The following is a 131239-nucleotide window of genomic DNA, read 5'->3' on the forward strand; positions in this document are numbered from 1 at the left end:
TAACCTATTATAATTATGACTTATGTCTCAGAATTACTATGTCATAATTATGACTTTTACCTTAGAATTGTTACTTTATCTCATAATTTTAAAATTTTCATCTAATTGTTACTAATTATGACTTTATCATAATTATGACTTGTATGTCAACTTCTCATACAGTAATTATGATTTTGTATTTCTTCACTTTTTAGCTCATAATTTTGACATTTTGATTTTATCTCATAATTACCAGACTTTTTAGATCATAATTTTGACACTTTAATCTCATAATTGTGACATTTTATGTCATAAGTATGACTAACCATAGCATGTTTTTTTTTCTTATTTGGTGGAAATGGGCTTAACTTGTGACGGTACCTAGCAACCACTCAGAACACCCTAGCAACAGCATAGCAACACCTTCAACCCCCTGGCATCATGGCAGCAAGTTTTGCACAGCCAAGTAGTTTCCTCTGTAAAATGTGTGCCAGGCTGATTGATGATGTGAATAGATCAACATGGCATCCCGTCTTCAAAATGCGTCTTGTGACTTTCCATTTTAGCAGAGCAGACCAGAATTCAATTTGTCCAGTGCACAAAAAAACATTGTACTACAACCCAAAAAATATCTCTCTCAGATTCAAGCCAAGAGCCTGAGGTTATAGTCTCATGTCATCTTCTGAAAAACTTCCCATCAACATATGAGAAAGAACCTGATGAGCATTTGATTGCCTCCGGCAGAATCTATAGTTTCACCCTTGTCTAGAAAAATGGCTTTTATATGAACACAAATTAATAAGAGATTGCTTAAAATGAAAATATGAAACTGGTGAAGCATCTGTCTTGGTATTGATTTGTGTCAGCCGATTCTGGCTAATGCGACCCATGAGAAGAGGACTGCCTCTGAAACGTATTACCTGCCTTAACGTTCAGCCTCGCTAACTGCACAATCCACCATTATTTATGCCCGGCAGGGAAAACAAGATTGAAAACATGGTTAAAAACATGATTTTTCTGACAACTTTAAGATATTACCTTATTAATATCACGTCACATGCAACAATTTAGACTCGCTTGTAACTCACTAATGTATGACATTTTGATCGCAGTTCAGTGAAGTAAAGCATGTTGCCATTTAAGATTTTAAGTGGGCAGTAACGACATGGAGTGAGTCAAAGCAATGGTTTTTAAAGCTGTTTTGGACTGTTTTGTTTTCTTGATCTGTGCAGATTTCTCTCCTGATTCAGAGCAGATGATTTTTCACGGCAGAAAGATAGCCGGAAACAATGCTTTGAAATTAAAAATTTCTTAATGATAAATTTGTACTTTTGTCTTATTACAAATTTTATCAGCTGTTTCGACTCATATTGTGACGACAACCATTCACAGCAAAGGATCCATTGGTGAGTAAATGATCTAAAGCTAAATTTCTCCAAACCTGATGTAGAAACAATATCATGAGGGTACATTTTCAGCCAATTTTCATTTTTGGATGAACTATTCCTTTAAACAGCTAATTGTATATGCATGTTCTTGTGTTACGATTGGCTGGATTTGAGCTAATCATTTAAAAATCCATTGTGTAACATTATTACCGCAAAGGTTCTTTATAAGCTCTTCATAAACAGTTTGGTCAAATATGTGGTAATATTTTGACACTCATCCCAAGTCAAACTGGCAACCTTTGCATCTCAAATCCCTATAATGTATGACACTTTAATTGTTAACAAAGTCTTCAAGCCTTGACGTAATTGGATTGTTTCAGAGGCTTTAATGTAGTGTCGTTTGCAGAGCTTCATTTGAGTAATTGCAGATGACCTCACTGTCCTCTTTCCTGTAATCCGGTATTGAGCCGTGGGATCAGAGTCAGTGGGTAATGTAGACATCCTTGGCTCCAGATTCACCCCTCCATGATGCTGTGGCTTAGACTGTGAGCAGCTCGAATAGAACGGGTTTAACCACTCATTACCATTGATAATGTAGCGCCATAAAACATTATATTTTATGCTATACAATAAAGACCAGTAATTGAATGGACTAAAAATTAATGGAGCTTTATGTGCAGTCAGTATTATATATATAAGACGTTTTTATAAGACGATTTTTATAAGATGAATTGAATAATAACGATGAATAATAACGGTTATTTTAAGATGAATATTTCACTAAAAAAATCTAAATTAAACAGTATTGTACTGTAAAATTGCATGAAATATTCTGTTAGATGTATTAGTTTTTCACCGTACAACAAGCCTTTTTACAATCTTTTATGTACCATTAAATTTGTTTTCACAGTGAACTTGTTTAACCATATTTTCTGTAGCATCACATTACCTTAGCACTTAAAAATAGTGTTACCTTTCCAGTAACAAGGTTATTTACTGTGTGACAAAATGTTTTTCCTCGTGTTTCTTTTTGCTAGCACCTTGTCGTGCGACTAACACCTGTTTTAAATGAGTAAATTAACTGGAGTTTAACTACTTTTTGAGTAAGCTGTAGTTAAGAGCAGCTTCGCCAGCACTGCTACCCATGTTTTTACACTAAAACCCGGCTTTCTATTAGCTGCCGGGATGAGAAGCGGAATTAAATTGAGGCCTTTTCATGCCATTGAATATAAAAGTCAGTGTATCTTTGCAGCAGCTCACTGTCTGGCAAACTTGAATGAATATCATTTCATTACAAATCCAATAGTGCAATATTTCAGCGAATGTACTTTTAATTCCTATCTCGTTTGCATGGATAAAATAGATGTTGACTAAGGGAGTTGAATTGTAAAATAAGTCTGCGCTAATCTTTTTTTTCCAGAGAGGTGATGGAGGAAGAGGATTAGATATCCCAGCAGAGTCATTCATCAAATGTAAAAGTGCATATTGCTTTCCTTTCTAATGCATACGTAGCATGAGCGCCCTACAGTACCTTCAATTTTTCTCCTCTTTCTCATCTCTGCTTTCTTTCACCAATTGCTGGGATGCTGGGAAGGACGCGATGAAAGATGCTCCGTGTAACTCCTAACCTCTGTCATTTGTCTTGGCCGTCCGAACCCTGATCTCCCGTCTTGTGTTTTTCCTGTTTCGCCTTGACAGTGCCATTAGATACAGGGCCGAGCGCTGGGGAAGTCCTGTGATGAGACATACATTTTCATTAGCCTGCAGTACGTCACGGGCCTCCTGTTTCTGTCACCGTTTTCATCAAATTGCAGATGGTTTTGTCCGTTTGCATGTTTGTGCTGTTTCCTGATCTGTCTAATAAGTCTGATTCCCGTCTCTCCAGCATATGTTCACACGGACATGTTTGATTGTTCGAAAACCAACAGTTCCTGTACGTTCGTTGACTGAGCTGCTGTTTCGTTTATTCTACAGCTTGTCAGATTAATTATCTGACGTGGTGTTTTGTACCCTCACAGATGGGCTTTTGAACTAAAGAAACGAGGAGCTCTTTGAAAAAATCTGATTCAGTGCTGAAGAAAAAGATAATGCACAATATTCAACAGCATGTGGACGTCTACATCTCTGAGCAAGAGAAAGAAGGTGTATGTGCCGTCTGGAAGGATTTTTTTTTTTTTTTTCACCGTTGTGAATTATTCATAACTATATACAGTATATGGTAGAGTAGTGAGTTAAATGGTGAGTCACGACCCAAAAATGTTGAGGACAACTGTGATATGAAATTGTGCATCGTATAGGGCAGAGAAAGAAATAATTATGTTGAGACTTTTCAATTAGTTTTATTAGATGTCATGAACTAACAATTAACAATACTGTGTTTATTAATCTTAATGTTGATTTCAACATTTAACATTTTAAAACCAAAAGTTGTATCTGTTAATATTAGTTAATGCATTATAAAGCAATTCTATTTTTAATTACTGACATTAACAAAGATGTAAAACCGCTCTACACTATAATACATTTCCATCTACTTCAGAGTTTTTTAAACAATTTAAAGGCGCATACTTACAGTTTTAAGTATGATCGCAAGAGTTGAATCTTGTACAACATAAAAAAATGAAGTTGGTTAAATGATTTCGATTAGTTAAATTCTTGGAAAAACATGGCGTGTCCTCAAAAAAAGAAAAGATGTCCTTAAAAAAGATAAACCAAAACTGTTAATGCTCAAATAAAAGAAACATAATATTTAATTGCAGTGAGTGTGAACACATTGCTAGAATCATTGAAATTCAAGAGCTATTTAGAAATTATAACTGTCACTGGTTATGTTCAGCACAAGACTTGCTAATATATTTGCATATTTTTGCAAATGTATAATTTATTCATTTCAGTGTTTGATTTTACTCATGCCATTGGTTGAAACAATGTTGCTGTTAAATATATCTGGTTATGAATATCTTGCTTAAATTTGATTCTTCAATTTAAGCTGAAAATAAAAAGCATTTTAACACTAGACAAAAGTATGCAATTTATGTGCTTTAGGGTCCAGGGTACATCGTGTGTGTGATGTGCTAAATATGGGTTCTGAAGCCAGTTGAGAACCACTGACAATAATCAGGGTTTCTGTGGGTCTTATAAAGGCCTTATAAGTCTTGAATCAGAGCAGAAAGTCCTAAATTCATAAATTAATTGCTTTAAGTGTTGCATGCATTGCAATAGAAAAAGGAATAGCTTTGTCAGTCTGTTGTTGTTTTTATTGTTGTTGTTTTCCAATACAAATGTCTAAACAAATCAAGATACTGTACATTTACTAGAGATACGAAATTAAGATGTGAAATTATTTTTGAGAAATTGGACAAAATTAAGTGAGTTTATCCTTAAAACTTACAAATATCTTTCAGTGGTGCTGGTGCATGAAACTTGTTTTAAAAAAAAATCTTTACTTGGTCTTGAAAAGGTAATTAAAAAGTCTTAAATTTAGCTTCATAAAACTTGCAGAAACCCTGATAATGAACTTCCCACAAGCATTTCTACGATCTACTTAAAATCTTACAATGCTTTTGAGAAACTCAGCTCTCATTAATAAGTTGTTAAAATGTTTTGCCACATGAGAAAATTGTCACAGATCAGGGATTTTAGGTCAAAAACGTCAGTCTTCAAACACTTAGAGTGACATGCTTCCCAAATGAAGCTATGAGCACTGTCAATCATGACTAAACTTCACTTATTTTTATATTCTGACATAAAAGTCAGAACTTAAACCAAACTCAAAATGCTGTACAATAAGAAGCAAAATCTCTCGATACAAGCCTTCGGCTCTTTAATAATGTTTCAGTGCAGCGGACTGATTATTTTACAACTTTTAAGTGCTTTCCAGTGGCAAACTGAAAAATTAACCTTTTTAAAGTCCTTGCTTGTTATACCATTTTATGAAGTTGTAAACTTTATGAAATTGTTGAAAGAAGGTCTGCAGCCGTAATTCTCTTGTAATTTTACGGTATCGGACCATACGTTCTGATAACAGTTTATTAAACAAATTATTCGGACAGTCATCTCATTAAAACTTTTCCTCAGTTAATTTTTCGCCCATTTTCTCCATTATCATATCCCTCTTTGTGCGTACACGTCTCTGCCTTAATTCACTTGTGTAGAGGGAAATTAAATGTGCTTCTGGTTGATTACATTTGGGTGGTGAAATTCCCTCAAGCTCCGTGCAAACGTGGCACCTCGAGGAATCCAGTCCGGAACGACACCGCCAACATATTCCTTTAAATAAAGGACGGGTACTGAATTGTTGTTTTTTTATGGCGGCGTGCATCTATTCAGGCTAATTTAATTGAGATTTGCCTCGGCTGAATAGGACGACAGCCTGTGCTCTGTTGGAGAACTTTCCCAGGTCTATATTAATACCTTCACGCTGAGCGTGTGTGACAGTGATTGAAGTGCTGTGAAATGCAGGTAAAGAACGATTCATTATCTTGTCTCTTTAAATACATTCAGGTTTATCAGAACTATTTGTAGTTTGGTTTGGAGTGGAGGGACTTTCTTGCATTCGCTTCAGTGGTCTCTGCTGACGGACAACGGGCAATTAAGAGCTCATTTGATGGTTTGTGTATGGCATGAACGCACACAACTGCAGTGATTCAAGAGCTGTTGTGGTAATCATATGTTTTGCCAATCCTCAAAGCAAAAGATGATTCTAAAGACATTTCTCTTTGTAAAAATGTTATGTCCTTCAGGTCCGGCACGCTTGATTTATTTTGTTCTATAGAAGTCTTCCTAAGAGTAATAGAGTGGCATTTCATAGTGGTTGAAGTTCGGGGGTAAAAGGTTGCTGGTTCAAACCTTGCAATGAATGCATATAGTGTTTTTTCATGCATTTGTCAGTTTTGATATTTTTGGCTCTTTGGCTTTTTATAAAGTGTTGTTTCAAACTAGTGGAAAGAAAAAATATGAAATACACTTCTAAGTGTTGCTTTTATTGCACTTTATCTATTTGCATCTGTAGATTTCAACTACAATAAGTATCTTTAAAAGTTGTTTTCTGAAGATTAGTTGTTTTGTTTGTTTGTTTGTTTGCTTTCTTCCACTGTTCAGCAGCACTTATACATACCAAACTTTGTTTGGGATTTTCCTGTCCATATTCTGAAGGTTTTTACTGAGTATGTTCATATATAATTTGTCTGATTCTATAAAACATTTTATTCCTTAAAATTAGTGATTTATTTATTTCAGTATTTTCTGATTTATAGAGTGATAAAAAGAGATATACAAAATCCGCTGTGCAAAAATTTTTTTTGAACCTGACATAGCTTTCAAAGATTTGTTCTCAAAATGTATGTAAATCAGTGCATATTTAAAACACACTGACTCGCACAGTCTGCTATATGAGGAAAAATGAGAGGAAATTGTGTGTTCTGACAATATTGTGCACTTTACATGATGTGGCCAAATGATGAAAAAGGTCCCAGGTTACGTATGTAACCATGGTTCGGGTGTGTGACGTAATCGACCAGGAAGCATAAAAGCTTCTAGGAGGGAAGCAACCGCTCGTAGGGATGCCGGAAGTGTGGCCCCCCGAGACGCAGCGTCTCGTTCCCTTCGGGGAACCATGGTTGCATACGTAACCTGGGACGTTCCCCTTCAGGAACTCGAGCTGCGTCGAAACGCTATGGGAACGAAGTGCCCACGCCGCCCGACTGACAAATCCCTGCCTAGTGTGGATGGAGCACAACTAAGGCGAGAGAACAGAAGAGCCAGGTGTGGCTCGCATATCTAGGTCATAGAACCTGACGAAAGTTAGGGGCGTGGACCATCCCGCAGCGTTGCAGATGTCCTGCATAGGAACACCTGCTAAGAAGGCCTTGGAGGCCGCCACACTTCGAATAGAGTGAGCCTTGACCCCCAGAGGTGAGGGGAGATCAGAAGACTCGTAGGCAATGCAAATGGCATCCACGATCCACTGACTGAGGGTCTGCTTAGAGGCGGGTCTGCTTAGAGGGCCCATAGCAAACCAGCAATTGGTCCGTCTTTCTCCACAGGGCAGCTCTGTGGACGTAAGCGTATCACTGGACACATACAATTAAGCTTCTTCTGGTCTGGCTCCCTCAAAGGAGGAGGAATAAAGGCCTGGAGTACGACAGGCTGTGGTGTAAAAGAGGGGACCTTACGGACATAACCCGCTCGAGGGTAGAGAAACTTCAGATCAAACACGGATCTGGTTTGGACTAAGTTTTGCATGTTTGGCGCTTTTTTTGTGTGTGTGTGATTTTAACAACTAAATGCGAGTCTGAGCCTCAAAATAAATGAGGTTTTATAGTGAAATTTTGTTTTAGTGCATTTCATGAATTGCCAAATGCTTTTATCCAAAGCCATTTACAACACAATGAAGTATGTGATCAGTTCATGTTTCCTGGGAACTGAACCAATGCTTGGCTTTGTTGGCAATAGTTGAGTTCAGGGAGACTTTAAGAGAAGCTTTAGTGTCAGATTTGCTGTTCAGATATATTAAACATGTTTAACATCATGTAAAAAAGAAAAAAAAGAAAAGAAGAAGTGACAACTCATGTGGGCTGTGCTGTAGTTAATTATAAAAAGTGAGATGTAATGTTCATATATGCTTCATATGATGAGAAAACTGATGCTTTCATGAGTTATTAATAAGGAGTCGTTAGTACAGTAAGTGTACTTTAACACTTTGTGGAGTGTGTTAGTGCATGTGTGTGTGTGTGTGTGTGTGTATATATATATATATATATATATACACAGTGGTGTGAAAAAGTGTTAGCCCCCTTCCTGATTTTTTTTGCCCTATTGCCCTATTTTTAGCCCTATTCGCACGGGATTAGTATCATCTGGGGACCATGTGTGATTTTGAAATTACTCCCCCACATCTTAATTTCGTGTGGTGCATTTGCACGGGATTAAGATCACAGACAACCTCTGCAATTATTACAAATGACTGGAGGTCACCAGGTAATACTAATCCCGTGCGAATAGGGCTTTTGTCACACTTTAATGTTTCAGATCATCAAACAAATTTAAATATTAATCAAAGATAACACAAGTAAACACAACATGCAGTTTTTAAATGAAGGGTTTTATTGAAGGGCCCTGTGTGAAAAAGTGTTGAAGTGTTGAAGGGCCCTGTGTGAAAAAGTGTTTATATATATATATATATAAACCACCACTAAAGTTTGTGTTCATTGAAGAATCAATATCAGTCGTATACTGATTATATATATCAGTATACGACTGATATTGATTTTTCAAAGAACACAAACTTTAGTGGTTGAAAGCAATGGAACTGTGTGAAAACAGCCATAAACACCTCATTAACTGAACCTTATTTAACTTTGTGAATCATGCAAAAATTAATTGAATTAATATGAACAGATGGCTTCAACAAAAGCATATAGCCTACCATCGATTAACAACCTCTGAGCTCAAAACAGATCTTTAAAGGGGTCATGGGATGCCCAATTTCCACAAGTTGATATGATTCTTTAGGGTCTTAATGAAACGTTTATAACATACTTTGGTTCAAATTTATCAATGGTAGTGTAAAAAACACCCTTTTTACCTTGTCAAAATCAGCTCTGTTCATAGTTTCCTTGCATGTTCCTTTAAAGGTTGTTTATGTTCTGATCGAATCTTAACTTTGTCTGATTCGGTCTCTGATATCCCACACAGACTCAAATTAGAAATTTGATCGCATACCTGCTGCCACTGCCAGACAAAAACCGACGACAGCTGTGGTTAAACGCAATAAAACGAGCGAACTGGACAGAAACCATCATCATAAACGCTCGCATTTGCAGCGCACACTTCTTATCAGAAAAGGTTCAATAAAGTATTGTCTTTTGTTGTTATGGGCGAGTCTTAAGATTTCTTGCATCTCACTATGTTGTGTATGAAATAATGTCTGTGTGCATGCGTGTAAAACAACAAACTGACGATTTATATATAATCATTTGTAATTGTATACATTGCTGTGATTAATTGTGGCTGGAATAATATTGTAGCAGTAAAAATAGTTGCCTGCTGAAATTGAAATGTATTTACATCTTCATCTTGACTAAATAGACAGTGAGTTTGTCTTTACTATACATGTTAGCTGTGATCCACCTCATAGTAACAGGCCTGTCTGATCGTCCATCCTTTGAGTGAAGAGAGTAACGTTACAGGTCGGCCGATCTGGTTTCGGCCATTAAAGTGAACCTTTTCGACATGTTTCTGTGTTGTTGTTGCTCAGCAATGGCATGGACGCGATGCTGTCTGTGGTTTTGGCAAAAGGACGGAAGGCGGTGCACGGGATGGTGACTGAAGGCGGTGACTGAGTTGTTCGGACGTCACATTTTTACGGAAGTCACAGCGGCTCGTGAAAAAACAGCTACTTTATGCAGGCTGTGTGCACTTTACGGTGGACTGACTCTTTTGAAACTTATGTGGTAGTTACATAGCCCCTAGATCTCTGTTATAATGAAAAAAGCCAGGAAATTTCAGTTTTGACAATATGGGACCTTTAAATGCTAATGAGCTCGGCTGACTTTGGGGTGTCACCCCACCTCTCTTCCATGGGGTGATGAGCAGACTGTAAACTTTAGCTGCATTTAGCCGTGAAACTTGCTAACTAGCACATTATTAGTAAAGTCGATTTGCAAAGATTCATAAAAAAAAAGTTACACTCACTTTTTCTGTAGATGAAGCTGGATCACGAATGAATCGCGCGAATATAGATGCATTTAGGCAGATCAAGGATCGGCGCATTTCCTTCAAAATGAAAGTAATGTTAATCCTCTGTGTCTTCTGCGGCTCAGATGTCAGGAGTAAATGACGACTGCTATATTCATTATTACATCCAACTATAAAACACCTCGACCGCTTAATCGGAGACATCTTGTATTTCCCTGCACTGGAGGCGGACAGCTCCCAGCTCACTCAGGGCAGGTCTAAGGTAAGACGGCTTTGTCAATCAACTATTGTGGGAGCGGCCTGTAAGTCATTCTTACAGGACTCTCAGAACAGCCTGATTTGAGAAAGGGGATTTTAAACCGGGATTAAAAAAAAAAAAAAAAAAAAACACTGGGCGGATTATAGGGTGGATGTGTACACACACTTCCAACACACATTTATGTTCAAACAAAATGTAAAGTGAATTTTGCATCCAATGACCCCTTTGAAGGGTTATATCATTAAAAATAAATTTCCCAATGGAGAAAACAAATGCAATTTTGACTGTTGCAGTCTATTACACGTGAAACTCTTTTGAAAACTTCTGAGATTAACTAATCAATTTGTGGATGATATATTTAGACAGCCTTTGCTTAAAAGTTTGCAGCCTTTCACAGTGACACTGCTATCATATCTGCTGAATTGTAAATCATATCTATGCATTAGCACCTGTAGAATTCCTCCCATGCATCCAACGCTAGCAAAGCCATTCATTATTTCCAGCTAAGACCCCCCCCCCCCCCCCCCCCCCTCTCTCCCTCCTTCACAGACCGATAGCAATTTCCTCGTGCATGCACAGAGCCGTATACCGTATGTAACGGCACCCAGGAAGCTCATTGCATTTGATAATCTCCTCTCAAGTTGTCTGCTAGTTCAATCATTTATCCACTCAATGCCGGTCTGAGCCGTTTATTCCCCCATCTTACACCGTCGGTCCCGGTAGAAGGCAGGGGAGGATAGTATAGTGGCACTGAGAGAATCAGAGATCTCACCGGGATCAGTTGCGCTAACTGAGTCTTAACCCACTCGTGCTGCCGCAGGTGAGGCGCCTCATCTAATCCAGTCAAGTTCGCTTCCCCCGAGGCAGAAAATGTTGGTATTACGATGGCTTTATATACGATTGCGTTTTAACAGTAGTGATGCGGTTCTTTTATTGCTTGCTTCGGGATGAAAACAGTTCAGTCAATCTGAATCACGCCAGACTCTGCTGACCGAGTTTCCTCATGCTGAGAGATAAGCAGATGTATGTGTGTGAGAAAATATCATACTGTATATAGTGTTAAAACAATAAAATGACACAGCGGATGATAATGACCTCCTATTCTCTGTTTTTATTTAAGATGAGGCATGTTCAAAACATTCTCTTGCCGTTTACTGCTGCTGTCAAGAACTATTTTTTTAGCGGAAGGACAGCATTCACCAACCTAAGGGTTTCTGCAGGTTTAAGTGGGTTCCCAGAGGAACCCGTCTGGTGGTTTAATTGGTTGGCAGGTTGGTCTCCCACTAACATGACTATACTAGCATTCCTGGAAGTTATTGAAGTATCACACTCAAGGATCACAATCACAGACATCTGAGAAAGATGGAGAACGTCTGTTTTCCATCGTTTAGTTTTAAAACAGACCGATTCGCGGCACAATGCGAGTTTGCAAGCGTCATTAGTAAACTTCTTTCAGTGTAAACTGATGGACATATGGACATAAAGAATCATATCTGAAACAGAAAACCAGTAAATACAGTAATATTCCCTCCTCACTTGAGAAACTGTAGACGTCCACACAGGTGCGTGCACACAACAACAAGTGTTTATTAGAGGGGGGAAGGGCGGGATCTCAAAATTAAAGATGAAAGATGCAACATAACACCAGCAGGGGTCACTCATACTTCATTAAATAAATAACAAACAGTTAATTCTGCCGAAATACATAACACATGAAACAGTTTTGATACTATACTTCGCCGCATACCTGTTTACGAAATGTTTGAAATCTTAGCAAATTTATAAAAATAATTTTTTTTTTTAAATCACATAGCCTACATAAGTATTCACAGCCTGTGCTCAATACTTTGTTGAAGCACCTTTGGCAACAATTACAGCCTAAAATGTTTTTGTGTATGATGCGACAAGCTTTGCACATTTGGAAATTATCTGACATTCATCTCCTCGCCTCTTCACCTCTCAAGCTCTGTCAGGTTGGATGGGGCAGACGCACATTTTCAGGTTTCTTTAGAAATATTTGATTGGGTTCAATCCCAGGCTGGGCCACTCAAGGACATTCATAGAGTTGTCTATAAGCCACTCTTGCTGTGTGCTTAGGGTCACTGTTCTGTTGGAAGATGAACCTTCTGCCCAGTCTGAGGTTCTGAATGCTCTGGAATGGGTTTTCATTTATATCTCTATATTTTGGTGCACTGAGCTTTTCTTCTATTCTGATGAGTCTCTCAGTCCCTGCCGCTGAAAAACAGTCCCACAGCATGAGGCTGCTACCAGCACACTTTACTTTTGGGATGGTACTCTGCAGGTGATGAGCAGAGCTGGTTTCCTCAAAGCACGTTTTTTTTTTTTTGCAAATTCCAAGTGTGTTTTCATGTGTCTTTACTGAGGATAGGATTGAGTTTGGCCACACTGCCATAAAGCCCAGATCGGTGGAGTGTTGCAGTGATGTTTGTCCTTCTGTAGGTTTCTCCCATCTCCACATATGATCATGGAGCTCAACTAGAGTGACCATCAGATTATTGGTCACCAGTCTAACCAAAGCCCTTCTTCATCAATTGCTCAGTTTGGCCAGGAGGCCAACTCTAGGAAGACTCCTGGTTGTTTCAAACTTCTTCCATTAAGGATAACAGAGACCACATGCTTCTGTGACCCTTCAATGCTGCAGAATATTTTCTGTACCCTTCACCAGATCTGTGCCTCAATACAATTCTGTCTTGGAGGTCTACAGACAATTCCTTGGACAATTCCTAGTCTTCATGACTTGGTTTGTGCTCTGACATGCACTGGGACCTTATAGACAGGTGTGTGCCTTTCCAAATCATGTTCAATCAACTGAATTTACCACAGGTGGACTCCAATCATGTTGTAGAAACATCTCAAGGATGATCAGTGGCAACATGGTGCACCTGAGCTCAATTTTGAGAGTCATGGCAAAGGCTATGAATATTTATGTACATGTAATTTTTTTCCTTCGCTTTTTATTTTTAATAAATTTGCAAAGATTTCAAACAAACTTCTTTCACATTGTCATTATGGGGTATTGTTTGTCGAATTTTGAGGAAAATAATGAATTTAATCCAGGGGCGTAGAATTAGGGGGGGACGCTAGGGACGTGTCCCTTCCAATATCCAGCCACTACCAAACTGTCCCTAGCAATATTTTGATTAAATAATTAAATATATGTATATGTTTTTGTCATTTCAGACGCATCTGAAATGTCAAATCATTGATATTACCTAACAAGTTAAGGAAAATACGTTAGAAATCTGCGCGCTCTCAAGGACGTGCATTTAATACATGCAGACTGTAGTCACACACCATACGAGAAGCGCAGCCGTGTTTAGAACTCGCAGGTATTGCACCCAATTCAAGACAGCAGTCTAAAACAATTCATACAAAAGCCCACTTCAGGAATTAACTAAGTTCCATCGATGAGTTTGAAGTGGTGTTTCTTTGACAAAACAGAGCAAACGGAAAGAGAAAGCGCTATCTATAGCTATCATTAGCTCCCTATATAAAGCATACGGACAGAAAGATAAACGTTGTGCGGAAAGATACACAACATCTTTCAGCCTAGGATAAAGTCATGAACATCAATAAGAATTTGGGATAAATATAATGTGATTTTTTTTTTAAACTATGTAAGTGACACTCTTACCCCTTTTCCACCAAAGCAGTTCCAGGTGCTAGTTCAGAGCCAGTGCTATAGCCGGTTCTTAGTTGGTTCGACTGGCGAGCGCTTTAAGAACCGATTGCTTTTCCACAGGCTAGAGAGCCAATACAGAGCCAGGTCTTACGTCACTGAATACGTTTCATGTTTCGGTTCACTAGCGCGGCACAACAGGCTTGTTCGAGATGCATCAGCGCCACGCAGATCGATCGATCGGCACACAACACACTAAAGCAGCACCCCAATATGCTTCGCACCGAACGGTCCGCACAGCGCCGATCTATCCCAGACAAGCCTAAACAAACTATCAGCAATGGCGGACGTTGCGTTGCTATTGATGTTCATGGCTTTGCGAACCTACATCAGCATCCAAACACGGCGAATCAAACGTGTTAGCGTTTAGCTGCTATTTCAACAGGCCCCCAGCTCCTGACGCAAGCGGTTCTTCCTTCTAGCCCAGCAATGTTTTGGTGCTCCTTACGAACCGCTTTTCCTGGTTCGGAGCTGGTGCTTTGAGTGTCTAAAAACAAAGAACCGGTTTGAAACTAGGCTCTGGCTCTGAACCAGCACTGGAACTGCCTTGGTGGAAAAGGGGTATCTGTGGTGCAGCAGGATTTGGAACATGCGTCCTGAGTCGCCGCGGACAATCTTACTTTAAATTAATGTTGTTCAACTGAATGTACAAAACAAACTGTTGGCTGAAATATCCACAAAATAAAAAACAACACTGAAATAAGAGCGTGCAGTTTATCTGTCGATCAGATGGGCGCGCGTTTCTTTACTACAGCAACAGCAGAGTCGCCTATTCTTTCAGAATCATCCTGGGTCCAATTCAATAATATGAAAATAAAGTGATGTGTGATTAAAGGGATAGTTCACCCCCAAATTAAAATTCTGTCATCATTTACTCACCCTCAAGTAGTTCCAAACCTGTATGAATTTCTTTGTTCTGCCGAACACAAAGGAATATATTTTGAAGAAAGTTGGGTCTATGTCCCCACCGATGTCCAAAGCAAACCTACGCCCTTGATTTAATCCATTTTGGAATAAGGCTGTAACATAACAAAATTAGGAAAACACTGTGAAGCACTGTGAATACTTTCCGGATGCACTGTAAAACATGGTATTCTTAAAATAATGTATATTGTTATGCAAATACCATGGTACATGAATATGGTAATCATTTAATACTACTGTATATACCAGATTACCATGGTATAACTATCTGCTAGCATCACTGTACCTCCATCGGCGTACTTTATTGTCTGTTGATTTAATATGAATGTAAATATTGCTTTGAATATACAGTATCTCACCTTTAGATATTACAGAGCTGTACCTCTGTAATTACTGGATCATTGCCCCCTGAAGGGGTAGAAGACAGATGTAATTGAGTGTTTTCTCAAGCTGAGGTTCCTGACAGGTGGATATGAATCATCTGGACTAACTGAAGCTAATTACATCTAATTAGCCACAAGCACTATTTTCTATTTCAGTCTTCAACTATCAGCTCGTAAGAGATTCTTAAGAAGTTCTGCATGCTGCATGAGAGCGATAAATTTCTCGACTTTGTCTTTTCCCCGTTTTTTACTTATTGATTGACTTAAGCTTCAGAAACGCAGCATCGCTGTTAGAGGCTTTCAATCATTTAGCGTGATTTAAGTCTCTACCGCACTTTCCTCGCACCAGACGCGGTGTGAATTTCTCACAGTGCTATGAATAAAGCAGATGATTTTTGCCGTATGGATTAGGCCACGCTTTCAACTTCTGCTCGTCTCCTGTAATACAGAGCGAACGGTAAAATCATTCTGCCCGTGACCAGAGAGTGCAATAACATTTGCTCTGATAAGTGACTTTGGTTTAGTCTGTGTTATCTGAAAGCTGTTTGCAATTACTCAAACTAATGAATGATGAAGAATTCCCTGACATGCTGTTTTGTGCTTCAAATGGTGTGGCACTAATTCTTTCTTGTACTAATTATCATGAACATTTTTCCAGTGCTTTTCACTCACAGGCCTGCAGGTGAATATCTTTATGTCAGCACCAAATGTATTCAGTTTTTTATCATTTGCATTTTAAATGTCATATTAACACATACTCTGAAGTGCAACCTTTATGACTAGAGATACACACTTGAATTGAACACATTTTTGAAAGATACAGAATTATTTATGGAGGACCAAACCTGCATAAATTAAATATGAATAAATAAATATATTAATGAATAAATAGATAAATAAATGTGATAATAGGAAAATAAATAAATGAATAAACGACTTGATAAAATAAATGATTAATTTGTAATAAAATTCATTTCCCCCCCTTAATTTATTTTCTGCTTTTATACATTTTTAACTTAAATTTTTTCACCAATTCTTTTTTAATGTATTTTTATATTATTTATACATTTATTTTTAGATTTATATATTTATGCATTCATTTTTTTTAGAATGATTTATTCCCACATGCATTTATTTTTAGATTTATTTATTTATTCGTTTATTTGTACTTTTCTGTGTGTAACATGGAAATGAGGAAGGTGGTCCTTGTGTAGCTTCAGTGCATCATTGGTTGAGAGCTCACGCGTCGAATCGTCAGGCCAACTAAGCGATAGAGATGAGAGTTTTCAACGAAAATGACAGCAAGTAGTAATTCGTTGTCCAGTTTGCTACGGGATGTGGTAGATCAGCTGGAGGGTTGTAAGTTATTTTCACCTAACGTTATTCGCATTAGTGCAGAAATATTTCAAATATTTTCCAGAAATAAAAACAGGAAGCTGAAGCTACTTATGTGATCTCCCACAGCATCGTCGTCATCGAGTCTGGAACCGTCGACGTCAGACCCTAGGGTGATGACACCCAGTGGATGGTTGGTTTCTAGTCTAATAACTATTCTTGTGTGTGTAGGTTCTCACACACAAGATATGAAGAAGTTATCAGACAATCAAAAGTTGGCCTTGGAATTTTTCCATGGTTTAACCATTTCCCATGGTTTCATCATTTTTAATATGTCAACCTGTGGTCGTGTTATAACTGTACGATTCCTGACCTTGCCAAGATGATAACGCAATCCTGAGGGCAGGAGGCTGTCTGAAAACATCCATCATCTGTCATATGAAATCGCAAAGAAGTTCCATCGTCATAGTTTGACCTGTTGTCAGGTGTCTTTAAACCAGATGAACCTTTAAAAACAGAGTTCCGTGTAAATAAACACACACCGTACAGCTGAAAACCTTTTGGACTACGTCTGTTTATAACACATATATACTAAAATGTGCATTATTTATAATTTGCAATACTATTTAGGGTAGATAGGATGGATAGTATGCACATTGGGACGCAGAGTTTGATTTGTTCTAAAAGATTTGTTCACAAAACGGACTGGGCTGCGTTTCCCAAAAGCATTGTAAGCTTAAGTAATTAAGGACCCATTGAAACCAATGGAGCTACGATCAATTTAGGCTTATGATGCTTTTGGGAAACGCAGCCCTGATCCGGTTCTCGAGTTCAACTCACTGACTCAACGATTTGGTCTAAAAGATTTATTCACAAAATAGACTGATCAGATTCTTGCATTCAATTCACTAACTCAGTGATTCGGTCTAAATTATTTGTTTACAAATCAGATTGATCCGGTTCCCGAGTTCAACTCACTGACTCAAGGATTCGCTCTAATAGATTTGTTCACAAATCAGACTTTAACTGCATGGTTCTCGAGTTAAACTCAGTGATTCGGTTTAAATTATTTGTTTACAAAACAGACTGATCTGGTTTATAAGTTTAACTTTTTTTACATGAAAGTGGATTAATAAATATCAGAACTTTTTATTGAACCATATTTATTAAAATCACAGTTCATTTGATGTTAAAATAAAAAAAATTATAAAAAAAAGCTTGCTACTTGCACTTTCACATCAGAGGTTGATTTGGCATGCTAATGCTAATGTTTTCTCTCAATAGTAAGATTTTCTCATGCTTTCATCTCTCAAAGACTGATGTGATTTTAATGTGTGAGAGCTGAATATTTTGGCTGGTGAATGTGACTGTCCTGCTCAAGTGCCTCTAGACCAACATTTGTGCAGCAGCGACTAAGGATGAATACCAATTGATTATCATCTATGGCTTCATTGTCGGGATGAAGCGTTAACACAATGGAGCATAAATGATACAGTCTCTCATCTAGCTCTCACTGTAGACATCAGTGAATTTAAGAGCTACAGGCGAGGATGAACAGTGAAAGTGTTAAATGAATGATGAGGTGTGGTCAGGACAGAGAAGAGAAGAGTCAAAGCATATTAAATCAAGCTCTTCAGAATCTGTTAATAATGAGCAGTAAGCAGTACTGACAATTTCCACAAACGGGATGAATTGGTGTGCTTTTGAAAAAGAAGTTGCAAAAAGATACCGTTGATTTTCCGTCTGTTTAGGAAATGGAAGATTTGATAAATGTAAATTGTGACATGTGACAACATTTGAATTTCTTTTTATTCGTCATGGTGGAAATTAACTGTAAAATAGTACAAAAAAGTGAATGAATTGTATTCCATTTTTATCTAAATTTTACATTTGTATGTATACATATGTATATATTGATAAAATATATTTATAATTAAATTGCAACTAGCCGTTACTATTTATTTATTTAGATAGACTAAATGAAATTGCAACTACCCCCATATCTAGCCATGAGTACATTATAGATTTTATTTAATGTGGGTTTTTTATATTTTAAAATTAATATAATTAAATAAAATAAAAAAATCACAACTAGCCCCAATTATCTAGCCTTGACTACATTATAGATTATAGTTTGTTTGTTTGTTTGCTTGTTTTTTGTTTAGATTAAATAACAGTAGCCCCAACTATCTAGTCTAGTTTTTTTTTTTATTAAAATTAAATTTGTTTGTTTGTCTGTTATTTTTAAAATAAAATTTCAAAACCAATTGCAACTCGCCCCAACCATCTACTCTAGTTATTTATTTATTGTTTGTTTGTTTTTAATAGTTAGTTTATTTTTATTTATTTATTGTTTTAAATAATTATTACCATTTATTAATTTAATAGAATTCAATTACATTTTAAATTAGCCCTAACTCTCTGTCCTTAACTATATATTTTTTTACATTTAATCAAATTAAATTACATTTTAAATTGCATTTATATTATTTTAAATGAAATTACTTAATCTTAATTATTTAATTGCAAGAAGAAAAAAAATACAATGACCCAAATCGGGGCTTTAAACCGTTTTCAGACATGTCTTACATTTTGATCACAGGCTGCAAATCTTTCATAATAACTTCTTAGCAAAATTCTTCCTTGAGGACTGAGGAAAGCGTTGGCCTCCCGAGACCTTTCTTGAGGAACTTGGAGAAGCAATTGCACACACTCTCTCTGGCAGTTATCAGTACAGTGGCGTATCTGAACAAATGGTGTTTGATGATAACCTTTCTCAGAAACTCCTCTGAGCTCTTCTCTCTGCTAATGCATGCTATCTAGGTTGTCATCCAGCACAAATACTGCAGGAGGCAAAACTGTCTAAATGGAAGGATGACTTCCACATAGCCAAAGTCTTCTTTAGGTATCTTAGCACAAATAGCGGTAATGTATCAGCGAGCAGTGCTGCTTTGTGATGGGACCATCAGTAATGCTGTAGATGTGTCAGCAAACACACAGAGACTACTGTACTTCAGCAAAAATACACGCTTACGGAGCTTCATCAGATCTCACAGGACAATAGCCTCACTTTAGGCATATAATCATCATAAACATGTATATTATGTAGTTTAGAAAATAATATTTTATATATTTTTTACTTTGCTTAACTTCCTATATGCATAATTATATGAATTATATTGTGTTATAACGGTATAATGAGCACACTCGGGCCCTAAAGAGAGCAGCCTGGAAAATGAAGCACAGCTGGAGAAAAACTAAATTAGACGTATTTCGTATTGCTTGGAGGGAAAATACTCTCTCCTACAAGAAAGCCTTAAAAACTGCTAGATCTGCTTACTTTACGTCTCTTTTAGAAGAAAACAAACATAACCCAAGTATTTATTCAGAATCAGAATTAGCTTTATTGCCAGGTATGTTTGCACATACGAGGAATTTGTTTTGGTGACAGAAGCTCCACAGTGCGACAGAAAGACAGCGACAGGACAAGACAGAGATAATAAAAAATTGTATATGTACAAATATAAAAGATACAGTATTATTCAATGCAGTAGCTGAATTATTATTATTATTTCACTGTATTATTCAATACAGTGTCTAAGTTAAGAATGGTTTAGTTTAGTTTAGTTTAGTTTAGTTTAGAGCTTTATTAATCCCCTTGGGGCAATTAATTTAGACTTTCATGGTGCTTCATATATATAAGAAAGTCTGAATTAATTGTCCCAAAAGCAATAAACATAATGTAATTAATGAAATATTGCTAAAAACAGAATATGATTTTTTTTTTGTGAGCTTATAGACTAAATAATTTGTAGTTTTATTTTGAAAACATATTGTCCAGTTATTTTCCTGTTTTGAAACCTGACCTTCTTAAACCCAGCGTTTTAGCAACAAATGTCGAACTAAAGATCAGCACCAGTTGATTATCATGAAGTCAGTCAGTGCAGACGTCACTGAGTCGAGCAGCTACAGGCTGAAGAGGATCTGCAGAGTTCACTGGAGAAGAGACTAAAACTTCCCTGAAGCTGCAGAACGACGGCCACAGATTCAGGTAAGAAAGAGCTCAGCTCAGCCAGTCGAAACCTCTTTTTCTCTCATTCTCACTTTCATTTGGAATGACCTTTTCGACTAGCGTCCCTTCCCACAATGCACTTCAAGGGCACAAAAATGCCAAGTTTATGATGCAAGAGAGTAACTGTGTGTAATGCTTGATCAGATGCATTCACCTCTTCTTCCAGACATCATGTTTCATATCAATACAGTCATAATTAAACAGTACTTTAGTCCAAATAGTTAAATATATAATATAATATAGTGTCTGTGGATGATTGTAAGACAAAATTTTCATATTATATTTGCAATGATTTTGATGGCAAGATAAAATCAATCAACATTGTCATGATTTTAATGCTTTGTTGTACATGCTTTTGTCATTCTTGTTTTTATTTATTATTTTTGTTATTTTAATTTAAATTTATTTCTTAATTTAACTTAATTTATTTCCATGTAGTTAACTTATTTCATTGTAAATAAATATTTTGTTATATTTTTGTCATACATTTTTGTATTATATAAAATTTTTGTATATGTTTACATAATTTAATTAAACAAAAAAAGTTTATCCAAAAAAAATGTATTCAGTCATTGTGGACTGTCGCCTATATATTAGTGTAAAGTGAAATTAAACAAAATAATACAAAATATGAATTTAAACTAATTTAATTTTTTTTTCTTTTTACTTTTTTTGTTACATTATGCTCTATATTTTTATAAAACATTTTTGTAATCAAATGTACTATCACTCACTTGTCATCCCTTTCTTCTTTCAAATTTTAACTTAAGTATCAAAAACAGAGCTAAAATTGTTAAGTGAAACATGTACTTATTTTTAATTTTAAAATGCATGTTTGCTGTGTTTGTAAACTGTATTACTTTCTGATCATTCATCATTACCGTCGTTTTAAAATATGAAATTTTAATTGGCTTATAATCTTCTTATCACTATGTAAACGGAAACAAAAATAAGCATTAAATGAAATACCTTTGTATCCTGATTGACCTGCATTCACCCTGACATCTGAGACTTGTTTTCTCTTGTTTTAATGTCAGCACTGTTGGGCCAAAGCTATATGATTCGTTTAGAGAAAGTAACTAGTTAGTCTGCGAGCTATATGGTAAAAAAAAAATAGCTTGCTACATTTAAGCAACTTTTTTTAATATGAAATTAAAATAGCAGCTTCAAGACAAGTTAAATGATACCTAAACAGGTAAAAGCAACAGAAGAGACGAAGCACACACAGTACCTGCTGTCTCTTTCCCACAGGGCCTGTTTAATTAAGTTAGGGAAGCAGTCAGTCTTTACTTAAGGATAAGAACAATTACACAATCGTCTGTTTATATTGGCATTAAATCATATTCTATCACAGATGAGAGAGGTTTGTTTCACAGTATATTTTATGAAGGAAATGTGTGTGCTTGTGGATGGTTGCTACATTGCTGGTTTCTAGTGCATCGGTACGTGTTGCTAAGATTACTTGCTTTAAACTCATCAACCACCCAACTCCGACCACCAAGAAAATCAAGAAAATCCGCTCACTTCAGACACCTTTGTATTTAGCCTATTTGTATTGTATTTTAAAATATGTGAAGTGCAGGTGTGACACTTGACTCCTGTAATGTGTTATTAATGAAACTTTTACGTATGTGTTATGAGATTTTTTAAGATACTGTAACTGTCTCAAATTATCACGTTCCCAAAGGTGACGATGTTCAGCAGCAAATTAAAGCCCGGACGAGTCTTATAAAGGAATAGTTCACTCAGAAATGAAAAATCTGGCTGAATTTATTCACCATCATGTTGTTCTGTTGTGTTTTTGGATGCATTTCAAACAGACTGAAATTTAAGACGGTATTCACTGAAAATCTTCAGTTTTGTCTGTTCATCATAGCCTATACAGTGGCGTCAGAAGACTCAGAATATATTAAATTATGAAGCTTTTTGGTCAAAATTCAAGATTTTATTCATTACATGGTTAGGCTATGTCCATGCATAAATAATTGTAATACCACTTCAAATTTTTGGATAAGCTGTTTAATTAATGATTTAATTTGTGTACAAAAAACTTTTTAGTAAACAAAAAGGTTTTATACAAATGTAACTTTTTAATTTGTCTTTTTTTTTTTTATTCATTCATGCATTCATAACTTTGAACAGGTCACTTTGAATTGGTGATAATACATAATGGTTGTATTTTTGAGGGGGGGATAAACTTAAATTTAGTTTAATGTAAAGTAAAATAACACTAGACAGAACAAGACATTTTAACCAACAGGTAAAGTGGCCAGTCACAGTTTTGTTGCGGCGGCCTTTCAGATCCGATTTAGACAAGCTCTTCTTGTTCATGAATACGTAATACATTTTTGAATTAAAACAGCTGCTGTAAAGATAATAGGGGTGGTCGTAACGTTTTAAGCACTACACCCATTAATGGAAATATCACAGGAGGAGTGCTGGCGTTTATGTACAACACGAGTTATAAAATTCTGAAAGTCTGTATTGAGCTTTGATTCAGTAGGAATAACGTGCTCTAATTGATTTGGATATTCTAATTACATTTCTCCAGTCTCATGTCTCATTAGCAAACGTAAAAATAGAGGGCGAGTAAAAGCTGACATTAATTCAAGCAGTCTGCCCACGGGATTGACGAATAAAACACACACACACACAAGTAATAGAGGAGCTCATTACATGCACACGATCACGCAGGCTTACAGGCTGACTCAGCTTTACTCTGTTTACATCAATTAGAGAGCCCTGGCGTGTCCGTACACGTCTCTGTCCTCCGGTCAGCCCAGGGGATTGTGGGACTGCGCAGCAGTGGTCCGTCTATCAGCTGATTTTAAAGCGAATCGTTCAACCAGACTTGATGTGGAGAGTTTTAGGATATCCTGAATGAGAACTAGGACTGTCCAGCTCTAAAATGACTAATGAAAACATGGCATAACTCGTATGTTATTCCAAGCCTCCTGAAGTAATATGATGGCTTTATATGAGGACCGAACAGACCAACGTTTAGGTCATTATTCACTGATTTCACTGCAGTTTTCAAATCATATTGTCAGTACTGTCAATGGTGTCTAGTTGTGTTTGACTTAAAGGGGTCATGAACAACCTTTGTTTTTTTATTTTATACTGTTCTCTGAGGCCCACTTATAATGTTATCAAGATATTTATCTGTTATCTGACCTGTTTTTAACCCTCTCATCAGAATGCTCTGTTTGAATAGACATGGTGGATTGTAGACTCGGAAGTATACGCCCGCTGCTGTGATTGGCTAACAGTTGTGTATGTTTTACAGCCTACATTACTCACAGATGAACGCTGCTGGGATTTGAAACGCATAAATAATCAATCCGCGGGGTCTGGATCTTTATTAAAAATAAATTTAATCCATTCTTTCCTAATGTTGGGATCAGAGGGAAGGCAATGCAAATACTGTTGGTTTTTTCTCCACAGTGTCTTGTTGTCTTCAGAGCATCTTTATCGTTTGGTTTCTGCGTAGACTTGCACCTTCACCTCTCTTGTAAACATGGTGCATAAATCGGGGGGCGGGGCTAAACAGGCAGTGATGTAGAAGGAGGTGTTGATCATCTTCTGCAGAGGCGGTGCTTATCCATGCTATGACATCAAAGAGTAGAACATTCCAAAAGCTGTCGTTTTAGCAGACTGCCTTCAATACAAGCTGTTTTTAAACTAACCACAAACAGTGTTTCCCACAACCTTACACTCTATTACTGTCACAGTACGGACATCTCGGTTTGGTGCATGAGGCCTTACAACGAATACAGGCAATTCACCCCCAATCCAGAAGGGGGCGCCTGCAGTAATGCAACACTGTTTGAAGAACAGCGAATGCCATGTAGCGCCATCCGTATCCCTTCTAGCCTTAGAGTTGCGTACTTGAAAACAAAGCCAGTGACTAGACTGAAACTTACAAGAATTTTGGTGACCCCTTTAAAATATGTGTAGAAAAAAATAGACATTTTATAATGCATTTTACATAACTAAAATTATCATTTTTAATTTCTCATTAAAATTAATAGATGATTACAATATTATACTTTTTAATTTGTCATATTTATTATTTCATCTATTTATTTATTACAAAAATGTATAATGTGACAAATTATTATTTTAATTTGTCATTATTTATTGAAAAATATATGTGATAAATTGTAATTAATTTAAATGTAACAAAAATTATCATTTTTAATTTCTCATTAAAATTATTTATTTATTGCCGTATATAATGTTATTTGTTTGTTTGTCTATATATAATGTGATACATTATTATTTTTTATTTTATTACAAAAACATATGTCATTAAAATTATCATTTTTAATTTGTCAAAAATTTTTTTTTTTTGGATTAACAGTTCTTATAAATCTACATTTTTAAAGAGTATCAGTGAACTGATCTGTGAACTTGATTTTTGAATGTAAAAGATTAGTAAAGGATTGTTACATTTTTTCAAATGGTGTTTGTCAGTGCAAAAGTTGTCAACATGGAAATAGGTTATTATGGGAGATTGGCAGGGCGTTGCTATGTGGTTGTTTGCTGATTGCCAGTTTGGGATTTCCTCACCTGTTTTCTGGCCCAGCAGCTGAAAACATTGCATCTGATGACTTAGTAAAGCACCAGCACTCTTTCCTCAAGACACATGAAGAGCTGCAGGCTTTAATATAGAGCTGAATGGACATGCGGGTTTGTTTGCGTCAGCTATTTTGCAACAGCGATGAGTGTGGCTCATCCAATCCGACTGTACTACCTTTAACTATCTGTTTATAATAGACTTTAATCTATCATGTGGTCATTTAGTGCTTGTTTTAGCAGCTCCGCCAAAATGAAAAGTGGCCTCAGATAAAAAGCACACAGTGATCAAGGGCCGACCCTTCATATTAAGCACCCTTTGCTCAATTTCTATTGATTTCTGCAGATTTTAATGCATTAATAATGACCTCTCCTGCAGTCCGGCCCTATTCACACCATCGAATCATTTCACGCCGCTGAAATGCTCTGGCCCTCATGCCCAATCTAAATTCAATTTGTGCATTTGTACAAATATCTTGGTTGTTGATAATGATATTATCAGCATAGTTCCAGAAGCTCCAAATCCTTGTTACGACTGCCGAGGCTAGTTGTTAGTTTTATTTGTTTGTCGAGTCCCGAGGGAAGGCTTAGGCTTTAATTAATCATTTGGTCAGATTTCTAGAGCAAAACCTTCTCTTGCTTTCCTTCATTTCCTGATGGCGACTTCTTAACATGGATTTCTAGCGTCATCTAGTGCTTGAACCGGTAACGGCAGCCTGGTGTTAATATATGCAATGTTTGTGCTGGTGCTGTTTAGATATTCATAGAAATTCACAACAAGGCGGAGCAACAACTGGAAGCATAAGAAAACAAATTGCATTTACACTGCCTGTGATGTGAGCTCTCCGCTGCAGCTCGTAATGCAGAATCATGTCGTTTCAAACGGCTTTGGAGTGCAATTAATTTCTGGTTGCATTTTAATGTAGATAGTTTATTGTACAGTTTCTGTGCTTATGCATATTTTCTATAAGAATACTAGGATGATCTAATGCATTTGTCAGAATGTGCAGTATGCAACAGTACAGTAGGTGGAATACTGTATCCTACAATGCAATGTTAAAAAATTATATTAATAATAAATAAAAATGTAAAAAAATGCAACATTAGATAAATTACTAAAACTTAAATGTAAATGTATAAATGTAAAGATTTTGTATAAAGTAGATTCTACTAAAAATTTATAAATTTTATACTGGTTCGAAAATACGTTGAAAAATCAAAGTATTAAAAAATATATATATATTTGAATATTAATAATACTAAAATAACCTGCCAGTTAGGTAGAATCTTGTTTTTATGATATTTGCCTGCTTAAATAAAGGTTAAATTAAGAATGAAGACATTTGCTGCACATCCAGATGAATGCAGCACATGATCTGCATGCATGAGTAACACACACACACACACACACACTCAGCAGTGCTCATATGACATCATATTGACATGAGCGCAGACCTCATCTAATCTCTGCTCTGTAAAGCTCAAGAGCAGATGATAATTATCAATCTGTTTGTCTTGTGGAGTATGACGCACTTCATTAATAAAATCAATTAACTTGCCCTCATAACTGCGTATTGATTTACATCATGCCATTCATCACTCTAGTCTTCATTCAGTCTCTATGCAAACATCACGTCCCAATTTAACATCCTGTCAGCTGATGTAACGACAACAAATGTTTGATTGTTTTGGTGGTTTTTACATTTGAACATAATCCCAGAAATAGGCCTCATCATTCTGGGTCCTCCCGTTTCTCAGTATATTTTTTGCAGTCCATTAGTGATGCATTAGTATAGAAGCCCATTTCTGCCACTAAATCAAAAATCAAAAAGGTAATTGCAATTTTTGAGCTCACAGTTCTGACTTTTTTTCTTGCAATTTCAAGCGTATATCTCGCAATTCTGACGTTTTCTTCTCAGAATTGCCAGATAATATCAGAACTCGCAATTGTGAGTAATTAAGTTTTGCAATTTAGAATTGCAACAGAATCTTGCAAAAAACACCAGAATTTCCTCAATAGCAAGAAAATTGCATAATTGCGAGAAAAACAGCAGAATTGCGAGAATAGTCAGAATTGCAAGATATAAACTAAAAAAAAAGTCAGAAATGAAAAATATAAACTCACAATTGCGAGAAAAATGTCAGAATTGCAAGAAAAAAGTCTAAATGGCATAATATATAAACCCACAGAAAAAAGTCAGTATTGCAAGTTATAAACTCACAATTGCGAGAAATATTGGACTTTATAACTCACAATTGCAAGCTTATATCTATACGTCCGAGGGGGAAAAAGTCAGAATTGCGAGAGATATAAACTCATAAATGCGAGAAAAGTCAGAATTGCAAGATATAAACTCGCAATTGCGAGACAAGTCGGAATGAGAAAAAAATCATAATTGCAAGATATAATCTCAGAATTGTGAGAAAAGTCAAAATTTGCTAAATATAAATTTACAATTGTGAGAAGTCAGAAAAATGGGGGGAAATGCAGAATTGTGAGGTAAACATTTGCAATAACCTCTAAAATAAATAAATTTATAAATGTATTTATTTTCTCTTTTTTTTATTGGTAGAAACAGGCTTCACACGTTTGCCTCCAAATCAGAAGTTTGTGAGTTCAAATCCCATATATATGTTTTTCCCATATGCATGAACAATAAAAGAGGCAAACGAAGCTCTTCCTCATTCATACGTTCCCTTGTGATCTGAATCCTAGGAGAGAAAGACTAATTGCTTTTATAGACAAACAGCCCTGTAAATGAGTCCTAATTTCCCATCGTTTTAAGCCAGGCAGGAAACTAGACTCGGCTCTCTCTGAATCTATTATTCCGTCTCTCCTCAGAGGATTGACTGAAATTGTGCGCAATCCAACATGCATTAAACATCTTTAGGGCTTGATTGAAGCTTTTTGTGTGTTTGGAGGAAGAGTAGATGAACAGAACGAGCGATATTCAAATAATGCTTATTTGCCTTCATTAGAATGCAACATCAAAATACATTATCATAAATTTGAACTTTATGAGTTCATTTGTGAAATTAGGCCGCATAAACATGCAATGCAGTGATAAAAGCCCTGATCATTCAATCCAACTTTTAAGTTTCCCAAAGAAAAGTTGAGCAGATGCTTACAACACCCTAGCCACCATGTAGCATAACCATAGCAACCAAGGTGTTGTGGGTGGTTACTAGGGTAATTGCTAGGGCTTTTCTATATGGATTGTTAAAATATTCTGAATTCACACTTTTAAAAGTGTTGTTTTTCAGTTGCCACGGTGTTGTGGGTGGTTGCTAGGGCTTTTCTATATGGTTGCTAATGTGTTATGAATGGTTTTAAATGTGTAGCTGTCTGGTTGCTTGGGTGTAGTGGACGGTTGCTAGGGTTTCTAAATGGTTGCTAAGATGTTCCAAATAATTTTAAATGTGTAGCTGTGACGTTGCTGTGGTGTTGTGAGTGGTTGCTAGGATGTTGTGGTTAGCTGTATGGTTGTCAGGGTGTTGTGGGTGGTTGTTGGGTTTTTCTAAAGGGTCACTAAGGTTTTCCAAATAATTTTAAGCATGTAGCTGTGTGGTTACTAGGGTGTTGGGGTGGTTGCTAGGATTTTGTGGTTAGCTGTGTGGTTGCCAGGGTAATGTTGGTGGTTGCTATGGCTTTTCTATATGGTTGCTATAAGGTTTCCTGTTTGTTGTGGGTGGTTGCTAGAGCTTTTCTGGTCACTAAGGTGTTCTAAATTATTTTATGTGTGTAGCTGTGTGGATGATGTGGTGTAGTGGGTGGTTGCTAAAATGTTGTGGTTAGATGTGTGGTTGTCAGAGTCTTGTTGGTGGTTGCTAGGGTTTTTCTATATGGTCGCTAAGTTCTTCTCAATAATTTTAAATGTGTAGCTGTGTGGTTGCTTGGGTGTAGTGGACGGTTGCTAGGGTTTTCTAAATGGTTGCTAAGATGTTCAGAATAATTTTTAAATGTGTAGCTGTGTCGTTGCTGTGGTGTTGTGAGTGGTTGCTAGGATGTTGTGGTTAGCTGTATGGTTGTCAGGGTGTTGTGGGTGGTTGTTGGGTTTTTCTAAAGGGTCACTAAGGTTTTCCAAATAATTTTAAGCATGTAGCTGTGTGGTTACTAGGGTGTTGGGGTGGTTGCTAGGATGTTGTGGTTAGCTGTATGGTTGTCAGGGTGTTGTGGGTGGTTGCTAGGGCTTTTCTATATGGTTGCTAAAGTTTCCAGTGTGTTGTGGGTAGTTGCTAGGTGGTCACAAGTTTTGCAACAACTTAGCAACACACCCTATAACACCTTTGCATTGTAGCAGTGAGTTTTGCACAGTCAAACACAGTATTTTTTCCGCTGTATGTCTGTAGCTGCAGGATGGAGGTGTGTATGAGTGTGTCCTTGCTGCTTTGACTCTCAAACATCTGGCTGTGTGTTTGTAATAATGAGTTCAACATCACGGCACAGCGACCGTCTCACCTCTGAAAGCCCTGAATGACACTTCAGCAGATGCTTCAATGCAATCTGTTTTTCTTTCCTCTGTTTTGTGTATTTCCTCTCAGTGTGAAGGTGTTTGATCTTCATTCTGTGACACCTGAGTTCATGTTGAAGATCATGAGCACCTCTAATCATCAAGCACATATAATATAATCACAACACAAGTCATTTGTTCTTACTTTCATCATGCTTTAGATGAGACATGCAGCTTATGTTTCCTTCTTTTCTGGGTCTCGTTAAAGAGATTGCATTATGCAGTTTCAATATTGATTTGTAATGTTGCAACAATTCTACTTATAGAAAATTAACCGCTATAATATTATCTTAGTATTTATTAATATTTTAATTAGATTTTATTTTTATATTTATTTTAATTTTAGTTTATTTTTTTGTGATCTTTTTTTATATTATTTTTTAATAAAATGTGTCTATTTAATTGTTATTTCAGTTTTTGTTTAGTTATTTTATTAGTTATTTTTAGTTTAGTTATTTTCCTTGTTTTAACATTTTAGTAAAATATCTATTATTATTATTATTAAATATAATAATACTATTTATTGTTTATTATTATTATACCATTACTGTTCACCCAGCACTATTAAAGTGCTATTTTATAGTGTTTTTGTTTTAAATATGTCTATTCCATTTTTATTATTTTTTATATCTGTTCACATTTAGTAATTTTTGTGAAATAACATTTATATTTATGTAAATATATATATATATATATATATATATGTATATATGATGCTTCAATATTCTAATATTTATTACTATTTATTATTATTATTATTATTACCAGCTCAGTATTATTATAGTGTTATATAGTGTTTTTGTTTTAAATATGTCTACTATGTCTGTTTACTTTTTATAATATTTTATTTTTGTTTAGGTTATTTTAATTTCAGTAATTTTAGTAAAATAACATTGAAATATTTTTGTTATTGCTGTCATTATTATTGTTATTTTTTATACCTCTATATTTTAATAATATATAATAATATTTATTGTTTATTATTGTAGCCTTACTACTGGCTCAACAGTATTATAGCCTTATAATGTATATTTTGTTTTTAATATGTCTATTTAGTTTTATTATGTATTTTATTTTAGTTAGTATTTTTAGTAAGTCTTAGTACTTAAATTAAACTAAATGAAAATTAGAAAAAAAGTAAGATTCTTATTTTTTATATATATTTATATATTAGGTTTATTTAATTTCAAATGTTTTTGTAATAACCTCCTAAATTCTGTGCTTTCTGAAGGTTATGCACTTCTGTTCACTGAGTTGATTTCTGGTCATAGTTCCCTGTACAGAAAGTGATGTCGTCGCTGATGATAATGCGTTGCTAAATGGGTCGTGTGGCTGCTGTTGAACACAGAAGCAATGTCAGTGTCTCTGGAATATTGGGACATGTTCGTCGCTCTGGGACAATAACTGATGACGCAGTGAAGCTGCACATCTGCTCTTATTGCTCCCGCAGCTCGTCCTGATATCACAGTCCCACACTGCATTAAACCACAGACTGAACACACTGAAGGGGACAGTCTGTTACGACCTCCATTTATTTTATATCTGAAGTCAATTTTCAAAGTTTTGTATTTTTTCATAATTTAGTTTTTCATTACTATTTTAGAGTGTGACTTATATTCATGTGTTCATCTGACTGACATCAGAAAGTTCAGAAGTTAAAATATTCTGTTACTACGCAGCTTCTAAAATATAATATTGAATTAATATAATTTATGATAATTGGAAAAATAATTGTTATTGCTGTAATATACATTAATAATAATAATACTTATTATTATTAGTAGTAGTATTATTAATCAATATTTTAATCAAAATAAGACAATGCAAAATATATTTATATTTAATTATCTGAAAACATGTTTAATTATTTATATATTATTATTATTTTTGTTGTTTGTCATTTAAAACTATGCATTACATATAATTTTTTTTTAAATCATATCATTAGATTATTTATTTATTTACTTATTTATTTAAATATACATTTCTTAAAACATTATTTACTGTATGGGTTAAAACGGGGGGAAAGCCCAGATTCTGAGACTTTTGGCCTCATGCATGAGTGTTTCTCACTAAAGTGTGTTTATTAGGCGACTCAGATTGTGTTTGTCAGTCAGATGCTGACACGTGTGTTAAACGCATTAAATCACAGAAGTGTCGTGTATAAATCACTGGATGGATGATGTGCAGAAATACAGTAAACGGCTCATTGAACTCCTGTGATGTTTTGCACCGTCAGCCGTTTCGTCATGTAATGTGCTCGATCCATCTTTTTCAAGCTCTAAGACTTTTAAGCAAATCTAAATCTCATCTCCTGCTGCGTTCGACTCAAACGACGTCCAGAAGCTCAGATGCCCTGCGGGCGGCCACAGCATTAACAAGGCCATTTCTCAAAGAATCGCCCAGAAATACTCAGCTGGGTTCCTCCAGAGCTTTAAGGTTTAAGACAAATCTTTTCCTTTACATTTTATGCATCTTAAAGCACACACACACACACACAAAAACATTCATGCACAAGTCTCAGAAACTAAATATTATTGCTCTGACAATTATCAGCTGCTGGCTACATAAAAGCCAGCACTTTCTGTGGGGTCTGAGTTTCCAGTTGATGAATAAAAGCAATTGATGTGTATTGATCAAAATGTTATTATAACTTTATTAATTAAATGAATGTATAGAATCTATATTTATACATATTAGTGCTGTCAAACGAATAATTATGATTAATCGCATTCAAATAAAAGTTTTTGTTTACATAATATATGAGCGTGTACTGTTTATATTTATTATGTATATATAAATACAAACACATGCGTATATATTTAAGAAAAATTTGTTTATATATTAAATATATTTATATATAATATAAAATATAATAATGTAATGTATATGCATGTAAATATTTTCAATATATATACTGTATGTGTGTGTATTTATATTATATATACATAATAAATAAACACAGTACACATACTTTTATTTTGAATGCGATTAATTGTTTGACAGCACTATATACTAAAATTTTTTTTTTTTTTGTAAGTCTTGGTATTTTTCTTTAACGACAAAAAAAAAGATTACAACTTAAGTTATTTAAAGATTTTAAAAACATGTTTTACTTATTTATTAAAAGAATTTGTATAACTAAAATAAAATATATATTTTGAGTATTTTTTCATCCCATTTCATCAATCATTTTATTATTCTATTATTTTATTATTCTTTAAGGTATTAGGAAATGTGTATATGTCACCTTATCTTAGAAATAAAAATATATATTTATCTATTTAAAGGGGTGGTTGATTGCGATTTCACTTTTTTAACGTTAGTTTGTGTGTAATGTTGCTGTTAAAGCATAAACAATATCTGCAAAGTTACAATGCTGAAAGTTCAGTGGAAACGGAGATATCGTCTGGCAGTTTAATGACTACAAAAACGACTGGTAAGGGACTACAACGAGTTACTTCCCGGGTCCGATACGTCACGGACCCAGATAAACCCCGCCCCCGAGAACACGTAACGAAGGGGGCGAGGCCATGCTGTGCTGCTTTAGAGAAGAGGAAGAGAAATCTAGGGGTGGGCGTAATAATCTATTCATATATGAATCGCGATTTTGTCTTCTAACGATTTTAATGGATTTACAAGTTTCAAAATCATATGTTTAAAGCAGTGCTTCATAATACTGTCACTCCTGTTGCATCTCTCTCTCATTCAGATCGTCAGATCAGCTCCAACAAACTGTTCCAATTATACACTTTTTCTCATTTTCACACATCAATGAGAAGCGTTATACATGGAAGCGTGTGCAGTTGCCATGCTGTATTAAGGCTTTAATTAGGATAAAGCGTATATTAAAATCTAACAGAAGCAGTAGCACTTTCAAATAACAGCATATCTAAAAGTATGAACCAACAACAAACAAAAAAAAACTTTACCATTAAAAGCCATGCTTGCACAGGTTCTGCGCGATCCTCTTCACTAATATCCTCTCCATCTCATTCGGGCTCAAATTGATAAGCAATATAGATGATGCCATTGTTTACAATACACGCCGGAGCACATGCTGCTGAGGTAAGGGGCGGGATGTTCAGTTAGTCAATCACAACACACTGGACCAGCTGACCAATCAGAGCCCATTACGCATTTCTGAGGGAGGGGCTTCATAAAACCATGAAATAATCGGGGTGTTTATCAGAGAGGTGTGGAATAAAGTTGAATTATGTGAAAAATAATGCGTTTAAAAAAAAATAATAATAAGAATGAATACATGTTTGACTGCACCCCATATACACAATGAAGCCTAGAAAAAAGCTTTTTATGTCAGCTGTACTCGCAATAACCACAAAACTTTATTTGAATGTATTTTTAATGATTTTCAGTGCAGTAGCAATATTTAACTGTACTCTCAGAGGCTTTTTGACCTTTTCTCAGTTTAGTGGCAGTATTTAATCAGGACACAGTGCAGATACTCAGACTGTAAATCAAATCAAGTGGTTTGTCATTTCAGAATTTACTAAAAAATTCCATCACAAGTTTTCAAGATATTATTCAAAATTTTTAAAGGTCACAAATTTAATTAAAAGAATAGAAAAAATAAATATTATGTATTTCCATTGATGCTCCACACTCCATCTCAGTAGGTGGTGGAAATGCAGTATAAGCTAGTTTGCCAACCTCCACAAAAGAAGAAGAAGAAGGAGGAGGAGGAGGAAGTTGAAGTCCTGTTTTCTCCCAAACTCACACTTTTATCTTTGATTAATGAAAAGATCCACTGTGTTGCCGGTAAGAGAAACCGTTTTCTAGATCTTTATTGGATGGTGAAGCATGTGTGGTGTGTTTGCATAATAATTATGATTTAATACGATCATAATTTATGTGTCATATCATAAGAGTTCATCTGCTCGTTGTTGTTGTTTTCATGTAGCTACAGAAAACGGCAATATCATATGTAGTTTTAAATGAACATATGACAGCTTGGTTGATTAAAAATAAAGAATATAAGTCCCCCTTGAAATTACTACCATCTGAAATATGAACGTAAAAAGTAGTTTGGTCGTCATCTTATTAAATGTGCATGTATATGGCACTATTTCACCACTATAACGGTTAACAGAGTCCGATTTAAAGGTCATTTCAGCTCTATATACAGATTGGTCTAGCCCCCCTTTAGCCCCGGTAGAGAGAACATTCTGGCGCAGTGCCTGATCAACACTAAATTGGGTCGTTCTTGAACGATTTGTTCATTTTGAACGAATCTTTAAAGTGACTCGGGAAGAACGAGTCGTCTCAGGGAGTGATTCGTTCAGTCGCGCATGCGCAACATCCTATAGGTTCTGTCCTGGAATTAGTTCACCTGTTTCAAGTCTGGGTTTTTCGAATCGAGTCATTCGTTCAAAACGTGACAGCCCCATAAGCTTAACCTAAGCAGTCTGAGCCGGAAAAAGACTTAATAATAATAAGAACCACCTTTGTTACCACATTCATTGTTATGGAAAAGAACCATCATGACAGAAATTCACACATTAAACTAAGAAATAAAAAGCACGAACAGCTTGTAACACTCCAAAGAGAAAGGAAAACTTATGTAATGAAATGTCAATTATCTTCTCCACAGAAAATCTAACTTGGGTCATTCAATTTATGTAGATTGATTTATTATGAGAATACAGGGTTGTTTTCTAGTTTAATTGATTTTGAATGTTAATGAGTGTCTCTTTCTCCACAGCTCATTGTCAGTGTGGCCTGTCCCGTGGTTCACATGGCTCGTGTCTTTGTCTACGGCACGCTGAAGAAAGACCAACCCAACTACTTCAGGATGCTGGACCCTGGCAACGGTCAGGCCAAGTTCCTCGCTCGCGCTCGAACTGTAGAGCCATACCCGCTCGTGATCGCCACCAAATACAACATCCCCTTCCTGCTCAACAAGCCCAGGACGGGTCAGCGCGTCTATGGTGAGATCTACCGCGTGGACCAGAAGATGCTGGACTTTCTGGATGAGTTTGAAGGCTGTCCAAAAAGGTACCAACGCACCAAGATCCAGCTGGAGGTGCAGGACGGGGACGGTGAAGGAGAAAACACACTGAAGCCTGGAAGCATCGAGGAGGCGTTTGTGTACAGCACGACTACATATGAACCCGAGTGGCTCCAGGACCAAACATATGACAGTTATGATGCATACAGTGATCACAGACTGAAATATGTGTTTCCTGAGGACAGAAGCCCTGAGTAATGACTGTACAGGTACCACTTACCAGGGTCCAAAACTAACATTTTTTACCCTGGTAAGCAGTACCTGTACAGTCAATTCTAAAAGGAACCATAACATGGCATACCATCTGATACTACATTAAAAATCAGGATTCAAAATGAACACTTGCTAAGTACCAATAAATTAATCACAGGAAAAAAAAAGTTGGAGTCATTTCATTGCATATAAGTGACAAAGTATTTGATGTATTTTATATTCCTTGAAAATTGTTTTTATGATAGACAGGAGACAAAAATTAGGCAATATACTAGTTTTTATTTCAACAAGTGTTTTGATTTATTGTACTTTATTTTTCTTTGTGCTGAGTTTGCTATAGTAAAAATGAGCCTTGTCTCTCTTTTTTTTTTTTTGTAGAAGACAGGAGACAATTAGTAAACATACTAGTTTTGATTGGTTTTGGTCTTCATGTCTCTCAGGGAAACTTGTCACAACACAGTTACACATGGTGGCATTGTGATTTTATTCCCAGTATTTACACAAAAAAAACAAAAAACTTGGGGCGTCCTAGATCAACTTCGGATCTAGGATTTACATTTACACTCCGGTACCTGATCATTTAGTTTTAAACGTTTTTTTTCTGTGATTAATTTAGTGGCACTTAGCAAGTGTTAATTTTGGATCCTGATTTGTATATAGTATCAGATGGTGTGCCATGTTGTGGTACCATAAAAAGTACCATGATCACAGGGCAGATTTGTAAGAAATATACATTCAAAGAACTGCAAAAGGTTCAACTGTAAAAGGAGCTGGGAGCAATCTAATATAATATATAAAACATTAAAGATTATCTTGAATAAATGTAGAGCGCTAGCAGAACACTATCAGGTGTATTTGTACATATGCTGTACTACTGTTTTTGTTTTATTTGTATATGCTATAGAAGTGTTTGAGTTTTCTAAATTGCAATTTACAATAAAAGAATTAATTCAGAATGTTCAGGTTTGGATTTTTTTTGCAAATCAATGTAAATGATGACAAATGCAGCACATCTGTACCGTATTACTGTACAGATGTGTATTATTTTATTCTGAATATTTACGCACTGTCAAACATACATTTCTGCCAACATTTAATGTGTGTGTGTGTGTGTTGGCTGCCATTGTCAAACTGCTGGTCAAAATTATTTTTTTAAAGCATTTTAATTCTTTCTTAATGCATATGCATATAATTATTATTAGTAGTATATACATATGCATTAAGAAATAATTAAAATGTTTACAGGTGCATCTCAATAAATTAGAATGTTGTGAAAAAGTTAATTTCTTTCTTGTGAGTTATTTCAAAAAGTGAAACTTTCATATATTTTAGATTCATTGCATGTAAAGTAAAACATTTCAAAAGTTTTTTGTTTTAATTTTGATGATTAGAGCTAACAGCTCATGAAGGTCAAAAATCAATATCTCAAAATATTATAATATTTACATTTGCGTTTCAATTAATGACCATCTCTACAGTATACATTCAGGGTATCTCTTGTTCTTTGAAACCACAATAATGGAGAAGACTGCTGACTTGGCAATGATCCAGAAGACGAACATTGACGCCTTCCACAAAGAGGGTAAGTCACAGAGGGTCATTACTGAAAGCTGTGGCTGTTTACAGAGTGCTGTATCAAAGCATATTAAATGCAGAGTTGACTGGAAGGAAGAATTTGGGTAGGAAAAGGTGCACAAGCTTGAGAATACTGTCAAGCAAAGATCATTCAAACACTTGGGAGAGTTTCACAAGGAGTGGACTGAAGCTGGAGTCAGTGCATCAAGAGTCTCCACGCTCAGACTGCCATGTCATCTGCTGGTGTTGGTCCACTGTGTTTTCTGAAGTCCACAGTCAACGCAGCCATCTACCAGGACATTTTAGAGCACTTCATGCTTCCTTCTGCTGACAAGCTTTATGGAGATGCTGATTTAATTTTCCAGCAGGACTTGGCACCTGCCCACACTGCCAAAGGTACCAAAAGCTGGTTCAGTGACCATGGTGTTACTGGAGGAAGATGAGAGACACCAGACCCAACAATACTGATGACCTGAAGGCTGCTATCAAAGCAACCTGGGCTTCCATAACACCTGAGCAGTGCCACAAACTGATCACCTCCATGCCACGCCGCATTGAAGCAGTAATTAAAGCAAAAGGAGCCCCTACCAAGTATTGAGTAAATATATACAGTAAATGAACATACTTTCCAGAAGGCCAACAATTCACTAAAAATGTTTTTTTTTTATTGGTCTTATGAAGTATTCTAATTTGTTGAGAGTGAATTGGTGGGTTTTTGTATCATCACAATTAAAAGAACCAAAGACTTAAACTACTTCAGTCTGTGTGCATTGAATTTATTTAATACACAAGTTTCACAATTTGAGTTGAATTACTGAAATAAATGAACTTTTCCACAACATTCTAATTTATTGAGATGCACCTGTATATCAAAGCTCGCTCATCCCTCAATCATGTCATGATTGCGTAATTTCCTAAGTTGAAAGGCGGAAGTGCTTTGCGACTCTCAGCAGTTTTTGTTCAGTTGACAAACGTGTTTCTTCCTGTCTTTTCCCAAACTCACAGTTTGATCTTTGGATAATGAAAGGATCCATTATATCATACATCCTCGTTTTCCTTATATATGCCCGTGTGTATTTTACTTTCACCTTTAGAACTTTAATACAAATTAAAAAATAAAAACCAATAAAAATACACCATTCTATATGCCTATTATAAAATAACAAATAACAGTTTAAATATATTTAAAAAAACCTGAAAACCAGTTAACACCGTGGAACCAAATAGGCCTAAAAAATATAAAACGTTAATTAGCAAAACGAATAAGAAAGTTGGTGGCACGGCATACACATTGAAATAAAATAAATTACACAAAGTTTTAAAAAAGTAGAAATCGGGAAACATTGTGTAGAACCGAATAAGGAACGAATATATATATATATATATATATCTCAAAATCAACTTAGACAAATGGCAAAAGTCAAGTCTTTTAAAAATCCATTTCCATTTAAAAATGTATTTAGTTTCGAAACTAAATCTTCCCATCGTCTTGTCTGTCTCTCCTCACTCTGTTTGTCGGTCAGGGATGCAGTTCAATGGAACTAAGGACCAACGACATGAACATTTGTCGTGATGTAATTTTGCCTTTAAACAAAGATTATTGAGAGTGTTTACACCACTCATGACCTCAACATTTGACCTTGTGACCTGTGAACCCCCCCAAAAAAATATTCAATTACACTTTCATCATCAGACATGTTTCGGACAGGAGATATTTAGTTTGGTATGTGAGAAAAATGGTTTCTTAAATAAGTCATACGTATTTAGTGGGTGATGTAAGATAATAAATAATGTTTAAATGCTTATTTCTGTTGACAATGAGATTATGTTTTATTTCCTTGCATATGAGTGACAAATGTATGAAAGTCTAAGGCCTAGAAGCTGAAGTTTCCTACAACTTTTTTTTTTCTACTGTATGAAAATGGCTGTGCTCAACGTGCCCGGGACGGGTCAGCGCGTCTACAGTGAGATCTACCGCGTGGACCAGAAGATGCTGGACTTTCTGGACGAGTTTGAAGAACGTCCAAAGAAACGCACCAAGATCAAGCTGGAGGTGCAGAACGGTGAAGGAGAAAACACACTGAAGCCTGGAAGCATCTACATATGTTGGTTTCTGGAGCCACTCGGGTTCATATGACCGTTATGATACGAACGGTGATCACGGACTCAAATATTGTGCGTAATGGATATCCATGAGAAGTGGTGGCTGGTGGTAATTTGTTATTATTTTTTTTAAATATTAGCCATTAATATTAATGTGTTTCAGAGATGCAGGCCATGTACTAAAGTTATCCACACGAGGGAGCCACAGGATAGCAAATCCTTTAAGATCTCAGTTTAAAGATTTAAAAGGTTCAATAAATTGACATAGTAAAGAATTGCATATAAAGTCATTGTTGACCAGCCGCCACTGTTCACGAGCCGTAAGTAATGACTGAACAGGTACTCCTTACCAGAGTCAAAAATCAACATCTGACCACACCGCTCACATCAATTTACCAAATAAATAACCAATTACATATAATCTGAAATATGCAATCAGGTTCCAAAAATTAAGTACTTGTAATTAGATTACTTTATTTTATAATACTCGTAATCAGACTACAATTACTAATTTTTTTTAATTGCATTGATTTTTTAAAAACATTTTGTTAATGACAAGAGGCAAAAATTAGGTAATGTATTTAGGTAGTTTGTTAGATTAATGTGAGAAGTATTTCATATCGCAAAAAAAAAAAAATTACACTTACACTCCAGTATCTGATCATTTGGTTTTATTTGGTACTGAAACCCCTTTTTTAATTTATTGACACTCAAGTTCATTTTGGACTTTTTAATGCTGTCAGATGGTATATTAATGTTGTGGTATATAAATACTGTATATAGTTACCATAAACTATGTTCACGGTAAATTAATAAGTAAATATTTTAAGGCTTGAAGAAGATTCAGCTGTAAAAGGAAAGAGAACAGTCTTATATATACTGTAGATAGGACTCTTGAATAAATGTGTAGTGCACTATAGCAAAACACTCCAGTGCTGTATATCTAGATATCAGGTGTATTTATACAAGTGCTGTAGAAGTGTTTATTATTATGAGTTTTCTAAACTGCACTCTACAATGAAATCATTCACTCAGAATGTTCTCATTTGTGTTGCTTTCTTTTGTTTTATGTAAATGACGACAAATGCAGCACATCTGTATATATATGGATTTATTCTGAACATATTCACGCACTGTCAAACATACATTTCTTTCAACATATAATCCATATTGTGATTTTTAATATATATTTATGAATTAAGAAAGAATTAAAATGGTCCAAATGCTTAAAAAATGATTAAAGAGAATAATTTTGGCACTCAAGCAGTTCGACAAAAGGCAGCCGGCTTCCTTTTTTTTTTTTTTTTTTTTTTTCTTGCAGCATGACAGAATAATGGCTAACTATGAGGGACTGTGTACTGATCCCTCACAGAACTAGTGTGTGGAGCGCTTCACAGTTAGTATCAAAACTTGTATAAAAATGACATCCTACAAAAGAAAGGTTTGAGAGTGGTACAAACGCTTGAAGGCAGCGTGTGCCGCACATCTCAGGCCTAAAACATTACAAATCCAGCTTGTGCATAGACGCGGTCTACGGGACGACCAGGTCATTTCACCCCAAAAACTATTTGCATAAAAAATTAAAACGGTAAGTGTGAAAAATGAAACCTTATTTTGCCCCAAAACAACCTTTTTTTTTTTTTTTTTTTTTTTAAGAAATATTTTTTTTCCTTATGACATTATCATGACAATTTTGTTTCTCTATTTTTTTATTTTATTTTAATACAGTAATGAAAATCATAGACAGTATTGTTGTAATTAAAATCGGAAAGAAAATGATAATACCATTATGTAAACTAACAATTGTACTATATATTTTTGAATGACAATAAGGAAATCTCAGGACAAATTGTAATAAAAAAAAAAAAAAAAAACTAAAATTTTATGGTTCTAAAAATACCCTATTTTTCATGAAAAAAAAAAATATTCTTCAAAAAACACACGTGTTGTTTTGGTGCAAAATAACATTTCGCCCAAAAATTTGTAAAGTAAAACATTATTTTGCAGCAAAACAATAAGCTTATTTTCAGGAGAAATACGTTTTTTTATTACCATTATTTTGATATTGTCATGCTATTTTTTTCTAATACAGTAATGATAATCATACAGTTTCCTTTTATTATTACTAAAATCAGAATAAATGTAATCCTGCACAACAAATAATACCATTATGTAAACTAAAATTTTTACTATTCATTGTTTTGCATTAAAATAATGAAAATTTCATGGCAAACTGTCATGAAAATGCCAAAAAAAGTCCAAAAATAACCTATTTTTTAATGAATGAAAAATAATAAAATAAAAAAAAAATTCCCTATAACTTTTGGGGTGAAAAATAACCTGCACTTCTTTTCCCAGGTTTTTTTTGTATCACTGAGATGTAGACAGAAAGCGAAACATCAGACCAGAAGTCAGTAATAAAAACAGTCCAGAGATGAACATCTGACTGACAGCGTTTACAGGCATCGGGCCTCATTCATGAAACACCAGCAGAACAAATTCATACGTAAACCGTTCATAAAACCTTTCTCAGGATAAACCCTCGCATTCAATTCCAGAAAACCAGTCTCACGTGCACCGTAGCATCCAATAAAGCATTCATAAAGCACTCTCACATACAAATCAATAAAACATCCATAACAACAAACCATCGCATTCAACTTAACCATTGCATTTAATTCAATAAACCATTCCTGAAAGCATTCTTGTCAATTTGATGCATGTTTTACACAAATTAGCTCGTGTTTCATGAAGGAGGACTGTAGTTTACTAACGAGGATATCGTGTCTTTGCACATCGAAAGGAGCTGTAGATCTGGAAGTGTTTGGCTTTGACCTGATGTTGTGATGATAGTGTGTGTGTGTTTCTGGCACTGACCTCCAGCTCAACCCTTCAAAGCCTTCTCAATTTTTCAATAAAGTGAAACGACGATATAGCACATAAAAAACTTCCATAAGAACCGTGTTAAAGTGTGTAGAGAGGACCTGATTGAGAACCTGACGTGTGTGTGTGTGTTCAGGCTGTCTTTGGTCAGTAGATGTGTGGCTCTTTGCGGCTCAGACAGCGGATGTGACTGGATGAGCAGGTGGCGCTGCGGATCACCTCCATCCACCTACAACACAACAAACACATCCATAATAAAGTCATTTAATTACAGAAACATGATGCAAAAACTTGTACGAGTGGAACATTTCTTGCAACATTTTGCAGTTTTACTTGTATTTTTAAATAGTACTTTTCAGTAAATAGTGTGTGTATATATATATAGATATATATAGATATCAAGTATCTTTAATAAAGTATTTTTTGACAGGTAACAGCACAAAAAATAACTAAAATGAAGTATAACATTGTGTTACAGAAACATTATAAAATAAATAAAAATATACAATGTTTAAATAAAAGAAATTAAAATATTAGATTATATATATACATTTTATTTTGTATTATGTTTCTGTACAAAATATGCTATACTTTAGAACTACTTTTCTGTAAATAATATTTTTTGTAGCAAGTTATACATAAACATACTCAAATATCTAAAAGTATAATATTGTGTTACCGAAACAACACAAAGGAAATATTTATATACATTTAACAAATTATTCAAATACTTTTATCTATTTAACTAATACAATTAATTAACTACTTAAATATTAGTTATTAAATAAAATATTAGTTAAATATACAGTGCTGCTTGAAAGTTTGTGAACCCCTTGCAGAATCTGAGAAAATGTGAGTGATGTTAACAAAATAAGAGAGATCATACAAAATGCATGTTCTTTTATTTAGTACTGTCCTGATTAAGATATTTGACATAAAATATGTTTACATTTAGTCCACAAGACGAAAAAAAAAAAAAAAAAAAAGTCCCTTGTTTGTTTTGAACAGTTAAACTGCCTGCTGTTCTTCAGAAAAATCCTCCATGTCTTGCAGATTCTTCAGTTTTCCAGCATCTTCTGCATATTTGAACCCTTTCAGCAGTGACTGTATGATTTTGAGATCCATCTTTTCACACTGAGGACAATTGAGGGATTCAAACACTACTATTAAAAAAGGTTCAAACATTCACTGATGCTCCAGAAGGAAACATGATGCATTAAGAGCTGGGGGGTGAAAACTTTTGAACAGGATGAAGATTTTTCTTATTTTGTAGAAATATATGTATTTTTTTCCATTTAGTTCTGCCCTTCGGAAGCAACGGAAGATACCTGCATGTTTCCCGGAAGACAAATTAAGTAAAACTTTTTTAATAGTTGTGTTTGAATCCCTCAATTGTCCTCAGTGTGAAAAGATGGATCTCAAAATCATACAGTCACTGCTGAAAGGGTTCAAATGTGCAGAAGATACTGGAAATTGAAGAATCTGCAAGATATGGAGGATTTTTCTGAAGAACAGCAGGCAGTTTAACTGTTCAGAACAAACAAGGGACTGAACAAGAGATCATCGTAGATCATCCAGGTAACCACACACAATATTAAGAACCAAGGGTTCACAAACTTTTGAATGGGGTTATTTTTTAATAATTTCAGCTTTTTTTGTTTTGTTTTGTGGACTAATTATAAACATCTTATGTAAAATATCTTACTCAGGACAGTACTAAATGAAAAAGAACATGCATTTTGTATGATCTCTCTTATTTTGTTAAAATCACATTTTCACAGATTCTGCAAGGGGTTCACAAACTTTCAAGCAGCACTGTATATATTTATATATTGGTATTGTAGAGCTTTCTATTCTGAACACCGAGCTTGCATGAGTATTTAGGTTTGAGTTGGTTGCAGTACTATACCTCTCAAAGGTGTACTCGCTCTCGGATCTGAAATAGTAGACGTGTGATTTGAAATGGAGCTTGAAGACGTAGTCTTTGTGGATGTTCTCAGACTCTGAGGGAATGGTGACGGAGTATCCCAGCAGAGGAAGGCTGGCCAGAGGATACTCGTCCTGCAAAGAGACTTTGACATTAAACACGGCCAAACACAGCGCTGTCACACCACTGTCCTTCTGTGATCACTTCTGACCTGGTGTGATTTGTAGAAGAACAGACTGAAGTTGGTGAAGACCACCCATAACTTCTGCCAGCCGTTGCTGTTCTTGAACTTTCTCAGCAGATTCCCAGACAGCTGATTCTGAAGAATAAAGACAAAAACCATCAGAAAACAGACTTCAGATACAACCAGGGTCCAAAATTAACACCACCGATATTATTAATATATTTATTTACTCTGAAGTACAGATTAAGTCCCTAACTAAATAAACTAAAAATAACAAATAAAAATAATTATAGAATTACACTACAAAAAAAATACAAAAACAAAATGACTAAAACTTTACAATAAGATTACAATCTCATTAGTTAATGCATTAACTAGTATCAACTAACAGTGCATTTGTTAATCTTGGATTTATTCATTTTTGTTAACATTAAAGATAAAAATACAAATATTCAGTGTTAGTTCATGTTAGCGTAGGTCCATTAAATATTATTAGCAAATAATATTAAAATTGAAATAATATTTGATTTTAATAATGCTTTAGTAAATGTTGGAATTAACTACATTAAAATTAACACATGTTTTGGAAGTATTTTTCATTGTTAATTGATGTTAACAAATAGCTTATTGCATTAAATGAAAGTAATATAAAAATAAAATCTTGTCACAAAAACTATAATGGTATAACAATAATACTATTATTTTATTACTAATTCCTAATACTTAGCATTTAGTAATGCAATATATTTCATTTACTAACATCACTGATGTCTTATACTGTGATTTAAATCATGCATCACATTAAAATAAGTTTAAATCACAACAGATCACAAAATATTCACAAACAAAACAATATTAAATAGCAGGCAATTTTTCCTCAGTGTTATACATTTTGGACCTTGGGTGTGATGAGACTGACAGCACAAAGTGTCATGCTAGTCAAAGATACTTGAACTTATATTCAGATCTGAATAGAAAAAGGGTCTATTTATTACAGGACGTTCTTGCATTACATTTTTTAATGTCGGGTCTATGCACGTGTGCATCAGAGAATATAGCATGCTGCATTTTTAAGATGTAATGTCACGTTAAATCCAGTTTAACTCCATTCTAACTGGTTTTAAATGAACGCCCCTCGACTCCTCTTTAACCAGTGGGTTAAAACAGATATGCATGGTCACATTTGTGCTGTTAGTGAACAACTGGAGCAAACAAACACACTCAACAACATTCAAAGAGAGAAAGACACTGAACTGAAACAGCATCGCAGCCCAAAGTACAGCCAGCGTTCAGAGGACACCACAAACAGCTGCTCATGTATTATGTTTGTACAGTATATGTGCAGAACAGAAGAAAGCTGAATTATCCACAGGTTATTCAGCTAGTGGTGATAATATAAACACAAAACAAATATCCACCTGAACACATTATTGATGGCTTGACGTTTCAGCCAATAAGCAGTAGGAATGTCAAATTCATTTGAAGCAGTGTTATTTCAGTATTTATGTACTGCTTTTATTTATATATTTTCAGTTTTCATTTTATGTTTGTAATTTGGTTATATGCAAAGTATTGTTATTATATAATACATCATATTATTAAATAAATATAATTATTATTATTATTTTTTAATCTTGCAGCTACTTTTTGTGCTTTTGTCTTTTTAACATTTATTGTATTGATCGTCAAGAAATATTTCTATTTAAATTAAATTTCTTATTTCAGTTTTAGTAATTTAAGTACCTTAATTTAAACGGATTTCATTTCAAATATTTCAAGGCATTTAAGTCATTTATAATTTTCATTTAAGTGCATTAAGTTTTTATTTTTATAGAATATTTGTATTTTGGTTTTATTTTTGCTTTCTTTCTACCACTGATAATTATTTTGAATAGTTTTAGTTAACAATAATAACTTATAAGATCCTTTGATAAGACTGAGCTCTTCTCCTACATGGGATTTTTATTGTGTTTAATAGCCAGTTTATAAAACAAAAGCAAACACCAAATCACTAAATCCAATCCAATGGAGCTCCAGGCTCTTCTGGAACAGCTTCCATTGAACTTTAACATCTGCTCAACGAACGCTAGCAAATCATGGTGAGTGAAATGGTCCGTGTTTTACCTCTCTACTCCTGCAGGTTTCACTAAAGCAGAGGCTTTGGACACGATACCAACACACCAGAGAGAGAGACACGGGCCCCTGGGCCCTGAGCGGGGCCGCAGTGGGAGCCTCTGACAGACTGACTGGACTAGGGTCCTCTAAGACAGAGCCGGACAGAGACACAAACACAGAGAGAGACATAAGACAGACAGGAGGAGAAAGAAACGATACGGACACAGCCTGATGAACAGGAACCTGGATGTTCAAGACTCATTCAGTCAAGACGACAAAAACACTTCTTATTGAGTTTAATGAATCAGTCTTTACAGTAAAAACATCTGAAAATCCTTAAAACAAGACTCGAGAAACAAGTTAGATATTCAAAAGTTTGAGGCCAGTATTATTTTCTTTTAAAGAAAGTAATACTTTAATTCAGCAAATATTAATTAAGTTGCTCAGAAGTGGCAGTAAAGACATTTATAATGTTACAAAAGATTCCTATTTCAAATAAATCCTGTTCTTTTGAACTTTTTATTCATTAAAAATGGCTGATGAATAAATTGGATCATGCTTTCCACAAAAATATTGAACTGTTTTCAACACTGCTAATAATCAGAAATGTTTGTTGAGCAGTAAATCAGTATATTAGAGTGATTTCTGAAGATCATGTGACACTGAAGACTGCAGTAATGATGCTGGAAATACAGCTGCGCATCACAGAAATAAATTACAGTTTAACAGATATTCACATAGAAAAGGGCTATTTTAAATTGTAATAATATTTCACAATTTTTACAGCATTTTTAATCAAATAAACGCTGCTTTGGTGAGCGGAAGAGACTTCTTTTAAAAACCGACCCAAAAACCTTTGAATGGTAATGTTTATATGGGTCAAAGACAAGTCGTCTCATTTTGGTGTCTGCATGAAATTAAATTTACAAAAGTGATTATATAGATGATATATAAATGATTTTATCGTGATTTTATAAATGTCAATTTTTGCAAAATAATTTATGCAAAAAATGAAAATTACTTATTCTGATCGGTACTTATTAAAATATATAAAAGAATAAGTGATACTACATTTTATAATATTTTAAATAATTAAAAATCTGCTGAGGAATGGGTGAAACCTAGTCATTTGAAGGATAATGGCAAAGACTTGAGTTCATTAGTATTTACTGTGATTCTTAAATAGAGTCTATTATTATCATCGAATGATTCTTGCTCTTCTCAAAGAAAAATGTATCTTGTATAAAGGATTTCTAGATATTTTAACTGGATAATTAAGAACAGGATTTTCTGCAGTGAATGAAATTTCTGTCATTATTAATTCACAATCACTTCTACGTGATTATTTTCACGTTCAAGTTTAATACTTTCAGCTGCCAATAAAATCCTCTGCTTCATTTACTTCCAGATTTAAAACTATGAAAAAGTCGAATGGTGCACAAATTCCTTGTGGGACCAATTACGAGTGACGCCTTGAAAACAGTGGAAGTTCCCCGAGGAGGAGGAGAGAGAGAAAGAGAGGAAGGTTAAACACAGACAGACACAGAGACGGAGCTGTGGAGCTCTGGAGCGGGACGCTGCGCTGCGGTACCTCTAAAGCTACGCTAAAATCCACCATGGACACGCTGGTGTTGCGATGCCAGCACACGTGAACCGTGGTATTACCACGGTGAGGCGTCTGCCGCTCCAGAGACGTCCGCGAGGCGTTCAGGTCGTCTTCTGACTCCTGGTCGGCGCTAGATTCCTCAGGGGATTCTGGGAAATGTGGGAATAGCAGCCATTTAAACAAGTAAACAAAGGAAGGTGGTGATATCTAGAGGTTATGTGTTTTTGTACCAGATGTACCATGGTAAAATCAGCCTTCCAGGTGCTGCAGAGTTTCAAGTTAATACACAGGGGTACATAAATATGGTAAACATAGCATATAATATTACTGTGTGATCACTTCACTGTATTCAAAGTACCTTCAAGAATACCACGGTAGTACCATGTCTGAAAAACTATATATTTTTCATAAATTTGTTTATACCATGTTTTTGTACCATGGTACAAACTACCATGATACTTATGTTTTTTTAATATATATATATATAAATTACATAAAATAATTTATGATATTAGCATTAATAATAATTGTATTAATATTACAACACAATCCTTATAATAATTATAAAAAAATAATAATTAAATGTAAAAAAAATAATATTAATAAAATGAAAAATTTACAAAATAATATATAAAATTACACATATATATATATATATATATATATACAATAATACAAAATAAAGAAAAAAATTAATTGTATATGATCTGACACTATTACATAAATATTAACAAATATAATAGTTAGACAAGTAAAAGAAATATTATATTCTAAGTATTTTGTATTTTAAATATATATATATATATATATATATAGTTATTTAATTACTTTACATATTAATAAATGTAAAATAAACAAGTACATAAATAAGTTAACTAATTAATAAATGAACAAACATTTCATAGACAATTACAACAATCAATATAAAGCAGGTAGACATTGTCCTTTTAAGTAAGAAAAGTTTTCATGAGACACAAAGACAGCGAACAAAAACCCTGTCAATACTTTGAAATGGGATACGAGTTCATGCATCAGGTCAGGAGAGAGAAGAGACAGCAAACAGTCAAATCACAATGACAACAAACTCCCCGTCTAGACGAAGAGATTCAGTAGATGTGAATAAAGCAGAAGAAAAAGAGCCTGTGTGTGAATCAGACTGACGTGAAGAGCATCAGCTGGAGGACTGCAGGACTGGAAACCTGTGAAACATGATGCTGAGATCCAGTGCAAACACACAGTGACCAGAAACTCCAGTCTTACGCAGAACATATGCATGCCGATGCATTAGACAGCAAAACATCAAAGCGCCATTCATCTAAACATATATTTCTGTCAGATCAGTAAATCAGCTGTAGCAGTAGTTAACATGAGAAAACTCACTGCTGTCAGTGAAGCTGCTGGACAGGATCTCAGCCGAGGAGCCGTTGCATTTGTCCGCCAGCTCAATGGCCATCTTGATGTCCTCCACCCACTTCTCCATCTCAGACGCCGAGCTGCGGAGGGAACGAGAGGACACTAGTAATGCAGCTACTGTCAGTCAGAGCACTACAGACAGTGATACGAGGATTTCACCACTTTACTTTCATTTTAACAACATTTTAGTTATTAGGCACAGTGCAATATAGATTCAGAAATATTTACTAAAGTAAAGTGTAAAATAAACACTTACATTACATAACACTACTAATAATATGAGTATCAATAATAATCACTATTATTAATATATTATATTAAATAATAATTATTATTACTTAAAACCAAACTTTTTTCTTCTTCATTATGCATTATTGTAAACAAAATATTTGTTAAAATTAGTTTATTATTATTATTATTACTGCTATTACTGGTAGTAGTATTTTTTTTATTTAAAATGAATAATAATATTGTTGTTATATGTATGTAGCAGTTATTACATAATAAAAATGAGAAGATAAGAGGGAAAATGTTTAGTTTTTAATAATAATTATTATTAGTAGTAGTAGTAGTAGAAGTATATTTAATAATGTGATGCATGTTAATAGTGCTAATAATAATTAATTATGATTATGTTTTCTAGAATTATTAATGATGATTTCTGTTGTTATTATATTTAAATAATAACAATAATAATAATAATGATGATGATAATAATAATAATAATAATAATACTCACAATTATTTTGTTTATAAAAAGAAAAAGAAAATTATAAACAATTGTGAAATTAGTTTATTATTATTATTATCATTATATAATAATTATTACATATAATAATAATAATAATAATAACAATATTATTCATATTAAAATTATTATTCATATTAAATATAAAAACACTACTACTAGTAGTAGCAGTAATAGTAATAATAATTATTATTACTACTACTATTAAAAAAAGAAGCAACATTTAGCCATTATTCATGGCTTTAATTGTGGTCTGTCCAGTCAGAACCTCATTTAAAATCCTGTAATATTCCTGTGTTTTTTCTGCTGTACGGATCTGCTCTAATCTTATTTCAGTAAATGCATTTGAAACAGATTTCTATAATGTTGCAATATAATGCATTTGATCACAGAACAACAACACTTCATAACTCTTTACAATCTACTGATACCGAACGTGATTTACTCAGAACTGTATTCGCTAATTTACATAATGAAGAAAGACAACTGCTCGTCAGGATATATTTCATCTTTCACTTGCAGACTGAACATGCCTTTGACGTGAACCGATTTCCACAGAAAAAACTAGTCTTACAAGAAAACAACAAGGAAAGAGGACGGCAAGGACACTGACGAGCATAAAGCCAGCCGTCCATCTAATAATTAACCAGTTAAACCCTGAACAGGTTAATTAGTGAGCATGTTAATTACCTGGCAGCCACGACGACGGACTGTCTCTGTCCAAACAGAGTGAAGGAATGAGGGACGCCCCACTCGTCCTCGCTCTCACGGATCTACACAAACACATTAACCCATTGGTTACAAACACTCATATTTCACCTCCAAGCCAAAAGAAGAAACATTTTTGCATACAATAATCATCACTGATGTTATTTTGGCCCTCGATTCTCCTGCACCGAGGTCTGAACAAAAGCGTTCATTATTTTTCAATTAAAACCTCATCAAGATTGCAATTCAGCATCTGAATGCTGCATGTTTCTGGATAATTACATTTACATGCAATATGTAATTTAGTGGGACGCGCCGGAGCTGTGGCCCGCAGAACAATGGAGCGCCTGTTTGTGTGAATGTGCAATTAGTAACTGGAGACGGAGGCGGCAGGAACACGGCCAAAACAAACAGAGCGCATGCAGCAAAACACAGGCTGTGCTGCTGTACTGAATGCTACTGTCAGTGAAGGGAGTATTATAATATACAGAGCTGAAAAAAACATCACTGTTTATGTTGTGGTCAAAAATGAATCAAATATTACCCACCGTCATGCCGTACAGAGGAAGCTGGCCGTGCACTTTGAACTGATTGGAGGCCGTCATCCCTCGACTCGTGTACATCAGAACATCATTGAACTGCAAACAGATTCAAGAGGAGAAAGAAATATATTAGTGTTCATTGTTTTCTCTCTCCTTAAACTATCAAGAAAGATGATTCACTTAAACTGGTACTCCAAGGCACTTCAAAAAATACCATAGTATTACTATAGCAGGGGTCCAAAAACATGGTAATATCATGGTACATTTTGGTCAATACTTAGAAAACCGTACTGTGGTAATAATAAAATAGAAAAGATAAAATAAAACTTAAATAATATGAAATAAAACAAAACATAAAAACAAAAATACTAAATAAATAAAATAAAACAAAAATAAAATAGACAATACGAAAATTAAACATTAAAGTAATACATTTAAAAATAAAACAAAACAAAATTGTAACAAAAAATAAAATAATCTAAAAAGAATGCATTTAAAATAAAACAATAAAACAACATTAATTAAAAAGTTAAATAGAACAAAAATAATACATTTAAAAATAAAATAAAACATTCATAGAATTAAAAAGTCAAACAAAATATTTTAATACATAGAAAATTTAACAAAATAAAACAAAAGATTAAATTAAAAAACAAAATAATAAATGATCAAATAAAATATCAATAAAGAAAAAAATCAAGTAAAACAAAATAAATGATCAAATAAAACATTAACGTAAAATAAATCAAATAAAACAAATAAAGCAAAACAAAATAATAAATTATCAAAAATATAAATAAATGAGCAATAAATGATTGTTTTTTATTATTAAATTAAACAAACATATAATAAATGATCCAATACAACATAAATAAAATATTTAAAAAATAAATAAATTGGTAACACTGAAGTACTTTTTTACTATTCATACAGCAATCAAACCAAAACAGTACTTATAATAAAGGATGCTGCAAGTCTGAAAAGATCATAATTCTAACTAACCATCTGGCTGTAACAGATGTCTACTACTATGTAACTAGTATAAGAGTTATCTTCTCTTACCAGGAAGAACATTCTCTGCTGTAAACCTTTTCCAGAGAGTTTGCTGAGACAACCAAGCCTGATAAACTCCTGCCAAAACAGACACAACCAGATCACACCAGAACATTTCTAACAAACTCGTTCAGCTTTCTGATTTCAAGCCCATCAGAACTGACCCGTCCAGGAATGGCAAGACTGTCGATGCCAGAGAGGTCTTTCTTGAGCTCGAGAAGCTTCTGGAAGTTCTCCATCTTGATGAGGGTGCCATGCAGCTGCACGACCATCTCAGAAATATCCGCAAGCGCAGCTGGAACAGACGAGAAGCATCCTGAGAACATCCCTTACACCTTTACTCACCTTTAAACCAAGCCAAACCACCAAACCTGTCCATAACCTTCCCCATATCCCACCTCAATTGCAGCAGAAGTGCTTTGCAATACGGGTAACACTTTATTTTAAGGTGTCCTTGTTATACACGTTACGTGTAATTACTATTTTAATAAGAATTCATTCTGAATCAGAAACAGAGGCCGAAGGCTAAAGCGGCCGTGGGACGGCGTACCTCGCGAGTCTCTGAAGTCCTCGTGTGTCGGTGGGTAGTGTTTGCACAGGCGCTCCAGGATCTGCTTGTAGTGCATGAGACGGTGCAGCGGCCGCAGGAAGAAGATGTTGAGGGGCAGGTAACACACCTTCTGCAGCTCGAAGTCTCGACACAGACCCTCCAGCCTCCGGGACGAGCGACACATGTGCTCCAGCTCCAGCAGCGCCTCCGAATGCTTCTGAAGATGAGCCGTGAGCAGCTGAGGAAACAAAACCAGTCACTCAGATGAGATAATCTACAATAATACTACAGTATGGCATTACCATCATCACACCATGGCCAAAACCACATTACTTTCCTATACCATGATACTGGGTCTGATAGTCTAAGAATGCCATCGTACTTCCATGATACAAATAAACCAAATGGTATTTTGATAATACTTTAGGCGTAACGTATTACAAGTAAATTGAGTTATGTAATCAGATTACTTTTTCAAGTAACTAGTAAAGTAATGCATTACAGTAAAATATCGGAGTTACTTTTTCAAATAAGTAATGCCAATTATTTTGTTTTCTAACAGCTCTTGTGTTGCCATGCTGAGAAAAATCTGCAGTAAGTGCAGAGGCGTTGTGTGCAATGTGTAAATACAATGGTTCCTGTAGTTCTAGACTAAATATGAACATGCATTTACTCATCTCACTTGCACAAAAACAGATTTAGCATTCCTCAAAATGAATAAAAACTGAAATGGAAACTCAGAATATGATGCAAACCTGCAATAGTTACATATGTTGAATTTACATTTCCTTCAGCCTGAGGCTTATTTCACTTTTGGTGTGAAAGGGCTTTTACATAAATATAAAAAAAATATAACATTGTAATATTAAAAACAGAGAAGAAAGCCCAACCCAGATGAGAAAAAGTAATGCAAAAGTAACAATGCATTACTTAGCATAAAGAGTAACTAAGTAATGCAATTAGTAAAACTCATTATTGTAATGCATTACATTTAAAAGTAACTTTCTCCAACACGGAGTACTTTTTGAAAACACCATGAACAGTAATCATATAGTCATCATTGCAAAGTATCTGATATCATGTTTCTGGTACTATGATAATACCATAGTAATCTTTTCATTTCTTGCACACCATTGGCATCCTACATGTTTATTGTGTTTATGTGGTTTATTTTCAGGTCTGGCTTATGGCACAGTATTACATCACCTCAAACATTTATACTATTATTATTATTTTTTTTTTATGTCTTCAAACATTTGGACGACAATTTTTGCCCCATTTTATATCCCATTTCATATTCCCATTTTATGTCTTATAGAAAAAACATTGTCCAAAACTAATACCTCAGTGAAATCAAGGAGGATCAAAGAAAGATCTAGATGTTCTGACCTTCAAACCCTGGATATTCTTCAGCATGACGTCTCCGACGCGCTGGTAGTCTCCTTTGATGTGTGCGTTAGATCTACCTTCCCTGGGAACAACAAACAAAATTAACAATCATTCAATTAATATATTCAGTATTTTATAAATATATATTACATTTATTTTAGTCATTACATTAAATTTAATATATATTAAATTAATATATTTTAATTGTATATTTTTAATTAGATTTAATTACAAAATTATATAATAAATTATGTAATAATTTAATATGAACATATTTCCTTTTTTTTTATTGATTGGACTCACTTTCTAAGGAAATGACACGTTCACTTAATCATTCACATACTCTGATGTTATGAATGCAATGCTAATAGTGATGTTAAAAAAAATATTTTGTGCATTTTAACAAATTGTGGCATTTAAAAAAATATATATATACTTTACAGTAACAAACATGCTAAAATACTACAAATCCCCCTAATACCAATGAGCTGTATTTCTGCCAAAATATTTAACTTGTAACAATAATAAAACTGCAGTCACCAGCGTCATTAAATCAAAACAATCTGACAGCAACAAAATGCCAACATCACGTTTCTTGCATTTGGATTTGATCCTAACAAAAATCTATCATAGGTCTTTAGAAGACTTTGAATATTGTGCACAAGTCATAATGATTACATTTTTGAGATTTTTTCCCCCCTTTTTGGAACCTTTACTTCCACTGAATGTGCATCTTGCACATTCTGCTAAACATCTCCATTTCTGTTCAACAGAAGAAAGTCAGTCATATATGTGTGAACTTCATGCGAGTAAACGAGTTTGAATTTTGGGTGCACTGAAGTGCTTGTGTACTGAAGTGCTTGTGTCATCCAGCAGATGTCTCTGGTGTACATCGATGCACACAGACTTTCTGAGCTCCTCAACATCAATGAAGCGTCATCTGTCACGCTACTGAGCCGTTCCCCGCTCCTCACCGAGAGCCACCGCACACTAAAACTTCCATTTATCATCCTGTCCTTTAACACAGGTCCAACCCACAAAGCAGCATTAAACATTACAGCTGCGCCGGCGGAGCTCCATCAGTTACTCTCTGACTCTGAACACATTATACTGCAGGAGCGGAGAACATGTTTAGAGTCTGTTCTGAGCAGCATTTCTAAAGACTTAAGCACTAACAAAGATGAGCTGTGTCTTATGGCACTATATTCAATTGGCTAATATGGATTTACAAAAAATGAATGGATGGATTTATATATAATATATGATACATATAAAACGATAAGTATTATAGAAATGATCTTAAAACATCTTTATTTCTAGAAAAAATCTAGTATATATAAAATGTCAAATATTTAATGCATAATGCATCTTTGATCAAATTAAAAAACAATCATTAAATAAAAAAATCATTCTCACAAATAATGTGTGTGCATGAATAATGAAAATTATATACATTACAAATATATTTTATAATATATTAATATTTTAATATTTAATAAAAACATAAATAGACATGTTTATATTTATTTAATTTACAACTGAAATAATACACTGGTCTATCTGGTGTCTAGCAAAACATAATTTGTGAAGCCTTTCAACTAAACAAGACTTGCTAGTTATGCTAGTTAAACCTCTTATGCAGCCTGAAGGCAGACAACAGAAAACCAGCATCAAACCATGCAGTGTTATGAACATGAAGGGCGTTTTAGGACCAAAATGCAGCAGAAAAAGTGTTTAACTTTCACTAAAATAATGTCATGACATTTTCTGCATGCAAAATATATTTTCCTATTTTTTTCATTTGATTTTGCGATTAAATATGGCCTGGGCATGTTCTTGACAGATGCACTTTTATATAACGACAGGTATTTCAGTCGTGTGAGCTTAATGTCATGTAACAGCTAACTAGATCTGATGCAATGCAATTGTTATTTGACTAGCAAATGAAAAGGCATCAAACGGCTTATTAAAATACTGAATGACAGATCAAGGTGTGTGTCTGTTATGGTTGGAGCAGTTTGTACACATTCCAATATAACAAACACATTTATCTGATATACACACCACTGAGCCAGACGCTGCTCCACGTCCTTCAGGAACGTCTCGTGGAATTTATACACTGGTTCAAAATTGGCAAATATGAGATTCCTCAAGGAGTCCGGCATGGCTTCGTCCTTCCCAATGGACTTCTGAAAGGACTGAAAACATACAGGGAAAGTAGAAAAACATAAGACATTTTCATAGAACTCATGCTCTGGATGAGTTGTAGAGGAAGCTTTGAATACGTCTAGCTCATCAAACTCTTCTTCAAAATCAGTTTTCCATGATATGAGCCTTTAAACGGTCTACAGTAAAACAACACAGGAACACAACAAAGGAACACATCAATCGCTTCCCTATCATCGCATCAAACATGAAATCCCACACTGTAAAACCATTTGACTTCTTCATACAGATCCGAACATGAAGAGATCAGCAGTGTGATGACTATCTCAAACAGACTGTGTGACGTGATGACAGAAGAATCCACGAATAAAGACTCTTTGTCTCTTCATTCTCAGGTTCTGGATACTACAAAACATCCACTGTGCACCCTTACAAAAAAAATATTCTACATGATATATAACAGGCAACCATCTAGCAACATGATGGAAATTATGCAGAACACCCTAGCAACCACCCAAAAAACCTTAGCAACCATCCAAAAGCCTAATAACCACCTAGCAGCCAAACAAAAATCTAACAACCACCTAGCAACCAACCAAAAATTCTAACAACCACCTAGCAACCAACCAAAAACCCTAACAACCACCTAGCAACCAACCAAAAATTCTAACAACCACCTAGCAACCAACCAAAAACCTTAACAACCACTTGACAACTTGTCAACAATTAACCCGAACACCCTAGAAACCGATTATTAACACCCTAGCAACCATCCAAAAACCCTAAACACCTAGCAACCAACCAAAAACCCTAACAACCACCTAGCAACCAACCAAAACCCCTAGCAACCATCTGACAACTTGTCAACAATTAACCCGAAAACCCTAGAAACTGCTTATTGACACCCTAGCAACCATCCAAAAACCCTAAAAAACACCTAGCAACCAACCAAAAACACTAAAAACCACCTAGCAACCATCCAAAAACCCTAACAACCACCTAACAACAAACCAGAAAAATATCTTTGTACTCTTTTAAACTAAAGTCGCGGTTATCTCATGTTGCAGACTCTAGTATTTTGTTGTTGTTGTTCTGTCTTTAGTTTTGTTTTCTACTGTGAAACAAAGGCCCAGGCCAGTACTGCCACCTTGTGGAGAAACAGATTAGTGCAAAACAAATTCAGTGCACATGTGCGACCTGTGTGTACAAAGTATGTGCCATTACACAAAAATCAGGTGTTGTGTGTGCAGTCCTTGCGTACTTTTCTGGTGACAAAATTTGCATCACGTACACCGTACGCAGACCCTCACATACTCGTAAAAGTATACTTTGGCCTGAATTGTGCCTCTTCGCTCACTAGTAGTGCAGATGGCTGTGAGGAGATCTCTATGGTGTTTAAACTGTTGAACAGATGCAGCTGTAATAACGCGCACAGTCCGGGCGGGTGTGGCGGTCTGGGATCCAAACAGCAGCTTCAGATCCACAAGCCAAAAGGAAATATTTATGAGACATGTAAACGTGTCGCCCTGCTGCTTCTTTCCACTACCTTGTAAGACATCAAAGAGATGCATTACAAAGCAGACGTACAGACAGGAGGAGCCAAGCAGTGAAGGAACAACAACTACACCACTTTATTATGTTTGGTGTAAATGTTTCTCCTTAACCTCCAGAAAAAATAGATATAAACATCAAAATGTTCAAAAACGTGACTTCATAGCCAACAACAAAATTTTGGTCAAAAACACTACAATATTTAAGGATTTAACTGCATGGAGAATTACAAGTAACTAGAACCCTGCACGGCTTCAAATGTAGGCCTTAGCCCGGCCCTGGCCCGAGACGCTCAGGCCCCAGCCCGGCCCGTGTCTGACAGCTTATCAGAATTACCGGCCCAAGTCCGACCCGAGCCAGTCTTTTTCCCCCTTCTCCCAAAACAGCTTATACTACTTTTTCGGCTATTAAAATAGTTAAATTTTGTATGTAATGTCAAAATTATTATATTTTGTTTCGTTTTTTTATGAAGTTAATTTAGAGAAACGTTTGGAGCATTTTTGTTCATTAAATGGTAATGTTTTTGTTAAAGTAACGACCAAGCGGCGAGCGGCAGACAGTGAGCTGATCATAGCCTAGGTTTGATCAATTTAGCCTTCTCATATCACGACTTGCCTAAAATAATATCTATAGATATACTAAAACAGGTCAAGTATATAACAATGTTTAAACGTTAAACCTGCGCTATAATAATAATGTGCGCTAGCCTATATCTAAGTTTGTGCGGCGAGTGGAAGCTAAAGCGCGCTCTGCAGGACATGGAGGCACCAGACCAAACTATTTTTTTTTGTGTGAAAACAACTTAAAATAGCCTACGACATATTTTTTTTTCCTGATAAAGGTAAGAGTAATACATCATTCGGATCTGTAAGGCTCTACTTTTATTTGTGTGCACTCAATATCAACAAAACGTGCTTTTAGAAAACAAAAACAAACAAACATGATGCGCTTTCTGCCGTCTTGAACAGGAGCGCTTCACAAAAATGAACCGAAGCTGAGCGAATACATACCTCACAGACATGATAAATGCATCTATAGAAAGCATTAAACAAAAACTCTTTTATTATAATCTTAATCATAATCCATAAAGATGCATTTCTCTCTAAAGGCACGTCTAATGAGGAGACGCGAGTGAGGATCAGCAGCTTCATCCTTGCGACACAGACTCAGAAAACATTAGTTTATTAGTAAATAATTCAAATATCTCCTTACTATTTCCCGCGGACACATTCATGGTTATTATGTTTGCTGGGGCTTTTGAGCAAGCTTTACCCTATTGTGTGCATTTGAACGCAGAACTCTGAATTCTGACGTGAAAATTGGCCCAAAGCCCGGCCCTAGGGGTGTAAAAAAGTTGGGGCCGAAGTGCAGGGCTCTACAAGGAACTAACTAGCAACAATCCAGAACACCCTATTAACTGTTTAATATCCTAGAAACCTACCAAACAAACAAAAAAATAAAAACCCTTAGTAACAACATAGCAACTATTCAGAACACCCTAGGAACTGCTTATTACAACAGAGCAACCAAACAAAAAATCTTAGAAACCAAACAAAAACCTTAGCAACCACTTGACAACATGTTATGGTTTTGGTAGCAACCTCCTGGCAACAATGATCCAGAACAGGGTAAAATCAGGGACAGCCCTGATTGAGAGCCTTACCACAGTAATGACCTCCAGATCCTTCAGATACGTCCTCTCTGTGGTCAGGAGCTCTTTGGCGATGAAGTACGCTTTATCAGTCGGGAACCTCTGTGAGTGGAAGAAAGGAAACATTAAATGAAAATTAAATTAAATTAAAGAAATTTAAAAATGAAATACTGTTGGGCAATGATTAATCATATCCATAAAAGATTTTGTGTGCATATATGCGTGTACTGTATATATTTATTATGTATATGAATACACATGCATGTATACATTTAAGAAAAATATGTTATGTTTATATATTAAATATATTTATATACAAGATAAATTATATGAATATAAATATAAACATGCAAATACATGTAAATACTTTCAAAATATATACTGTATGTGTGTGTCTTATATATATATATATATATATATATATATATATATATATATATATAAATATAAACAGTACACACGTATATTATATAAACAAAAACTTGCCCAGCACTAAAATTACGAGGACACAATTAAATAAATTCACAAACAAATAACAGGAGATATTTCTATACTTTTAGAGATGCATTTAAAGCATTTAAAATCAATTAAATATATTTATATTTATGAAGTTTTTTTGTTGATAAAAATGGGTCAGACACATAAACATCAAGGGACATTTTAGTCCAATAAAATGCTCTGTTGAACCAAATACCAACAACTGTAGAAAATCACCAGACAACATCTATGACAAAACCAAACTTCCTCTCCCACACACAGCGATGTCTCAGTGAAGTAAAAGTCTCACTGTTCACTCCGCCGCTACACAAGCTGCCCTAAATAGACTGGAATTTGGGTTGAGTTTATCTAGGTCTCCTATTCTGAGACGTCCACAGAGACACTTGACCAAAACGCAGTGACACTTCTAATGATAAAACTCTTTTAACGCAGCCCTTCCGCTTCTCACCGTAACATTAATTTGTCTAGAGTGCCTTCAATTCAAGCACAATGTAATTTAAAGAGGAAAATTAGCCGAGGGTCCTTGAAATCTTCTGCTGAGGAGATGATTGTGGTGTTCTTGAGCTACAGTTAAAGAGGTTGAATTGGCTGACAAAAACAATTAGGCCACAACAATTGAAACTTAAGTATTTATCAGCAACAAAAGACCTAACTAGTCATAACCATTATATTGGTCAGGCATATAAATTACTTAATATTTGGTCATTCTGAGTGATTTTTCAGTATATGATGAGTAAAATAAAGCTATTAATTTAATTTAAATGTTTTTGCACATGACAATGGAAGTATTTATTTATTTGTTTGTTCATTTATTCGTTCACTGCCACATCAGCAGCAAAGGCTAAATTGAATAAATTAAAAATAATAACAAAAAACTAAATAAATGAAAAATAGGACTGTCAAATGATTAATCGTGATATATTTAAGAAAAATATGCTATATTTATATATAAATGATATATAATACAAATATATAAATATAAAATATATTTTTTAAATATATACATGCATGTGTGCGTACTTATATATAATAAATATACACAGTACATACACATATTATTATAAACACACATTTAATTGGGGTGCAATTAATCATTTGACAGTCCTAATAAAAATTATATACTTGATCAAATTTTTTTTTTTATAATATATTCTAATAAACAAAAACATATTTATGTAAACATAAAAAAATATTTTGTTTTTATAAAACTGTATACTGAAATATTAATATTATTAATTTATAAAATAAAAATTGTAACGAGTTAATAAATAAATAAATACTATATGTAAGCTATTTCACATTCATGATTTTAAACTAAACCCTTCTCTCTAGATGTCAGCATTAAAGGGATAGGTCACCCAAAAATGTTGACGGCAGCCATTGACTTCATAGTTATTTTTCATTCTATGGAAGTCAATGGCTACCGTCAGCTGTTTGGTTACCAACATTCTTCAAAATACTTCTTTTGTGCTCAAGTGCAGAAAGAAACTCAAGCAGTTTTGGAACAATGTGAGGGTGAGTAAATGATTAAAAAAAAAAAAAAAATTCTGGGTGAACTATCCCTTCAAGATTGGTGATTGAAAAATGTATATCTCTTAGATCTGATCAGTGATCAGCGAAGTTCAGAATAACATTCTTACAACAGTCAGCAATTTGACTTTAGCCACGTAATCGGCCAAAGTGACCCACCAAGGCCAGTTTTTATTAGCACATGCTGCTAATCACGAATATTGTTCCCTCTCCAAAAGACAAACCTTCCTCCGAACCTCGTCCTCGTCGTCTGTGCGGACGAAGCCGGCGTCCGTCAGTAAGGGAGTGGTGAGAGGCGAAGGCTGCCGTCCGTCTGGACTTTGGCCCAGGCTGAGACTCTGTTTCTGGCCATTCACCATCACCTGGCCTGTAGACGGAGACTCGCTGTGCGGAGGGCTCCTGGAAACTGGACCTACAGGAGAACAGGCAGGTCATGCTAAAGCCTTGAAGTAATGCGGATTGGGTTATCAAATATCAATGGACTAGTGAGACTGACAGCACTTAGTAAATAAAAAGAGGGTTCAAAATGTACATTCAGTCAAACTACCCTACTGAAAAAAGCAGCTAGTGACCAGCAAGCATTTTAGATGCTGGTTGCATGATCAGAAATCTTCACTAGCAAGACTTCTTAATCAACAGCTTTACCAAAAACTGCATGGTTGACCAGTAAGACCAGCACCAACCAGCTTGGGCAAGCATGCAAATCCATGCCAGTCTCAGTAGGGCTTTTCTGCAGGGTAGTTTTGACATTTTTTATCCTTAATACTACTAGTGAAGATTCAAAATCGCCAAGGGGTAAAGCTGCACGACACACATTGTGTTTGGAAATGGACTACGGATGACAGCACTACATCAGGATCCAGACATGAGTGAGTCACACCATCCCAGTCTGGGATTTCTGCCTGAGGACACTGCTGGGATGCACAACACATTCCCTGGATGATGGGGAAATCTTCAGACCACTATACATTCACTACACAAGTACATTCACATACTTGCCCGACAACGTTTCGTGTCCCATGCCTTGGCACGAATGGGATGCGACATGCGAACAAGGACATTTCAAATGCACCGAGTGTCCACAGCGCAGCCATTATTGAGGACGCTGGACGAGCCGCATATCTGGTGACAAAGGCCTCATCACGCACACATGCAAACATGCAAGACAAACAACTAAACGACTACTCTACTCTACACAATGCGCTAACATCTACGGGCATCGGAGAAAACGTCTGGAGTCCCACTTCACAAGTACCATGTTTTATTGCTTCTAATTCACATTCATTTACAATGTTAAAGTGTTCCAGAATGAAAAAAGAGTACTGAAAAGGGCTTGGAGTAGTAAAACAAAAACAACAGACATCAATCGTACAGAACCTGTGAACAGGCATAGAGAAAGTTAACAACCTTGCGACTTCAGAAAGTCCATTTATAAGTTCTACAGGGTTGCAACAGGGAGGAAGAGTTAAAAAAAAAAAAAAAAACGTATACTAAGGCTCACAGGTGTGACCTCTCCTTTGCTTATCTGGTTATTTAGTCTAGTACAGTCTACGTGAGACGGTTTGTAAACACATACACTTATGGTTAATCGTTTTGCATATGTGCCACAGTGATTGCACTGTTAATAATGAGTATTTTAAGAAAGTACAGTTACAATATATTACACAAATATATCTGGAACATTTCATATACCTCAGCAACGTACATTCCATAGTGAAAAAAATCACAGGTTGAAAAAGAGTGAATCATTCAATATTGCTACAGTATTCTTGTGATAAAACCTACAAGTAAAATCACATTTTAGTGTAATTTACAAAAAGCTAGGAACTACTTTGGTCACTGGCAATGATAAAATACAGATCGATGGGTGGGTGAGGATTGTATACATTCATACCAACAGTAGCATAAACTGACGCTTTCCAATAAATATTGCCAAATTTTGAGTAATGGACCCAAAAACTGCAGTGGTCTTGCGGAGGGCTTTGCCAACACTTTCCAAAACTTTTCACTGACATAAGATTGCAATACAAAATAAAGAAAAATTCTCAAAAGAACTGAAAAGTTGGCTTTTGGAAAATAAACTAATGTTTTTTTTTTTAAGATTATATTGCAAATGCATTCCCTAATGCATCAGAACCCCATAAAAATATATGCAAAAAAAACAAGAGCGCAAAAAAGTGCAAGAACTTCTGGATAAAAGGTCAGACTGAACATAAGTACATTTCAGGACAGCTCTTGAAAACCTTCCTAATCTTTTTAGACTTCACATTCTGAGCCTCAAAAGTTTCTTACTCGCAGTCTGTCCAATTCTCACCTACATCCATCTCCACTTCAAAAGACCACTGCATTTTAATGGTCCCCTGTCAATGCAAAGTCTTTTACACACATGAAAAGGACAGAGCAGCAAAATGCTGAGACAAGGACAGGTTGACATGCTTCCAAAAGAAAGGGAAAAAAGACAAGGTGAGGCATTCCAGAGATACATGCTGCTAGAACAGTGCTGAAATTGGGCAGGAGAGGTCTTAAAAGCAATGCAACCTGAGCACAGGTTAATATACGTACAAATTAAGTGCACATCAAGCATTGCAAATGCACCACAAACAGATGACATTGATGAGGCGTGCCAGAGATACAGCGGTTTTTTAGGAAAAAAGAAATTAAGCCGCGAAGCAAAACATAACAAAATGAAATCTTTATAATGTTGTATTTTTACACAAGTGATGCATGATGAGAAACTGCTAAGCAAACATGAGAATGCCACCAGATCGTGCCACACCCCAAGTAGAAACATCAAAGACAGGGCTGTCCAAACTTTTTCCTGGAGGGCCGATGTCCTGCAGAGTTTAGCTCCAACCCTAATTAAACACACCTGAAGCAGCTAATCAAGCTCTTAGGCCCCGTCCACACGAAGCCGGGTTTCTCTGTATACGCATACATTTTTTACCGTATAGGCGTTTCGTCCACACGAAACCGGCGTTTTCGAAGAGTGAAACCGATCATTTTTGAAACCGGGTCCCAGGGTGGATAAATTTGAAAACGCCGGTTTCATGTTTTCGTGTGGACGGCAAATCCGTATATTTTCTGAAACGATGACGTCATCAGCCCACGTCTCGCCCCTAATCAGACACCGCTACGTCACATAACAGCGACAACAACAACAACAATGTCAGACTACGTGCCTGTGTTCGTGCTGCAGAACCTACTGAGCTCATTAGTTTTATTAAAGCAAAATCTTCTGCTTTGTGTGTTAGTTTATATTCAGCGCGCAAGGTTTACGCACATGGTCCAAGTCTTCTTCTCTGTTTTTTTGTGTATCTCTGTGGCAGAATTACAGCGCCACATATTGGTCTGGCATGTGTACTACATCGTTTTCAGTCGGTTTCAGTGATTCCGTGTGGACGCAGATATTTCCTGAGACGACTCTGTGTTTACGGAATTTGAGGCAAAAAAAAAGATTGGATACGGAGAAACACGTCTTTGTGTGGACGTAGCCTTACTAGGCATACTAGAAACTTCCACGCAGGTGTGTTGAGGCAAGTTGGAGCTAAACTCTGGAGGACACCGGCCCTCCAGGACCGAGTTTGGACAGCCCTGAATAAAGAACTTGGAACTTCAAGCAGTTCGGAAAAAAAAACAATAACTAAGCTAGCATGAAGCCACCATGGGTGGGTGAAAATCTTTGATGCGCATGATAAAAAGTTAAACCATTTACTGTTGCTTATCTCAAGCTATGTCTACACCAGGGATCCTCAAATCTGTTTAGCTGTAACCCTAATCAAACACACATGAACATGCTAATCAATGTCTTCAGGATCATTAGAAAATCACAGACAGGTGAGCTAAACTCTGCAGTGGATTGGCCCTCCAGGGTAGGATTTGAGGAACCCTGGTCTACACAATATCTAAATTGATCTAATTTACCACACATCCAACCAGTATGATCTGGTTTTACAATAATACAAGCATAGTTTAAGTTCATACAAAAGTTATCCATCAGAATCTAGAAGAACTAGCTAGCCTAGCTGTGTCAAATCGTCAGTGCCATACAGCAGTGACACTCTCAAAACGTTCATATCTTGGACATTTGTTGTCATATCGCCACTATTTTAGCAATAGCATATTGCTAGTGCATTAAGACATTAGCTGACATTAGCTTCTGTAAGGTATGACTAACAGAAAGGTATTTCTGGTTGAGTAAAGGCATGGTACCTTTCTGTATTTTTGTAATCCTTTGTTTCTACATGAATGACAAAGAAATCTTTCACACTTTTGGCAATATGAGTAGTCAATTGGTTAATATAATATGGGCAGTAATATGGGTAACCTTATTTAGCAATTGTAAATTGATTTCATTCTCTACATTTATAAACATGGCACTTTGCAGAAGGACCTTCAATTCCTCATCAATCTGAAGTTAATCTTCTAAGAGTAATAGATATGAATTGTACCTATATTTGAAGTATTAAAGTATTTATTTCAGGCAGAACAGAGTCTTCTTCCTAAACCTTCCAAATACTGCAAAAATACCATCATGGCTAATCTTGTTAATCTTGTAATCCTTGCTCAACTAGTGCCACCAAATGTAATTCCCAAACACTACCCATATCTGCAGATAACCGTGCCCCAAAGCACAATTGGTTAATGCTATGCCAGGCCATGCCATGCCATGCCATGTCCGTTTGGTGCAACTAATGGCATATAAACTACACAACGCACCTTTAAGTACCTTGACTGGGCCTCCAAGTCGCAATATGGATGTACAGTCAACAAATCACCAGGCGCACTTCACCTTCTCTAGCAGTTGAAGAATTGCGCCCCATCCTCTTCATTGATGGGATAACTGTAGCCATTGTCTCCCCCTTGACCCTCGTCCTCCAGTTGGAGACTGCCAAATGAGAACTTGCTTCGGGGCATAGGGGAGGAATTGGCTGCCCCAGGGTTTCCAAAGACTAGGGGCTGACAGTAAGAGTTGCTGCCTGCATCTGACTCTGTATCACTAGACTCCGTTCCACTACTAGTGGAACCATCAATCATATGGACTGGGCTACTGTGGTCATTAGCACTCAGTCGGCTTCCATAGAGTCTCTGGACACTGCTGGATCGAGCTTGGCTAGACGCTCCAAGCCCATTAGCAGCCACACGGCGCTCAAGGGCGGCCATACGTTCAGCCCTCGAGACCACTGATCGAGGTTCATTGGCCGAGGTTGAACTTAAATGGCTCAAAATCATGGGATCCGTGTCGGAACGGTTGCGCAAGCCATTTTGGAGTTTCTGCAAGTGTGGGGATCGATTAACAATTGGGGAGTAGCTCCCATAATGCTGAGGCTCACTCCCAGAACGGCCATTGGTAAGGTAATGACTACCGTCATCCCAACGGCGACGATCGCTATAGCCAGTCTGCTCTGGATGGTTTAGGGAGTTGGTTTTGTGAAAACTGCTCATCACTGGGCTGCAGTTTGCACTCCGGGAACCAACTAGATTACCTGAAGGTGACACCAGACCACGTCTGTCCATACCTTGAAACAATTCATCCACCAAGGTACTACTCAAGGGTAGAGCACGTGGTGATCCGTTACCACAAAACGACCCATTAGACAACTGACTACCGTTGAAGGTTTCTGAACTCTGACCCAACCGATGGCTGGTCAAAGGAGACTCCCGGAATCTAGACTTGCTTGCTCCTTGTCCATTGTGCTGACCATTTCCATAACCATTACTCTTGCCCGCTCTACGGCCATTTGGCTCAACCTCATCATTGTCATGTGTGTGGGAGTGAGACCTGGCGACACGGCCTTTGACCACATCATATTCGCTATCTATGTCACTGCAGTCGATGTAAGGTATCGAGGAGCTGCTACCCTTGGCAGCATGCAATGCTAGACCTGTGCTCAGATGCTCGGCCTGCTGCTTGGATGGGGATGGCTTTAATCGAGCATCCGCCTCGTCGTGGGTCCCGTTTTGGCATCCATTGGTCTGTGAGGTTAGGCTCCCAGTGTAACGCTGGAGAGCTGGGTTTTCAACAGCCACTTGGGTGCGCCCAACAGGTGAGTCCGCCTGGTGTCCTGAAGCACTGGCATTCCTCTGCAACATGTAGAATGCAAGAGATGGGGAAGGAAGAGGATGAGAGGCATAAATTGACCACTCCTAACACTGGCAAGAAAATGCAGTTGCAAGCCACTTGGGAGTTATATTCCAGAACAGAAACGGACCCATGAATGGAAGTTACCAGAGGGGGAGCAAGTTATGATATTATGGTGGAAAATGTGTTAAGACTTTTTACTTTGGAAAAAGGTGCACTGATAATTAATTTAAGACAAGACCAGGAATGTGTATTTAGAAAGTAATTGGGGCCGATTTTGCTCTTGACTTTAAGCTTGCATTATATGGGATTTTTTAATGCATTCCTGCTGTGTTTGTACAGTACACTAAGATAGATTACACTCACCTCTCCTTGACCCTCAGCACACAGTCTGGGTGGGAATGGAGAAAGATCGCTGTTGGACTGGATTTTACTGTGTTTTCTGAGGATGGAAGATTGGAAATGATTAACAAGGAGTTTTTCCAAGGGGATCTCTTCACTAGGTTCAAAATTGGACATATTTCCACTCAGCTGCTTTATGGATGTTGGCTGATTGGGTTACTGTATGATAATGAAAAGGCCTTGACTGCTGCTAGTTGACTAGAATGATACCACTAGACAAGAAGATTTTTTCTTCTAGTGCTTAAAAACCCTGATGCTGCATGATGTTAGCGCGAAGTGGGTGGTTGCTAGGGCATTGCTAGGTTGTTTCTTGGGTGCTTGGGGCTTCTAGAACGTTTGGGGTGACTTCTAAGACATTTCTAGGTGGTCTTTATTGCATTTTGTGTCATTTCTAGGCCATTGTTTGGTGGTTTCTATGGTGTTTTGGGTGGTTCTAGGGCATTGCTAGGTGGTTTCTAGGATGTTATGAGTGGTTTCCAGGACATTGGTAGTTCCTTTCTTGGATGCTTTGGCTGATTCCTGCTATGTGCTTTCTAGGATGAGATGATTTTTGCTAGGTGGTTTCTGGGATGTTTTTGGGTGATTTCTAAGGCATTCATAAGTGGTTTCTATGGTGTTGTGGGTAGTTTCTAAGGCGTTGCTAGGTAGTTTCTAGAATGTTTTCGGTGGTTTCCACGGCACTGCTATGTGCTTTCTAGTATGTTTTGGGTTATATTTAGGATATTTTGGGTGATCTGCTAGGTGGTTTCTAGGGATTTCTGGGTAGTTTCAAGGCCATCGCTAGGTGTATTTTGGCTGTTTTTGGAGATTTCTAAGGCATTCCTAGATGGTTTCTAGGGCATTTTAGGTAATTTCTAAGCCATTGATAGGTGTTTTCTATGGTGCTTTGAGTGGTATCTAGGACATTGCTAGGTGGTTTCTAGGATGTTTTGGGTGATTTCTGCTAAGAGTTTTCTAAGATATTTTGGGTGATCTGCTATAGTGTTGTCAAAAGTACCGACCGTGATATCATTCGGTACTGAAATGTAAAAAATGTCCCACTAAGATTTGAGCACTGTTGAGCAGATTCTTACACAGCGCTGACTGGTCATTGTGTTCACGAGCTCAACAGATACGTCTATGATTGGCTTCAATGACCATCGCTTCACGCTCTTCACCAAGCTCTTACACAGAAACACACAACACTAATCTGCTAGGTGGTTTCTAGGGACTTCTGGTTAGTTTCTAGGTCATTGCTAGGTGATTTTTAGGGTGTAGCATGTGACATATTTCAGCACAGATCTGGTGAAAATGCTCAACGGATATTGGAATAGAATATGGATAAGTCATATCTGAATGTCATTTGGATAAAAGAGCCATGAAGTGGCATGTACATGAGACGTGGTGTTTCTGAATGCAAAATTTGACTTCTCAATAAAGGTTCTTGGGGAAATAGATAACTGGTGTGTTGACTGTTTTGGAGGGAAATTAAATGCAGCAGAAAGGTAGTGACATTTAGACAAAGGTCAACAGAGAAAACTCACCTTTCAAAAGGAACCTTTTTGAATTCAGAGTCCTTTACATAATCAATCACCTGCCTTTGTGTGCGGCCACTAATGAGGCAAAACATGACAGATGACAGAGTGATTCAGAAACAAAGAGAGAAGCAGAAAATGTGTACATCAAAACATTAACCATCTGGCAAGAACTGAGACCTACTTGCACAGTGATTATTTAGCAAATAAATGCATGCAGTATACATGCTGAGCTAGAAAAAGAAGTTACCGAGGTAAAATGTCTCACTTAGTGGTAAATTTAATTTCTGGTCATGGTGAAGACACCATTTAAGTTCATTTAAGACAACTTTAAGTGCACATGTTATTACCTGAACCTGAAAGAAGAACCCCTGGTGAACAAAACTGGTTTGGGCTTGGGTTTGGGTTCTTCAAACAGGCGGAAAAAGGCATGATACTCCACACAAATCTTCCAAAACACCTTGCAGCAGTCCCTGCTTCCCATCATAAACTCCAGAGTATCCTGACAGTTACTCTGCTACGAGAGCAGAAACAGAACATTTTGTCTTTTTTAATGTTCCCTAAACTACAGGGCAAATGGAGACATTCGGATATTGTTATAAAACAATCAAGGGAGCACTTACATTTAAGTCAGGTCGTAGTTTTATGAGAAAGCGCTTCCTTTTGAAGCTCAACTTGCGGACTTTAGACCAGTTGAAAGAATTTATTTTGGTATGTCCCTTTAGAAATGAAGCATAAAAGTGCATTTAGGGATAATTCAGGACAATAAAAACCACAACATATTCCATTTAAGAACAAGAAAGCTTTGCTCTAGAATAAACCTTGTATAGCTACAATAATCCCCTTCTTCATTTAGAAAACCACTTGTAACTTACCTGAAAGACTAGCACACCAGAATGAGCCACGGCGAGGCTGAGCTTTGTACCCTCGCGATCTTTTGCGGGGTGAAGACGCACTCCGTACATCTCAAGTCTTCGTGCAATCTCCAAAAGCTGGTAGTCCGATTCAGCTGGTGTTTGCCCACTGTGGGGGTTAAAATTATTACAAAATTAAGCCACATCTGTTTGTGTGAAGAATCTCTACAAGTTTGTAACATTAACATTGTAAGTAATAAGCTTAATGATCACAACCTTAAAAGACATGTCAGAATCAGCATACAGGATCTGAAGTTTTATAATTGTTCATAATTGCTGATGAAATCTGTTCACTGATAAATATCACACAGTTTACTGGCACTTTCTAAATTAAAAATGGTCTGAACTTTAAATGTCAAAGCATTCTACAAATTGTACACGACGACCAATTCCCTGAACAGTATGATTAATTAGCAAAGCTTTAAATAGAGGACATTTAGCTAAATAAGGAGCTCCTTCATATGTGGCAATAAACAGCATACTTATCATTTAACGCTTAGAAACATCTGATATTATGTTTGGTTTCATCTGGACTATATTGCATATCCCAAGCATCCTTTAAACCAAATAACAGGTTTGATTTGACTTTGAGTCATGACGTTACACTCACACGTGTTTCTGATGGTATTCAATGATCTTGTCCATCAGTGCGTCCTGCTCGGGAATGTACTTGTTGTTGAGTAGATGTTGTTTGCATTGCACCTCCTCAAAGTCTCCAATCTCAGCTGCAACCATAGAAACAGAAACCTTTTTATGCATCTATTATATCAATGTAATAATATGCAATAGTAGCTTATTTTATATACATTTAATTGTGTGTGTGTGTGCATGACACATCTAAAATGTTTGCAGATTAAGTATTTTGATTTTGCATAATGTTTTCTACTTTTACCATTCTGTTCACAATACAAATATATATTTGGTCAGAAAAAAGCTTTTTGTATATTTTATTGTATTTCATATTTAATTTTATTCTGTTTTATTTTATATGGAGTTACTGATGGATTTGATATTATATTCTGGTTTGCATCCATTGAGTTCCATAAAAAGTAATAACAATAATAATAATTACCTTTAATTAGTAAAGTAATTAATTCACTGGATTACCTTAAAAAAAGATATCACCACATGATTATTTAATATATATTATTTAAAAATATGTATATTTATTATTTATTTTGGCCAGAAAAAAATATAATTTTATTATTTAATCTCAATAGATTTGGTGTTATTAGAAGAGCTTTATATATATTTGGTCTGTACCACTGGTCAGTCTCTTGATTCTATTACTGATGCTACACTTGTCCTCAGCATCCTCAGCAGCGGTTTCCATAGCAACTAACCAGTCTGTGATGTAGTGATGTGGAAGCAAAGCGTGTTTGACATGATCTGAACATGGTTTTGCATGAGCGACAACATTAAATATAATCCGATCCGTCCGCTTGAGGACAGCGTTGTCATTCAAAAGATCCTTCAGGAATTCTGCTGAAGCGTCAGCTTGACTAAAACATGTCTACTAGATTAATATACATAAAAAACATTGCTTTTGTGACAGAGATTTGACATGGATCATAATTTTGTTTGTTCAATGCCTTTATTGTCCTAAATACAATTCGTGACCTATTTTCAGCTCCCTGATGTGTGAATGTTTTTGACTGTATGAATTGTGCCAAAATCATCAAACCGATGAAAGTGAAATGAAACTAACAATGAAACTTCAATGCATCTATTACAGAATTTAATAAATGATTATGCAATGCATTATGCATGATTTATTTCTTACCCAAAATACAATTCCTGATCCATTTTCAGTTAAATATCGCCCAAATCCAGCTTTCTAATTTACTTGCACGATTTGAAGCATGCATCTTATTTCTTTAAGGATCATAATCAAATCTAATCCATGTCAGAGTGAATATTTACACTTCTAGTGCTCGTCTTGAATGTCTTACATTGCACTATATGAGACACCAGCAGGGCGGCGCTGCTTTCATTGCAGGTCAGACGTCCACAGGCCAGGTCTTGCTTGATCTGCAAGGCGAAAAGATACCTGTCGGGAAATAATTAGAGCAGTTTAGAAGAGAGACTGAATCAGAATGAGAGACAGTAAATCAATAGAAAGGTTTCAGTACAGTGACAGACACTTATTGACTGAATTAATGGCAGTTTAATGTGTGCAACAATTACACAACTGATTTCAATAGTCTGACGCTGACACATATAAAATATTAAGTGCATTAAAAGTCCATTTTAACCATTTTTGATCAATATGTTCTGGTATTTTCATGCAACAGAGCAGAGGGCCGATCAGAAGTGCTTGTGTTTGAAGGTTAGTCTGGCTTTAACAGCATCTTCTCATGACGCTAAGTGCAGTCGTGAACTATAAAGAGACGCTCTGATTGTGTTTGGCACCGTTTCTCTCTCAGTACGTCCATCTGTTATTGTGCTGCTGCCAAGCACAATAAAATCATTATTCAGTTGATTATGCGATCAAACAGGACTCACAGCTTAACAACAGGGATTTTTCTGCTGGTCCAATCAGACCATAGTCTGAATTCGCACTTGCACATCTTCAAACTATCTTTAGTGAGCCAATCGCAAAACATAATAATAGTTATTTGACATTTTTATTATGTGTGCCAAATGGAAAGTATATACTTATATTTAATAAATTAAATATAAGTATATATACTTTTCAATTACATTTAAATTGTTAGATTTTATTTACAAAATAAGCAACAAAAAACTATTTTTCTATAGCTTTTGAATTGAATGAAACCAGAATCTGTGTTTTAGATTCTGTACTTATATATAAAATATTACATACATTACATAAACGTTAGTAGTTTTGAATAATCTTTTGGTTTGTCACTTTTAAGTTCCAGATACAAAACCAAACTCAAATGAGATGAATCACCATCAAATGTGAAGAATTTAATTCACTGGATTATTAAAAAAAAGGCTTTTCCAAGTGGTTATGCAATACAAGCTATTTTAATGGCATTTCCAGCTAAAATAACTATATAATGGTTTACACCGTGACTGCAGCATAAAATTACTCATACCATGAAATATGATTTTAGTCAAACCGCCTACTCTTTTGCCTGCTTAAACAGTGTTGTTATTGTTAACCTAAACCATTAAAAATGCTTTCTACAATTGAAATTAAGGTTAAATAAAATATAAATATTAGGCTTAAAAAAATTAAAAACTGGAATAAGTTTAATTTGAAGTACTAAAAATACTAACACTAACCTAAAATACAAATAAATGAAAGCTAAACACAACTAATAATAATAATAATAAAATTACTAAAACATATAAAAGCCAATTCAAAATATGAATAAATACTATAATACTATATAAATAATACCAGTGTTACTTTAGTATTATTGAGATGCAATTAGAATTTGTTACGATTTTGAGTTTTATTTTTATATTCTCTGTAGTTAATTTTTTTTGTCATTTTGTGTTTTTCTCATTTCTAGTAGTTTTTGTTGATATACAGCTGCATCTCAAAAAATTTGAATATCATGAAAAAGTAAAAACAATTTGGTAACATTTCAAAAAGTGAAACTTTCATATATTCTAGATTCATTACATGTAAATTAAAACTTTTTTTTAAAAAATTCTGTTTTAATTTTGATGATTAGAGCTCATGACAAAAATCCAGTATCTCAAAATATTAGAATATTTATATTTGAGTTTCATTAAATGACCATCTCTACAGTATAAATTCAGGGAATCTCTTGTTCTTTGAAACCACAATAATGGAGAAGACTGCTGACTTGGCAATGATCCAGAAGATGAACATTGACACCCTCCACAAAGAGGGTAAGTCACAGAGGGTCATTACTGAAAGGTGTGGCTGTTTACAGAGTGCTGTATCAAAGCATATTAAATGCAAAGTTGACTGGAAGGAAGAATTTGGGTAGGAAAATATGCACAAGCAACAGGGATGACCACAAGCTTGAGAATACTGTCAAGCAAAGCCGATTCAAACACTTGTGAGAGCTTCACAAGGAGTGGACTGAAGCTGGAGTCAGTGCATCAAGAGTCTCCACGCTCAGACGTCTTCAGGAAAAGGGCTACCAAGCCATTTCTGAACATTAAGTGTTTAATGGTTTTAGTTTCAGTTTTAGCATTTGTTAACTATAATAACCCTGGATAATCCTACATTAACACTTCAAAAACACTCTCACAAACAATTAAAATCACGCATAATCTTCAGTTTTCAAATCAAGTGCAAGTTTTTCATTCTTTTTTTCATTCTCTTCAGTTCATGCAGTGGGTTTTCTATCCGATTTCCAAAATGTTCTATTAGGCTATCAGCTATGTTTACACGATCCATCAAAAAGATTTGTACAGCTTGAAGTGTTTTGCAAAGGCAAAATGTCCTTGGCCAACGTTTCAGGTTTGGCAGTAATATAATACGCAGCCATCACAGGAAAATCAGAAGCTCTTTCTCTACAGCAGCTACTGACGGTCCGGCCAGAACAGAAAACACAGAGACTCCTGGGAGACCCAACAGTCTTATTCTGCCTCAGATTTCCTCTCCTGAATGATGCCTGACTCTCTAAAGCAGACAGGGAAATGTGCCACCAGTCATTCTGTCGGAGGACGTGTTGTAAAATTCATTACGCTTGTCAGGCAGTGGCGTGTCGACACAATCAGCCGCAGGATATTAACATGCAGTTCGGCCATAAATAAGTCATTTGTTAGGAACATTACAGCAACTGAAAGCTCTTGTATGATTTACAGGCCACTTCGTTCACTTTCTACACCAGATGCATTATATTTGCATTGAGTGATTGAGGCCACATTACAACCGAACTGAATAAATGTCACCAACATTCATGTTCTGAACATTTATTTATTGAAATGCAAACTGAGAATGACCTATAATATTTATCTTTTTGATAAAAAGACATGGACATGAACACAATAGGAAGTCTGACAAAATACTACACCGTTTTATTACAGTATGTTATGGTAGCAGTATGATTAATTTTTTTATTAGATACATTATTGCTGGAAATTTGATTTAAAGTATTAAATGTTTTTAAATTAAATCTTTGTTATTTGCACATTGAAGATTATTCAGAACAAATAAACGATAATACAAATTATATCAGTACTGTATGTTTCAATTAATAAAGAAACACAACAAGTAATTTGGAGTAAAATCAACAATACTTGATTTGTTAGGATCCAAGCAGATATCACGTGACGAACTGGATTAACTTTGAAACGCGCAATTTGTGATGGCCATTTTAGAAAACCAGATCTCAGAAGAGGACTGCTCATCCGCTGTGAAGGTAAGTAGCTGCTATGTGAAATAAATAACGTTAGAGCTTTTCTTTATCATATATTTTACTAGATATCAAATGAACACATGTTAAACATGCCGGAGTCCAACTTTTGTGAGACCAAAATACACATTGTACAGTTACGAAAGTTAAATAATGGTGAGATTGTATGGTCTGTGCAAAAACAGGATGGTCCACAGTAGTTATATTTCACCGTCTGACACACCCCAGGATTTACAGAAACTGTCGTCCTTTGGGAAGTTGTGGCCTAATGGTTAGAGAGTCAGACTCGTAACCCAAAGGTTGCGAGTTCGAGTCTCGGGCCGACAGGGATTGTAGGTGGGGGGAGTGAATGTCCAGCACTCTCTCCACCCTCAATACCACGACTGAGGTGCCCTTGAGCAAGACACCGAACCCCCAACTGCTCCCCGGGCGCCGCAGCATAACACACCGCTCCTGGTGTGTGTTCACGGTGTGTGTGTGTGTATGGGTCACCATACTTGGACGTATGTCACATCACTTTCTTTACGTCCTAAGTGAATATAAACATGTTCACTGTCATTACAGTGTCATTCATTTTATTTTATTTTTAATATTAATATGAATTTCTATTTCTGTTTTTGCTCAGGATCACAGCTTGATTGTCTTCCTATCAGAGAACACTGACAATCTGATTGTATATTACCAGGTGAGAGAATATGCTAAGTATTGTGTTGTTTGCTTCGAAATTACTTTAATAGTAAGCGGAAAGTGCAAATTTGAAAATACAATGACTAATCTTAAAATAAGTCAAATTAACAGTTGTTTGTTTATTTGTTTGAATGATTTAGTCAGATTAATGACTGCTTGGATGTCTCCATCAGTGAGCTTCATGCATGACAACCAAAAAATATGCATTTTATTGTTTTGTGTAATAGGACACTGATCGGGAAATAGCCCAAGACCACCCTACAAGGGGGCTCTCCAGATGGGAGTCCTTCAGAGGCAGAAATTACCCAGTGTTGCAATGCTTGTGTTGCCCTTCTTGACCTGATGTATTCTGTAAAACTGAATTACCCCAAGCCACTGAGGTGTTCATTAGATTTTTTTATTAATTTTTTTTTTATCCAGCTTGACTTGACTTGCAAAACTTCTAATCCCTGATTTACACTGTGAAATTTGCTTAAGAAGAGGGATGATGCACTATATTTTTAAGTAAATCTAGCATATTATTATTTTCAGTGTATCTATAGATAGATATTTGAATGTCCAAAGATTATAGGCAGTAAAAAAAAGTCTGTAAATGAATAGGACAAACGTCACCTGGTCAGCTCCTCTAGAAGCAGCGTGTGATCGGGAGGGAAGAACTTCACTACGAAGCGCAGGATGGTGTTCTTGGGTCCTGCAGACACACAAACATGATGCATGATGATATGTTGTCAGATCATGTCTGGTGTTCATGTTCACCAGATCAACTCATGAGAGATATTCGATACGTACGTCTGATTTGCTTTAGAATCGGCTTCAGTAGATCCAGCCAGACCTGAGAGGAGAGTCAAACCAAACACACACACACACACACACACACACACACACGTCAGACACTGTTTGTTAATGCAACAGTGCTACATCACATATGAGAACACACACACACAGCTTTATTACAGTAACATTTACATTTCTCTTAAAAAATGTTCACTGAGCTTGCTGCAATGCATTGTGGGATTGCCTTATCCATGATATATAAATGCCTTTTGTTTTGGTCAAACAATGAATATATTATATGACGGCATAATTTTGCTGCCAAATGTTTGGAAAAGCCTGTGTTTACAGGTTAATAACTTAGGCCTGGTTTCACAGACAGGGACTGAGCCAGGACTAGGCAATCGCTCATTTAGGACATTTAAGTCATTTTTTATTAACGTGCCTTAGAAAAAAACATTACTGGTGTGCATCTTGAGACAAAACAGAGGCATTGATATATTTTAAGATCAGTCAGTGCAAGTTTATTTCAGTTAAACCAGCTCAGACTTTAGTCTGGGACTAGGCTTGTGAAACCGGGGGTTAATATTTTAACGTGTTTGTATAAATTATTTCATTATGTCAAGAATTCCTGTAACACACATCACTTCATGGTTATGTAAAAAGCTAAATAGTTACACACACTATTGATATTATTATTATTGTTATTAATTATATAATAATATAGCCTAAAATTCCACGTCGAGCATTTACTGTAATATATCACTTAAAAACGCTCATGTAAAAAAAAAATCGTTAAATAATTTCTGCAAACAATTTATACTATTATTATTTTTTATTAAAATAACAACAATAATAACGATAATGATAATAATAATAATTTAGCCTAATACACTACGTGTCAAGCATTTCTGTAACATCATGGTTATGTAAAAAGTAAAAAGAGTAAAAAGTAAATAAACAATGATAAATTATTATTTTTTTTAAATACTATAAAAATAAAATGATATATTATAAAATAAAAAATAAAATAAAAATATAAAGTAAAGTACAGTAAAGTAAAATAATAAAACAAAAAAACACAAAACAAAAAAAATCAAGTGCTGAACTCAACACGTCAGGATTGGTCTATCAGTTAAAAGAAACATCTGTTTGATCTCTAGTGTAGCATGTTTATCATGCCTTGAATGCTGTCTAGGTAGGCAGCTCACTAGGGTTTGGTACGGAGCCACTGTGTCTTATATTTCTAATGGAAACAAAGAACGTTAGCACCTGAATACTGTTATGTTAGCTTATGTTTCACATATTGACATCAGAATTTAAAATGAAGTGTTGCTCACGGTCATTTTACGCTGGTCCTGAAACTCCAAACCGAAGTAATCTCCCTCGATGAGGTTCAGATGAGCACAAACCAGGTCAAACAGCACCTTCCCTGGAGCCCGTTGCTGTCCAAACAGAAGAAAATCCCTCTTTAGACATGAAACACAGACAGCAGTTCATCTGATGGTAAAGACAGCTGTGTAAGCATTTATTTTAATGCTGAGGAATCATGTTCAAAGAAAGTCCAAATGGATATCTTGTTTCACTCATAAAACAGGTTGCAAACGTCACTTCAACATCAAGCATCTCAGTGACGCTGCAGCCGGATCAGAGATTCAGTGAAATGTAGAATTACAGTAAACGTGTCGGCAAACACTGAAGACAACAGCAGCCAGAGAGTTTGTCAAACAAATCCACCGGGAAACAAACACACTCCTGATCGGCCATTGATTTCACAAACGAGACGCTTGCAGCTGTGACCCATGAGCGCGCTGTTAAAACCAGGCCACATAACACACACACACAGATGGCCACGTGCAGCACAGCTGACTTCACAGTCACCACACACACACACACACACACAATAGTCAAAACCAATAATAAAGAAACGAGCATGGCATTTCTACTGGAATCTCTGCTTTCATTCGCAACCATTTGCAAAAAGATCTTGATGGGAATTTTCATATAGGATTCATGAGGGGGATTCATAAAGTACTGATGCAACCAAAAATTAATGCGTTTCAACAGTGAAAATTAGCCTATAAAACATCTTGTAAACAATATTGATACATACATGCACTATATTACATATTCACTATATTCTTACTTAACCTGTTGCATTCATTATTAATCCATGTTTGAATGAATCTGTCACGAATGCAAGTTTATTACAGCCACCGTTTAAATGTTCATATTTCAAAAGTAAATTGGAGTAGAAACAATTATATCATTGAAAAGATGATCATTCATATTTTGAAAATATGTACTTGAAAAGGTTTTAAAAAATATGTTTTTAAATCACACATCTATTTTTAAAAATAGTACAAAATGAAAAAAAACAATTACATCAAGAAAATAAAACTAAAATAAAACTACTATTTTATAAATATATAAATTTATATATATATAAATAATAGTTTCAATATATTTATATATTTTATTTATTATTAATATATATTTGATATATTATAAATATTTAATATAATTATTATATTATTAAAATATAAATAATAATAATATATTATTATTATTATTAAATGACTATATTAAAAAATAGAAATAATTTAACCTAAAACACTACATCATGCATTTAAATTTGTTATTTTAAAGCTATTTTAAAATGTATGCTATTAATAATAATTATTATTATTATTTTAATAATATAATAATTATATTAAATATATTTATAATATATAAATAAAAATAGCTTTCAGTGTATCACTATAATAAAAATGAAAAAAACTACAGGGACCCATGACTACATTTCGTGGGACCCGTGAATGGTTTCAGATGTGCAGAAACGCTGTAGGTCTGATTCCTCACCAGTGAGCACAAAGCAGGAAGAGGTTAAACCTGAGCAAACACACCACAGCTCTTTAATACTTCTCTGGATTTCTTCACCTCACGCTCCTGCCAACCAAAACGCCCCGCGTCTGCCAGCTCATGTCCAGTGAAACGAGCCGAAGTTAACGCTCCAGTTGAGTTTAGGAGGCGGGTGTTTGTTTAATATATGGAGAAGCTCCATTAGGGCTGATAAATGAGTGTGTGTTTACAGTAACGGCAGGATAACCCCTCCCCGAGTCTCTCAGGACCACAGGAAAGACTGTTTAGATGTCAGATTTACTGCGTGTTAGGCTGCAGTTTGCATGTGTGATAAGAGATGATCACAGAGCTCAAAAACAGAGCAGATCCACTCTAAAAAAAGGGTGCTATATAGCACTAAAAGTGGTTCTTGGCTCGTAATCACTTTTGGTCAAATGGTGTTATGTAGAAACATAAGACATGCCATATTGCATTGTATTTCTTCAACAAAAATGTTGCTAAACAACACCAACAGTGGTTCTTTGGCTCGTAAAGAACCATACAGGAGCTTAACAGGTTCTTTGTACAGCAGTGGTACTATATAGCACCTTAATCACCCTAAAGAACCGGTGAAGAACCGCACAGGATCCTAACAGGTTCTGTATATGGTAGCGGTGCTATATAGCACCTCAGTCATGCCAAAGAACCGCTGAAGAACCACTGAAGCACCAAGATTTGGTGCTATACAGCACCAAAAGTGGTTCCCCTATGATTACGAGCCAAAGAACCACTTTTAGTGCTATATAGCACCATTTTCTTTTTTAGAGTGTATCCGTGACACTACAACCACTACAAACATCAATTAAAGAATCAAACGGTGGAAGCCAATTGGTATTGCTCATAATCACCATTTAATTCTGAATGTTAAGCATTGTTTATACATTTTATACATATTGTTTATACTGTTTATATATACTTATTTTAAGGGCTCAAAACTACATTTCCCATAATTTCCGGTGGCAGCACTTGAATTGAAGTCATGATAAAATACATAAAAAAAATAACTATTATTTTGAATTACAGACAGAACCAATGACAGACAAAGTTACCACTGAAACTAATACAAATCATTTTCATTGCTGAAGCTGAAATAAAATAAAAATATAAATATTAGACAAAAAAACTAGCTGAAACTAAATAAGTTGAAGCGGAGTTCAAAAAATAGAAAGCTAAATAGAAATGTTTTTAAAAAATTTAAATGACAAAAGCATGTCACAAACGCACTTAATTAATAATAATGAAATTAATCATGAAAACTGGAAAATGAAAACCAAAAATGCATATAAAAAAATCTAAATACACAAATAAAGCTACTTCACAATATTAATAAATATATAAATATAGATACATAACAAAACTGACTGTACATAAAATAAGTTGAAGTTCAAAAACTGACATACGTTAAAACTAAATAGAAATATTTTCATAAAGTATTACAATGACAAAACCACTGAAACAAACTAAAATAAAGTTGTTTAATTACGAAAACTAAATACATGAAATGAAAAATTATGAACATACAACAAAAATAGAAACTACAAAAAATATGAATAAGTATATATGAATATAAATATATAATAAAATATATAATTCTATATAACAAAAATAGGTTTAGGTTCAAATTCAAGTTTTAGTTTTAGGTTTAAGTTTTAGGTTCAAATTCAAATAAAACAATTAACATTAAAATTCAAATTTAATAATAAAATTAATAATGAAAACTAAGTGAAATGAAAAGAAAATATGACAAATGAACTAGATAGGTAGGAGGTACTACAAAATATTAATAAATATATGAATATAAACAATACAAATCAGTCTGTCAGATTTTGCGCTGATAGTCAAAAAGTTTGTTCACGTGAGATTACACTGAGGCTAAAAAGAAAGCAGGAAGTACAAAAAATTCCCAATGGATTCATTTTTCCCCAATAGGACATGAAGGCTGCATTAAAACAGTGCTGCAAAGCTGAATCTGCTTCACGACAAAAACCACATCAAAGGATAAACAGCAGTTTAAAAGGCACATAAAATAAAAATAGAAATTGCAATTCATGCAAGAGAGGTTCACTGAGGATCTTTTGCCTCAGCATCTTGTTTTACTCTTCCTGCAGCAGCTGAGCTCCACAAACCCACCGGCGACCAGCTGTTTACCGCAGTACACACACACACACGGCCCCGGAGCTGCCAAACCCAGCACCCTCCACCGGCACGAGCTCAGGGGCCGAGACGGGTCACACAGGGGCCGATGGGAATCTGACCTCCAGTGTAAACAGCTGATGTCATGTGAGATCTCAGACCGGCGGGATGTGTTTGTTTTGAAACACGAGCTCAGATAAGGATGACGAGCAAGCAGAAATACATCGCCCTTAAACACAAACGCCATTGTGATGAACACCGAGAGCCAGTATGAAACTATAATAAAAGAAAAGATTTTCAGAATTTTTCTCTCTAAAATAACTTCTGAAATATTCAATCCTTTTAATAAATAACACTTTGAGCATCATTTTAGCAAACTCATTTTTAGGAAAGGGAAGTGGTGTGTGGCCAAGTATGGTGACCCATACTCAGAATGTGTGCTCTGCATTTAACCCATCCAAGTGTACACTCAGTAGTGAACATACACCCAGAGCAGTGGGCAGCCAATACTGCGGCGCCCGGGGAGCAGTTGGGGGTTCGGTGCCTTGCTCAAGGGTCTCACCTCAGTCGTGGTATTGAGGGTGGAGAGAGTGCTGGTTATTCACTCCCCCACCTACAATCCCTTCTGGACCCACAACCTACAGGTTACAAGTCCAACTCTCTATCCATGAGGCCACGACTGCCCTTAGACCTGAAATAGGGTGGTGATGGCGCAGTGGATAAGACACATGCCTTTGGTGTGAGAGACCCGGGTTCGAATCCACTGTGAGACACCAATGTGTCCCTGAGCAAGACACTTAACCCCTAGTTGCTCCAGAGACGTGTGACCTCTGACATATATAGCAATTGTAAGTCGCTTTGGATAAAAGCGTCAGCTAAATGAATAAATGCAAATGTAAATGTAAATATAGTAATTTATGTATGACACAAAATGTGGTAATGTGGCTGATAATCATTAAATGTCAGATTTGTAAAAGTCTATCATATTTTGTCTAAATACTTTTAAAATAAAACACAAATTTAGACATCACAACATTATAGTCCAATGTTCAGTATGAATAATGGACAGGCAAGATTTCCTATCGTTCAAAAGTTGGGAGTCAGTAATACTTTTATTCATCAAGGATGCATTAAATAGTTCAAAAGTGACAGTAAAGACATTTATAACGTTACAAAAGTGTTCCATTTCAAATCAATGCTGTTCTTTTTAACTTTCTATTCATCTGTGAATCCTGAAAAATAAAACGTATCACGGTTTCCACAAAACAATTGGCCAGCAGAACCATTTTCAACATAATAATAATCAGAAATGTTTCTTGAGCAGCAAATCGGTATATTAGAATGATTTCTGAAGATCATGTGACACTGAAGACTGGAGGAATGATGCTGAAAATACAGCTTTTCATTGCAGCAATAAATTACATTTTACTATATATTTACATAGAAAGCAGCTATTTTAAATCGTTATAATATTTCACAATATTACTCATTTTACTGCATTTTTGATCAAATAAATGCAGCCTCAGTAAGAAGAGACTTCTTCCATTTAATAACACTATTAAATATACACTAATGTTTTTTAAAAAGTTAGCTTGAATGGCTAAAAATAAATAATAAATTGGCCAATGACCAAAATGGCACTGTTTTACTATGCACCCCAACACAAGCTGTGAACCCGACTTCACACTGACTTCAAACACAAACACCTTTGTGCATAAAGCTGAAGAAACACTGATTTAACCTAAAGAAAAGCAGTGAATGATCAATCCTGATTTAGACAGCTGTGCAGTCAGGATGCGTCCTAATTCCTCTCTATTGTAAGATGTGGGAAGGAGCAGCCAGCCGTGAATAAATCCAGACATGCCTGAGACGTGACACATTTGCCTGTGGTTAGCACAAGTATGCTTCAAGACGGTGAAGTTAACAACTAAATTACATTAAAGATCTAAAGCAGAATGAGTAAAGTATGAGTAAAACTAGAAGAGAGTCTCGTCTCAGTAAACAGCACTAAAGAAGCGCAGGACTGGCTCCGGTCCAGGGTTTATCAGCGCAGGCGGAGGACAAAGAGCAAAACAGAGACATTATGGGAAAGTAGAATAATCGGTATCATCCGAGACTCGGAGGGCCCCAGCGGTGGATGCGGTACAGTAGCTGCGTCCCTCCCTTTCTGGGCTCCACGTGTTGCGTTCATTGGATCCAGATGTTTGCATCCCACAGTCCAGCCTCGCTGCTCTCCTGCTGCAACGCAATTAAACCTCAAAACGTTATCAGACTAAACGAGAGCTTCAGAGACGGAAATTCCTCCTCCGTTTCAACGGCTGCTCATTACTGCTGACCTTCATCCCAACACAAACACTCTATTTATAGCACAACACAACTGGATGCTTTTCACTGCACTATTGTTTGGAAGATGCATTTTTACAAAGCCTTTGCATGAATCAGAACGACTTGTGCATCAGAGAAGAATTCAAATCCGACCTTTTCATTCTCTACTTGTGCCAAAATCAATCAATCCATACTTACTACACAATGCACAGGCCATTTTGTAGTGTTTTAGTCCACAATTGAATTCCCTATATATAGTGCCCATATACTTACAATGGTCTCTGACCTACGGTGTACAATAAATGCAAAAACTATTACCCACAATGCAACACAAAGAGTCACAAAACAAAGCCAGTTTGCATCCTAGTTAGGAGGTGAAAATATTGTGAACTATTGCAGATACAACCCACTGTTATTATTTCAGCACGATTTATATAATATTACAGATTTGTTCATAATTAGATTTTTTTTTATACTGTTTTCACTTTAAATCTAGTTAAAATTTCAGTAATTTTTAGTGTTTTTGTAGTTTTTATTAGTGTTTGTTTTTTTGTGTTTATGTATTTTTTATTCATTTGTATTCATTAGATTTTATTTAATATTTTCTGGTTTCATTCATTTGACTGAAAATTATAATACTATAATTATATTTATTTATTATTAATAGAATATTAATTAGAAATGGTAAAACATACATATATACATATATATATTTATTTATTTATTTTTTTACATAGTTGGGAGTCATTTCACATCTTTCATATTTTTGTGAATCATCAGAGGTGAAAATATTCTATTTTCTATTTCAGAAAGTATATGAATGCACAATTAAACATGTAATATCAATTTGATTAAATTTAAATCTATCTGTCAGTTTTTATTACTCAGCGAAAAATGACATTTGCAAGTATAATTGCACAAACAAATTCAAATAAAAACACGCACAGATGATAAAGACTTAAACTCTCTAACTAAGGATGCACACATGCGCTGCTCTGCAGGTAAAATAAAGTGTTTTACTTTGGACATTCATGAGCTGCTGACATCATGACAGAGCTGCATTCATCAGCTTTCAGAGATCACGCAAATATCTGGCAGCTCTTGAAGAGCAGCGTCTCACAAACACCGGCCCTCACTGAAGGATCTGGTTAGCAGGCTCTGGGTGTCTGGCAGCATACGGCAGCGGCACAACAATCCTCCATTCATCCGCCGCTGTGAAAGAGCTCTTCTCCCGCGGCGCTCTTTTCTTTCACCAGCACTCGTATCTAACGGGACTCACAAGATCTGACAACCACTGATCGCTCACAAAGAGAAAAACACTCAATCTTGTGATCGGTGCTCCCAAAACTTTACTGAAAGAGAGAGCTTGTATCCGAACTGAAAAACAGGCCTAGAATTGAACACACAAGATACATCAAAATAAGGGTTCGTTTACACAACAACATTGTACTAAAAACATACGACAATGTCAAAACAATTCACCCGGATCTGCGAAAACGACTAAAAACACTGTATTATCATACTAGGCCAGTAGTTGGCGACGGCACTGTAGGCGATAATGGTATCATTTCCAAAATGTTTACTTTGAAACCCGTTTACAAAAGTTTGCAGTTTCAGGCCCCCAAAACGTTGTTGTCGTGTAAATGAATGACCAAAATGTATAAAAAGTTTGCAGTTTAGTTGAAAATAGTGTTGTGTTTTTTATGGACCCTAAACACAATGATGCTGTTTTTTTGTTTTTTTTTCCAAAAGTAATTGTGAGTGTTTGGCAACAATATGTTGTTAATCAACTATGTGGTTGCTAGGGTGTCCTGGATGGTTGCTAAAGTGCCCAGAGCAGTTGTTAATCTGCTATGTGGTTGCTAGGGTGTTCTTAGTCATTGCCAGGTGTTGCTATGCAGTTGCTAAAGTGTTCTAGAGGTTGCCAAAGCATTGCTATGTGGCTGCTGAGGTTTTCGAAATTGTTGTTAGTCTGTTGCTAAGTGGTTGTTAGGGTGTTGTTTGGTTGCCAGTGTGTTGCTATGCAACTGCTAAATCTGAGTGGTTGTTAGTCCATTGCCAGTGGTTGCTATGCGACTGTTACTGCAGTTTGAGTGGTTGTTAGCCCATTGCCAGTGATTGCTATTTGTTTTAGTGGTTGCTAGAGTATTGTTTCGTTGCCAGGATGTTGCTATGCAACTGTTACTGCTGTCTGAGTGGTTGTTAGCCCATTGCCAGTGGTTGCCATGTGTTTTAGTGGTTGCTAGGGTATTGTTTGGTTGCCAGGGCGTTGCTATGCAACTGTTAAAGCAGTCTGAGTGGTTATTAGTCCATTGCCAGCGTGGTTGCTATGTGTTTTAGTGATTGCTAGGGTGTTGCTATGCAACTGTCAATGCAGTCTGAGTAGTTTTTAGTCCATTGTTAGTGTGGTTGCTATGCGAGTTAGTCGTTGCTAGAGTATTGTTTGGTTGCCAGGGTGTTGTTATGCCACTGTTAATGCAGTCTGAGTAGTTGTTAGCCTATTGCCAGTGGCTGCTATGTATTTCAATAGCTGTTATGGTAGTAGTTGCGTAGTTGCCAGGGTGTTGCTATAAGGTGTTCTAATGGTTGCAAAGGAGTTTCTATGCAGCTGTGAAAGGTTTTTGTGAGGAATCACCCAGAAAATGCACATCAAACTGTTTGTGTGGAAACTACATTAATATGATCGTACACGACTAAACAAATGACCAGACAAACACCATTACTGAAATCCAACATAAACATCTGAACTCTACCCGCTTTGAGTAAATTGGGGTAAATGAGGCAGAATGATGGAGCAGAAACATTTCAGCCGAGAGAATCTAATGACGATAAAACACCAGTGATGTAGCCAAACTCACAAAAAACTAAAAATATCAAGATACATTTTCTCAGCTGTCATCCACAAACAGCCGTATCGAGGTAATGAGGAAAGCCCTAATAGGACCTGACAAAGCCTTCAGTATATGACGGATATGGATGAGCGGCGTATGATTAGATTTGAAGCCCAGGCGTTATTAAAAGCCACGGTCCGATCATTAAAATGCAGCGCACATCAGCGAGTCTCGCAGGTTATGTTAATCATGTCGGGCACAAATGAAAACTAATGAAAACACAGCAAGTCACGCTCTCAACTAAAGTGGAGATAGTGGATTAGACACAGAAAAGCCCGTGGGTAATCACACATTATGGACTCATCATTACCAAAGAAGGATGTATGAGCAGCCAGCGAACGAGCACAGCTTCTGAATCTCAAAATATGATGTAGTTTCAGGTGAAGGGTTCATCGTTGCATTCTAATGATTAAATATGACCTTCAGTGTGGGAAACCAAAATATGTATGTGGTGCAAAAAAAACTGTGCATTGATTTTTTTAAATATTGTAAGGATATTGTGAATTATGTTTAGCTGTTCATCAATTTAGATTTAGATAGTCTTATTGTTGTCAACTTTTTACAAGTTGTGTGTAGAATGAATGCAGAATAGAAAAGTAAAGTCCAGTGTAGTTATTGTTTACTAAAACTATTTAAAAATATGTTTTCAATAACTGAAATAAAGCTGAAATTAAATTTAAATAAATAAACTTAAATATTAGAGATGTTGCCTAGGCAAATAACTGAAATAGGTTTACGAACTAAAAATGACTAAAAACTAAAATAATAATGCATTAATGCTAGGTAAAAAAATTAATAAATAAATAATAATAATAATAATAAAACCAAGCTGAAAAAAATATATTAAAACTAGAAATGCTGCCTTCACAACTACCTGAAATAAGTATAATTTTTTTTTTTTTTTTTTTTTTTTTTTTTTAAATAATAAATTAAAAGCTTTTTTTTAAATAAATAAAATAAAGTAGAGAACAATTATTGTCAAAAATTGACAACTAACTAAAATACGTTTAAGTACTAAAATTAATAAAAATGAAAACCTAAAAAAAGCTAGACAAAAATAGTAAAAAAAAAACACCAAGATCCACACTGCATCATTTCCATTGGAGTTAGAAATGTTTTCAAGGGCCAGTTGCATAAAAGGTTTAGACTAGTCTTAAAAGTAAGTCTTTAAGACTGGTCAAAATTTGTAAAATTCGGTTACATAAAAACTTAGATTAGTTTAAGTTGAATCAAAAATACCGGACTGATTACCCCTTGGTTAACTGCTAAATGGTCAAACTAGTTCTTAAGACACTGTCTTAAGTTTATGCAACTTGTCCCAGATATAAATACCTTCAGCTTTGCTAAATTACATCAGTATGCAGTATTAGTATAAACCGCTGCACAAATACACCAACAACGATTACAAGCCTAGAACTGCTTGCATAGTTCAACACAGTATAAAACTACAACCAACAAACACAAGCTCTTCATATGCAGACGCATCCACAGTAATGCTTGCTCATTTTCAAGCAGCTGCAGAAACACACAACTGTTCTTTAGGGAGAGTTCTGGTTTGCTGATGATGTTTGAGATCACTTACTGACCGCAAATCATGACAACAAACCAGTCGTCTGCTCCAAGCCGTTCCCTTCAGAGAAACCGGAGCTCTCCATAGGGATTAAATTAACCGTCTTAACCTACAGCTCCACAAATCCAGTTACCATCCCATCCCAACATCCAGAAGCAGATGGACAATCATTTGGGTGAAAAATTAGACTGAAAGCCTGTGAAACGCTGTCAGTGCATCAGTGCAGATCCTGATACGAGAGAAGAAGAGGACAAATGGGAAACGTTCAGGAATTCAGCAGCAGATTCCAGGAGTAATTGGATATTCAACAGCAGACGGCATCTGAGGAAATTAAAGCTCATTTTATGGTCATATATCCCAGTAACTCATCTCCAATAAATTCAATTAATATCATATTTCAGTCACTGGTCAAATATGCTGAATGAGTGAACATGTTCAGGCCATATTTCACACCATAATCTATTATATTATACTTAATTATATATTAGTATAAAGGACCATTATGATATTCTTTACTATAATCTCATATGAATCTCATTCTCTATATATTGGCATAGCTTTATTTGCTTTAATGCTGGTTGTGCAATTTAAAAATGTAAATAAATATTAGATAAATATAACTTAGAAATTATAATTTTTTTAATGATAAGGCAAAAACAAGCTGCTATCTAATAATGATTTGCAACACTGATTATCTACAACAATGTACAGGATATTTTATATTTTTATAAAGCATCCTATTGCAAACAAACCTTTAAAAAGATATTAATTTTCTTTATGCTTTTTCTATTATTAGTTTTTTTCAATCTAGTGATATGTACTTAACATAATATATTTTCTGATTTATTTCTGATTTATTTATTTATTAAGAATCTCTACCTGAAAGATTTTTGCAGAACAAATTTTCAAAGGAAAAAAAAAGGAAAAACAGGAAAACAAAAAAAGATCTGAAAATGATTATATAAGCTAATTATAAAATCTTGACAACACAAGAAACGGGCTTTAAATAATCTAGTTTTCAGCCGCTGCGAGAACGCTGGTTAAAATATTCACATGGACAGAGAAAATGGTGATAAGGAGCAAATATCAAGACAGTTTTTATGACTTTCAACAATCAAGTAAAACCACTGAAATAATTAGACATTGACTTTGTTGTTGATGTTGTGTGATTTTCTGCAGAAGCGTGTGATCTGAGGGATGGTAACAGGACATGACCTCTCTGCACCTGCTGCACTAAACACTGCAGATTAACAATGACCACAACGCCTCTTTCTAGCCTCCTCCATCCCTGTGTAAATCAAACACAACCTCACATCCGACCTACTGCGTAATCTGCTCAGAGTCTCACTCCACAATCTTCATTTATTATTTACAGTTTAGTTTTATTTTTTATTTTGTAAAATGTAAAAAAAATAAAAAAACAATAATAAATAAAAATAATGAATTGGATTGGATTTTAAAATAATTTAAACGTTTCGTTTTATTACTTAAAAATGTTACAAACTTAATCAAATTTAATACAATATAGTTGGATATAAATCAAATTTATTTTCGGCCTACAGCCCTCAAGTTTGATTTTTGACCCTTCATATTAAAAAGTTTGAATTAAAAATTCTTCTTTCTTTCTTGTCTATGTAAAAAAAAATATATATAGTTTTACCATTTCCAATTAATATTCTATTAATAATAAATAAATACAATTATAGTATTATAATTTTCAGTCAAATAATTTTCATGTCTTATCTGCTAGCTAAAAGTCAATATTTTTGCTAATAATGTCAAGTGAAGCATGATCATCAGAGCAGTGCAGTAATGCTGTATTTATCTGGAGGACTCTGACGGCTGTATGAGGGTCTTTGAGCTCGACATACAATAATTACAGCAATCGACTGACATGCAAAACAGTTAAAACCTGCCTTCTGCCTGCTGAAAGACCACATCAAGAAAGAATCCTTTGCATTGTTGTCATTCCCAGATATCTGAGTCCTATGAACACAGGAAGGGAAAGATTCAGGATCTCGGTCGGGAGCAGCCGTTGACTTTGTGTTGGTCATGTGGTTCATTGCCTGCCGGAGCGAAGCTCTAAATCTGTGCCAAACTACATGCAAAAAACACATATCATATATCCTGATTCGGCCTTGATATATTTATGATTATTTCAGTGCATTTGGATTGAAATGCTTTGGGTAAGGGGATCCAATTGAAAGAAATGATGGGTTCAGAGCTGGAGATGCTGTTAAATGTGAATCACAGCACTGACAGAACAAAAGGCTGTCTGACACATGAGGAACTCCACCTACTGAAGGCCAGATATGATATCAGCGGTCAGAGATAACGGCTTCCTACTCCAACAACTGCAGGAAACTGGAGCTCACTGATGCTCCAGAAGGAAAAAACATGCATTAAACAAACAAATCACAGCTGTGGATCGTTCAGGTAACAACACAGTATTAAGAATCAAGGGGATGTAAACTTTTGAACGGGATCAGTTTTATGAATTCAACTATTATTTTCTCCTGTGGACTACATGCAAACATCTTTTATGTGAAATATCTTATTCAGGTCAGTACTAAAACAATAACATGCATTTTGTATGATCTCTCTTATTTTGGTCAAATAATTAACTGTGCAGATTCTGAAAGGTGTATGTAAAGTTTTGACTTCTGTGTGTATGTAAAGTGTGCTGTGTATATTTATTATGTATATATAAATACACACACATGCATGTTTATATTTCAGAAAAATATGTTGTTTATATATTAAATATTTATAATATAAATTATATGAATATAATTATAGACATGTAAATACATGTAAATATTTTCTGTATGTGTGTGTATTTACATATAATAAATAAATATTATACATATAAATATACACACACAATTTACTGATTGTGTATGAAATCATGCAATAAAATACAAAAAAAGCATACAAATTATATTTAGTGTTATTTATACATAATTGTTTTTTTAATTAATATTTTGAAGTACATTTTATTTTTATTTTAATTACATTTTTATTAATTGTTTTTAATATTTTCAGATTCACTTTTAAATAATCTAAAATATGTAAATGTAAGAATTTAAAAAATTACTTTATATAATTATTATTATTATTCTTTTTTAAATTGCTATTATAAATTCCTATGGAGAAAATGAATGGGAATAATACTTCCAGAAGCAACAGTGCTGAAAAAGTGAGCACTAATACTCTGTTAAGTGGTATAGAAATGTAAACACACACACACACACACACACACACACGCACACCCTCCACAAACGTCTTCTGATAAAGGCCAGCCTTGAGGTGAATTTCTGTCTCGAGATTATAAGGAACTCAGTGGGGTTCAGATGCCAGGCGAGCGATCTGTTGAGCGTCAGCGTGTGAAGGATCTGTCACTCATTACCGGCGGCCAAACACTTCCCAAAGCAAACACTGGAGCGTGAAAGACACAAACGCTCCATTCACTAACAAGAGCCAAACGTCTCACACCTCAGCAGGAGCCATCAGTTATTAAAGCAAAATACTGAAAGTAAGGGAAATTTAATGTGGATATGCTCAAGAGGGTACAAATGGCATACTTCTATTGTTATTTTTGCAGTATGCATACTGTACACTGCATGTTATATTTTACATTTACTCCTTTATTTATTTATAGGTTTGGTCTTCTACATACTCTAATTAATACTACTAAGAATAGTTTGTTTTTTCACACACAAAATAAACAATAAATAAAATAATTTAAAAATATAGATTTTTTTAAATGCAATTAAATAAACAAATAATTTAATTATTTTAATACATTATACATTCGTGTGTATATGTATTAGTAGACATTGTGCCGTGATAAGCATTCAATCTGTTGTCAAATGACCTCATTATTTTGTATTTATAATTCAGCATATTGCTTCCAGTTATCTGGAGAATATCTGAAAATGTAGTGTAAAAATGTCTTGACCCTGATAATGACCCTGATAATGAGACCACTTCTGCTTCATTTGGCACACAGGAAATGCAAGGTCAAGTTGAGTGAATTATGGGACACATTATTCCACACAGAGAGTTCTTGTTGAGTACATTTCAGCAAATGTACTCGATCATATAGGCATTTTAACACATACAGAAATGTGCATATGGCACATATGGCATTATTTTGAACACATGCAACCAGAAAACACTGGAGTACTGTACTGTATCCCAGAATGCAATGCACTCAACATTATCATTATGAACCAGACGTAATTTCAGCAGCAATTTGATCAAGGGTCAAAAATTGAGACATTTCTTCACTCGCCAAAAGAATGCAATCAAAACATGTTTATATACTGCATACAGTATTCTTTATAAAACAGTATGCAGTACATGCGGAGCATATACAAATGCACTTTAAAAAGTTCCTGAATGATCTGCAGTAGTGTGAAGTGCTCTGGGTTAAAGCGCAGGAAATAGCAGGATTACATAAGATAAATGACTGATTGTGTGAAGCTGTGAAGCCAGTCAAACAGAAGAATCTCATTTGGCGTCTTTCGCCAGCGCTCCGGCCAAATCCTCTGTGTTTTCTCAATGAATCGGCCTGTGATGGGAGCTTGTGTTTTGGTCCCTGTCCCCTACATGGCCCGAGAGCCGCAGGACTCATTAATTATGTAAAAGCATCATTAACGGCTCTTGTGCTCCTTAAAGACAGACCTCAACCTCATAAATCAGCTCTTGTTTATGGGAATAAATGTCAACATGGTAAACTAATGATCCTAATGAGGCACAGACAGATAGTCAGGAGTAGGGCTGCAACAACTAATCGCTAAAATAGATTATTATCGATAATGAAAATCATCGACAACAATTCTCATTACCGATTAGTCGCCAACAGTGCATGAACAACTTCAGCTGGTCATGTCAAATTACAGCACTGAATAACGCATTTCTATGGGTTATAGTGCAGGAAACAGAATGAGATGCTGCGGGAGAAGTACGTGACCCAAGCTGCCCAAAACATGAGAATTCTTTATTTTAAGCTTTAAGTTCATGCATTAGCGTAATGGCTTGCCCTTCGGGTTGGGTACCGAACTCGGTACGTTTAAGGGTACATACTGAATTGCGTCGGTACTACCGAGTACCGATTCACAATAAATCATTCGGTGCCGCATTTCGGAACCTGAGAACGCATTTGGGCGCATACAAGAGAAAGAGAGAGACCCTGTGACATGATGTCCCTGCAACTCTTTAAAACACAACACATAGGGCAAACCGAAATGTTCTGAAGTGTGCTTACATTTCTAGGGTTATATGGTTTCCGCGAAAACGCAGATAGGATGGCGGAGTCCTTTCATAAAAACGGGATTTACTCTATAGCAAAGAATGCCATGGAATTCGGCAATTTTTGGATGAATAAAAGAAGGTCTGTCATTTCGAATTGCGAAATTAACTCTTTATACATTCATACATACAGCAAGCCTCGGTATGTATGAATGCCGGAGATGCAGTTTTGTAATAAATAATTATTACAGAAAAAAAGAAAAAAAAACAAATTGTAGGGCCTATTGTTCAAAATGTTGAAATTGTGCGTTTTGGACTTATTTTTTCACTGAAATAAATGTTTTTGTTATTACACAGAGATTAAAGTACCGAAAAAAGGTACCGGTACCAAATTTCAGGTACCGATACCGGTACCGTACCAGTTCAAATGTGAACGGTACCCAACCCTAGCCCTGTCAGGTGCTTTGACAGATCAGCGCAAAAACTTTCCGTTTATGGTAATATCCATATCTACAATTGTCAAAATAATCGTTAGTTGCAGCCCTAGTCAGGAGTAACACATAACGGAGACGCTAATGAAGTGAACTGAGTCTACAGAAGAAACGTCCTCTATTATAGATTCATCAGTGACCTCAAACAGACATAATTCATAACTCATGGAGATTCATGAATCTGGAGGATATTAATGCAGTGACTATGTTCAAGGAAACTGTGCCACATTATATATATTATAATAATAAAAAAAATTTATATATACATATAAACAAATGAAAAAAGAACAACAACAATAATAATAATAATAAATACTCACATACCCAAAATTAAGCATCAATATATTTTGCAATCTATTTATAGCTTTTATTTTTAAGTATATAATATAATATATTTTATAATAAAATGGCTGTAAGAGAAGACAGTGGCTAATTCATTACAGGTAGCACAGACTCATTCCTGGGTTAAGTGTCAAATCATGCTGTGAAGACGGCAGTATGGCAGCGCACTGCTGAACTCCAAGCAGCTTTCTGATTCCCCTCACCGTTTGACATACAGCAGTGATTTCTGCTCATTAGTGTCTGTCTGAGAGGATGAGATCCCTCCGGGACACCAGCGCTTGCTAAACCCACCCGTATGCGTCTCGCAGACATGTGCCCTACACATGAATATTAATAACACAGGTAAACTCTCACAGCAGAAATCTGAGCTCCCTCCAACAGCAGCAGCTGAGGAACAGTCGCTCACTCAACACCACAGGAACATCTCTTCAGTTTCCAAAGGAGCAGTCAGGACAGAAACACAAACACCACAGCTTCTGTTTAATAACCTCAAATTAGTATGCAACATGTTTATACAGTTCATTCATATAAACCTTTACCAAAAACATGTTTTGTGTCCTTATTATGGACATAATCCAGTTTTACTTAGCAATGGATCACAATATGGAAGTACAATGAGTTGCAAACGGCATTTCATGTTGATTGGGGTTATTTAGTACAATAACTATTAGTTAGTATATATTTAATATGTATTCAATTGGAATATATTTTAATAAAAATTAAATAAAAAGTAACTGTTGATATTAATAAATAAAATACTATGATTTAAATAATAGTATGATTATTATTTATAATATTTGAACTATATTATAATATTTGAATAAAAATAAAACTTAAAAAATATATAACTTATATGAAGTAAACTATATTACTAACTAAACTATATTAATTATATTAATAAATAATACTATGATATATATGAGAAATAAATTAATACTAAAATAAATTATATGAATAATAAAATTTATGTAATAAAACATTATAATTCTATTGTTTTTAATATAATATTAATTAGAATAAAAACAAAATTATATATATGTATGTATGTGCATGTATGTATGTGCATATGTATATTTACATATATGTACTACATATATGCAATTAATTTTTTCACAAGATTGAATTGTAACCTCTATGGTGTTTTGAAGCATCTGAATAACTGGCCATTCACTGAAGTCCTCTCTCTGTGTGATTCTGGAGCTTTATAATGCTCCGGTGACTCCCTATAACACTGTCAGCCGCTCAGGATCCCACCGCTCATACAGCATCTGTACAGACTCACAGGAACGAGCTGAACTGAATCCAGCGCTGTGTACCTCACAGAACAGCTGTACATAAACACTTCAACTCAATGACGTGTGACTCCAGCAGCAAGGAACGAGAGCGTTTGCTTCACTGCAGGAACACCACGCCAACGAGAGAACATCTATTAAACAACAGACTTAAAAGTTCATTAAAGTCCAAACTTTTCGGAAAACAGAGACTTTGTGGCATTCTGAGCTCATTTAAAACCTAGTGTTCTCCTGAAAGATGACTAAAACTTTTAGCAGATACATGCACATAAAAACAAACATTTTGGTTTGCAAATGTAATTTCATGCTGACTGCAGCTGAGCTATTTAGTGATATATATATATATATATTAATGTTGTCAATCGATTAAAAAAAATTAACTAATTAAATCGCAATTTTTTCTGAGATTAATTGCGATTAATCCCACCTGACATTAAAGGTTTTAAATATACTTTTATATTGCAATATTTTCACATTCAATCTTCAAATTAATGTACAAACAACATAAAGACAGTATATTTTTAATATTTGTTTAATGGCATCTTTTTTTATGACTGAAGGCCAGTATCACTGATACCAATTAATACTGATTTCCCTATAACAATCTTCACATAAACCCATTATAATAATGTCATATTTATCTAACTGTACCCAGTTTTGAAAACCACTTCAGAGACATGTTCTTAATGTAACTCATATATAAAATATTACATGCATGCACAGCTTTAAGGCAGCTTTAATCACCTTTTTGGTAACTTCATGCCTTAACTGACAACGACCTTGCATGCTCGTAGATTATTTCGCGATTTGATATAAAAAGATACAAGGTACACCGCGCACCGGTGCCTTTTTGCGTGCAATTGAAGATTTTGCGCTCTGAGCACAGTACAGTTTCCACGCTTGTTTGACTTGCGCCTGCCACTGAAGTGAACTTGAAGCGCGCGTCTGAAACGTCTCCAGTTTGATGTGATTATAAAGATGTTCTGCGACTGAATAAATGCACTTCTTGTCAAGAAAAAAAAGACAGAATTAGCAGTTATGAGTGGGGTGGCCAACCCTAGGCTCCGCCCATGCGTTAACAGCATTAAATAATTTTAAAGCGTTAAACTAAAAAAAAAAATGTATCGCCTGCGGTAACGCGTTAATTTTGACAGCACTAATATATACTCACCGGCCACTTTATTAGGTACACCTGTTCAATTGCTTGGTAACACAAATTGCTAATCAGCCAATCACATGGCAGCAACTCAATGCATTTAGGCATCTAGATGTGGTGAAGACGACTTGCTGAAGTTCAAACCGAGCATCAGAATGGGGAAGAAAGGGGATTTAAGTGACTTTGAAAGTGGAATGGTTGTTGGTGCCAGACGGGCTGGTCTGAGTATTTCAAAAAATGCTGATCTACTGGGATTTTCACACACAACCATCTCTAGGGTTTACAGAGAATGGTTCGAAAAAGAGAAAATATCCAGTCAGCGGCAGTTGTGTGACGAAAATACCTTTATTGATGTCAGAGGTCAGAGGAGAATGGGCAGACTGGTTAGAGATGATAGAAAGGCAACAGTAACTCAAATATTAACTCGTTACAACCAAGGTATGCAGAATACCATCTCTGAACACACAACACGTCGAACCCTGAAGCAGATGGGCTACAGCAGCAGAAGACCACACCGGGTGCCGCTCCTGTCAGCTAAGAACAGGAAACAGAGGCTACAATTCACACAGGCTCACCAAAATTGGACAATAGAAGATTGGAAAAGCGTTGCCTGGTCTGATGAGTCTTGATTTCTGCTGCGATATTCAGATGGTAGGGTCAGAATTTGGCGTAAAGAACATGAAAGCATGGATCCATGCTGCCTTGTCTCAACAGTTCAGGCTGGTGGTGGTGGTGTAATGGTGCGGGGGATATTTTCTTGGCACACTTTTGGCCAATTGAGCATCGTTTAAACGTCACAGTCTACCTGAGTATTGTTGCTGACCATGTCCATCCCTTTATGGCTACAGTGTACCCATCTTCTGATGGCTACTTCCAGCAGGATAATGCACCATGTTGCTCAAATCATCTCAGACTGGTTTCTTGAACATGACAATGAGTTCACTTTACTCAAATGGCCTCCACAGTCACCAGATCTCAATCCAATAGAGCACCTTTGGGATGTGGTGGAACGGGAGATTCTCATCATGGATGTGCAGCCGACAAATCTGCAGCAACTGCGTGATGCTATCATGTCAATATGGACCAAAATCCCTGAGGAATGTTTCCAACACCTTGTTGAATCTATGCCACAAAGAATTAAGGCAGTTCTGAAGACAAAAGGGGGTCCAAGCGGTTCTAGCAAGGTGTACCTAATAAAGTGGCCAGTGAGTGTGTGTGTGTGTGTGTGTGTGTGTGTATATAAAACAGGTTGCATAATTTGAGGTTTTGTCTGTATATATCTGTGATGATGAACAAGGTTAATTGTAGCAGCATTCTGACAATATCTAAATAAATAAACAAATAAATAAAATAATATTCATATACATATTATTTTAGTCTATTAATATTAATTACATGAATTACATTTTATATATTATAAATATATTATACATTATTTTAAAACTAAATAAATATCCATTACAAATGACAAAATAAACTTTAAGAAGATACATGCATTTAAAAACAATATGTGGAATAATGTGCACTTATGAAGCACTCACAGTAAGACCAGTAAGAGGAAAGAATGATAATGACCTGAAGTCAAAGCACCACCCAAACACATTCATGCATACTAACTGATAACACCAATCCAGCGGGGACGCGATTTCCTGCTCATAAATAAGAGCCACTGAATGGACTCAATGTGTTCAGAGGCATGAGATGACCAACCCTGACCACTTAAAGACACGTTTCATTGGGTGGGAACAGATTTTTGTGGCTAGAAATGTTCCTTGAGGTCACATTTTCCAAAATGAAACGCTCTCCTATGTGGAGGACGTTTTCAAACGTACTTCTAGAGAAGTTTAAGGAATAACACGCCTGAAAATGTAAATTTGCTGCTCACCCTCAGGCCATCCAAGATTCTTCAATAGAACAGAAAAGAAGATTTTTAACTGAATCTTGGTCCTTGGTGATTTACAAAACGCAAGTCAGCGGCTACCGCTGCTTTGAGAGTCAAAAAAAGGCAAGACGAAATGAATAGCCATGGCTCTTGACGATATATTGAGGCCTTATGAAGCGAAACAATCAGTCTTTGCAAGAAACTGAACATTATTTAGAACATAATTACCAGTAATCCAGAGCCTCAGACAAACGGTTCAGTTCATTAATGAATCATTCTTTTGAATCGGTTCTTTTTAGTGAACTGAATGAACCAGTTCACCAAATCTGAAGCGTCTGAATCAGTTCACGGCTCGAGCAGCACAGATCTACAAGTTACTTCATCAACACTCACTTTCAGATGCCTGACAGTCACTCCGACTGGACATGAGCTGAAATAGCGGCGCATGTGATTCTGTGATGAATGAACTGATCCTGAGCATGCGTGAACAAACACTGAAGGGGGAAATGAACGTTTTTATGGTTTCTCATGGTTTATGTAAAAAGGTGAGCTGATGAAGACTAGTTTATTCACTTTTATATGCTTTAGACACTTAAAACATTCACGTTTCACATCACTGAGTGTTTTAATAATAAAATTGCTTTTACGTTATGTCATTGCATGATTATGTAAAAGAGCTGGTGAATCAGTTATTTGGGCCAGTTCATTTTATTGAATCAGTGTGCAGAAAAGAATCAGATTTACAAGTAATAATGTTGTAAATGATGTTCAGTTTCTTGCACAGACCAATTGTTTTGCTTCATAAGACCTCAATATTTCGTTAAGAGCCACGGGTATTCATTTTGTCTTGCCTGTATTTGCTTTTTTTACTTTCAAAGTGCTGGTAGCCATTGGCTTACATTTTATGAATCACCATGGACCACGGTTTCAGCTAAAAACCTTCTTTACTGTTCTACTCAAGAAAAAAGTCACCTACATATTGGATGGTGAGTAAATTAACAGCACATTTTCACTTTTGGGTGACCTATAAAACCCTTTAAAACAGGTGAAATTATCCTATAGATATCGAGACAGAAGACTTTTCACCCTAGAAAGCTCCTATCGAGCACACACAGCGTTTAATAGGTGGCTTGATGTTTCCTGTGGCACTAAATCAAAGATGAAAGCAGCGAAGAGGAGTGGAGCCACTGTGGTCAGCCTGTGATGATTACTGCGGGAAAACACCAATTACCAGCATGTAGTCCAACACCACAGGATCACAAATATTGGTCCTTCAACTGCACTATGTTTACTGTACAGGAATGAAACGCTCAGGAAATACTGATATGAGTGAAGCTGCGAGAGAAGAGCTAGCAATCAAGTATATAGTATATTGCTTCACATCAGGTAACTAAAACTAAAAACATTTAAAAAAAAAGTTACTTGAAGTAAAATAAACGTTAACTGAAATGACAAAAAAAACTTAAAAAAATAATAATTTGATGCGTTATTTTATTTCAGCCAGTTGCCAAGGCAACATTTCTCATTTTAATTTAGTTTAACTTAATGTACTAAAATAACTACATATTTTAAAAAAACTCCTAAAAATGTCTAAAATCTGCAAAAAATACTAAAAATATAACTCAAAAACTTATGAATTAAAAACTATAAAAGTCAATAAAAACTATAAGACTCAATGAAACTAAACTATACAGATCTGTACAATACATGGTTTAGCAATGCACAGAGCCATGTGATATAACGGACAAATTTCCTATACATCACATTCAGATATGATAATAGTTTAGTTTGCAATGAAATGAAAAATCAAATAGTTGAGATTTACTATAGTACATTTTGCTTCGCGTGAGTATACTGCATGTATGCGAATAAAGTTGGATATACTTATATATCGACTTCACATAGAGAGCTGTGTAATCTAAACAATCATGTAGTTGAGATTTAATAAATTACCAAAGTGTAGCGATCGACCGATATATCGATTTACCGATATTTTCCCTGATATTTAAGCATTTTACCATAATCCGATATCGGTTTTGTAATATCAGATTCACCGATAAATGTCCCCAGAATTGCACGCAGGATTGCCATTGCACAAATTAGATGTATAACATAAATGCCTGTTATGTAGTTTATGCAGCTTGGCTCTAAAAAATAGAGAGCAACTCACGGAGTCATGTAAAATAATCCGTCAAATCCTGTCCCAATAAAGACGTAACTTTGCCTGAATTAAATAATACGCAGCCATGAATGAGCACATGTTGGAAATAAAAGCGCTGAATTGAAATATGTCTCTGTTGTCTCTGCTCATCATTAGTCTCGTGAAGTTGGAGTCACATGGTCGTAGATAAATACATCAATAAATACATCAATAAATAATAAAAGCTCTAATAAATACATCAAGTCCTCTCCCAATAAGGATGTAACTTTGTATGAATTAAACAATACAGCCATGAATGAGTACATGTTTGAAATAAATGTGCTGAATTTAATTATCTCTCGGTTGTATTACTCATCATTAGTCTCATGAAGCCGCTTCATATTGCTGTTCACTCAGCGGGTTGATGTGGTTGATGCTCAGAAAATGCTCCAGCACGGCCTCCAAATGTAAATTTTAACAAGATTCACTTGTTTAAAACAACCTAAATTGTAGTAACATTTACTATATAACCATTATTTCTCTAATAAATACAACTGGAAATTAATTATCTCTGCGAGCGATCGCAGTTTGAGTATAATTTTGTGTAAATGCATAGATAAACCACACTGTCAGCAGGTATTTCATAATCTAGAAGGACAAAAACATTATTAATAATTCTGATATAACATTCCAATTGAGAAATGCAATAAAATACAATGTTTTGTTTATTATATTCCAATATTCCAGAGAATATTATTCAGTGAATTAACATTATCCAGTGAATTATTCTTGACTCTATAGGCCTATTAAACAGCTTATAAACCTACTAAAACTGTAGTTTAAAATGAAATTGATATGACTCCTGTCCTTTATTTATTTTCTCCATTTGAAATTTTAGACATTCTACTTTTATTTTGCTTATTGTTAATATTAGTGTTGTTGCTGCTGATGCTTTTTATAAATAAAATGTTTTTCATTGTTGTAATATGAAGATTAAATTTAACATGAAAGACTGCTAATTTTCAACACTTGAAAAAAAAAGATGACTGAAAAGAGGAAAAACCAAAGTGAAGTATGTTCTTACTTCACTCAGTCATTTACTTTATAACAGTAAATAAATATCGGTTCTGTATATCGGTTATCGGGCACATAAACATGCAAATAATTGGTATCGGTGTTATGCTAGTAACAATTTGTGAAAGACTGCATGATCTGGAAAGCATCATCTATATGTAAAAATATCTGCTAAGCATCTGGTAATTTGTTGCTTGCTATGCAATCTTGATTTTATGTGCAAATTAAAATGCAATAACAACACAAGCACTTTGGGAGAAACCATAAAGACACCACTATTATCAATAACATTATGTTATTGATAATGTAACACCTGACACAGACATCTAACGAAAACTCTGCTCTTCAAACACTGAAATAATCCCGAAACTTCATGAGGACTACATGTAATCAGAAATACATGAGCGCGATTTGAGCACATTCCATCCAGTGTCAACATGATCCCGAACGGATCGGAGGGGCAGGAAGCAGACGGGATTGTGGGATGTTGAGAGGATTAGCCGGTGGCAGCCAAGGCCTCGGGCTTCCCTTTGCTTCCAGAGATGATTAGCACATTCATGAGAGCACGCTGCTGCATTATTCATCAAAGATCCACCCAAAAAACAGCTTTTCCATCATTAGCTGCATGCATTATGCTAGCTTTGGCGTGATGAGGTGGCAGGCTTTGGCATTGCTCAGCTTTTGTCAAATATTGAGGTTAAGATGGGAATGTGTGCCAAAATAGCATTACCTAGCTATTACGATGATCCACGACAGGCAAAAACTACTTAAGCGCAAACATTTCCTAGCTTTTAAACAAACAGATGGCTTAGCGGTTAGCGCACAACCACTTGTCCCATTCATTACTCATCTCTCCTCTGGATAAAAACCACAAACGGCAAGTCAATAAGACCATTTCTGTACCATATAGGTTATAATATTAAATTTTTTGTATGCAATGCAAAACCAATACTACATGTGCTAAAATGTGCAGTATGCAATCAAAAAAACACACTGTAATACCATTTACCAAAATTCAATGCACTAAACACCCATTTCCAGTGTGATATTTGAACTAGAAGTAATATCAAATTCTTGACCCAATATCGGACCCAACAAAAATGGATTTAAAAAATTAATAAGTAGCCATATGTATTTCTGAAATGATAACTGGATGCCAGTTGCCAAATGTATGATTATTTGGAACCATTTACATTTAATGCCACTAGATACTACAGTATCTTTGCAAAATAGATGTCAATACAACAACAGCAGTGTGCAGTATGTAGTACACTAGGCCTCATTCATGAAGCATGTGCATGAACAAATGTATGTGCAAATCATTAAAAACATTACGGAAATTGTTGCATCCATTTTTAAAACATCATTTAGAAAAGTTGTAGTAAATTGCTTGTAAAAACCCTTTACAATAAGGTTCAATAAAGTTCTAAAGTCATTAACTTCTTTATATTTCACAAAAAAAGTTTACAACTACAAATGTTGAAATATTATTTTCAATAATAATCTTTCATTCACAACTTCGAAAAATATATTTTTTTACAGTGTATTGTCCAAAAGCATGACTGATCCTGATGATATTGTACAGCGCGTCACGCTGCTGAATGGAGTTGTGTGTGAGGACTAGCCGCTAGCATGAACTAGCCTGCTGATCCCCCGCTGTGACTCCCTCAGGAGCGAGCAGACAGTGTTTGGCGTCGACCCGCGGGACTCGACCACCTCCTCCTCCTAAATCCTCTCCTGAAGATCTCTGGAAATAGCTCCTCAAGCGTAGCGTCGGTTAAGCCAGACAGATAATCTGTCATCTGTTTGTCACCCGTTCATCCTTCATTCCTGACATTTTGAAGGATGGATCTAACCGATCGAGTGCTGGATAGTTGTCGTTAATTCATCAAATGCTAGAAACTCTTCATGTAAGTTCAACATCTAGCAAAGATGCTCGACAAACAAGATGTGCATTCTGCATATCAAAGCACATATTAAATTTCTCATACCGTATTACTGAGAGAAATGACAGGGGCTCGTTTATTAAAAACATTCGGATAAATTGGCATTTTTAGTTCAGTGTGACAATTTATATACAATATTTGGTAGATGACAATACAGTTTAATCGGTTAATGTTAGTTAATGCGCTACAATGGACAAGGCATTTATTAATGTAGGTTAAAGTGAATTTATTAATATTATATTTTATAAACATAGTATTCTAAAGTTTGGGGGCCGTGATGTTTAAAAAAAAAAAAAAAGTCTCTTCTGCTCATCAAGGCTGAATTTATTTGATCAAAAATACAGTAAAAATTGTGAGATATTATTACAATTTACAACAGCTGTTTTCTATGTGAATATCTGTTAAAATGTAATTTATTTCTGTGATCAAAGCTGTATTTTCAGCATCATTACTCCAGTCTTCAGTGTCACATGATCCTTCAGAAATCATTCTAATATACTGATTTACTGCTCAAGAAACATTTCTGATTATTAGCCATGCTGAAAACAGTTGTGCTGCACAATATTTTTGTGAAAACTTAGACACATTTAATTTTTCAGGATTCTCTGATGAAAAAGAACATAATTGATTTGAAATAGAATCTTTTGTAACATTATAAACATTATTTTCACTTTTGATCAAATTAATGTGTCCGCGCTTAATAAAAGTATTAATTTCATTCAAAAAAGCAATGTATACATAAATCGTACTGCCTCCAAGCTTTTGTCATCATCACAGTGGCCCGCTCCAGCACTCAGGATATCCTGTCTGATGGAATCTCAATAAGGAAATCCCAACAGTCTTGGCACAGTTTCCAAGTTCACAGAATTCACATATCATCAGCTTTTAATCATGCAATATTAGATTATATTTTTATTAAACTTTTTCACAATCCTATAAAATGTTATAGGATTTTTTTTTTTTGTAAATAAACACCATGGTTTTTATTTATCTTTGAACATGCTATCTAACATCAGCAGAGATTAAACTGCAAAAGTTTTTTGATCATGCATGCCATCGTTTGAATTTACCCAGGCTATTTTCCTAGATAATTATTTATAATGATTCTGCATTTATAATATTTTAAGCCATCTGGATATGGAATAACTCTCATTTAATTCTCTATTTTGGTGCTAGTCTGCAATTACGAGCCCACATTCGGCAGCTGCTCATTGTCTAAATAGGCTTAATTAAAGTGTAAAACAAAACTGCAGCTTTTACAGAGACATAAACATTCAGTCTGCTAACACAACTAGTTGGTTTGAGTTGGTTTAAAGTTAATCTAGTTTGTTTTGGTTAGTGTTCATTGCATCTGTCTTTTGACCAGTTTCACATAGATGATGTAGTTTCATGTATATTCTCTGGTTTGATGAAAATGAAAGAAATGCCAAGTATTCGTGTAATGGAAGGTGTGTCGTGATGTTTGGGGATGTTATTGGATGCTTGGAGCCTGTGGTTTCCTTCTCCATGCAAGACTGTCATTTAGAAATGAGAAAAAAAGTAGTATGGTGGTCTGTATTTTTAAACAACATTTTAAGAGAAACACATTGCCATCAGATATTTTTATATGTATGGAAGAATCTCACAGACAGTAGGCGCGTTTCCATTACCCTTCAAATTGCGCAAATTGAAATTGAAAATACGTCTAATGGAAACGAGTCAATTTCACAAAAATGCCCATATATCGCAAAAAAGTTTTTTTGCTCGCATGAGGTGGTTTTTTAGGCAATGCGAAAAAGGAATAATTCGCAAAACTGCAATGCTATGTACTATAACCTCCAAGAAACACTTAATACGTGGCCACTCTCAAGTATAAGGAGCTTTGCCTGCCATTCATGCTTAGACAATTTACACTGCACACATCTGCGGCGCAGTGTGGCTCTGATACGGCCACCGGAGTTGATCTCAGCCGCTCTAGTGTTCATGTGAGGCGCGTCACGTTTCTGAAGCAGCTCTCCGCACTGCTTTTGTAAAGATACATGCACATGCCTCCTTCGATTAAATATAGCCAAAATCTGTCAAAATCCCATCAAATTCCATTGCCATGACTTATCGCGAGAGGAAAAAATTAAGTTTTTTGTCGCATAACATCTGTTAATGGAAACACTTTTCGCAATACTTTTTTATCGACATTTATAAAATATCGCCAAAGTTTTGCGCAAATCTGTAATGGAACTGCGCCTATTGTCAACAACATATTTAACCCCAGAATATATATATATATATATAAAAAATTTTAAAAAGTTAATCATATCTTGCATAAAAAGGAAGCATTTTATGTTTTTGCATTGTAACTTAACTTTACTGAGGATTAAGCACTTTTTATGCCCAAATTTTCATTATTTTAATAAATAAAACATAATTATAAACATTGATTTTTTTTATAAACATTGAACAAAAAGATCTTATTGATGTACGACATTTAGAAAATATATATATATATATATATATATATATATATATATATATATATATATATATATATATATATATATATATATATATATATATATATATATATATATATATATATATATATATATATATATATATATATATATAAAATATTGTTATTTTGGGACTACATATTTTCATGCTAATTAACCACATTTAGACACAAAATAGACATCTTATTGATGACAACAAATTTATAATAAAAAAAAGATTATACACACACAAGTATATATATATATATATATATATATATATTTGTAATTCTAAATTTGTTATACATCAATAAGATGTCTATTTTATGACTATTAATTAATGTGGTTAATTAGCATGACAATAGGTAGTCCCAAAATAACAATATATTTTTATTTAACCAATTCGAATATAATAATTAGAAATCTAATATAAATGATAAATATAAAAATATATTCTAATTATATTTCTGATATAATTTGCTTCTAAAGCCAACGAAGTGCTGGGGGATTTCTGTGTGGAGTTTTCCATGAAGATTCCCAGTGCAGACTGACTCTCTGTTCTCACAGATTGAGACGCTCCAACAGGAAGAGCCGCGGCCCTTAGAGGAAACACAGCCACTGCACGACACGGACACGGACTCGGCTCATATTGTGTCCCAAATTAGTTCTTGGCCATTTGCATATAGAGATTGTCGAGCTATCTGAACCTGCATTATTTACCTCCAGCGAGCGTATAGCTGATGTTTCACTTCACTGCCTTTCAATTTGAATTTCTGGAGCGAACCTTCTTTCAGAAGCTCTGAAGCGTCACTTCGGCTTGCCTCTTTTGTCAAGGTTTATTTCTTATTCAAAGAATTCATTTTTTTATTCAAAGAATAACCTCACAGTTGTATCGTCAGTACAGATGAGAGCATTTCATGCTCCGATCACTCTAACTTCATTCACTTTTACTGACATTTGTAGCTTTATATATATATTTTTTACTGTATTTTAAATCAAAAACATTACTAAAACCGGCCCAGATCCAAAGCAGTTAGCATTATCAAATCTAGTCAAGATAAGGGTTCCCACAGGAAATCAGTCTTTACATTTCCTGCATGCTTCTGTCGTTGAGACTAACGAAGTTCAGCCAGAAGCATCCTCACAGCACAGATCAAACATCTCAAGCATCAGGCCGTCTTATCTACATGACTGCGGGAGCTTCTATCGCATGTTGTATGTCATTAGACTGACATGAGCAGATAAGAGACGTGCTTCGCCTCTGCCGTCTCATTCAATAACAAAACCTGCCTTTTCCCCAAAGACGTCAAATATACACTGCTCTTTCATAGAAATACAACAACAGAAATACCAAATGTAAACAGTCAGCATGTGCTGAACTTATAATAAATAATTAGAGGTCAAGCTCTATGGTTTTTCAGATTAAGCGGCACCGATAATGCTGGAACAATCAGTTATCTGCCAAATCCATGTGTGACCCTGGAGCACAAAACCAGTCTTAAGTCGCTGGGGTATATTTGTAGCAATAGCCAAAAATACATAGTATGGGTCAAAATTATAGATTTTTCTTTTATGCCAAAAATCATTAGGATATTAAGTAAAAATCATGTTCCATGAAGATATTTTGTAAATTTCCTACCATAAATCAAAACGTAATTTTTTATTAGTAATATGCATTGCTAAGAAGTTCATTTGGACAACTTTAAAGGCGATTTTCTCAATATTTGGATTTTTTCACCCTCAGATTCCATATCTCGGCCAAATATTGTCCTAACAAACCATAAATCAATGGAAAGCTTATTTATTCGGCTTTCAGATGATGTATTAATCTCAATTTCAAAAAATTGACCCATATGACTGGTTTTGTGGTCCATGGTCACATATGGTATATTTTCATGGGTCAGTACTGTTTTTATATATTTTTGTAATAAAGTTCATCACTATTTTATTTAGAGCATTATGTTCGTTTTCATTCAATATCCATTTTAAAGATTATCGGTTGCTTAATCGGTTTATCGGCCAGTGTGGTCTAACTCGGTGAAAAGATTAGTTGTGATCACTCGTTTTATTTTGATTTAATATTTTATTTGATTCTCCATATAAAAAATAACCTCAATGTGTGAGAAATATGAAACCCTCCATCACTGATTCCACAAAGCCACAAGCTTAAGATACATATTTATGATTTCACACCTCTGGCCTTTAGGAGGACAGAAAGTCTTTCATCCATTTTTTTATCCATTTTATTCTGAATTCTTGCCAGAGAGGATCTGCGCAGTGGCAGGTGTGTCAGATTCACTTTAGAGATCTGGAGGAGAATGCAGTGGCTTTCAATGGCTCAGTAGGAAAGCAGCTCTTCCAGGAGATTTCTGGGGAAAAGAAGAAAAGAGCGGCATTCTTCCCTCGGATCAGCTATGAATGCATACCACCCAAATGGGTTCTTCAACGGCTGATGGTGTAGATATGGAGAGACCTAACAAGCAGGATTGACATTATAATAATAAACATTTTATTGCACTATAAATTTGCATTTTATGATCAAAAGATGCTGTGAGTAGTTGCTATGTCTATGGGATTTTTTTGTTTTTTTGCATATATTTTTTTTTATCACCCACCACAATTTTTTTTTTTTAAATTTAAAAATCGATTGCTTTGAAAAGTAGTAGCCACTGCTATAAAAACTGCAATAAAAAAAAGATACAAATTCTATAGACATATTTAAAAAATAATAATACAACAACAATAATAATAATGACAAAACCACAAAAGTACTAAAATATTAACTAAATTTAAAATGAACATAGAATATATAATTATAAAACTAAATCTAAATATTAGTGAAAACTACAATAGTATAATATAGCATATTAATAAAACAACAAAAACAATAACACTAGCAATGAGTTAAGTTCAATTGATCCCCATGTTCAAAATAATATATGAAAAAATTAAATTAAATATTAACAGTGAAATAAAATAAAAAAATAATACAAATTATGCAAAATATTTTCTAAAAATTCTCTAGAAATTTAGTGATTATTTATAAGTTTGTTATTTGATACAGTAGATTTTGCTGTTGACACAAAGGTTAGTTATGACACTTAGACAAGGTTATCGGGAGGTTTATCGACTGATGCTGATATCAAAAAATGGCTGATAGAATAGAATTGAATAGAATGCTGAATGAAGTAGAAGCTACAATTTGCAATCATTAAAAACAAATTAATGCACTGATGGATTACAACAACGAGCTAAAACCAAGTAGGCCTAAATCAATCAAAACCAAAAGAGCTGTCAAAAGCCCTGTACACTGAAAACAAAGTCTGGTGTCACGTCTGGATGGAGACTGATTATGGATCGCCTCAGGAAACCAAAAATCTATTTAGTGAGACTGACAGCGTTTACTGGCCCACCTCGAGGCGTTTCAAAACAGGAACAGCCACAGAACAGAAGCTCAGTGCTTTTATAGGCCTTATCTCGATATTAAAACAGCATCAGGTGGAGCCTAACTGTCAATAACCGGCCCTCAGGGCATCACCGGAGAGCTGGGTGTGCCTGCAACCACCCATATACATTTCACAAACCCCAGAAACAAAGAGTCAGGTAACAGAATGAGCTGCCGTCCATTTATCCGCTGCTTTTTCTTCAGCTCGGGTTGTATTTGCCTGCTGAGTGGCTGGAAGATACAAAAAAAGCAGGAATTCTGAGGGATTTCTCCTCCTCCTTCACTTACCCAACATGCCTGAGGAGCTTATGGCTCCCTTGGTGGCGATCAATGAGGGCATTTTCTCATTAGTGAACAAGACCGAGCTTTTCAACATCATTAGCATTCCCCAGGGAGCTTAAGTGACGAAACAGGAGGGCAAGCGAACACAAAAGAGACTAAACTTGAGGTGGAAAGCAGCAGACGCTTTAGTATGTTCTTGCTGGCCTGCTGAGGTACACAGCCAGATCTAAACACTTTTGAAATGCAGGGTTTTTCCACACAATTAAACCAGAGCTGTGCTCAAAATTAAAAATTAGCTTCCTGCTTACAAGTTTGAAGAAATATGATACAAATGATGCAATGAAAATCTATTCAAATAGTAGTATGCAGCACTGTTGTCACGTGACCTCCTTACATTAATTTATTCCACTCTTATATGCGTTAAATGCAAATAAAATGCAATAAATAAAATATAATGGAAAGCAATAAAACAAAAGGCAATGCAATAAAAATAAAATGTAATCAACTGCAATAAAATAAAGTAAGGTGAAAATAAAAAGCAATAATTAAAATAAAGTAAAACAAAATGCAATGCAATATATGTCGTCCAATGCAAGAAAATAAAAAATAAAAACTACAGAAAGTAAACAATGCCTTACCGAGACCTCAAAGACTTCCTGAGTGTCATCCAGCATCTGGACCCGGATGGAGATCTGTCTTCCGGGGGGCATGGTGGGGGGCCGCTGACCAGGCTCCAGCGTACTGATGCCCATGCTCTCAGGGGCCCCAAGCCTCTGGCCCGCCACTGAGGGCCGCTCCTCTGGCTCCACCATACTGCTGCAAACCCACCTGACAACACAAATAATTTAAACGTTTATATGAGGGCCAAAACACACATAATCTTTACATTTATATCACCACAGTACTCTTCTCTAAAGCCGGTCTAGTGATCGCAACGGACGTTTGCATAGTTTTCCTTTTTTGCAGCTGGAATTTCAACCTTCCTCTGCCCTGGAAAATGCCAAGGAGCATGGAATGATTTATGATTCCTGAAATGTGTATTTCTGCAGTAAACAGCTTGTGCTGCTATAGCAATTTCTCACACACGTCTTGATTTTAACCCTCATTCTGCGTGACTGCTAGTTATCCAAATAAACACAGCTGTTAGTTATGGCCAGCTCAAAAAAAAATTACAACCAGTGATAAAGAAGTGAACCTTACAAATCAACCTGGCAGCAACAGGTCAGGTAAATGTGTGTTTCGTAGACATACTTTGTGATTTCAATCCCATCTTAATCAGTTTTTCCTTTGTTCATCCTTGCTAAAAAGCAAAACAATGGCGGAAAAGTTTCAATGCAATAAAATGTGATGCATTTCAATGTGATAAAGTGCAAATAAATTCATTGCAATAAAATCCACTCCAACAAAATGCAATGAAATTTTCTGCAGTAAAATGCACTGCAATGCAATTCAATATAATACAGCATTATGTAATTTAATGCAATGCCATGTAATAATATGAGATGTAATTCAATTAGTGCTGTCAAACGATTAATCGAGATTAATCACATTCAAAATAAAGGTTTTTGTTAACATAATATATGTGTGCTGTATATATTTATTATGTATATATAAATACAAACACATGTATATATTTATGGAAGTCGTGGCCTAATGGTTAGAGAGTCGGACTCGTAATCCAAAGGTCGCGGGTTCGAGTCTCGGGCTGGCAGGGATTGTAGGTGGGGGGAGTGAATGTCCAGCGCTCTCTCCACCCTCAATACCACGACTGAGGTGCCCTTGAGCAAGACACCGAACCCCCACACACACACCGTGTGTTCACTGCTGTGTGTGTGCGCATGTTGGATGGGTTAAATGCAGAGCACGAAAACTGTAAAGTAAACAGCACAAAATAAGTCAGACTTCTATTTGAAGTAACTGGAGCACTGCCTCCTCCGTCAGGAACTGGCCCAAGCACTTTACCCTCATATAAAGGGTTATACAATCAAATTTTAATAGAGTATTTCAGTGAACATCAATCTATTAACAGCAACAATAAACCGCAGATTTACAGTCTTTGCTTGTTAGCAATTTGGCAAATGGTCTGACACTGATCTTGAGTTGTTTTCTGCATACAAAAATGACTATAAACTACGATCCTAAATAAGAGCATAAAACAGTGATGGACCAATATACACTCACCTAAAGGATTATTAGGAACACCATACTAATACTGTGTTTGACCCCCTTTCGCCTTCAGAACTGCCTTAATTCTACGTGGCATTGATTCAACAAGGTGCTGAAAGCATTCTTTAGAAATGTTGGCCCATATTGATAGGATAGCATCTTGCAGTTGATGGAGATTTGTGGGATGCACATCCAGGGCACGAAGCTCCCGTTCCACCACATCCCAAAGATGCTCTATTGGGTTGAGATCTGGTGACTGTGGGGGCAATTTTAGTACAGTGAACTCATTGCCATGTTCAAGAAACCAATTTGAAATGATTCGAGCTTTGTGACATGGTGCATTATCCTGCTGGAAGTAGCCATCAGAGGATGGGTACACGGTGGTCATAAAAGGCCCATTCTCCTCTGACCTCTAGCATCAACAAGGCATTTTCGCCCACAGGACTGCCGCATACTGGATGTTTTTCCCTTTTCACACCATTCTTTGTAAACCCTAGAAATGGTTGTGCGTGAAAATCCCAGTAACTGAGCAGATTGTGAAATACTCAGACCGGCCCGTCTGGCACCAACAACCATGCCACGCTCAAAATTGCTTAAATCACCTTTCTTTCCCATTCTGACATTCAGTTTGGAGTTCAGGAGATTGTCTTGACCAGGACCACACCCCTAAATGCATTGAAGCAACTGCCATGTGATTGGTTGATTAGATAATTGCATTAATGAGAAATTGAACAGGTGTTCCTAATAATCCTTTAGGTGAGTGTATAATACGACAGATTAATTGGCAGAATTTAACCGTTATGAGATAATGGCCATGTCTGCACGACTAATTAAATGGATAGTTCATCCAAAAATGAAAACTGTTGTGATGTACATAATTTACATTAACATTTAATAAGATCTAATATTTTGAATATAAATATTAAAATTTAATATAGGTAAATTTTTAAATACTTTTAAATATAAAATATAACATTTCATGTAGGCTATAAAGTTTATATATATATATATATATATATATATATATATATATATATATATATTTTTTTTTTTTTTTTTTTTTTTTTTTCTTTGCAATTTCTTTTTTAAATATGAATTTATTCGTCATTGAATAGAAGTAAGTAGTCATTAGAATAGTTGTTAATGCCTGAGTCTTTATAACTCTCTCTGTCCATTTTCACTCCTTTTGTCGTCTATTTTCTTTGGCAAAGCACAATAGAAGCAAACAGCTGGTCATATTGTTTCTAAAATGTCAGTTACTTGATATATAGCCATCTTGTTTATTGAACTACTGAATAAAAACAATATCACTGTGTATTCAGTGCAGCAACCCTTGTGCTTGGGTGATAAATATTCATCTGCCAGCCTGTTCTACAGATATCAGACAATGAAAAACCTGTTTCGCTCAAACACAAGATAAAAACACATGTAGCTGCATGGAATGAGTTACTACAGGAATCACAGATGGAGAACGAGCCAAACCACGCTATTGAAGCTGATGATATGTGAGGAAACACACACCTCAACAGATAATCAAACGTACAAACGGTGCGTTTGTATCAAAGAGAGATGAGAGACCAATTATCCGCTCATAGCACTGAAAGCTTCTCCTATGACAAGCTGAGGTGGTTTCCATGGAGACGACACTTTCAATTCTTCAACAGGAACCTCAGAAGTACAGTACAGACATAACATAACAGGAACATGTACAGTAGTGCTTCCTGGTGTTACTCAACACAAACACTGCCACGAGGATTTACATACTGAAACAAACATGACACGTGAAAAACCACACCGATGCATGACAAAGCAAAGAATCAGGATTCAATTCTACATACAAAACATGCAAATGACATGAACATTAGTTCAGCTAAAAATAACCTGATGTAGATTTACTCAGAAATTGCAAGTCAGTTTCACAAATAATTATAAATAACACAAAGTAACACTGATCTGCACATGAAATTTGAAGTAGAAAGACTGAACGCATTTTCTTGCCAAGCATACTCCAATAATCTTTACAATAAAACAAAATGAAATGTAATGCAAAAAAAATTTAGAAATCAAAATCCAATAAAGCAAACTAAAGTGCAACACAATGCAACAAAATAAAATGCAATGCAATGCAAAAAATCCAATAAAGAAAAATAAAACAAAATGCACAGGCAACAAAAAAACACAACATACAATAAAGCAAAATAAAATGAATGTAATGAAATGCCACTAAATGCAATGCAATAAAGCAAAATGCAATGCAATAAAATACAATGTAATGCAAAAAAAATGCAAAGGAAAGCAATCATATAAAATAAAAATGAAAAGCTGAAAGAAAACAGTGCCAGACACAGAATTCCAGACACTGAAAAACTATTGATGTAGAATTTAATCAAATTCACTCAGAAAAAGTACATTTCACAAAATAACAAATTAGAGAGAGAAAAAAAAGGATTTTCTTGTAAAACAAGCTCCATTAATCATAGTTTTTTCTTTAACCTAAAAAAAAAAAATTGCAGTGTAACTAAGCCACAAAAAAAAAAAATGGGCAAAGACACAGACATAACTAACTAATACTCAGAGGCTTGATCACGTCTCTAACACTAAACAGGAGCAGTAATAAACAAACACATTCCAGCACTGATTGAATCTCAGATGCAGACGCTGTCCTCTCATCTGATTCTCAAAGAATCACATTTCTCACCAGCACTCAGATGTGTGATAGAGACACGAGTCTGGACAGGTTAACAGGCACGAGGGGGTTTCTGCATCTACACCGTCAGAAAGCCCCTCTGACTCGACCTACACCAACCACCATCCCGAAGACCCACTGAGTCTATCTGTGGCATTATGATAACAGCAGATCTAGAAGATGTGATGTTAATGAGGTTAGAGCAGATCAATAGAGCTTAGCAGACGTTTACAAAGCTTTGTTCATCAAGGGAACAAGGGAGCTAGGGAGATGTTCACTGTAACATGAGCTTTCCTCCAATGGAAGAAGCTGGTTGTGAGATTGACTTTCTGCTGTTTGATATTTTGTGTGACAAAGACAACATTATAGATGATGAAAAGAGAAGCCAAAAACAAGGTTTTTCAAGGGCCACTGTTAAAAAAATTAAATAAAAATACAAAATACATAAAATAATAAAAAATACCTTATTTGACTTTTTTAAATTATTAAATATATTATTAAGACACGAAAAACAGGAGAAGACCGTGAACGGGACAGAGAAAGACCAACAGGCTCCCATGAAGCCTTCAGGGGCCGGTCCACAAGCACAAACACCGCAATAAAGGGGCCCATTCTTTCCTGTCCCGGGCCGAAGTTACTGGTTACACACATTTAAACTGAATGAGTAATTGAGAAGCGCCTCCTCAGGGACCTTTAATCCCCCTCGGCTGGCAGTTTCATTACCCACCCAAAACCCACTCGTTCGGGAGAGAGTCTAATTTATGCGTTAACCAATGAACGTCTGCCGCTCTATTAGCAAAGCCTCACTGTACCGGAGCGGCCCGTTAATTACAGAGAGACCAATCACGAGAACAATGCAAACACAAACGGCAGGGTACAAAGACCTCTAAAGAACTGGATTTCCATTCAAACCACAGCCATTAAAACCCACTTACAGAAACATGATGACAATTGCATCTTCATTATCTTTAATCTTCCCCACGCTATCTTTAGTTCACCTATTTTTAACAGGCCTTTTGCAGAAATTACAAAGGAAAAAGCAAAGAAACTCTGTTGTTAGGTAAAGCTTGCGTTTTAACCATGTGCTGGTCTGAAACACACATGACGAGAAGTGCATCGGTTACTGGTTCGACAGGTTGACTGAACTTCTTTTGCAGGCAGATTCAACAAGACTTTCTCACACTCCAGCTTCTGCTAATATCATCTCAGAGGAGCTTCATTTATGTCTTCTCAGAGTTCATAATCTTTCCCAAAGGAGATTGGACAAACATAAAGTCGAGGGATCACGTTCCCATTACCGCGTATAGATCAGATCAGCTTCTAATCTCATTTCAGCCGCCCTGAGAGCCAAACACAATATAGCATATAAAGAAACAATCCCACAATTCACAATATGAGATTTTATCTTTTTATATTTTTAATAAGTTGTTCAGAGGTTGCAAGTGAATGTACATTTACACAACAACAATGTACCAAAAAAAGTTTTTCCTTTGCGTTTTTGAAAAGTTTTGTGTACAACTAGGGCTGAATCGATTAGTCGACATTATTAACACTTTTGCATGCGTTTTTCAGTTTTTTCGTATTCGTCATCCTTTCCTATCAAAATTGCATAAATTCAGCAGAAAACTGAACCTGATCCAAATTTTTTTTATGACAGACGAAAGTTTTGGAGGCAGTGTGTAAACGTGATTGACACAACGTGAGGTCGTATTTATTTAACGTGCGAAAATTTTGGATTCAGTGTGCAATGGCCTTTACTGTTAACAAACATCCTGACTTTAGATGAATATGTAAATATATGCTACAAGCTTTCCTCTCAATAACTAAATACATAAACAAACATGAAGAAAACAGCAGTTAAGAAAGCATCAGATCAGAGTGATGTGGAAGTCACGTGACATTAATGTATATAACACTTCATGCAAAAGATTGTTTTAAAGCAAGCAGCTTTACTGTATTAAACATGAAAAAATGGCATTGCTATGCACTGATATCTGCCTGTTGCTACGCAGCCACCACAGCGTCATTATATAAGAGCGCCCTGACGCAGTGTAGCTCATCTTTCTATACTTGGCCATTAGCAGGAAGCGTCTCATGCTAACCCGTCACAGTGAATGCTGAAAAACGAGCGAAAGGGAAACCTGTGCAAACAGGCCACAAATGGGAAAGTTTTACACAAAGTAGGAAGCATGTGAACACAGAAGGAAGGTCGCACACAGATAAACAACTCGTCTGAGAGAAGAAACAGGAAGTACTTCTTCAGCAAAAGCTATTATGTCTCATTTAAACCAAAGTGCAAACCTATTTCAGTAGCAAGTTGCTAGTCAATGATGCCTTCCCAAACTGTTACTTTATTTAAACACACTCACGCAAACATCTTTCTTTTTCCATCCTATACAAACACACACACACCCATCACAGAAAACAGCAAACGAGGAACATAATACGAGCAGCGTGGGTTCGTTCCCAGACTCTGGCTCAGCTAGTTAACCTGCCTTTCAACTTGTTTGCCTGAAGGTTCCCAGTGTTCATTGAGGCGCACGGAGTGAAACAGAGGACAGACTCAACATACACATCTGAACACATGGATCAACACCGCTGGCGCAGGGACTGATGGGAAGGGAAACTCTGTAAAGCAGACTTTGAGGATGACTCGTTCTATACTGCTTGTAAACATACTAGACGAGTACGATACTTATGTCTAAACACCAAAACAATACTGAAAATTCGTATTGTGATTAAAATGCTCAAACATGGACGACAATAATTGTACTAAAAACAGACAAGTTTTTCTTTGCATTCACACGGATTCACATAAATGTAAATTATATTATATGCTGTATTATATGGTGGCCCAGTAGTGCACAACACAATGAAATCACAATGAAAACAAGCCGAAACACAATGAAATTAGCACAACACAACAGAAACAAGCCTCAACACAATGGAAAAAAGTTGCAATGTAACAGAAAAAAGCAGCAACACAACGAAATTAGCACAAAACAACAAAATTAGTCGTAGGTGTTTTGTGTTGTGTTGTGCACTACTGGGCCACCATAGTATTATCATGCCAGGCCAGTAGCTGGCCATGACACTTTGCATGCACACATATGCATTCCTACAGACTGAACACGTAACACACTAGCGCCAAAATGTCACTGTTTTCACAAATTTGCATTTTCGTAGTTTTCACGGAGACATAATTAGTATAAGGATAACAGTATTGTTTGCGAAAACGTGCACTTTTGAGACCCATTTCCAACGTTTGTTTTCAGGCCCCAAAACATTGTAAATGAACAGCTAAAATGCATCAAAAGTTTTCAGTTTTGAGTGCATGTCGTATAATGATGAGAAAAGTGGGCTGTTGTTTATTATATATATATATATATATATATATATATATATATATATTATTCTACAGAAATAACAATAATGATCACCATAGTAAATGTATGTATAATAATATAAATAAATAAATAAATGGCTATATTTATGGCATGAAGTGTTGTTTTGAATTTTAAAGATGGAAAATATGATGCTAAAACTGTAGAAATGATGATTACCGTGGTCATTTTGCTAAAAGACTTTGGAAAATCCATGGCAATGTGTGTGCTTACAGTGGGCCAGCAGATTAGGTTAGTCGAGTAATCCCTGAGGTTCAGATGTTAGTAGGTTAAGATGCATTGACTGTGTGTGTGTGTGTGTGTGTGTGTGTGTCTGTGCGTTTTAGCTGAATCAAGAATTCATGTGACAGGGAAATTCCATAATGTCCTGCACACCCACATACAATACCACATCACATGAAAAATTAATGCAATAAAGAAAAATGTCAATATTGGTGCTTCATCTACTTCTGGTTTAAGTCCATACATCAATATCCTGCGCTGCTTTAGTTAAAAAGCAGGCTGAGGGAAAAGCAATACTGTGGTAATACCATAGAATGGTTGGTGTTTTCAAATAATACCATGGTAGCCTAAGATATTTTAAAGAAAACCATTTGTAAACCATTGCATTACTATGGTACCAAAATTGCAACAAGGTAATACTATGTTTTTGGGCAAGGGCCAATGCATTCTTGGAAGTACCTGGGAGTGCCATTTAAATAAACTAGCATCCCATATACTCCCAAGGTACTTTTGCAGGATCAAACAAAACATGGTATCACCATAGTATTTCTGCTAAACGTAAAAGTACAGTAGAGTTCTGCGGAGAAGCACTAGAGTAAATCTTCAGAGGAGAGGAGTGGAAACAGACGATATGACGCGTGGCAGATTTAATCGTGTAGCCATGGAAACCGCTACAATGTATCTAGCGATCGTTCGATTAATCGTTATTCTTCTTCGCTGCCGCCGAGCCAATAAAATAACCCAGAATCTTACCTTTACTGCTGAATAAATACTGCTTGTGTCTGGATAGCTCCGGGACTATGTTGTTAAATGATATCCCGCGGAAGTAACGCGCAGAGCAGCGGCAGAAGTCGCGTTAGGTCGGTTTCTCGGTGGTTATTCGCGGGAACCGCAGCAGTCCACCGTCTTCCCAGACGCCATGACTGAACTGATCCCAAACTGATTTGATACAATAAAACACCGCCTCCTAGCCTCCAGCCTCCAGCACCAGCACTACAGCCTCATGAATGCCGTCATGGGAACAGCGACACCTGGCGGAGGATTCACACTCCACCTGCTCCAGTCCTGAACCGGATTCATTCTGGGTTAAAACTGTACCATGTTTTTGGGCATGCAGTACCATAGTACTCTTGGAGAACATGGGAGTGTATCACATTATCACCATCTGGGATGGTAACTTAAATCAAGCGGTACTAATACACCACATTTCACTTTACCATGGTAGAAAGCCACAGTACAGTTTTACAATTCAAGGACATCACAAACCATTGAAATAAAAGCTTTCAGGAAGTTAAAAGGCTATATTTACAGTCTTATAAAGCATTGTGATGAGTAACAGTGCCACCAAGCTGTGGACGCATCACTTCCCTTCAAATAAATAAATGGGGGCGTTCTATGATAAAATTTAAAGGAATTAGGATCGATTCATTTGAAATCAGTCCAAAAAACTCCAACATAAACTACAATACAACTACAATACAACTGTCTATATATATTATGTATATATATATATATATATAAATGCACACACATACAGTATATATTTTGAAAATATTTACATGAGCATATATATTCATATAATTTATATTACATATAAATATATTTAATATATAAGCATAACATTTTTCTGAAATACATGCATGTGTGTGTATACACATATACAAATACACACACATATATGTAAACACTTGTTTCGGATGCGATTAAGTGTTTGACAATTAATACTATATATTATGAATAATTCTGTATAAAACAGTGTATTTAACGTAATGTTAAAATGTAGGTTTTTAATGTGACCTTTTTGGTCCGTTCAAGAGTAATTTATGCTTAAAATAATACATTTATTTATTTTATATTTATTTTAAGGTAGAGCAGTTTCACATCTTTTGTTCAAGTAGTTGAGGTTGATATGGGATTTAGAAAGTAATTAGTAATAATGCAATACTTTTAGAGCTGATAATTAGTGATCTAATTACACTGTTGAAGATGTAACCAGTAGCTAGTAATTAATATTTTAGAGTAACAGCTCCTGCAAGACATTCTAACACTAAAAATCAGGTTAAACACCATAAAATGTAAGGGAATAAAAGCTAAATCTGTGAGCGACCTTAGATCATGTAACCTCTTGTTAGCTGAACATGCACCAAATCATTAAACAATCCACTGGACGGGCCATACTTCCCCTCACAGCCTCATTTTCATTCCCACCAAAAGTTCAATCCGGCATCATGCGGACAAAAGTGGAGAAATCCAGTAGCATCTTAAGGTTAATTTGGCATCTTGTGCATGTTTGTTTTGACTAGAACCCATTTAAAAACTGACCAAGTGGATATTGACGGGTTAAAGCAAAAAAAACATTTCCTGAGCCTGAACTTTTTTCCGAGGGTTGGGGGGTGGGGGTGGACACAGGGTTATTTGGCGAACAAACAAAAAATAAAAGACTTCCCTTGAAACTACCTGATAAGTTAATAAAACAATGATACAAATAAAGTGCTGAACAAGAAAAAAAAAAATGCAATGACTGGCAACTTTAACATTTGAAAGGATACTATGGCAAAGTTACTGCTTTATTCAAACTTTTTTTTTCTCATGAATATATAACGGACCTGAAGAAAGCGGTCATACACTTGGAAAATTATGAACTGAAAAACAGGCTTTAATATGACTACTTATAAACTAATGTGAGGCATTTATAATTGGGCTCAATTAAAGTATCAAAACCAAGTAACTACATAGTTTTGTTAATTACAAAATGCAATGCGTCTAAAAATACCTGCAGGTGGTGATGGTTCATGCGATTCAACGGAGATTTAATCCATTTAATTTAATCTCTGGCTACATGCAAAGTCAAACTCATTTTGAAATCACGATATACAATCAACCGCATAATTAGAAATATTTAATGTTTATAAATGACTTACGGCACAGGTTTATTAACATTTTTACATTACAACTCTAGTGAGAACGCAGTTTTCCCAGATGAATGTAAACTCACTGCATATGCAATATTTCACAGTCTTTACTGGTAAATTAAAATCCTTTTCAAAACTACCGGTAAATTTGTTCTGGCAATCATATAGTTCTTATGGAGATGACGTGATTATTTTGAGCCGTTTACAAAGCTCTGCTTCTTTTTTAAATAGCTTTATGTAAATATGGTGACATCTTAGACCATTGCGCCTCGCAGCTTTTGTGTGATAAAAGCTCCCAGTCAACTTTATTTGTAGTTACTGCTGTAAAACCATAAAAAAAAAAAAAATGTAAACAGCTTCCATAATGTTCGTTTCTGCTTTCTGTAGCCTCATTAACAACGGTTAACTGCTGAATCAAAGGTTTACTAGTTCAGAATCAGAACGTAACATTTAAATTTGGACCAAAAAAAAAATAATAATAATATATATATAAAATTCTACTGGACTCCACAGATCCTCATATTGAGAGCATGCAGATCACAATGAAACGCTGACAAAGTTCATCATGTCTTGCAGCTTTAATACTGAAAGTGAGAGATTGCATATCATACAAATGTTCCATGGACATGTGACAACTCGTAAGCCAACCGGCCTCAGATTTGCGCATTTCCTTCATAATATCAGAAGCCCGAACCCAGAGTCCCGGTTTTCCAATGTAGTTTATTTCATTGCATGGATTAAGTGAGCCAATGACAGAATGTTAGCCATAACAGACATCATCAGCGAAGGTGGAGCAAACCGATGCCCGTTTCTCCCAAAACATCAGCACCGGCGTCGAAGAGAAAACAAAAACCTAAAAGAAACTCAAAGACAAAAAGCCAACGACATGACCGCTGCATCATCGCTCTACAGCATTCGAGCTCAACCAACACAAGTCCGTTCAGTCCGATCCGTCGGAGAAGAGTCGGACCGAGCCCTAAATCAGTGTCGGCAAGGATCGACAGACACACGAGTTGACAAAATAACTAGAACTGATCTCGGAAGGGAGAAAAGCACAAGTTCTACACCAGAAATTCTTAAAGATCTACGATGGATGACGGTTAGTTTAATTTCAAACCCCTAAACCCCCCCCTACGTCCACTCAAGATGAGGGTTTCTGAAGCCGTTGGCCCTTGAAACAAACACGCACTCGCCGGCCCCTCGGCCCTGTTGTTGAAGACTTCGAGAGATCGGGTCCAGACGGCTCAGAGGCCCAACACAAACTCAAGTCACATGACAGTTCTTTAGTCGAAATGGGGAAAGGGCCAAAAATCTAGATGTGGATTTCCAGGTGCAAAGTTTTTAATCCTCAATCGATGGGCTGTTTTACAGGGTTAAGGCTTCGCTCGTTCACTCAGGCCGTGTTCAGGAGGTCCTGGATGGCCTTCTGCTGCGTCTCGTTGAGCGCCGATACACACTGCGTCCAGAGTCCTCCAGAAACCTGGAGAGAAAAACACAGCGCAGTCAGACAGGAGACATGGAAATGCATGCAAATTCTGCACGGGTCAACCTGCAAGCAAAAATTTTACTTTGTGTTGGAAAAAAAATAAGTGCCAGTGCTCTTAAATGGTCTAAAAATGGACTTAACTGTACACTGAAAATACATTTTAAAGTATATTTAGAAAACATTTGCAAAATCTTTAAAGAATAAACCATCGAACATGTATACACGTATAGCAAAGATAAATATTTAAAAGCATAAATATATCATTTAGAATATTTACATATGAAGGGTTTATTTGCAAAAACATAACACTATTTCAAAAATCTCTTTTTTTAAATCACCAAGTTACATTACTTAGCTGTTTCTTTTTTACCTAATCAGAATAACTCTGTGCAATGAATTACAATTAATCTCAATGAAAAAACATGACACTTGAATTTTTTTAAAAACGGAGTTCTGTTTTTGCAAATTAACTTCATACATAATGAACATACACATAAAATTTCTATTTTACTAGATCTTTACACTATATACACATCAACATACCAAATACAAATATTTAACTACATGACTAGACAACTGAAATTAAATTAAAGCAAAAATACATACAATATTTAAATGCATAAATCTGAATATGATACCAATTTTCACACACACATATACATATATATATGCGCGCTATATGAAAATTATACTGTACATGACTAGGGTGACATTAAATATTTTTAAATCACAATTTGCAATATTTGGATTTACACATTGAATATTTGTATCTTACAAGATGTTAAAGAACAAGGATAAACAATTTGATGTTTACAGGCACCGATATAACAATTAGAAATATCTACATGAATTGAAAACAAATGCTATGCTAGGATTTCTGAATGCTAAAACTACGTTAACATGCATAAATCAGCCCTTTGATGTTCAATTTATATTTGATACACATGCATTTTTATATTGCAAATCATTAAGGCATGTCTGCCATTTTTAAATCTAAAAGCACCATATATATAACAAATACAAACAGTAATATTCAAGTTACTTATGCATTTATACATTAAAAAATGGGGAAAAGGGGAATAAATTAAACTTACTTGTACTTGACGAATAACGCTAGCCAATCGTTTGCTGCAACCGTCTTCACCTTTAATCGATTCACTCACAACACCATCAGCGATTATGATGAAAATCTTGGGAAGGTTTGTATTATCAGGTCCAAGAACGATGGGATTGTTACTGTAGGAGGAAACAAACATTAAACTCAAATCTGCATCCAAGGCTCCCAGAGTTCACTTCAGCTGACAGACACGCACCTTTCGATGAGGTCACAGAGATAGTTGAATGTGTGGACAGCTTCCTCCTTATCCTCGTTGAGTGGCAGCCAGGAGAGCCAATGAGGGAGGATCTCGTTGACGTTGACGCACTCTGGGCGGTACTTCATGACTTTGGCCACAGCAGAGATGCAGTTCTCCGTGGCGTTGACGTTCTCTTTAACTCTGGACTCTGGAGACTGGATCACACCCACAAGCAGCGGGACGGCCTCTGGAAGAACAATCACAATGTGCATGAATATAATATGAGGTAGGGACCTATGATTTCCATGAAGCAGAAAACAATCCCAGAATATACTAATTGACAACAATAATGCAGAATGTCAAATATTGGAGGAATAAATCAAGTGCAAAAATACTGCATAAATTCAGAAAAGTTGATTGATTAAAATCATGAAAGTGCAAATAAAACAATTTTAATTTTGTGTGGGAAATTAATCGTTTAGATTAATCGAAAAATTAAAATTTTTTTTTTTTTAAAAAGTCGTTAGTGGCAGCCCTACTGGAAAGCATAGAGGACGTCCCACCTGTGAAAGCAGGCCTGTAGCTGTCTCCTCCAAATTGAGCCATGACTCCGACGCCATACGCGGCCGCCTGTCGCACCTCCGGGCTGGTGTCACATAGCGCCTGCATCATGGGCCGCAGGAAGTACTCGGCGTATTTGAAGGAAGAAGGGCTGCAGTGTTCAATGACGTCATCGAATATGCACAGACCCCACTGTCTGTCCGCCCAGGGTCTGTGAGGACACTGTCAGAGACACAACACCATAAACACTATAACCTGTTAAGAGTCATTCTACAGAAATGTCCATGGTATGGCAAGACGTCTTAATGTGCATCTCTTTTTCTAACATTTAAACTGGTTAACATTAGATTACATTGACTTTGAATACACAAATGACAGCTTAATGATTTTTTTGATCATCTCTTTTGTGCATTTACCCACGAGGAAGGTGACAATGCATTTTATAAAATGGCTGCTGCAAGGTATCAAACCGCAGGTCAATCAATCATGGTATAAGTGGTTTCATTCATTTGTATTCTTGTTTTTTTACAATTCCCTAACAATAAAGCAGGTCATACCAGTGAGTTCAGCTAAAAGCTTCTTATGAAATCATGACAAGTGAGACTGTCTGATAACTGAAGAGACCGTTGGACTTATCGGTCTTTCCATAGATGCGTGTAGATGCCCTACACGACCGTTCCAGATACGTTAACACGTCCACCATCCTGGAACGTCAACTTGACGTCATTCACCATAATAAAATCAATGAATATTCAAAGATATACAAGCGTATAACTTGCTGTTGTAAACGCACACAGTAAATGCGCTCAAAGGATCGCAGACCGTTCCAAAAATGGTGGATGGCTTGCTTAACCATCACTGAGGCATCTACACATATACATCTATGCTTTTTCCATAGATCATAGAGGAAACAGGAAGTCAAGTGATGTCAGCGTGATTTTTATTTCAAATTAATTTGTTAAACCCAAACACCAGTGACAACTCCAGGGTCCACTACTTTCATTATATATTTTATAGTGCCGTCAAATGATTAATTGCAAATAATCGCATCCAAAATAAGTGTTTACATATGTAATGTGTGCTGCGTATATTTACTTACTTTACTTACTTTTGTCATTTAGCAGACGCTTTTGTCCAAAGCGACTTACAAATAAGAAGTAACTAAAACTAAAAAGTTACAACTCTATAAATACTATCTACCCACATATTTAAGAAAAAGAAATTAAATAAAATATTTATGTATATGCAAATATATTTGTGATAAATATTCCACATTGATGGCTCAAGGAGGTGTAACTATTTTAAAATTGAAACAATGTGTTATTTGAACAAAGAAATTGTAACCCTAAAGTGTTCAAGTGTAATATTTCTGTAAAGGCTAGGAACAGAAAAACAGATTTCCATAGAATGACCCTTAAAAACCCAGCTTATCGGGAGAAGTGAGGACTTACGATCAGATTGACGATGAGCTGCAGCAGCTGCTCGAACCACGGGAGAACCTTCTCTCTGTAGCTGCTGAAGATGGAGTGCAGGACGTCTGACACCTTGGTCAGGATGTAGACGTCGTTGTCATCCTAAACATACAGATCAAGAGCAGCTTCATTAGTGATCCAAACCAATGAACCTTGGAAGAAACACGTTAGATGAGCTGCACACCTCGTCTTGTAGCGTCTCCTCAACCTGCTCGTCATAGTCTTCATCTTGTCGTTTGGCTGCAGAGAACAATTAGACAATTAGTAAAACTTCACAAACCTGTATGACTTTCCATATGAAAATCTACAACGTCTCCTATTAGGTCTTAAAGACTGTAATTGGCTGAAAATGGCATTCCATTAGCCAATCAAAATCTTTAATCCTTTAATTTTCTGAAAATTCTCAAATAATTACAGCATATAGTAAATTATCTTTTTGCCAGCTGTCAATATTCAGAGGTTGTATCGTACAATTGTGCAAGTTTCATGATCAATTAATTAGACATGCGTTTTGATTACCAAAAAATATTCAATTAACCATTAAAAATTAATCCAGAAAAAATAAACTAGGTGGAAAATTATGAAAAAAAAATAAATAAATAAGCAGAGACTGATTACATTTAAATCTAATCATTAAAACAGAATCCAGAAAAAAAAAACTGGAGATTTGTTCAGTAAGATCCGTTTTTGAAAAATGAAAAGGATGCACTAAATTGATATTAAAAAAAAAAAAAAAAAAAAAAAAAAAAAAAAAAAACCACGTTGAAAAATATTTAATCACTGTTCTTTTGAACTCTATAAATCAAAAGAATCTTGAAAAATAAGTGTTTCAACAAATCTTCGGCGGCACAATAGTTTAACATTAATAATCAGAAATGTTTCTCGAGCAGTAAATCAGTATATTAGAATGATTTCTGAAGATCATGTGACACTGAAGACTGGAGTAATGATGCTGAAAATACAGCTTTGATCATAGAAATAAATTGTGAGACCCTGGAGCACAAAACCAGTCTTAAGGCGCTGTGGTATATTTGTAGCAATTGATCGTTTTCATTTCCTCAAAGCATTGCTCCACTGACCGCCAGCTATTTTTACACAGATTGCATCAAGTAACAATGTAGTAAAACGCAGATAGGCCTATTAAAAGGCGAGATTCAGTGGACACCTTATTGATGATTTTGTACAGGTAAGATGAAGCCAGAATTAAAAACGCAGTGTGCAAAGTGTCACATTAAACGGCTTCCCGTAGAAAACCATTAGAAGGAAAACACTGAGCCGTTAAGTGGATTGCGTTCATATTCCAGCCTCATCTGCTTGGCCTGCGTAAACTATGCATCATTAATGTGGCGTTTACTGAATTTTAATATTACAGTTTTAAATATATTACAGCACTTTAAGCGTTTTGTCGCATTGTTTATGATTGAAATATTACTGCGGGTGCTTAGTATGGATTGCAAATGGCCAAAACTTGCATTTTGTTCAGAAATACCTGTGTTTTATTCTTTTGAGAGGCGATCTAAATATTTGCGGCTGGGAAACATGAAAAATTGAAACTTGTGCAGCAGTTCTATGGATGTTTTGCCCTCCAAGTCTTCGAGACGGTTACGTGACTGAAAACGGTCAATCGTCAAAAATACATTGTATGGGTCAAAATTATGGATTTTTCTTTCATGCCAAAAATCATTAGGACATTATGTAAAGTTCATCTTCCAGGAAAATATTGTAAATTTCCTACCGTAAATATTACTAATCAAATTAAGTTGATATGCATTAATAAGAACTTCATTTGGACAACTTTAAAGGCAATTTTCTCAATATTTTGATTTTTTGCACCCTCAGATTCCAGATTTTCAAATAGTTGTATCTGGGCTAAATATGATCCTATCATAAACCATACAACAATGCAAAGCTTATTTATTCAGCTTTCAGATGTATAAATCTCAATTTAAAAACAATTGACACTTAAGACTGGTTTTGTGGTCCAGGGTCACATTCAAATAGAAAACAGCCCTTTTAAATTTTAATTTCACAATTGTTACTGCATTTTTGTTCAAATAAACAGCCCGTGTGCGACTCACCTTGTCTGACCTCCTGGTTTTTAAAGTGCTCCTCCAGTTTTACTTTCAAAATGCCTCCCAGCTCCTCGAAGTGCTCGTTGTTCAGGCATCCGTCTCCCATCAGCTCGATGCACTAATGAGTGAAGACATTGACTTATACACAGACAGCTTGTAACTCGTACAGCGAACTGCAGAATGAACATGAATTACCTTGGCAAACGAGTGCATGATTTCTGACAGCACGTCTGAGTCGGGTTCGGTGCCGATGGATTTGATGAGCGCGTCACACATGAAGAGCCACATCTGCGTGAGGTATTCTGGGCCTCGGACGCGAGCACACTCCAGCAGGAGAGGCATGGACTCGGCCGCCGCCACACGCACACGTCAAACACACGTTAAGGATGCTAACAGAGTCTCAGGTGCATGAACGAGTTTAAAAAACTGAGAACCATCAGGGTTATTGCAGTTAACTTCCCAAAAAAAATAAAAAATAAAAAAGTCATCACTTGGGTGGTGGGCCTGTAGGACTGGGCGGGGGAGTTGCAAAACAAATGAAAGTTAGTTTAAGTTAGTGTACTGAAATGACTAAACAGCTAGACATACATCAAGAATCGGCTAACACCACATCTCTTCCATCTTTATTTGACCCTGTAACTAACTCTATTCTAATTCTACTCGTAAAAAAATAAAACTAGCTTTTCTAATCTTTTTGTATTCTATCAGTTCTCTTCATTTATTATACAATTAACAAACAAAAGGCCTCTAACACTAGCTTGCTCTATTCTTTTTCCATTCAATCGGTTTTCATTTATTAATTCAAAAAAACCTTGCTACGTGTACTATGTTAAGCTAACTGAGAGTTACAGCACTCGCATATTGCTCTTGATTTTGATTGCTTTCATTTCAAGTTGCTTTGAATAAAAGCGGCTGCTAAATGACTGAATGTACATAAACAATTTGTAATTAAGAAACTGGAAATGTGTATTTTTACATTTCTGAAAGTGAATCAGGTGTAAAGTCATGCATTTCTTATTTGCGACTGCTAAACTGCATGCTACAGTCAAAATAAATAATTCAAGTTCTAATTTTATTTTAGTTTGTTATTTTAGTACTTAAAGTTAAACTAATAGAAAATGAGAAATGCAAGTGAACTGATAAAATAAAATCGTTTTAACTACATAGACAAGAACTATATAGACAAAAAAAACTAAATTACAAACGCATTTACAAAAAACTAAGTCATTAAATTGACAAACTAATTAATTTTTAATTTTATTGCTAAGTTCGTAATTGTGCATGTCTTTTTTAAATCTAGTTCTCAATTTTATTGCAGTTTAATAAAAGTTAGAGTTAAATGCTAATAAACCTGTCCTGCACTCTAGATGTCAACATTAGAGAAAACTAATTCAGAGCATTACCCTGCAAGATACACAGAAGATGAGCAGTTCT

At 35.6% G+C, this 131239-nt stretch overlaps 3 protein-coding genes across 6 annotated transcripts in view; 1 reads left to right on the forward strand and 2 right to left on the reverse strand.

Annotated features, from left to right (window-relative positions):
• Window positions 1-34504: 34504 nt before the first annotated feature.
• On the forward strand, window positions 34505-37027 carry LOC306874361 (gamma-glutamylaminecyclotransferase C-like). 2 transcript variants are annotated; one of them, XM_079424344.1, is made up of 3 exons: window positions 34505-34605; window positions 35549-36024; window positions 36113-37027. In XM_079424344.1, exons 1-3 carry the CDS (start codon window positions 34582-34584, stop codon window positions 36171-36173), a joined length of 561 nt encoding a protein of 186 aa, XP_079280470.1. In that variant the 5' UTR covers window positions 34505-34581; the 3' UTR covers window positions 36174-37027. The 2 variants fall into 2 exon arrangements, with proteins under 2 accessions (XP_079280470.1, XP_079280471.1); XM_079424345.1 differs by having other exon boundaries at window positions 35549-36180.
• Window positions 37028-40842: 3815 nt separating this feature from the next.
• LOC306874287 (FERM, ARHGEF and pleckstrin domain-containing protein 1-like) lies at window positions 40843-121030 on the reverse strand. Of its 3 annotated transcripts, XM_079424235.1 has the most exons (28): window positions 120761-120937; window positions 112168-112357; window positions 91675-91744; window positions 79279-79383; window positions 77957-77999; window positions 77780-77858; window positions 73121-73218; window positions 71779-71893; window positions 71130-71277; window positions 70878-70973; window positions 70605-70771; window positions 70264-70332; window positions 68705-68780; window positions 68142-68340; window positions 62496-62671; window positions 60244-60333; window positions 56928-57061; window positions 54864-54945; window positions 53475-53712; window positions 53089-53219; window positions 52934-53002; window positions 51878-51967; window positions 51312-51394; window positions 49841-49953; window positions 48446-48609; window positions 44767-44874; window positions 44538-44689; window positions 40843-42857 (listed from the first exon to the last, which is right to left on the reverse strand). In XM_079424235.1, the coding sequence occupies exons 2-28, from the start codon at window positions 112194-112196 to the stop codon at window positions 42776-42778; spliced, it is 3006 nt and encodes a 1001-aa protein (XP_079280361.1). In that variant the 5' UTR covers window positions 112197-112357; window positions 120761-120937; the 3' UTR covers window positions 40843-42775. The 3 variants fall into 3 exon arrangements, with proteins under 3 accessions (XP_079280361.1, XP_079280359.1, XP_079280360.1); XM_079424233.1 differs by lacking the exon at window positions 91675-91744 and having other exon boundaries at window positions 62484-62671; window positions 120761-121030; XM_079424234.1 differs by lacking the exon at window positions 91675-91744.
• Window positions 121031-123481: 2451 nt separating this feature from the next.
• LOC306873373 (importin-5) overlaps window positions 123482-131239 on the reverse strand; it is a 24643-nt gene continuing 16885 nt past the window's right edge. Inside the window, exons 19-26 of the mRNA XM_079422624.1 lie at window positions 130001-130173; window positions 129812-129923; window positions 127918-127973; window positions 127713-127835; window positions 126264-126483; window positions 125719-125947; window positions 125500-125641; window positions 123482-124399 (exon numbers count right to left, since the gene is read on the reverse strand). Of these exons, the coding sequence (XP_079278750.1) occupies window positions 124313-124399; window positions 125500-125641; window positions 125719-125947; window positions 126264-126483; window positions 127713-127835; window positions 127918-127973; window positions 129812-129923; window positions 130001-130173 (1142 nt within the window). The 3' untranslated portion in view covers window positions 123482-124312. The remainder of the gene's footprint in view (window positions 124400-125499; window positions 125642-125718; window positions 125948-126263; window positions 126484-127712; window positions 127836-127917; window positions 127974-129811; window positions 129924-130000; window positions 130174-131239) is intronic.

Source organism: Barbus barbus (assembly GCF_936440315.1).
Source record: "Barbus barbus genome assembly, chromosome: 8".
NCBI classification, from domain to species: Eukaryota; Metazoa; Chordata; class Actinopteri; order Cypriniformes; family Cyprinidae; genus Barbus; species Barbus barbus.

Excerpts from the sequence above, each read along its gene's own strand:
- LOC306874361 (XM_079424344.1), top strand. The coding sequence starts at position 34,582 with ATGAAAAGATCCACTGTGTTGCCG. Across the intron at positions 34,606-35,548 it reads AAAGATCCACTGTGTTGCCG|CTCATTGTCAGTGTGGCCTG; the intron begins GTAAGAGAAACC and ends CTTTCTCCACAG. Across the intron at positions 36,025-36,112 it reads GATCACAGACTGAAATATGT|TACCTGTACAGTCAATTCTA; the intron begins GTTTCCTGAGGA and ends CCTGGTAAGCAG.
- LOC306874287 (XM_079424233.1), bottom strand. The coding sequence starts at position 112,341 with ATGGTGGAGCCAGAGGAGCGGCCCTCAGTGGCGGGCCAGAGGCTTGGG. Across the intron at positions 70,772-70,877 it reads AACTACGACCTGACTTAAAT|CAGAGTAACTGTCAGGATAC; the intron begins GTAAGTGCTCCC and ends CTGCTCTCGTAG. Across the intron at positions 53,220-53,474 it reads GGACTTCAGAGACTCGCGAG|CTGCGCTTGCGGATATTTCT; the intron begins GTACGCCGTCCC and ends CGTCTGTTCCAG.